This window comes from Heloderma suspectum, chromosome 2 (assembly GCF_057233095.1).
Source record: "Heloderma suspectum isolate Gila_16-S chromosome 2, 16-S_ref, whole genome shotgun sequence".
NCBI classification, from domain to species: Eukaryota; Metazoa; Chordata; class Lepidosauria; order Squamata; family Helodermatidae; genus Heloderma; species Heloderma suspectum.
This window is the reverse complement of record NC_139459.1, coordinates 271,884,512-272,028,690: the sequence shown is the minus strand read 5'-3', so window position 1 is coordinate 272,028,690 and position 144,179 is coordinate 271,884,512.

The following is a 144,179-nucleotide window of genomic DNA, read 5'->3' as shown; positions in this document are numbered from 1 at the left end:
GCCCCTCCAAAAGATCTCAGTTCTTGGGCAGGCATGTCATCATCAAAACCTTGAATTCCAACCGGAAGCATATTGGCAGCCAGTGCAATTCCTTTGAAACTAGTTTTATATGGTTTTTATGGGGTGTTCTGGTCAGCAGTCTAGGAGCTGCATTTTGCACTAGCTACAACTTCTGAGTCGTCTTCCAGGGCAGCCCCACGTAAAGTGCATTGCAATAGTCTAACTGGGAAGTTACTTAGGGATGTACGAAACTCACTTACCTTTTCATGGAATTTTTCGTGGTGGGGGGGGAGGCGCTCCGTCCCTCCCCCCGGAATCCTTGATCCAGTCCTCCCCCCCGGAATCCTGCCCGGCCGGCTCCGCTCTGCGGTGGATCCATGGAGCAGCCGGCCAGGGCTGTCCGCAGACGGATTTCTGGCCGCAGACGGGCTGCTGTGGACGCAAATGGCAGCCACCGTAGCAGCCGCCATTTGCATCCAGCCAGGCTGCTGTGATAGGCTATGTAAGTATTTACGTAGCCTATCATGGCTAACCCCCCCCCAAAAAAAACCAAAAAAACCCAGCATATGCAAATGGTGGCAGCTACGGTGGCCGCCATTTGTGTTCCCTATTTTTCGCCATTCTAGCCTATGTAAATATTTACGTAGGCTATTATGGAGAAAAAAAGGGGAACACACATAGCATAGTGGGCGCTATTTCCATTCCTTTTTTTTTGCTGTAATAGCCTATGTAAATATTTACGTAGGCTAGAACGGCGAAAAATAGGGAATGCAAATGGCGGCCGCCGTAGTACGTTGGTACTATGCTGGTACCATTTGCGTACACTGGTTTTTTTGGGGGGTTAGCCATGATAGGCTACATAAATACTTATGTAGCCTATCACAGCTGCAAGGACCCCAATGGCGGCCGCAGCAACCCAGCTGCGGCCAGCCAGGAGACCAGCTGCCACCGCCACCGGAACCACCGCCGCTGAATCCGCCACATCTTCCCCAGGTAAGTTCCGTCCCGGGGGATTCCGCAGGGGGGTAGGAGGGCAGGAGGCTGTTCCGCCACGGATTCCATGGGGCCGGATTCCAAAGAATTCGGCCTCACTGGAATCTGTGGCAGAATTCTCTGCCATCCCTACATGCACTACTGTGGCTAGGTTATCCCTGTCCAGGAGAGGCCGTAGCTGGCGGATCAGCCGAAGATGGCCCAAGTACTCTGGGCCACAGAGTCCACCTGGGGCTCCAGTGACGGGGATGGATCTAGGAGTACTCCCAAGCTATGCACCTGCTCCTTCAGAGGGAGTGCAACCCCGTCCAGGACAGGTCACTTACCCAATTCCCGGACCCAGGAACCACCAGTCCACAGAGCTTCCATCTTGTCAGGATTTAGCTTCTGTTTATTGGCCCTCATCCAGCCCATTACAGCCTCCAGGCACTGATCCAGCACTCTGATGACATGGAGAAATAGAGCTGAGCATCATCAGCGTACTGGTGACACTCCACCCCAAACTCCTAATGACCTCTCCCAACGGCTTCATATAGATGTTGAACAGCATGGGGGATAGAACAGAACCCTGTGGCACCCCACAGCTTAATAGCCATGGGGCAGAACAGGAATCCCCCAATGCCACTCTCTGGAATCGGCCCTGCAGGTAGGAGCGGAGCCACTGTAGCACAGTGCCCCCAACTCCCATCCCACAGAGCCAATCCAGTAAGACACCATGACCAATGGTGTCAAAAGCTGCTGAGAGATCCAGGAAGAGCAACAGGGTAGCGCTCCTCCTCCCCTGTCTTTCACCCAAAGTAGATCATCAGTCAGAGCAACCAAGGCCGTTTCAGTGCCGTACCCTGGCCTGAAACCAGACTGAAATGGGTCCAGATAATCAGTGTCCTCCAAGAACACCTGAAGTGGCCCAGCCACCATGCGCTCAAGCACCTTGCCCCCAAAGGGGATATTGGCAATGGGGCAATAGTTCTCACACACCTCTGGGTCCAGGGGGGCCTCTTCAGGAGAGGGTGCACTACAGCCTCTTTCAAGGTGGCAGGCACCATCCCCTGACAGAGTGAAGCATTTACCACTCCCTGGACCCACCCAGCCAATCCACCACTGCTAGATCGTATAAGCCAAGATGGGCAAGGGTCAAGTGGTGGGCTGGACTGATTCAAGCGTCTTGTCCACATAATCAGGCTGCAACAACTGAAACTGATCCCAGGAAACACAACCAGACAGAACACTGGACACCTCCCCAGACTCTGTGAGAACTGTGGCGTCAAGTTCTGAGCGAATATGAGTGACTTTCTCCTCGAAGTGCCTAGCAAACTTATCACAGCAGATGACCGAGGTTTCCAATCCCAGTTTCTCTGAGCCTGAGCAAGATTCCAACAGGCCCTTCACCACTCAGAACAATTCTGCTGGGTGACATTTCAAGGATGAAATAATAGCTGTATAGTAAGATTTTTTTGCCACCCTCACTGCTGCATAACAGGCACAACGAAGAGTCAGCAAGGCATTCATAACCAAGAGGTTTTATGCTACCTTACAGATCCGTTGGTAGATTTCAACATCTGGCTTGGGAAGGCAATTATTTCAATTGGGGTCTTTTTGAACATGTCAAGGTAATTGGGGGGGGGGACTTTTCTTGGGATCAAGCAGTCTTTGTGTTTGCTATGTGTACTGTCCAGATGCACGGCTGTTTGTTTGTATTTTGAACATGAGTCCAAAGTCATGCTGTTGGAATAATTCAGATTCTCTAGCTAGCCTACCAGACCTCAAAGCAAGCTTGTTTTAGGCTCACACCTTCTGCTGCCTAGCAGAGAGAATTTGTTTTTCTTTTGCATCAGCTGTTAAAGCTCCTGTCTGGAAAATTCTTGGCTCTGTAGGCTAATAAAAAACACCAACACAACAAAAATATAGCAAGGAGAAATATTTTTGTACTTCTTTAGACAGTACTGGTCTATATCTACTAAAAAAGGGTGGGGAGAAGAAGCAGAATTGCAAATTCCGCAGTAAAGTTAAATAGCTGGAGGATTTAAAAGGTGAAAGATAAATGATCAAACCACATGTAGAAATATTCATTCTGTTTACCCAGCTGTGAATTTCTGTGATGCTCACAGATGTCTCTTGCTTTTAGCTGTTTGAATTTTTTGTCTCTGCAATCCTAGCCAGTGGACACTTTTAATTGAAAAGTTCTAGCTCAGTCACTGAAATCACCCCCTGTGGATTTTCTTTCTTTAAAGATAAGTATTAAAATGAGGAGAAACTTGGCAGGGAAGGGGAAGTGAAGAGAAAAAAAGCAGGAGCAAGGAATGATGATGGCTGAAATACATTATCTTTTCCCCTCTCCCTTCCCATCAAGCTTTTTTTAACATTTAAAAAAATGCTTGCGAAGTAAAATCTCCTAAAATATTTGCCACCCAGTAATTATGCATAAATGTTGCAATTACGTTTCTCAAAGCAGCTAAGTGGCAGGTGGGGGAAAAAATTAAAACCACTTAGGAGAAATAGGTTCAGAAGATCCACAAATGAACTGAAATTGCATCAGCAGCTTCCTCTAAGTTTGAAAGCACAGAAATCAAAATTATTTTAGAAGTTGCCTGCATTTCCCATTCCTCCCTCCCATCACAGCAATTTGTGTCTTCTTTCAAATCAACATTTTCATTTAGAGTCTCTGAAAGACCCAGGACTCTGCATATGATTAGCCATTTAGATCCTCAGTGAGCCTTCCTTGCTGCCACCACATGGTAAGTTAGGGGTGGAGAAGGAAGGCAGGCAGGGTCTATGGATGGTGGCATGAAGCCACAAGGGGCAATGAAGTCTCTATACTCCAACATGCTCTCAGTCATATTGTTGGGATAACCACTGAAGGGGCTTTAAAAAAAACATTTATTTCCAGTATTTGAAAGTAAATTGTTTTGGTTGTAGGGATGGCGGAGAATTTCTCCACAAATCTTCGGGAGGCCGAGTGCCGACGCATTTCGGCCCCCCTGAAAGTGTTGGGGAAATTCTCCGCCGGCCCCCCGCCCCACCCCCGGGATGGGACTTACCTTCGGCAAATCAATGTCCCTCTCGGCGGCGGGTCCCAGCAGCGTTTCGGCGGCGTTTCGGCGGGGGCGGGGGCGGCAGAGGGTCTCCCAACCAGCTGCTGCCGCCGCCATTACAAAATAAAAAAGTACAGTAAAAAAAAAACCACACACACCCGTGATAGGCTACGTGACGATTTACATAGCCTATCACGGCTGACTTTGGAAATCTAGCCGTGATAGGCTATGCAAATCGTTACGTAGCCTATCACAGGTGTGTGTGTGTGTGTGTGTGTGTGTTACTTTTTTTTTCGCGGCCGGGGAGACGGGGCGCTCCTACCCGGCCTGAATTTCACCGGCGAGGGATGGTGCGCCCCCCCCTCGGCCTGAATTTCGGCCGGGCGAGGCGGGGCTTCGGGGGGAGAACCGAAGCGCCTCCCCCCCACCGTGAAGCAAGCTGCGGGACAAGGTAAGTCCCTTTTGTCCATCCCTATTTGGTTGTGATCATTTTGAGCTGACCTTAGGGATGTTAGAGAATTCCACCACAGACTCCAATGACAAAGAATGTAAGGAATCTGGCCCCCTGGAGTTCGTGGCGGAACAGAGCAATCCTCCCCGCTACCCCGTGAAACTTCCCCGGGACGGATCCTACCTGTTCTAGGCCGTCTGCTGCCCTCTTCTGCGGCCGTGAATGGAAGCCCCAGTCTGCAGCCGCCATTTCCCTCACTACTTTAGCCGTGATAGGCTACGTAAGTATTTAGCCTATCACGGCAAAGAGCAGGGATGCAAATGACGGCTGCTACGCCATTTGCGTCCCTGCTGTTTTCGTGATAGGCTACGTAAATATATAAGTAGCCTATCACGGCTAACGCAGGGACGCAAATGGCGGCCGCTATGGCAGCCACCATTTGCGGCTGCAGCCCGGCAGCGGACGGAGGTCCAGCTCCGGGCGGCCCCGGCCAGTGGCTCCACAGACTCGCCATGGAGCGGGGCCAGCCAGGGAGGATTCAGGGAGGAGGGACGGATCGCCTCCCTGCCACCGCAGACACCTCGGAATGGAACCAGGTAAGGGATTCCTACATCCCTAGCTGAGCTGGTGCAACTCACATATCAGTAGCTATGCTCCTACATAATTCAAGACTGTTCTAACCCTTATGTTCATATACAATACATAGCATATGTAAAAGTTCTAGGACTGAGTTGAAAGGGTGATATTTTTTGTGAAAACTTTTGGCAGTGTCAAAAGGTGCTATTTCTCCCTTTAGTAACTGTTCTTAAAGGAAGTTGACATGTTTACTCATTCAGGGAGAAAGCATTCATTCAGAGTGAAATCTGATTCAGAAAGTATTGCTCTCACTCTGAATTGGCTTCATAAGAACATAAGACAAGCCATGCTGGATCAGACCAAGAGTCTATCTAGTCCACCAGTCTGTTCACACAGTGGCCAACTAGCTGCCCACGGGAAACCACAAGAAGTCATGAGTGCAACAGCACCCTTTCACTCATGTTCCCCAGCAACTGGCATACATAAGCATACTGCCCCGATACCGGGGGTTGCATATAGCCTGATAGCATATAGCCATCAGGACTGGTAGCCATTGACCACTTTATCCATGGATTTTCCCAATCCCCTTTTAAAGCCATCTAAATTGGTGGCCATCACTACATCTTCTGGAAGTGAATTCCATAGTTGAACCATGTGCTGTTTGAAGTATTTCCTTCTACCTGTCCTGAATCTCCCACCAATCAGCTTCATGGGATGACCCCGGGTTCTAGTATTGAGAGAGGGACAAAAATGTCTCCCTATCCACTTTCTCCACACCATGCATCTTTTTGTACACTTTGTGCTTTCTTTTGTTTTCTTCCTTTGGGCAAGACTTCCATTTTCTGAAGGAAGCCTTCTTTTCTCTAATAGCTTCCTTGACCCTGCTCGTTAACTATGCGTCACTTCCCCTCAGTGACTATGTCACACATTCAGAACTAAATGGGTCTTTAGCATTCACATTCAGTACATGATGCCCAAATGGCTGGCACTGCCTATGTGAATATTCCCAGGAAGAAGATGACTGCCGCCCTCCCTGCAAAAGAAGCTGCAAAGGTATTTATTTATTTATTTATTTATTTATTTATTTTCTATAGCCGAAGCTCTCTGGTAAAGGTAACGGCAGAGAAGGAAAACAATGGTAATGAACAGGAATGAAAAGAAGTGAATACTGACATGCTTTTAAGGTTTAAGTTTATTATACAATTATTTAAGTTTATTTTAAGTTGTTTTCAGTATTTTCCAGGAACAATTTTAGAAAGTACCTTCAATACTTTCGGCATGAAAACATCTTCAATCAGCTGTTCAATAAGAATAATGATAAAATGAGTATATCATGAAGTCACAATGTGTGAAGTGCTCATACATATAGCTTTCAACTCTAGACATTTATTATTGTTAATAAAAATAATAACAAATAGTATAGGACTGTTTATGTACATAGTACTTTACAGAAAGTGGGAAGACAAGTCCCTACCCAAAGGGCATATAATCTAAAACAGACACGTGAGAAATTATTCATTAGCAACCTTGGTTAGTCTATACACAAACAACAAGCAGTGCAATCCTGTGCATGGCGGCTCAGAAATAAATTCCACTGAACACGGGCCTAGGATTGTGCTGCAAGAGTCTTAACTTAACGTTTTTGAAAAATCACAACACAAGACACAACTTTTTACAAAGAAGTTATTGACAGCTACTACTACAACAGTGCCCTTGCTGTGTATATTACTAAATATATAAATATTAATTTTTTTTTAGAATGTCCCATTTCTGCATTGACTAATGCTACCATACTGTATGGTATGTCACTTTTCCTGAATCAGTCTATAAAGATCAAATAGCTGCCAAATTAATGTGGACAACAAAACTGATTGTACTCATCAGTTTTATGGGGAGAAGTTTTAAAGCAGCAAATGTTAGCCTGCACTGAACGCATTGAAAGTTAGCAACCACACTGAAAACAATGCTGATGCTAACAGAGTATCCTTGAGGACTTGTCCCTTAATTGTTGCATATATAAGGATGAATTTTAATTTTGCTTCTTCCACGCCTCTTTTCATTTTATCAAAAGCCTCTATCCTCAAAGGCAAAGATTTATAGGCAGCTGCTATCTCACACCAGCAAGGTGATACAAGGATTTTAAGCAACCTTGAATGTAGGATTCCAGAATGGTAAATAGTTAAAAAAAGAAAAAAGAAAAAAAAGGCAGACCCACTGTTGACACAGATTAGGAATGCTGGGATTTTTAGTCCTGGTGGAAGTTAATCCTACCAAGATTACCTAAACCAGGGTTGGGCTACTTGTGGTTCCCCAGATGTTCTGGCCTATAGATCACATCAGCCCTGGCCAGCACTGTCCAATTTAGATGTTGCAATAGCTTCTAATATGGACACAAAGTTCACTGGTTTTGTAGGCTTTGCAAGCAATCTACTCATGATTATCTTCTAAAAATGGCTACAAGGAACTAAATAAATGAAATGAATAAACCAAAATCCACATTAGCTGGGACAATCACATGGTTTACTAATGCCTAGATTGTGATTTCATGCCTTAATTCTACAGGTAACCCAAGGCAAATCATAGAATCATAGAATCATAGAATAGTAGGGTTGGAAGGGGCCTACAAGGCCATCGAGTCCAACCCCCTGCTCAATGCAGGAATCCAAGTCAGAGCATCCCTGACAGATGGCTGTCCAGCCTCGTCTTGAATGCCTCCAGTGTGGGAGAGCCCACCACCTCCCTAGGTAATTGGTTCCATTGTCGTATTGCTCTAACATTCAGGAAGTTTTTCCTGATGTTCAGCCAGAATCTGGCTTCCTGTAACTTGCGCCCATTATTCCGTGTCCTGCACTGTGGGATGATCGAGAAGAGATCCTGGCCTTCCTCTCTGTGACAACCTTTCAAGTCCTTGAAGAGCGCTATCATCTCTCCCCTCAGTCTTCTCTTCTCAAGGCTAAACATGCCCAGTTCTTTCAGTCTCTCTTCACAGGGCTTTGTTTCCAGTCCCCTGATCATCTTTGTTGCCCTCCTCTGAACCCTCTCCAGTTTGTCTGCATCCTTCTTAAAGTGTGGTGCCCAGAACTGGACACAGTACTCCAGATGAGGCCTAACCAGTGCTGAGTAGAGGGGAACTAGTACTTCCTGGGATATGGAAGCTATGCTTCTATGAATGCAGCCCAAAATAGCATTTGCCTTTTTTGCAGCCACATCACATTGTTGGCTCATATTCAGCTTGCAATCGACAACAATTCCAAGATCCTTCTCGCTTGTAGTGTTGTTGAGCCATGTATCCCCTATCTTGTAACTGTGCATTTGGTTTCTTTTTCCTAGGTGTGGAACTTGGCATTTATCCCTATTAAATGTCATTCCGTTGTTTTCTGCCCAGCACTCCAGCCTATCAAGATCACTTTGAATTCTGTTTCTGTCTTCCAAAGTATTAGCTATCCCACCCAATATCCCACAGTATTAGCTATCCACCCAATATCCCACAGCATTCCCATGGTCTACAAGAGAGGTTACTTGATCAAAAAATGAGATGAGATTCATCTGGCAGGACTTGTTTTTGACAAATCCATGTTGGCTTCGAGTAATCACTGCATTGTTTTCAAGGTGCTTCCAGATGGATTGCTTTAGCATCTGCTCCATAATTTTCCCAGGGATTGATGTCAGACTGACTGGTCCGTAGTTCCCAGGTTCCTCCTTTTTACCCTTTTTGAAGATAGGGACAACATTAGCCCTCCTCCAGTCATCTGGCACTTCCCCCATCCTCCATGATTTCTCAAAGAGAATAGACAGCGGTTCTGAGAGTTCTTCTGCCAGTTCCTTTATTACTCTGGGATGCAGTTCATCTGATATGAAGCAAATAACCAAATGCTCAAGGAGCATTTAAAAAGAGGAAAGAACTTGAAATTTCAAAAGGGGTTGAAAATGGAAATGTTATGTATGAACTGAATAAACAGTTTGCTTCTGTTCTATAATAGGCACAGCTTGCAACCATTTGGCATTACCGGTTGCTGAAAGAACAGAGCGGTAGTAGAGCATCCGATTTTAACACAATTTGAGCCCTATTCAGGTGTTCCAAACCTGAATAGGATAAATACATGACTGGAAGGAATACTCAAGCCCGGCCCCTCTCCCTCATTGCATTTTATTGCCCTCTACTCACAGAGGGTGACAAAATACAACAAGGAAAAGGGCAGGGCTGGTGTGCTCCCATAGGGCTAGTATGTTTTAAGAATGTGAAAATGGTGTGTGTGTGTGTGTGTCTGTGTGTAGATCAGCCTTCCTCAACCTGGAACCATCCAGATGTTTTGGACTTCAACTCCCATCAGTCCCAGCCAGTATAGCCAATGGTCAGGAATTCTGGGAGTTGTAGTCCAAAACATCTAGAGAGCACCAAGTTGGGGTAGGTTGGTGTAAATAATTGAACAGTTTTAAGAATGTAAGAACATAAGAAGAGCATGCTGAATCAGACCAAAGGTCCATCTTGTCCAGGATTCTGTCCACATAGTGGCCAACCAGCTGCCTGTGGGAAACCCACAAGAAGGATGTGAGTGCAACAGCACCCTCCGACTTGTGTATCCCAGCAATTACTTGTATATAGAGGCATACTGCCTTCCTCAACTTGGTGCTGTCCAGATGTTTCAGACTACATCTCGCAGCATTCCTGATCATTAGCCATACTGCTGGCTTTTGGCTGATGGAAGTTGAAGTCCCAAACATCTGGAAGGAACAAGGTTGAGGAAGGCCATAGTAGAACATAGAACTTATTAAAATAACCAATGTCTATTCCTGTTTCTTCTCTATTTCATCAAAAACCATTTAATTAATTTTAAGTAGCCTTTAATTATCTCACAACTACTTACTTCATAATAGTGCCTCAATAGGTTTGCTTTCCAACACCCTGTGTGCCACAGCAGGGGACATTTTCCTTTATCACTTCACTAAGCAGTTGTTGTTCCCCATGCACAGATTTTATTCTTTGATAGTAAGGAAACTAAGGGTAGTAAGGATAGTAAGGAAAGTGCAAACTTTTGGTAACAAAAGAATACCATGCTGTATGCTGAATCTTCTTGGTGCATGCAGGATTATGTGTCTCTGGATCAGTAACTAGGCAACTAGGCAGAGTTAGGATTGTTCTCCTATCAACTTTGGAGTACTGTGTCCAGTTCTGGGCACTGCACTTTAAGAAGGATGCAGACAAGCTGGAGAGGATTCAGAGGAGGGCAACAAAGATGATCAGGAGACTGGAAACAAAGCCCTGTGAAGAGAGACTGAAAGAACTGGGCATGTTTAGCCTTGAGAAGAGAAGATTGAGGGGAGAGATGATAGCGGTCTTCCAGTTCCTGAAAGGTTATCACAGAGAGGAAGGCCAGGATCTCTTCTTGATCATCCCAGACTGCAAGACATGGAATAATGGGCTCAAGTTACAGGAAGCCAGATTCTGGCTGAACATCAGGAAAAACTTCCTGACTGTTAGAGCAATACGACGATGGAACCAATTACCTAGGGAGGTGGTGGGCTCTCCCACATTGGAAGCATTCAAGATGAGGCTGGACAGCCATCTGTCAGGGATGCTTTGACTTGGATTCCTGCACTGAGCTGGGGGTTGGACTCGACGGTCTTACAGCCCCCTTCCAACCCTACTATTCTATGATTCAATGATTCTATGGTCTCCTACAGGATAATTCAACTGATTACTCCAGCCTGCCCTTCCTCTCAGTGGCCCCATCCCAGATATTGATAATAAGTCTTTGTATGTGTATATCTATATATCTATATCTATATCTGGATGCAGCCACTGTTCCCTTCCTTGGAAAGCTCAAGTGAATTATATATCCTAATGATATCTCATTCTAGGTCTGGTCCAAATCTCAGCCCTAGCAACACTCTGCAACTGTGAATTCAGACTCCTCCTGTCAGAAGGGCCTAGCTTCCTCATCATAGGACATGACAGGGACACAGATTCAGTGACTTAGCTTTATTCAAAGGCAAATGAAGTGCTATTTACAAAGGTGTCACAGATCACACTTCAGAAGTCACAGCACTTGATCTTAGAAGCTATAAATCAGTTTACTTGAGAGCTAATGGCCCATTGCTGAGATTAAGGAGCAGTCCAGAAGCAAGTACATGATCAGAGTCAGAGACTTAACATTTAAAACATTAGGGGTTCAAAGCACTTAGGGATCCCTGTTCAGATACAAAATTCAAAAAACAGGCTATAGCTCATACCTCAAGAGGAGTCACAGCTAGAGCCCTATGAAAAATAGAGATGATCCCAAAAGCAGGATCTCCATGCTGAGGAGCCTCGAGCTGACTTGGGTTTAGGGTCAAGAATAGTTACAGCTCGGCAGAGACCCTGCTGGTGGCATGGTTTCTTTTTCAGAAGTGCTACATGACAGGGCTCCAAGCTGAACTAAGTGCAGGGACTCAATAATAAACTAGGCCAAAGAGCCCTAGGTGATAGAAACAGTCCCTGATGCAGGATTGCCATGCACAGAAGCTCCAAGCTGACTCAGGTTCAAGGATACAGGAATACATCACGACTAGGCAGAATTCCAGCTTACTGGAGATGTTCCATATTTCAGAATCTAGCATTGTGGGGTCCAAGTCGAACAAAGTCCAGGGATTCAGGAATTAACTAGACAAGAAGGAGTCCCGAGCAGTAGTGAGATTTTTCCCTACAGAGCTTCTACTGAAAAGGGCCCCTGACAGATCTTGGTTCAGGAGACAGGCTTAAAATCAGGCAAGGCTAGAAATACACGCACACTGGCAGAACTCAGGTCTAACAACAGAGTCTGCATTGGAAATCTCTATGTATAGGTGTCAAGGCACAACAACAGTCTTAAAAGTCATTAACAGCCCAGACCGGAAGGCTTTCTGAGCAATCAAAGATGAAGGTACTAAGTTCATGGCAAACCATAATCCAGTCTATGAGAAGCCAGGCATTATATTTCAAATTTCACAGCAGGTTTGATCAATACAAGGTTCAACAGAAAAAGGTCCAGAATGGATGACGAGTCCAGGGGAGAGAGAGCATTTTGTTAGGCCAATTGATGGAAAGTCCAGGCAGAAAGTGTAACAGCCAGTAAACACAGCAGCTGTTCCCTGGCAGGGAACCAGACTAAGTCCCAAATTCTTTGTGTAGCATCAGTTGCTAGTTTGGAGTTTTCTGGTTACAGGTAGGGCTGTGGAAGGAACCCCCACACACACTCCAGAGGCTGATATGGAGTTTCTGAATTGGTCCCGACCCACCTCGGGCTGATCTGGGCCCAGGCCAACCCGCTTCAGCCTCTAGATCCAAAGTGAGATCTGGACAGCCAAAGTGGACCCCTCCCCCAGCTGTATGAGCCCTGCACCCACCCTCTGTCCAACCTCCGCGAGGCCCCTGCTCCTCCTTACCTGGACCTGTGGGGAGCACCCGTAGCCATCACTGCCTTGGAGAAAGTTACCATTTTCTTTTAAAATGGCGATTCTTCTTCTTCTGGTAAGTAAATGGTGTGTAGATTGTGGCTGGAAAGGGGCCATCTACACAATATTACAGGTGTAAATGGCCCTTTTATGCCTGTAATATTGCGTACATGGCCCCTTTATGGCTGGAATCTACAAACCATTTACTTACTGGAAGAAGAAGAGTAGCCATGGCAACTCCCTCCAAGACAGTGATGGCTGCAGGTGCTCCCCCACAGGTCTAGGTAAGGAGCTGGGGGCTTGTGCGGCTGGGCAGGTGGCTGGCCAGATTGGGTTGACATGGCCCAAAGTGCTTCAGAGCAGTCCAACCTGCTTTGGGCAGCTACCAACCCACTCCAGAACCAGACCACTTCATCCTGAATCATCCCGATCCACTTCAGGATTCGGACCGAAGCAGTACATAGTCCTAGTTACAGGATTCTCTGGAAGCACGAACAGAGCAGGCAGAACGTGTTCAGCAAAGGAAGAGCACTGCAGGTGAGGAAGAAGAGTTCTAGGCAATAAAAGACGTCGACACCAGCAAAAGCCTTTCCACTGGTATCTCAGCTTATAAACAGGGGGTGTTCATTAATTACTTAGTTCTGACAAAAGAATCTGACCCATAAGCAAGCAACGTATCAAACCAGGGCATTTTCGCTCTGCCCACTAGGGCGGATGCTAAAAGCTGAAACATCCCCCTAAATATCTCCTCTCCTCTAGCTTGTTTCTCATTGAAGATTTCTCTGGTAGTAACTCAGAAATCAGCTCAAGACCAAAATGCAGCTGTTTGATAAGACGCACTGGCTCTTTTGGATGTTACCCCTCCTTTCACCCATAATTAGCTGAGAAGTTGAACAGTGATGCGCTCCCACGGCAGCCACCTTGCCATGGCTGTACTGGACTCTACAGTATGCTTGCCAAAAGATGAAGCAGACTTTGGTTCAGAAGTGGCAAGGCCCACTGAACCAGGTCAAAATCCTGCCTCAGCAGTCCCTCTCTCTAAATCTCCCAAGCCTCTTACCGAGCTCTGACTCTTGATACACAGTTGTGAAATGCAATTGGAAGGGAGGGATTATCTGTGGCTCTGTCACGCCAGTTTGGGGCTCTGCATATTCCTTTCTTCTGAATGAACCACAAGAAAACTCAAGCATACGATGACTTATTTTTCTGGACATGTTTTATTGCTGGTGAGGTCATTAGAAGAAATATGGCTGCACACATGGTTGTATATATGGGGGTCTTTTAGAATACAGAGCATTTCAATCCAATCCTTATTATTACCATAACCCACATTTTTTGCACATTTGTCAGGATTCCAGACCGTGGCTTGTTAAAATAGTCAAGTAAACTAAGGATGATGTACGCACATACGCGCACACACACACACACCATTGAAAGCAATGACATCAGTTTTGTGTTAGAAAACAAAAGCTTAAGCAGTATGGTCCTTTTTCCCATTATGGTGCTGTGCCTATGTTTGGAGAGATCCCTATAGGGTTCAGGGAGTATTGATTTTTTCCTCCTCCGCCCAATGCCATGCATTTGCTAGGCCAGGGTAGAATGTCGTGTGGGAGATCTGCACAAGTCTCCACTCCATCCATTCGGTGCTGATAAAGTACTTGAGCTATGAGTTCCAGTAGTTTGAAGTTACAAACTTCCCACTTCCCACACAAACACACATATGCACCAGGCCAGCTAAACTGCCATCCTAATGCCAGCCCAATCCAAGAGCGACCTGTCCCCACACACTCACCTGTCAACCAGAGTCACTCAAACGTATGACTCACTACCCTGAGTGCCCCCTCCAATCCTGATAGGCAAGAAATCACAGAAATCAGGCCAGTGAGGCCTTGTCTAGACATCACCACTGATTATAGAATCAGCTAGTTCCATTCTGGTTTCTGGAGAGAGAAGATGGGTAGCCGGTGTTATGGTTAGAGGACTGGACTAAAGCTGGGGAGACCCCAGTTTAAATCCCTGCTCAGTCACAGCGTGACCTTGAACCAGTCACCATATCTTAGCCCAAGAGTGCTGAACCTAGGGATGTCAGAGAATTTCTCCACGAATCTTGGGGAGGCCGAATGCCAGCGCATTCGGCCCCCTGAAATTGGTGGAGAAATGGTCTGCCCACCGCCCCCCCCCCCGGGACGGGACTTACCTTGGGCGAATCCTCCTGGCGGCGGCGGCTCCGGCGGCAGGGCGGCGGCGGGGCAGCAGCGGCGGTGGCGGCGGTGGCCAGTCTTCCAACCGGCTGCCGCCGCCACCATTTCCAAATAATAATAATAAAAAAAACATGATAGGCTATGTAAAGATTTACGTAGCCTATCACGGCTAGATTTTCAAAAAACACTGTGATAGGCTACGTAAATGTTTACGTAGCCTATCACGGCTGACTTTGGGGGGGGGAAAGTGCGTACGCAAATGGTGGCGCCCATGGGCGCTGCCATTTGCATTCCTTATTTTGGCACGTGTAGTCTATGTAAACATTTACGTAGACTACGGCGAAAATAAGGGCAACGCAAATAGCATTGCCCTGATTTTCGCTGTAGTCTACGTAAATGTTTACATAGACTACACGTGCCAAAATAAGGAACGCAAATGGCGGTGCCCATGGGCACCGCCATTTGCGTACGCATTTTTTTTTCCCCCAAAGTCAGCCGTGATAGGCTACGTAAACATTAACATAGCCTATCACGGCTGACTGCAGGGACGCAAATGGAGGCGGCTATGGCCGCCGCCATTTGCGTCCCGGCAGGAGACGAGGTTCGCGGCCGGAGGGACGGGGCACCTCCCCCCTGGCCAGAATTTCGGCAGGGAGGGGCGGGGCACCTCCCCCCCACCAGAATTTCGGGGGGAGGGACGGAGTGCCTTCCCCCCACTGCGAAGCAAGCGTCGGGATCAGGTAAGGGACTTTTGTCCATCCCTAGCTGAACCTCAGGCCTGGGGCCCAAATCCAGTCCTAGAGAGTTCGTCAGATGGCCATGCCCCCTTCCCCTGACCACCAATCATTTGGTGGTTTCCCAGCTTTTGTGCAGTTTTCCCACATTTTAAAAGGTTGAAATCTGTGTTCTAAGGTTTAGTTGCTGGCAGGAAGAGCTTTAAGCTAAAATATGCTGGTATTTTTGGCCCTGACTACTCTTGCCTTCAGCCCTGCCCACCACTGGAGTGCAGCCCCCAGGAACTTCTCCAAAATGGAATGTGGCCCTTGGTCTGAAAGAGGTTCTGCATCCCTGTTCTGCATCACCTGCCTCATAATTCTGTTCTGAAAATAAAAATGGGTGGTATAACTATGCATGCTACCCTGAGTTCCTTGGGGGAAGAGGGGGTACAAATGTTATATACAGACTTCAAAGAGCTTTTAGGGAAGGAAGCAGAAGACAGAGCAAAGAAAGAATAACAGTGGCAGCTAAACATATCTAGAAAAACCTAATGTATCATCTGTCGCCATGAAGAACTTGTTCTTAGACACTAAGGCCTCACTTGGGAAATATAACCACCATGACTTAACACCCTGTTGAACACAAAATGATATGGGATTGAGTGGAAAACATTCTCATGAATTTTTATAAACTGAGGATCAGCTTCACTATCTGATACCACTGATATGGGATACTTGAGGTCAACAACAACAAGCGTCATTTGACTTCACATGGGTCTCCAGAGGTGGAGAGGAGGAATGGGAACCAAACTTAGAGGCGGACATTTGATGGCGAGCAAGTCCCTGCTTTTAAGCAGGAAATGGAAGAGAACGGTGTGATATCAAATCCTGGGGCAGTCTCAGGCAGTAGATGGATTTGCACGAAGAAAATCTCTTCTGGCTCTTTAATCAGAAGATCTACTCTCTTGCTTTATTCCCTGATTTGAGGGCATTCCAAGTTACAGCTGGAATTGCCAATTGGGAATGGATTAAGCTCAGAGTATTAACTGCTCAGCAAACCAAGGTTTTCTGTTAGAACTACTTGCAAGTCCATTCTGTTGACAAGCTGCTCATTTAAGCTGTTCATAACAAGTACCTTAAGTGAGGAAAAGAAGTAAACTAAGAAAATAAGGTGTATCCTGCACGGGGCGGGGGGGATGACAAATCTAGTATTTTATATGCGTAGTCTCATATTACATAATGATCTGGTTTACATGATCAAAACAGCCCATCATGGCTTATTTAACCCACGATGGTCTGCGGTGTGTGCTGGTGCATGCTGGGTGGGATCTGCATATTCATTGCTCAGCTCTAGCTTGTCAAGTCATGCGAACCCAAGTGGCAGGGTCTGTGTGAGGGTTATACAACCCTTGCATCACCCAACCACACACCATAGGTTACCCCAACCACCCAGGTTCACATGACATGACAAGCCATGGCCAGGCATTAAATATTCAAAATGGCCACTCACACAGGCCAGCACTGCAGCCCACTGTGGGCTGTTTGCATGAATTGGCTCAGTGTAAAATGTCAGGTTTATTTCAGCTGCCATTGCTAGGAACTAAGATATTTATTAGCATTATTATTCTTATAACAACATTTTAATAGCTGTCTTTTCCAAAGAACAGCCACTGTTGATATCAGTGACCCCACCCTATTGTAAATATTATAGAATAGGAATCAGAACTAGTCCAATCCAGTTCTGTATGTGTACTCATGAATGTCTAAAGTGTGTGCGTATTCAGCCCTTAGCCTTCTACTATAAAGTCTCACACTATCAGATGTTCCATAGGATTGCAGATCTGAGCCATTTCAAAAGTAGACTGTTTCACAATTATGTTTCATAAAGAACACCATTTTGACCATCTAGTAATGTATGTTTCCAATGCCATTCCCACTTATGTGGCTCCCACATCTGCAACACATCAATAAGAAGGATATACATATTCTCTCTTGTGACAAAATATCTGATTTTATTCACTTCTTTGGTATACGTGGCAGTCACTGCAACTTAGACAGCTGTTGTGCTGTTTTCATGATCTAATATGCTTCAGGGCTGGTCAACTGGTTTTCCAAACACAAACAATGGTGCCCCGCAAGACCAGGGAAGTTTAGGGTAACTCTAGCTAAAAATGGATGTCTCCAAGGTCTACTTACAGGCAGTGTAGTTGCTACCAGTGCCCTATGGGTATGCACATCAGCAAGATGTCTGTAACAATCATGTTTTTTTCAGAAGGGGCTGCAGCTGGCACACCAACTGAAGTTGGCAAAAGGCACTCTAAGTCCCAGATACTGTTTGGGATCCATAAATAGGGCTGGCTTTCAAAGTACACCCAAGCTATAATCCTTAAGTAGGAGTTCAACCCCCTCTGGGATAGTCAATATATCTACATACTATCTGGCTCTTTTCTGTACAACATATTCTCATCTTCCAAAAGAGGTTATTTTATTTTATTTCTAATTTTCCAGCACACCAGTCTTCCATTTCTCTGGATTTTTTTTTTAGAGCAGACAATCATCTGCATGAAAGTACTCCTAGCATTTAACTGGAAAATAATTTTGCTTTGCGCCTGAGACTGGAAGTGGTTTGTATTCCCAGACTACAGCCATGGTCTGCTCATCACGTTGGAACATATGCCAGTTTTAATCAAACTAGCTGCTTCTTGTTTATTAATCAAAACTCTCAAGCCACTATAACAATCGTGGTGGGGAATAGGGAACTGCGAACCCCAAATCAAGTTTACCAAGTTGTCTAATAAAATTTTATAAATCACAAAATCAAGAACTTTTTGGAAATTAATTAGGAAACCGCTGGGATTTTCTCCTCCCATCTCTTGCCACCAAAATATTATTGATAATGGTTTTAAATAGCAGAAACATTTGTTGACTGACAAGGAGTGATATAGTCTCTTTGTATTTCTACAAGCAATTGTCTGATCACATCACTCCTCTCTTTGAAAAGACCTTTCACTCATCTGAAAGATGGATCCAATGATGGTTCATGTCTTTAGACCTCAAGTCAACACATGATTGTTGGTTTTAATTCATTTCATCAGGTCTTACATTTGTGCTATTTCCTTCATCAGTGGTGGCTGGTGACTCCAGTTCCGGAGAGGCAGTGACGCCATTCTGGGTTTTAGTTACAGCCAGCCAAAGCTTTAAAAAGTGCTATCCAAGGTGCTGAACCTATTTTGTGGATAGGGTTCAGCACCATGGATAGCACCTTTAGAGTTTTGGCTTGTGGTAACTAAAACCCAGAATGGAATCACTGCTCCTCTGAAACTGGAGTCACCAGCCGCCACTGTCTTTGGTCCTTTTCAGATAATTTACTTTTGTTGACCTAGGTGGGATGAAGCAGAATTGCGCATAGCATCTAAACAGCACATAGCATCTAAATGGTGTCTCCACATGTACAAACTGCATGTGTAGGCTCAATTGGTGTGATTGTCAAGTCTGACGTGTTGTCTGAAAAGGACTCTTGTATTCCGAGGTACACGTGAAGAAGTGTTGCAAAAGAAGTGTTTGCTGCTACATTTCCAAAGAACAATATTTCACTTCCACATACACTTCAGTTCTATTGTTATAGGATTGCTGAGAAGGAGGCTGGGGTTTGGGAAACAGTGGGTTATAGGGGCCAAAATGACTGTCTCAAGTTCCTTAATGGCAAGCGTCTCATGCACGCAAGCAACACTGCATGTAGCATTGGGTGGTTGCTTGGAAAATGCTGAATGCTCAAGTCCTTCTGCCTTTGCCACTGTATTAGGGATGGTGGATAATTCCACCACGGACCCCAGTGAGGCCGGATTCTAAAGAATCTGGCCCCCCAGAGTCCGTGGTGGAACAGAGCACTTACCTCCGCCTCCCTCCGGAATCCTCTTTGGCTGGCTCCTCCAGCTCCGGAGCGCCAGAGATACAGCCGCCATGCCATTTCACTGGCTGAGGGGGATTGACTGCGGACACAAATGGCATCCAGTATGCCATTTGCAGCTGTAAAGGTCTTAGTTTAAGCAAAACGTGGCGCTTGGGAGCCAGCCGGCGGCTCTGCAGAATTCTGTTGTGCCAAACAGAAAAAAGTTATTGCTGTTTGTTTTTCCCCAATAGTATTCAGTAGGAGGCATGGAGCTTGGGATTTCTGAATTGAGATTCACATTCAAATCTAAGTTGCAGGAGGTGGCTTCTGAATCAGTTTGAACCAAATCATGCTGTTTTCAGAATTGGGTTCTGAACAGAATCTTGTGGTCAGTGCACATTCCTGGAGTGAACCATCCAAGGAATATTTTCATTTAAACCTGCATTCTTCGTATAATGGCTTTAACTACAGTCATATCCCTAACTTCTGAAAAGAGGAAGGAAATACGATTGCTCTAAAGATCTGAAAGGATCTTCATAATCCTCATGTAATATCCTCTCATGATTATTTAGGATGTCATAGAATGAGGCACTAAGAGCTTTAGGGCACAATCCTATGGGGATAGGTGGCCGCCTCTGAACTCGGAGGCGGCTGCCTATCCAATGCAGGGCAGGAGGAGCATGGAGGGGATCATTCCCTCTGCGCTTCTCCTGCCCTGCATTTGTGGCTAGACAGTCAGTTTCAGCTGTCTAGCCATGGGAAGGCGGAGCGAGGGAGGAGGCTGCCGGACGACACATAGGATGTGTTGTACTGGCATTTCCACCTTCCCTACCCCAGAACGCCCCGTTTGGGCTGCTCCACACTCCTCTTCTGAGCAAGGCATGCGGGGCTGTTCCACACTGCCTGAGAGGCAGTGCAGAAGGGAGGGAAGGTCAGTTCCTGGAAAACCGCATATCCTACGGCTGTCTAGCCGCTGACTAGCGGCCATAGGATTGCTCCCTCCAAGCGCTCATTAAATGCACAGGATGGCATGTTGACAATAACAGAAGGGAGCAGCACACAGCTCCACTTTGACATGTATTTTATTTTACACGTTATCAAATCTAGGCCTGCAGTGTGATTTGGTTCAGCGTACTGAACTGAACGTTTTCAGTCAAATGAGTTTGAAGCTCTGAGATCACATTTTATAGGCCTGCCATGCAGGCAAAATTGCTGATAGTTTGGATTTGTTATGATCTGTCATTCAGGGTCTTTATTAAACATATTTCACTGATATTATTAGCCATCAAGTAATACTGATGATAGTTATGCCTAGACATGAAGAAAACCACAAAACTTCCCTATACACATTTTTAGCAAAGAGTAGAATAAATTCACCCCAAGCAGCTGAAATTCTGGAATGGATTATGGCATCCACAATAAATGCCACACTCCACCCTGGACTACTTACATCAGCAACTGCTTGCTGTGTCAAAGACCTCTAGGCATAGGAGATGGGGACACCACAGCCTGAAGACATTCTGGGCTGTGCTACATCCCCTATTATCTATTCCTGGAATAAACATGGAACCTACCAGAAACCAGTGGACCCTCAGTTTTACTCCAGAAATGCTTCCAGACCAGAATGAAAGCATGGTTCCAGCCCAGATTCTAGTTAAGGGGCAGGGGAGAGAATTCTGATCCATCCCAGGTTATGCTTCACTACTGGAATCATGTAGTCTGATAAATTTTTTTTTTGGAGGGGGGAATGGTGGCTTTAAGATATCAGGAAATTGTTAGGTATTTAAGCATATTATACATAGCAGTAAACATTTGACAAGAATATGGAAAATAATAAAGTAATGGACATAGCAATCCTAGGACACTCCTATGACCTTGGGAGGGGGAATGAGACATCAGATCCTTCCCCCACCTCCCCCTCACAGCTGCCACGGAAAGTATCATGGCAGCTGCTCCTCCAAGGCTGCAACAGTGATCTGGGAAGGTCTCAGGAAGGTCAAAAAGTGGGTGTTCTGGTGGGTGGGGAAGGGAGAAGCCAGTATCTGCATGATCTTACAGTGACTCCATTGCCTTCATAGCCCACTGTCAGTAAGTGAGCTGAGAGGCCCAGCTAGCTGTTTGATTTGTTTTGTAGGCGTTGGAACAGGAGGTGAAATTGCCTCCATTATTCCTCCCGCCTTGCCTGGCTCCTACTGACAGAGAATAGGATAGAGAGAGGGCTCCAATCCCAGTGCCCTCTCTCAGGAGTGCAATCCATAGGGGCGAGCTCTGAGGTAATTAACTCACATTATATGACTGAAAAGGAACCCGTACAAATCACTTCCAAAACATTTTAAGAGGGCATACAATAGGGCAATATGCACGAGAGTCATGAAAAATAGCAGAAGTAGCACCTAAGGCAAGATATTTGTTGCCCAAAGACTCCATTGCTCCCCATCTCTTTTATGGGATGTGTACAGAGATATTTCATGCCTGTGTTTCTAGACTGTGAGGCATTAGAGCAGTCAACACATTTCACAGTTCATGAGCAGTGAGAGATTAAAATGATTAACAAGGACGCCTGAGCCATGCATAGGGTGAGCTTGCAGCCTTGGACAGTGAGAAATTACAGTGATTAGCTATTCGGAATGATTAGAAGTTCACAGGGTAAATTGAGATCCATGGACATTGGGAAACCATGATTAAGTAGGCCATGTCCACTATCTAGGCATCAGGGAGAACACTGGTCCATGGATAGCAAGATGGTTATTAACACAGCTACATCAATAGTTATTAACCTGCTTGCATCAATATTGTTCACAGAATGAACTTAGCTTCACGGAGAGCGGGGAAAAATGATTAACAAAGGAACTTTGCACTGATCTCAGGGCAAATTAAGATCTATGGAGAGTGCCTGGGATTAATGCAAATTCATCAGTGTTGACTTCTGATGAAGAGGTTCACGGACAGAAGACTCACATTAACATGGTTCTGCGAATTCGGCTCCTCCTCCTCACTGATGTGCTGATGAAGGTTCTTTCTCCCATGATGGAAGGTTAAATTAACAGATTCAACATCATCTTGAAGCTAGGCTTTGTGGAATTTGTCTTAAGGGAGCATTAGCTCATCATTACATGCAACTAAAAATCCATGTGTGTACACATTATACACCCGGAGAACAGTACTGTAAAGAAAGATTTATTTGTCCAGTTCAATTCAGATAACTGATTATATTCATTGGCTCTTTTTTCATGAAGGCCTGGGAGGTTTTTCTTTGCTTTTGTTATTACCAGAATCCACTTTCTGTCAATTACATTGTTAGTTAACTTCTGTGAAAAAAATAAACTGGATGCTCATAGGATTTTCCGATTGCAGTATACTTTGAAAGGTCATCTATAGTTCATTCTCTGGCTTTCTTTTAAATAGACCTGTTTACAGCTGAAGAATTTCTGGTATTTGTTCCTTTCAAATTATTTTTAAAGCTTTTAACTATGTACTTCTTCTAATGATGTCCCTACAACTTTGATATTTTGTGATTTCCCTAAGGCTGAATATAGAGGGTTTAAAAAAAACCAAAACCCAACCTAGCTTTTATAAATATGCTAGTAAACTCACATTAATTGGAAGCCATGTTGAAGACAAGGACAAAAACATATTCATACAGGGTGTCTTGAGCTAGATTATTTATGGAATCCACTCTTTATATAATGCAAGAAGCTGTTTTCCTATGTTGTAGGAATGTAGGGAGCTGCTTTATACTGAGACAGGCCATTGGTCCATCTAGCCCAGTAGTGTCGACCACAGCAACGGCTCTCCAGGGTTTCAGGTAGGGCTGTGCACCCCCTCAGTGCAAAGCCTGATAACGAGTCAAAGTGGGCTGCTTCGGAGGTGCCTCCATGTGATTCAAGGTGGAGCAGAATAGCAACAAGGCGCCCCGAAGCGAAGCAGCTTGTATATGACGCGCCTCATCTGACTCGGTGATTCATTCTGAGCAACCCAGGCAGCCTGGCGCCAAAAGTATCAACTTGAGAAAGTTCAGCGAGGGCTTGAGGAGGAGGGAGGGGGGAAGGGAGGAGGAGGGGGGATGGAGCTTTGGCGAATGCAAACTCTAGCTGCCAAATCAGGGCTGAATGTAACCCAGCAATCTCCAGTTAGTGACAGGGGGTGGGGGGAGACTGAATAACTGGAGAAAAATGACTGTGTTTCAGAGACAGAGATCACTCTGGTGGTATTACTTAGGGATAGGAGAACCCACCCCATCTGGGTTCTCTGGACCCCCCCCCCGCCAGCCTCTTCTCTGCTCGCCAGTTCCTCTGCCTCCACCATGATTGCCATGGCAATTAGAAGTCTATGTGCACATAGTGCTTTTGCGTATAGGTCTGTGAATTGCCCAGGCAGGAGGAGGAGGAGGCGCAGCGTATGCCCCCGCCGTTCGCTAGCTGTCTCCTCCTCATGAGCAGGAGATGGCTAGCAGTCCTTGGGGGTGTTTCCACCAGTGATGTACCCCTTCAATTGACAAGGCACAGTCCGATCTTGAGGCTTCGATTCTCTTTTGTTCGGTTTATTATCTTAGGAAGAAATGTTGACCCTTCGTTATAGAGATCTTGCAGATTAAAATGGGGGCTGGTTTCTGTCTTTGTGTTTACTGTTCTCTTTCCCAGCATAAACATATATACAACTACTCGGAAGTAACTCCCATTGTGCTCAATGAGGGTTGCTCCTGAAATGCAGGTGCATCTGGACTTTCAGGGGAAAGGAGAAAGTGGGGGAAAGGGGAGAAAGCTTCTCTTATTGGTTGAGCAGCCCCTGCCAGTCAGATGACATTCACTCCAGCCTCCACCCCACCAGGAACTTTGTTTTGTGAAGTGGTTTTTACTGCTGAGGAGAACCGGCTCATGGAGCCCTGCATGGACCACATTGCAGCAAAGCTGATTCCTTTTTAAAAATCTAGAATTCCTCCATTAGCTTCTCCTTCTGTTGTTGTGGAAATATGGCCATAGACAGCTGATCAGGCAGGAAGAGGCGGCGGCATAGGGCTGACAGGTTTGCTTTGAGAATTTTTGTGGGAAAAATCAAATTTCAGTTGCACCTGGCACAAAAAGTACTAGGCCAAACTGTCTGAAATTTGGCAGGTGGGATCCCCTCCATGTCAACAGAGAGACCTCCATGTTTCATGTATTTATCCTGAAAACTGAAAAGGTATGGCCATTTGTGTTTTCCCGTGCAAGTCAGTAGGAAAACACCCAAACTGAGTGATCCCGATATCCGAATCTCACTTTGGATCCAGAATTGAGTCAAAGTGGAGGGGGTCCAAGTTGGTCTGTGTCAAAGCAGAGCTGATTTGGATGGCCTGAAGCAGCATCTGAAGCAAAGCGGGGGGTCCATACACAGCCCTGGTTTCAGGCAGTATTCTTTCCTAAACCTACTTGGAGATGCTAGGGATTGAACCTGGAACCTTCTTTGTGCAAAGCATGCACTCTACTGCTAAGTTACAGCCTTTTCATTGTTGTCAGACCAATCTGTCTGATGTGAGCAGCCATCAGCTTTAATAAGTCCCAGCCAAGCTGTACTTGGTTATAATACATAAAAGGTCTCTCCTTTTCGAAAGGCTGTGTTTTCTCATCTGGCTAGTCCACTCTGCCTTTCCTGCATCTGTTGACAGACTGCTACATTGTGAAAGGCCTAAATTCATCACCTATTACTTCATTTGTGATTCTTTTCTTTTTTTTCCATTAAGGGTGTAGTCCTATGCATGTTTAGATAGGAAAAAGTCCCACAACTCCCAGCATTTCCTAGCTAACCATGAGGGCTGGGGGATGCTGGGAGTTGTAGGACTTTTTCCTTAGGATTGTGCCCTAAGTAAAGTAACTCATGAGCCCCACACAATTAGAATCACATGAGGGGAAGAGCAGGGCTATGCTCACTCGCCCTGCACCCTCCATCACATTCCTGTCATTCAGCTTCATCCTCTCCGCAGACTAGATGGGGGAGGGGATGGGGCTGATCAGTACAGGTCCACTTTCCCCCCTCACATGATTCTAATTGCATGGGGGGTCACATCTGAACAGGGCTATCCTCTGGTCTGAGGGAATACAGAGTAGAGATGTGCAAATCAGCAAAACCCGGCCTCACTGAAGTTCTCCAAATTCCATCTTGAAGCTCGTTCTGACTCAAGTCCATTTTTTTTTCCTTTTTGCATGAAGATCCATCCATATTTTGGTGTATATTTTTCCAAATGTATGCATCAGTTGTGTGCATTTTTGAAATACGTTTCTTCTTCTCCCATTGATTAAAGACTATTTGTGAGCATGTTTCAAAAGTATGTATTTTTTTATTTGCATTTTTCAAATGTAGTGCATGCTGTCAACCACATTTTTTGGTTCGAAAATCATATTGCAAGCTTGAAAATGTATGGACATTGACCACAGACTGAGACTGAGTCCATGTTTGGCCTGGAAGGGCAAACTGGGTAAATCTTGATCAAAAACAAACTAAAATGAATTCCTCAAGTTTCAGTTAGTTCAAAATAGAGGTGCTAGACTACTAACTAGGACTGTTAGATCATGTGACACCAGTGCTTTGTCAGCTGCACTGGCTTCAGGCCATTTCCAAGCCAAAATCAAAATGTTGATGTTGTCCTTTAAAGCCCTAAATGGCTTGGGGCCAGAGTATCCAAAGCAGGGGAGCACAACCTTTTTGGTCCTGGGGGTTGCATGTGGTATTGGCTTGGGGGCAGAGGGCTACACACATACATACACACACACACACACACACATATGCTAGGGATGTCAGAGAATTCCGCGATGGATCTCGGAAATCCCCCCGAAATCCATCTTGGAAATCCCCCCGAAATCCATCACAGAATGGCCTGCCACCCCCCCCCCCCGCCTCCCGTGGATCCCCCCCAGGATAAGACTTACCTGGGGCGGCTGTTCCGGACGGCGGCAGCTCTAGCAGTGGCTTCGGCGGTGGTGGCGGCAGTGGCTGGTTTTCCAACCGGCTGCTGCTGCCGCCATTTGCAGTCTGTGTCTTTTTCTTTTTTCTCCCCCATAGACGTGATAGGCTACGTAAAGACTTACGTAGCCTATCACGTCTGGGTTTTAAAAAAACAAAAATGCATATGCAAATGGCGGCTATGGCCGCCACCATTTGCGTTCCTTATTTTTCGCCATCTTAGTCTACGTCAATATTTACGTAGACTAAGATGAAGAAAAGAAAGGGGAATGCAAATAGCGCCCACTACGCTATTTGTGTTCCCCTTTCTTTTCTTCGTCTTAGTCTAAGTAAATATTGACGTAGACTAAGACAGCGAAAAATAAGGAACGCAAATGGCGGCGGCCGTAGCCGCCGCCATTTGCATACGCGCTTTTTTTTTTTTTAACCCAGAGCCCTCTGCGGCCGGAAATCCAGCTGTGGACAGCTCTGGCCTGGGCCTGGCCGGCTGCTCCGCAGAGACGCTGCGGAGCCGCCGCGGAGCACAGCCGGCCGTCGAGGATTCCGGGGGGGAGGACCGGATCGCCTCCCCCCCATCAAGGATTCCGGGGGGAGGGACGGAATGCGCCCCCCATGAACAGAATCCACAAAAAGGTAAGTCACTTTCGTACATCCCTAACATATGCACACAAGCATACATTCATGCATATTTACTCACATGCACACATAAGCACACACAAACACACACATGGTCACACACACACTCTTATGCTAGTGGACTCACAGAAATGCACATGCACACACTCCCAGACATTTTAGTTTTTAGATGTTAGATTTTATGGCTGTTTTTATATATTTTATATTGCTTCTCCTGTGCTGCTTCTTGACTTTTAAATTGTATTTTGTTCTTTTAGCTTTATGCAATTCACCTAGAGAACTTCTGTTATTGATTTACTTAAAAAATAAAATAAAATAAATAGATATGAAATGAAATGAACAAATAAAAACACATATATCAGAAAGGAAGTGCATAATAAGTCCCTGTGCGAATGGATACAAACTTGAGATACTGGAACAAAATTTAAATGATTAAGCAATGGCAGTGCAACTAGATATTTACCATGCTCTGCAGTGAACACACAAACACTGATTTAAGTTGATTGATTTCAGTGGGTGTAAGCATGTTTTAGTCTGTATTGAACCATGGTCACTTTTAGGGGATCGTTTTCAACTTTTGCGTTGCACTGAATTTTTGTTTGGCCTCATTTTCATGGAAATTCAGTATCCAAGTCCAACAGCTGTAACCAGTGTTAGTCCCACTCCTACTTAGAGTAGACACACTGAAATGGGACTTAAGTTAATCATGAATAACTTAAGGGCCCATTCATTTCAATAGATCTACTCTAAGTGAAACTAACACTGAACACAACCCCAAGTGATTTACAGTGCAATCCTATACATGTCTAGTTAGAAGTAAGCCCCACTGAGTTCAATGGAACTTACTCCCAGGTAAAAGCGTATAAGATTTTAAATGGATAATATGTGAACTGCTGTTTTAATTTCTGCAATTCACTGCTTGGTGATCAACTTTATTAGTTTGTATGATGTTGGTGGCTTCTTTCCTGTTTTTGCCTTTTAGGTGCTTGTGTGTGCGTTGCCTGTTTTATAGTTATGTCAATAGTTTTAAGGATTATTTTGTGATTTAATTAGGTTTTTAAGGGAGCAATCCTATGGCCACTAGACACTGTCTAGAAGGCTATAAGATATGCTCATTTCCGGGAACAGACCTCGGAGCGTGCGCTCCGAGGTCGCTTCCTGGAAAACTGAACTCCTCCCTCGTCTGTGCTGCCTCCAAGGCAGCGTGAAGAAGCCCCATCCTCCGTGCTCGCAAGAGGAGTGCAGAGGGACTGAAAGGGGGCAGGGCTGGGGATCATTCTGGGGTGGGGAGAGCAGAGCTGCTCGTACGACACATCCAATGTGTCATATGGCAGCTTCCTCTCCTGGTCGGCCCCCCGCCGCTAAACAGCTGGAAACAGCTGTCTAGCAAAAAATAGCACGACAGGAGAGGTGCAGAGGGAAGATCCCCCCCATGCCTCTCCTGTCTTGCTTTGGATAGGCGGTCGCCTCCGAGTTCGGAGGCAGCCACCTCTCTAGTTAGGATCGTGCCTTTAGTGACTGGTATAGATGTACTTACTGTGAGCTTTGCACAGTGGAAAACTGGCACACAAACATGTACCTTAAAATAAATGTGTGCTTATATAATAGCTCTTTGTGTATTGCTGTTGTATGATTTAAATGGAGCTGAAACTCAACATCGAAATTATTGCTTATTATGTGAAAACCTGCGCTGGCCACTCAACCTGAGTTTGCTAGGGGGAAAGGTGCTCTTACAAGGACCCGTCCCTTTGCATGTCTACTGTAGGGATGGACAAAAGTCCCTTATCTGATCCCGCAGCTTGCTTTGCGGTGGGGGGGAGGCGCTCCGTCCCTCCCCCCAAAATTCTGGGCGGGGGGGAGGCACCCTGTCCCTCCGGCTGAAATTCTGGCCGGGGGGAGGTGCCCCGTTCCTCCAGCCGCGAATCCTGCTGTCCTGCCTGGACACAAAAGGCGGCGGCCATAGCCGCCGCCGTTTGCGTCCCTGCAGTCAGCCGTGATAGGCTACGTAAATGTTTACGTAGCCTATCACGGCTGACTTTGGGGGGGGGTAAAGCGCGTACGCAAATGGTGGCGCCCATGGGCACCGCCATTTGCATTCCTTATTTGGGCACGTGTAGTCTACGTAAACATTTACATAGACTACAGCGAAAATCAGGGCAATGCTATTTGCGTTGCCCTTATTTTCGCCGTAGTCTACGTAAATGTTTACGTAGACTACACGTGCCCAAATAAGGAACGCAAATGGCGGCGCTCATGGGTGCCGCCATTTGCGTACGCGTTTTTTTTCCCCAAAGTCAGCTGTGATAGGCTACGTAAACATTTACATAGCCTATCACAGTGTTTTTTGAAAACCTAGCCATGATAGGCTACGTAAATCTTTACGTAGCCTATCATGTTTGTTGTTGTTGTTGTTGTTTTACTTGGAAATGGCAGTGGTGGCAGCCGGTCAGAAGACCGACCACCGCCGCCGCCGAACTGCCGCTGGGAGCCGCTGCTGCCAGGGACATTCGACAAAGGTAAGTCCCATTCCCGGGGGGTGGTGGGGGGTGGCGGACCATTTCTCCACCAATCTTGGGGGGCCGAATGCGTTGGCATTCTGCCTCCCGGAGTTTCGTGGAGAAATTCTCCGACATCCATACTACTGAGAAGTAAGTTCCACAATGTGTTCAATAGGTCCTGGGGTGTTTTTAGAAGGCTGGCGCTGTGCAGCTGCTCTGTCTTTTTCTCCTTAACAGATTTTCTGCGTTAAGGAAGAAGATGAAAGAAGAGGTAAGAAAACATGAGAGGGTCACGAATAGAAGACAATGTCATCTGCACACACACACGCACGCACGGACGCCCCAGTTGAGTTCAGCTAATGAGGCAGGATGACGATGTGATAAAGGCCTCATCTGGAAGCACCCTCACTCTCAACTAAGTGTGCATAGAATTGCAGCCTTAATATCTTCGAAGATTTGTTGTTTCTAGCAGCATCTCTATCTATTCCATAATTCTTCAGCTTTGGGAGCCCATATGTGTGACAGAGGAAAGACTGTCTGCAATAGATTAGAAAGTACAGTGCAGACATACATACATACATAAAAATTAGTGTACTGGCCCTATCCTAACACCAGAAGAAAGTAAAGTCAGCCAAACTTGAAATGCTGGGGAAAAACCTCCTCTTGCAGCTTAGGTACAATGTGCTCGCATGTGCGCACGCGCGTGTGTGTGTGTGTACACAAATAGCTAATTATTTCTCTCTCCCATATCAGCAAAGGCTGACCTGATTAAAATCACAAATCACTAAGCGTCTCCATTCTATGCCAGGGGATCCCCACATCTGCATGTGCGTGCATGTTAATTAAGAGCGCGCCGGGTAATCAAAAACATTTGTTCCTGAAGAAAAGTGTTTATATATCCTGACACACAACCAGGTACAGCAGATCTGTGCCTGACTTTTAAAAGGGGAGCTGTCAGAAGTAGGGATGTACGAAAGGGACTTACCTTCTCCCGCAGCTTTTTTCACGGTGGGGGGGAGGCGCTTCGCTTCTCCCCCTGAAGTTCAGGCGAGGGGGAGGAGGCGTCCCGCCTCGCCCAGCCGAAATTCAGGCTGGGGAGAAGCGCCCCGTCTCCCCAGCTGCAAAAGAAAAAGTAAAAAAACAAAAACAAAACCGTGATAGGCTACGTAACGATTAACGTAGCCTATCACGGCTAGATTTCCAAAGTCAGCCGTGATAGGCTACGTTAATTGTCACGTAGCCTATCACAGCTGACTTTGGGGAAAAAAAAAAAAGCACGTACACAAATGGCGGCGGCCCATGGGCGCCGCCATTTGCGTTCCTTATTTTGGCACATCTAGTCTACGTAAAGATTTACATAGACTACGGCAAAAATAAGGGAACGCTATTTGCATTGCCCTTATTTTTGCTGTAGTCTACGTAAATCTTTACGTAGACTAGACATGCCAAAATAAGGAACACAAATGGCGGCGCCCATGGGGCCGGCGGAGAATTTCCCCAACACTTTCGGGGGGCCAAATGCCTCGGCGCTCAGCCTCCTGAAGATTCGTGGAGAAATTCTCCGCCATCCCTAGTCAGAAGACAGGCCTGGCTGGTTGTCCCACCCTCTACTCACACGAAGCCTAGAAGGGTTGTGGCCTGTTTCTATGGATATGGAGAAAGCATGCAACCCATCTGCAAAGATGCTGGTTTTTTTATTCCATCCCATGGTCCAGAGCTAAAAGATTTTGGGCTAAGTTGCCTTCATGGGAGCTCTGTGTCACATTAGGTTCAGTTGTTTCCTCCAACCTCCTGGTCTACACATATATACAGAAGAATGGTGTGGTATAATAGATGGTATCACTATATCCACATGTGTAAAACACTACAAATATTAACACATCAGGGAGAAAGCTTGTGCCCATACGAACCTACCAGAGCCCTAAGGTAGGCCTCAGCAGCCCTGCTCATTAGTAGTAAAGATCAGATTGGCAGGTGCCAAGGACAGGGTCTTCTTAGTGGTGGCTTTGCAGTAGTGGAATTTCTTCCCCTGGAAGTTATACCAAGTCCCCTCACTTCCTGTCTTTAGGAGAGCTTTCAAAACCTTATTCTGCAAGGTTTTTATGAGCATTTTTTTTAGGGATGTACGAAACTCACTTACCTTTTCGAAGGGTGACATTCATGGTGGGAGGGAGGCACTCCGTTCCTTCCCTCGAAATTCTCTCCGGCTGGCTCCGCTCTGCAGAGATTCCGCAGAGCCGCCGGCCGGGGCCGCCAGCAGCCGGACAGCAGCCACTGGGCAGCCTGCAGGGACGCAAATGGCAGCTGCCATAGCCACCGCCATTTGCATCCCTGTATTTCACCATGATAGACTACGTAAATATTTACGTAGCCTATCACGGCAAAAAAACCCAGCAACAGCAGACTGAAATGGCGGCGGCTACGGTGGCCGCCATTTGCATTCCTTTTTTTTTTTTTTGCCATTTTAGCCTACATAAATATTTACGTAGGCTGTTACGGTGGGGGGGGGAACGCAAATGGCGGCCACTACGCCATTTGCGTTCCCTTTTTTTCCTGCCGGAATACCCTACGTAAATATTTACGTAGGCTATTATGGCCAAAAAAAAGGGGGGAACACAAATGGTGTAGTGGCTGCCATTTGCGTTCCCTTTCTTTTCACCGTAATAGCCTACATAATATTTACGTAGGCTAAAATGGCAAAAAAAAGGGAACACAAATGGCGGCCGCCATAGCTGCCACCATTTGTGTTCCCTTAGTTAAGCCGTGATAGGCTACATAAGTATTTACGTAGCCTATCACGGCTATATGGAGGAAGTGAATGGTGGCTGCAGACACGGCCACCATTCACAAGTCAGCACGGACGGCAGCAGGTAGGTGCTCCGTTCCGGGCCCATTTTGCGGGGTGGGGGGCTTCATTCCTCCACGGATTTCGGGGGGCCGAATGCACTGGCATTCGGCCTCACCAAGATCTGTGGTGGAATTCTCTGACATCCCTAATATTTTTCCTGCTGGCTCTTTAGGTATTTTATACTGACGTGTTTTGCTGTTTTATTTCATCCTATTTTAGAGGTAGGATATTAACTAAAATATAAATAAGCTAACAAACAAACAGAGGTTCTAGCCTAGACTGTTCTTTCCTGTTTTCCACATGCAGTGAGATTGTTTGGTTTGCTTTTCCTTCTTCTTTTTAAATACAGGGGGTATTAAAAAAAATGTGGCCCCACATGTGGGAAACTAATTCTACCATCTCAGAGCTCTACCATCTCACTCCCATCTCATTCTTCTGCATGTATAGACCAGGCTTCAGTCTTTTGATTTTACTTTGTGCTATTAAATTCAGATTTGGAGCAGGCAATCCAACCCCTTCCCTGTTCATTAACTCACCCACAATTACTATCTGCACAGGGTTTATACATACTATGGTTGTGGGATTCTCCTCTCCCCATAAGCATCACTTTCTACATCCTTTTACTAATAAATCCTAATTGCCCTCCCCATTATTATAAAATCCTTTTGAAAATCCTCAGGTGCCCTATTGGTTTGGAAGGCTAAAACTCTGTAGGGGTGCACACGCAAGCCTCACCTCCAATGTCCTGACATGTATATTCAGTGTGATGATCTGAAGAGGGTTTCTAAGTGTGTTTGGCTGGATGCACTTAGAAGCACTATTCAGACCATCACACAGAATGCATGAAGGCCTGCAGAGGAGCCAACGTGTCCAGGGTTGTTTGAGGTGAGGCATGAATGCCCCCTACGCAATTTTAGCCCTCTTTAGTGTTCAGGCAAATACTTGAATAGGGTTATAGTCTGCTTTACATGTGCATGAGTGCGCACATACATGCACGCACATGAGCGCACATGCACACACACACACACAGAGTATTATCTACAAATATTATCACATAATTGTTACACATGTATCCAATTCACAGCTTCCAGTTCAGATCCTTTACACAGGTATTCATTATCTATATCGATCATGAAAATTGACTAGATATGCCTGTCTTCCATTTGATCCAATTGTTGGTTCATGAAAGGATATATTTCATTTTAGTGCCATAATTATTTTTTTTTAAGACTTTAGTGATAGATTTTGTCAAAGACTTTCTAAAACCCTTAGTGATGGACATTTAGGATTGCTTCCAGACAGGCCATGGCCAACTGCAATGCCCTAAATACACATTGTCTACCATTGTGCTCCTGGACTTGACTGCTAATGGAAGTCAGAAATAGAAACATGTACAATACACACACATCATTAAGGCAGGAGAAATAAAGTCATACACTATCTGTCAATTAGTATATATGGAAGATATTGGATGATGTTCCAGGAAAAGTAATGCTAAAGTTGCAGTTCTAAGATTAATTTATTTGGAAGAAATGCCAGTTGAACTCAATTTCTGAGTGAACATATTTACATCTGGGATGCAAGCACTTGCTCTAATAGGGCTAATCTACCACGAACTATCCCTGTTTTCTGGTTTCTATCCTCAGTAAACTGCTGCCCTACGTTGTTGCTATTTTACCTTGGGCAGAAAATGTGGAGAACGTCTCTTTAAACATTTTGATAGTGAGAGTTCCTTTGGCGTTGGTGGTCGATCCATCAGTCAGGCTGGTGGCAGGCAGGCAGGCAGGCAGGATGGAAGCTTCAGCAGCAGGCAGGCAGCTTTGGCTGCCTGCAGCCGGGCTTCAGCGGAGGCACCAGGGGCCCATTGGCAGCAGTGGGGGCCCTGCTGGTACACATCCATGCTGGCTGACATACCTGAACACAAGGGCACTATGTTGCGCACAACGAGCCATTGCAGCTTGTGAAGTTCATGTTTGACTGTCAGTTCTTGGACAATTGTCAACTAAAACACAATTATGGAAGACAATTAGGTTTGGGGGCTATATCTTTAACTCAAAGATTAAGGGCCTGAAATGCGATACAACATTGGCTCACAATCTTCACAACAGACTCATCTCCCCCCGCCCCATCTCTCTGTCTCTCTCCCTTCCTTCCTTCCTTCCTTCCTTCCTTCCTTCCTTCCTTTCTTCCTCCCCTTTGTTGTTTCCCCACTCTCTATTTTCCACCATAAGCTTCTTGGGCAGAGCGACCTGTCTACATTGCCTACGTAACTCAATAAGATGCAATGTACACTGATGGTGCAGTATAAATAATACATAATAAGAGTGTAAAATCCGTTTAGGACAGGTTATTGCAGAATAAATGAACATAGTATATAGCAGATGGAATAATGGAAGTGGGGCTAAGGCAGTGACTCTTCATGTGAGACTGGAGAATCAACATAGTGTAGTGGTTAAACTGTAACCATCGTAGTGTTGGATTTGGATTGTGAAGACATGGGTTCAAATCCCCACCATAAATCTTACTGGGAGGTCTTGGGCCAGTCACAATCTCTTAGCCCAGCCCATCTCTCCGCCTAGCCAGCATGGTGTAGTGGTTAGTGTGTTGGACTCGGTAGTGTAAGAGTGTTGGATATCACCTAGATAATGGTATTTTTGCTTTTTGAATTTCTTATCTTTATGCCTACTCATTTTAAAAGATGTAAACCTACTAATGGGCAGAAATTAGTCAGCCAGTTATGGGGAAGTGTGAAACGGTAATGACAAGCGGTTGTCTATGATTGTATAAAGAGAGTTGAATAAAGTTCTCTTTAATTAAGATCATGAATGCTTGCATTAGTATTCAGGAAAGTAAGGAGAAGCTATTCTTTTCTTAGCCCCAGCTTCGAGATCAACATTTATATATAAGTGTTTTGCTGATACTGAGTGTCATTCATGCAGTGCTAAAAACTTAAACAAAAATCTCAGATGAAATGATACACAACTGAGAAAGACATTGCGAGTGCATAGGGGGGAGAAATGATGAGACGACACCAGTAGAGTTGGGATAAAACTGGGCCACATTTACTGACATATTACAATCTGCGAAGGAAGCACCGGCGGGCGCATAGAAAAACAAGTAATCATGACAGGTATACAGTGAGGCATTCATCGTCTGAGGTGTGGCGTCCACCATAGCCACCCTGCAGATCAATCCACCCAATTCTGGGCTGGGAGACCTTCCCCTGTCACCCGCCTTCGAGCCACGGAACCCGAGTGGGTGAGGAGGGTCAGCCTCAGAGGTAAGCCTTATCTCCCAACTCAGGGCCACGAAACCTGGAGCTGAAAGCCTCGGGCCTTACCAGTCACCTGAAATGGTGCCCACGAATGCTCACCTGTCCTCTCCCCCGGTGGAATGCCTGCCCGGAACCGCCACAGGAGGGTGACAAGCCTCTGCTTAGTCACCCTCCCCCCGACCTATGCAGCAAAACTCTCCAGGATGCCCCTTCGCAGATCCGCTAAAAAGAAAACCTTGCCTAGGTCAGAGATGACCACCATCTTCAGGGATCCCAACCATCATTCCATGCCCCCCTTGGCAGCAGGTTGGACCCAATGGTGGCAAGTCCAGGTCAGCGACACCGAATCAGCCGTAAATCTCAGGCTTAAAGAATCAGGACCTTGCCCTTCAGCAGGCATAAATCGTTCCCCCCATGTGCAGAACCAGAATCTGTGGGGAAACCGTCACCAGCCCTTGCTGGAAGAATGTGGGCAGGAGACGCTCCCAACGCATGCTGCATCTGCCAAATTACTGAATGGTGGCACACCAGCTGAGCCCCAGCCAGGCTCCGCCACTTGAGGAGGTGCTCCGCCACTTGAGGAGGCACTCCGACCCACCCAGAGAACCAAGCTGTGCCCCCAGATGAGCACCCGTACCAGTTCCCTCACAGTCCGGACATCTGAAAGAAGAGACAAGCATGTGAACACCAACATCCTCATATTCGAAAAGGCCCAGCAGTGGTCTTGTGAAGGCCCGGTACACTTTGGAGCGCCACCAGCTGACGGACTGCACCTTGTCCGATGTGAGCCCCAGAGACGTGGGGCAAACCCAATGCCTTAAAGGCCGCAGAATTGATGTTTGGTCAGGGAAGAGGAGTCACTAAGGTCGAAGAAGGGGCTGGGGAGACTCTCCGAGACCTTGAGATAAAGCCCCCAGGGCAACGACCGGACGAAGGTCCAGCACCAGGGCTGGGAAGAGCGACGCGCTGACCCCACTCCCAACCCGGTCGGTTCTGTACTTCCTCAGCTGAATAAAGACCACCCGCTGGGGAAATTGCACATCACCAAACTGCAAAGCCTCATGTGGTGAGTTAACAAAAGCGGGCCACAGACCCATAAACCCAGCAATATGTCTGGCGGCAGAAGGGCTCTGGAGTCTGGGGGCATCAGGGACCCCCAAGACCAACCCCGGAGCACCTGCCTGACCCAGAAGTCGTCAGTGTTGTCAGCCCCACCCTTCATCTAGCCCAGAAGGCCAGTGCAGCGAGCCTGCCCCCCAATAGTCCGGGCAGAGAGCCAAAGTTCCTTTCATGGGCTTTTGCAACTGATCGTAGTCCTAAATTGATTCTGGCTGAACAGTATGCTGAGGCCTTGGCTTGGGAAGAAACTGGAGCCACAACTATGGTTGCTCTAGCAACACCCTATGGGTAGGGTGAGAGAAAATCAAAGGAGCCTACACTAGGTCTTACTTAAAGGCCAGGATTGGACTCATCTCTTGCACTGCCATAGTGCTGGGCATAGGGAAGCTGAATAATAGGAAAACTCCTGCTATACGTATAGGCCCAGACAGCGCCCCTCAACTGTCACAGATAAAATCTTAACAATTTGTCATCTACTTCCAAAGACTGACTCCATTCAAAAGTCACAAGGGGAGAAACGTGAGATAAGTTAGAAACCACACAATGAAACACAGAATGAATATTTGGACCTGTGAATAGCATTCTAAATGTTTGTTAGCCATTCTGCTACTTAATGTTGAAGCATAGCACAGCAAAGTTTTAACAAGGAAGCTGGTTGATTTTTATTTTCTGTTTAACACGCAGGCTTATAAAATATTAAATTCAAAGGTCAGGGGAGAAAATTAACAACAGGAATTAGCTGTTGGGTACAGTTAAAACTGTAAAATCGTTATCAGTGCATGACCTGAGAAAGGTCCTTGCCTCTCCTGACCACAGGTTGTTCCTTCCTAGATGCAGCACCAGAACCTGTGGCGGAACACACACCAACCCATAATAGAATGGAGTGGGAAGAAGGTGCTCTCACTACAAGCTGCGCCTGTCAATCCGCTAACACGTGCGCACTAGAACAGGCTGCTGTGGGAGCTGCTACCTGACCTATATGCGCTACAACCAGCTCGTAACACCATGCTGTGTCCGGACATGAGCATGCATGCGCACGGGTTGACGTCCAATACATTGGCCTAAAGGAAGAAATAACTGTAAAGACAAGAGATGCCGAGTAGTAGAGTCCACACTTTAGGAATGGAAACAAGACCATAACTGTAAACTACCTGGAGGGCTACAACTACTGCAGCTGAATGAGAAAGCAACACCCCAGCGCTCCCTATCAACCAAGGTATGGAAGGCCCTTGTCATGTGAGACATGAAATGCAGCGTGGCTTACACTACTTAAATACACAAGACTCAACAAGAGCATGGTCTCTGGAATATCCAACGTCTAGGTATCAGAGGAAACGTTGGCACTGGTGTTCAACCTGCCGTTTGTATGCCTCATGAGAAAACAGGTGTTGCACAGGGGGTGTTGCAAATTCAATACTACTACCCGATCTGTAAGGATCGGATTGTGGGAGGACTGTGGTTTAATAACCTGAATGGAGGCCTGCCCTTCACACACAAGGAATTTAAGAATGGACATAATGCTTTGAATCAGCCTGCATAGGCAATGCTGTGTATAAGAGAATTTCAAAAACGGGAACTCAAGAGATCATAGGGCAGTCCTTGGGCATGGCACTATGCATCAGATGATCCTATTGTTGTTGTTGTTCAGTCGTTCAGTCATGTCCAACTCTTCGTCACCCCAGGCCTTCCTGTCCTGCACTCTCTCCCGGAGCATGCTCAAGTCCATATTCATTGCATCCGTGATGCTATCTAGCCATCTCATCCTCTGCTGTCCCCTTCTCCTTTTGCCTTCAGTCTTTCCCAGCATCAGGGTCTTTTCCAGAGAGTTTTCTCTTCGCATTACGTGGCCAAAATATTTGAGCTTCAGCTTCAGTATCTGTCCTTCCAATGAGCACTCAGGGTTGATTTCCTTTAGGATTGACTGATTTGACCTCCTTGCAGTCCAGGGGACTCATAAGAGTCTTCTCCAGCACCACAGTTCGAAAGCATCAATTCTTCGGTACTCAGCCTTCCTTATAGTCCAGCTCTCACAGCCATACGTTACTACTGGGAAAATCATAGCTTTGATTAGACAGACCTTTGTCGGCAAGGTGATGTCTCTGCTTCTTACTATGCTGTCTAGGTTTGCCATAGCTTTCCTCCCCAGGAGCAAGCGTCTTTTAATTTCATGGCTACAGTCACCGTCTGTGGTGATCTTGGAGCCCAAGAAAATAATGTCTGACACTGCTTCCATTTCTTCCCCTTCCATATGCCAGGAAGTGATGGGGCCAGATGCCATGATCTTTGTTTTTTGAATGTTGAGTTTCAAACCAGCTTTTGCACTCTCCTCTTTCACGCTCAACAAGAGGCTCTTTAGATCCTCTTCGCTTTCTGCCATTAGGGTGGTATCGTCTGCGTATCTGAGGTTGTTGATAATTCTCCCAGCAATCTTAATTCCGACCTGTGATTCATCCAACCTGGCGTTTCTCATGATGTACTCTGCATATAAGTTAAATAAGCAGGGCGACAATATGCAGCCTTGTCGTACTCCTTTCCCAATTTTGAAGCAATCGGTTGTTCCATGTCTGGTTCTTACTGTTGCTTCTTGACCCTCGTACAGGTTTCTCAGGAGACAGGTAAGGTGGTCTGGTACCCCAATCTCTTTCAGAATTTGCCACAGTTTGTTGTGATCCACACAATTAAAGGCTTTAGCATAGTCAATGAAGCAGAAATATATGTTTTTCTGGAATTCTCTTGCTTTCTCCATGATCCAGCGAAAGTTGGCGATTTGATCTCTAGTTCCTCTGCCTCTTCGAAATCCAGCTTGTACTTCCAGTAGTTCTCAGTTCGCATACTGCTGAAGCTTAGGTTGTAGGATTTTGAGCATCACCTTGCTGGCATGTGAAATGAGCGCAATTGTACGGTAGTTTGAACATTCTTTGGTGTTGCCCTTCTTTGGAATTGGAATGTCAACTGACCTTTTCCAGTCTTGTGGCCAGTATTGAGTGTTCCAAATTTGTTGGCATATTGAGTGCAGCACTTTAACAGCATCGTCTTTTAGGATTTTAAATAGCTCAGCTGGAAGACTGTCATCTCCGCTAGCTTTGTTGTTAGTAATGCTTCCTAAGGCCCACTTGACTTCACTCTCGAGGATGTCCGGCTCAAGTTCAGTGACCGCTCTATCATGGCTATCAGGGACATTCAGATCTTTCCTGTATAGTTCTTCTGTATATTCTTTCCACCTCTTCTTAATCTCATCTGCTTCTGTTAGGTCCCTGCCTTCTTTGTCTTTTATCATGCCTGTCTTTGCACAAAACATTCCCTTGATATCTCCAATTTTCTTGAAGAGATCTCTAGTCTTTCCCATTCTGTTGTTTTCCTCGATTTCTTTGCATTGTTCATTTAAGAAGGCCTTCCTGTCTCTCCTTGCTATTCTCTGGAACTCTGCATTCAGTTGGATATATCTTTCCCTTTCTCCCTTGCTTTTCGCTTCCCTTCTTTCCTCAGCTACTTGTAAAGCCTCATCAGACAGCCACTTGGCTTTTTTGCATTTCTTTTTCTTCAGGATGGATTGAGTTGCTGCCTCCTGAACAATGTTACGGACCTCCGTCCATAGTTCCTCAGGTACTCTGTCTATCAGGTCTAATCCCTGAAATCTATTCCTCACCTCCAATGTATATTCATAAGGGATATGATTTAGGTCATACCTGAATGGTTAAGAGGTTTTCCCTACGTTCTTCAATTTAAGCCAAAATTTTGCAACAAGAAGCTCATGATCTGAGCCACAGTCAGCTCCAGCTCTTGTTTTTACTGACTGTATAGAGCTTCTCCATCTTTGGCTGCAAAGGACATAATCAATCTGATTTCGATATTGACCATCTGGTGATGTCCATGTGTAGTGTCACCTCTTGTGCTGTTGGAAAAGAGTGTTTGCTATGATCAACGTGTTCTCTTGGCAAAACTCTGTTAGCCTTTGTCCTGCTTCATTTTGTACACCAAGGTAGGAATGTCAGAGAATTCCACGATGGATCTCAGTGAGGCCGAACGACAGTGCATTCGGCCCCCTGAAATCCATCGCGGAACGGCCTGCCACCCCCCCGCCCCCCACGGATCCCCCCCGGGACGAGACTTACCTGGGGCGGATGTTCTGGACTGCGACGGCTCCAGCGACGCCTCCAGTGGCAGCTTCGGCGGCAGATGGTCTTCCAACCGGCTGCCGCCGCCGCCATTTGCAGTCTGTTCCCCCCCCCCATAGACGTGATAGGCTACATAAGGACTTACATAGCTTATCACGTCTGCGTAAAAATAAAACAAAAAAAACCCATACACAAATGGCGGCAGCTACAGCCGCCGCCATTTGCATTCCTTATATTTCTTCATCTTAGTCTACATCAATATTTATGTAGACTAAGACGAAGAAAAGAAAGGGGAACGCAAATAGCGCCCACTACGTTATTTGCGTTCCCCTTTCTTTTCTTCGTCTTAGTCTATGTAAATATTGACGTAGACGAAGATGAAGAAAAATAAGGAACGCAAATGCCTACCTGCTTTTTGTTGTTGCTGTTGTTTTTACCCAGAGCCCTCCGCGGCCGGAAATCTGGCTGTGGACAGCCCTGGCCTGCCTGGGCCTGGCTGGTTTCTCCGCAGAGCTGCTGCGGAGCACAGCCAGCCGTCGAGGATTCTGGGGGGGAGGACCGTATCGCCTCCCTCCCCGTTGAGGATTCCGGTGGGAAGGACGGAACGCCTCCCCCCCCCATGAACAGAATCCGCAGAAAGGTAAGTGACTTTCGTACATCCCTACAGCAAGGCCATGCTTGCCTGTTATCCCAGTGATTTCTTGACTTCCTACTTTAGCATTCCAATCCCCTATGATGAAGAGGACATCTTTTTTTGGTGTTAGTTCTAGAAGGTGTTGGAGGTCTTCATAGAACCGATCAACCTCAGCTTCTTCGGCATCAGTAGTTGGGGCATAGACTTGAATTCCTGTGATGTTGAATGGTTTGCCTTGGATTCGTACTGAGATCATTCTATCGTTTTTGAGATTGTACCCAAGTACTGCTTTTCCCACCCTTTTGTTAACTATGAGTGCTCGCTGATTCCCAAAATGTCGATGTTCAATCTTGCCATCTCATGTTTGACCACCTCCAGCTTACCTTGATTCATTGATCTGACATTCCAGGTTCCTAAACAATATTGTTCTTTACACCATCGGATTTTCTTTTCACCACCAGACACATGCACAGCTGAGTGTCCTTTCGGCTTTGGCCCAGCCGCTTCACTCTTTCTGGCGCTACTTGGAAATTCCCTCTGCTCTTCCCCAGTAGTATATTGGACACCTTCTGACCTGAGGGGCTCATCTTCTGGCGTCATATCTTTTAGCCTTATGATACGTTCCATGGGGTTTTCTTGGCAAGAATACTGGAGTGGGTTGCCATTTCCTTCTCCCTAACAGGGTAGTGTTTCTTACCTCCCTTGTTACTGCACAGTTGTAACCTTAATAAGTTTAACCAGTTGGCTGAACTGGCAAAACTCCTGCCACTAACTATGTGGAGTATGAAGCAGATGCCGCCTGTTCCTTAAGACCATGCCCTTGGAGCAAATGCGAAAGCCGCTGCCCCACAATATGAACGAAGAACAACCCTTACAGTAAATCCAGTGAGGCAAGTTAGGTGGAGGGCCAGGGATTGGCCTAAAGTCACACAGTGAGCTTTATGGCCGAGTGGGGACTAGAACATATATTTCCAGTCAGAACCCCAAACCCACATAGCTACCGGTCTCCCCTCATGGGGCTGGCAACGGCTCTACCAGGGCATGAGTCAAGATTCCCGTCGTGCCCTATCCCAGGAACCTGGGTATTGAGCCTCAGACCGTGTTTAATAACAAGGGGGCTCTGCAAGATGCTCAAAGGCCAGAGTCTGAAACTTAAGCAAGGCATGGGGCCTTCCCCTCTTTTCCCCCTCCCCTTTTCCAGTTCTTTTCTTCTCATTGGCCCCCTACCGCATTCACAATGGACAAGGGGGAGGCAAACACAATCCCTTAGTCTTTTTACACCACCTTAATCTAACCCAATTTAAGGTAAGTCAGCTGGGAAGAAACAAACGGGGGGGAGGGTGTCTCAGTGCAGGCCTAGTGACCTGAAATCCTTACAAATCGAAGCAGAAAATAATTCAGTATGTGTATATATGTATTTGATTCTCCCATACAATTACAGACCAGGCCTGACCCTCCTTAGCTTCAGCAGAGTGGAAGACTCATGCTCCTCCAGACCATGCCCTTAGAGCAAACGTTAAAGCTGGTGCCCCACAAAATGAATGAGGAACAACCCCTTACAACTACCCGGTGAGGAAGGTTAGGGAGAAGGGCGAGGGATTGGCCCAAAGTCACCCAGTGAACTCCATGGCCTATTGGGGACTAGAACCCATACCTCTCAGTCACAACACTGTGCTCTAACCACTGCAACAAGCTGGCACTCAAAGGTGCCTGGAGGTAGGTAAACAATAGAGCCTCAAACTCACAGGGCTACTGCACGCCGCCATTTGCGTTCCTTATTTTGGCATGTCTTAGTCTACGTCAAGATTTACGTAGACTAAGACGGCGAAAATAAGGTGAACGCAAATAGAGTAGCGGACGGGCATTGTTGTTGTTGTTGTTTTTAAGTCAGCCGTGATAGGCTACGTAAACATTTATGTAGCCTATCACGGTTTTTTTTTTAAGGCTAGCTGTGATAGGCTATGTAAATCTTTACGTAGCCTATCATGTCTTTTTTTAAAAAAACTGGAAATGGCGGCAGCAGCAGCCGGTCGGAAGACCGGCCGCCACCGCCGAACCACCGCCAAACCGCCGCCGCTGCCACTGCCGCCGCCACCGCCAGGAAGATCCGCCCCAGGTAAGTCTCATCCCGGGGGGGACAGGGGGGGCAGACCGCTCTGCCACCGATTTTGGGGGGCCAAATGCGCTGGCATTCGGCCTCCCTGAGATCTGTGGCGGAATTCTCTGACATCCCTAGGCCAAGGCCCAAGGGAGAAGAAAGGCGCCGTTCCTGCCGCCGCTCCACCAGAATCCCCTCAAAGGGCTGCACGCTTCCGGGCAAAGATGGCGGCCTACCTGCATCCCGGCAGGCTGGCCATAGCTGCCACGTCTGCCACTTAGGCCACAGCCCGGGGGAGAAGGGATGCGCCTTTCATGGTGCCGCTGCCTTGCCCGCTTCCCCCCCCCACGAATGCTGAGGCCCGTGGGAGAAGGAGTGCGCTGTTTACAGTGCCGCCACCTCGTCCACCTCTCCCCCGCTAAGGCCGAGGCCTGGGGAGAAGGGACGTGCCCTTCACGGCGCCACTGCCTTGCTCCCCCACCTGCGAAAGCCGAGGCCCGTGGGAGAAGAGCCGTGCCATTAAGGCGCCGCCACCTCATCCACTTCTCCCCCGTGAAGGCCGACGCCTGGGGAGAAGGGACGCGCCGTTCATGGCGCCGCCACCTTGCTCCCTCACCCGCGAATGCTGAGGCCCGTGGGAGAAGGAGCGCGCCATTTACGGCGCCACTGTCTCGTTTACCTCTCCCCTGCAAAGGCTGAGGCCTGGGGAGAAGGAACGTGCCCTTCACGGCGGCGGCAGCTTGCCCGCTCCCCCCCCACGAATGCCGAGGCCCGCGGGAGAAGGAGCGTGCCATTTACAGTGGCGTCACCTCGTCTACCTCTACCCAAGGCCCAGGGGAGAAGGAGCAAGCTCGTGCCGTGAGGGGGGCGAACCGCCATCACCAAGGACACCGCCTTGCAGAAGATGCCGCCGCTGCACCACCAAACGAGCCAGAAAAGCCGGAATGAAAGAGGAGAGGGGGTGGCACAGCTCACCCCCTGCCCCACCGGGACGTCAAGAGCAAGAGCCAATGGCCTTAGACCTTCCCCTCTCCCCCCCCCCCCGTAACATCCTCCCACGCAGCCAGGCAAGCCGGATGCGGGGTGAGGGGACAAGTTCACCTAAGCACTAATAGTAGGCTGTTGGTGCCTTAACCAATTAGCAGTGAGTCACGATTATATTCCAGCAGGCCTCTGGGATGTAATCTGGTCTTCTGCTGAAAGGGTTTTTAACTGGTTGGGTACTGTTTCTTTTATTGTTGCATCTATTTCTTTTTATGAAAGACAATACATTGACTCTTAAATTTTGTGTCTAAGTTTATTTTTAATTTTATTTAAAATGACTTTTAGTCCGCCTTTAAGGGCAGAACCCTGTTTTTAATTCTATTGTGTTTTTATTGTTTTTTATTATTGTTAGCTGCCTTGATCTCTCTCTTTTTTAGGAAGGCAAAAAGAAATCAATTGAACAAACAGACAAACAAATAACAGGTAAACGGCAATTTAGCTATAACCTTCATTGCTATACCAAGCTTGGGAGACCTCAAAAAGAGCAAGGTAGCTGCATTATCTGTAAAATGGACAGTCTACTCTGGTTTACGTTGCATGAATGGGTATTCTTCCTCAGAACTGCATGGATCAATGGGGTTCTATAGGAGACATTAAAGCAACATATCCCTCATGTAAGGATGGGAAGGCAATGAATAGCCATCTGCTCCTGGGGTAGGGGAAAACTGGGACACTGGAGGCATTGACCAGGTTTGGATGACAGGCAGGCACCAGGCTGAATATGCAAGCACCACTTGGGGGTGTTGCGTCATGAGACCCCACTGAGCTTGGGTTATGTGAAGCTTAAACATCGATTTCCTATCAATAGATATGGATAATGACTATAAAAATCGGTACTTAGGCAATGTGATGCGCATGACACAGCCCTCCAAAACAAAACAAATGACCAACGATAGTGCATCAAGTTTATACATTTATATATTTTTAAAATTAAACAGATTTTTAAAAAATGTGAAACATTTCAGCATAAAATGCCAGCTTCAGTCACTGTAAAAATTTGTTTAATGTATAAACTGGATGTATGTATGTATGTATGTATGTATTTATTTATTTCATTTCTATACCACCCAATAGCCGAAGCTCTCTGGGCGGTTCACAAAAATTAAAACCAAACAACACACAATAAAACAATTTAAAATATATAGAACATTAAAACCACAATATAACAATACAACCACAATAAAACCTAGCAGCAGTGCAGGAGTTTAAAATACAGATTTAAAACAACAAAGAAAAAAATTTAAAAAGCTAAAATGCTAAAATGCCTGGGAAAATAAGAAGGTCTTCACCTGGCGCTGAAAGGAATACAATGTAGGTGCCAGGCGAACCTCACTAGGGAGCTCATTCCAGAGCCGGGGTGCCACAACAGAAAAAGCCCTCCTCCTAGTAGCCACCCGCCTCACTTCCTTTGGCAGGGGCTCACGGAGAAGGGCCGCTGATGATGATCTTAAGGTCTGGGCAGGCACATCTGGGAGGAGGCGATCCTTCAGGTAACCTGGCCCCAAGCCATTAAGGGCTTTGAATGTTAACACCAGCATTTTGAATCGGGCCCGGAAATGACTGGCAGCCAGTGCAGCTGGAAAAGTACTGGCGTAATATGAGCTCGCAGGCCAGTCCCTGTTAACAATCTTGCTGCCCTATTTTGGACCAGCTGAAGTTTCCGGACCGTTTTCAAAGGCAGCCCCACGTATAACGCATTGCAGTAATCCAGACGAGAAGTTATCAGAGCATGGAGAACTGTAGCTAGGCTATCTCTGTCCAGATAAGGGCGTAGTTGGTATACCAGCCTAAGCTGATAAAAAGTGCTATTGATGGTCACTTGTTTTGTTTTAGAAGGCTATAAAAATATGGTTGGACCTTGGGAAGGAGGTGGCCTCTTAGATACTTTGGGTCAAAGCCGTTTAAAGCTTAACTGGTCAAAATCAGCACCTTGAACTAGGTACAATAAGTAGTCAAGAATGGTGTTTCAAATGAAATTCATAATCTTCCACATGCAAAAACCCTGTCAACTTTGAATTCTCTTTCATCAGAAGAGGCTGGTAGTCCAATATAAATATATTGCTTAGTTTTTGTTTTATGTTATTTATGACCATCATGGCAAAAAATCCCCCATGCTATTAGATGACCCAATCTACCATCCAGTTCTTTGTTTTAAAATTGTTTTTAAAATTCCTTCATTATAGCAGATTGATACTGCAGCAAAGACAAGTTCCAATCGATAGTTTATTAAACCAATTTTTGTTACCTGTTGTGATTAAAGAGAAGAAATTGGGATGTAGTTGGTTCAGAATGATGCACATTTTTAAATTAGCAAATAATTCCTTAGGCAGATCACCTAAATCAATTCATAAAATAAACTATTCATATACCACCTGCTTGACTTTGTGGTGAGCTTTGTGATAAGCTACAGTCTGTAAGCACCTTGAAAACAATGCAGTGATTACTCAAAGCCAACATGGATTTATCAAGAACAAATCCTGCCAGATGAATCTGATCTCTTTTTTTGATCAGGTAACCTCCCTTGTGGGTTGTGGGAATGCTGTGGACATAATATACCTCGAAGCAAAGCTTGCGACAAAATGCCTCGTGATATCCTGATGAGCAAACTAGCTCTAAGTGGGCTAGATGAAACAACTATCAGGTGGATCCACAGTTGGCTACAGAATTGGACTCAAAGAGTGCTTATCAATGGGACCTTCTCAAACTGGGGAGAGGTAACGAGCAGGGTAGCACAGGGCTCAGTCCTGGGCCCAATCCTTTCAACATTTTTATTAATGACTTGGATGAGGAGGTGCAGGGAATGCTGATCAAATTTGAAGATGACACAAAATTGGGCAGGACAGCTAATACCCTGGAAGACAGAAACAAAATTCACAGTGATCTTGATAGGCTGGAGCGCTGGGCAGAAAACAACAGAATGACATTTAATAGGGATAAATGCCAAGTTCTGCACCTAGGAAAAAGAAACCAAATGCACAGTTACACGATGGGGGAGACTTGGCTCAACAATACTACAAGCAAAAAGGATCTTGGAATTGTGGTAGATCACAAGCTGAATATGAGCCAACAATGTGATGTGGCTGCAAAAAAGGCAAATGCTATTTTGGGCTGCATTAATAGAAGCATAGCTTCCAAATCACGTGAAGTACTAGTTCCCCTCTACTCAGCACTGGTCAGGCCTCATCTTGGGTACTGTGTCCAGTTCTGGGTGCCACACTTTAAAAAGGATGCAGGCAACATTGATGATCAGGGGACTGGAAACAAAGCCCTAAGAGGAGAGACTGAAAGAACTGGCATGTTTAGCCTTGAGAAGAGAAGACTGAGAGGAGATATGGTAGCGCTCTTCAAGGACTTGAAAGGTTGTCACAGAGAGGAAGACCAGGATCTCTTCTCGACCATCCCAGAGTTCAGGACACAGAATGATGGGCTCAAGTTACAGGCAGCCAGATTCCAGCTGAACATTAGGGAAAACTTCCTGACTGTTAGAGCAATGTGACAATGGAACCAATTCCCTAGGGAGGTGGTAAGCTCTCCCACACTGGAGGCATTCAAGACGAGGCCGGACAGCCATCTGTCGGTGATGCTTTGACTTGGATTCCTGCATTGAGCAGGGGGTTGGACTTGATGGTCTTGTAGGCCCCTTCCAACCCTACTGTTCTATGATTCGATGATGATCTGAATTTTCTGCTCATTTTGTTTTGCAGGATTGTTCCGAGACATTTTGCTACCTGGCTGAGATAGAGCTGTAGATGGCACCCACCACAAGTCAAGATGTACTGTAGTCAAGACCAGCCAAGTTATTTTGTCACATGAGGCAGAAAATCCCACAAGCACCTCTCCCCTTCCTGGCTGTAAAAAATACAACAACAATAAATTCAGTAGCTAACAGTTTGCTGACAATTCAGGACACCCCAAACCTGTTGCCCGAGGCAGCCTCCTCGCTTTGGCTAATGGCAGGGCACTGCGGTTCTTTGTCACAAATCAGCTAGGTGATTCACGTTTATGGCTGATTTAAAGTTCAACATTTTTGCAACTGCTTCTGCTGAAACCCAAGCAATTATATGCTTGCAGGAAGCAAATGTGAAAAGGAATAAAGCACAGAGTAGAGTCGGGTTTCACTTTAAAAGTCAGGCAAATACTGACAGATGTTTTCGCTACTGTTTGCTCTGCTCTAGCAGGGAAATAATGTCTATAGGATGAGTTAGAGCTTACTAAAGCAAGTTCTGAAGTAGACTTCTCAGTTGATCTACCTGATCATAGCAAAGCAATATTTCTGAAAATATCCCTCAGTATAAGGAAGTGAGAGTATACAGGAAGGGCTTTGTAAAATTAATGACAAAAAGCTGGCTGGACAGTCTTTAAAAAGAACACCACTGTGTATTACTGTGGAATACTCCTCACAATGCAAAACACATGAGCATTACATGTTACAGAGCATTAGGCAGCAAATATTGCTGCTTTTTGATAAATGCAATGTCAAATTTCAATCTGCACCACAGATTAAGTCAGGCAAAGATTTCACAGTACTGTTTTTGTACAAGCAAAACTGGTTATTTCTGATCAGCAAATCAGAATTCCAATTACAGCAAATTTATTTCCCCTTGGCTAGTTCCATGCTAGAGGAGTGCTGCTTTTCAGCTGGCAGTGTAATTAAAACGCTGCACTTAATATTTTTAATGCATTCTAGTATAAAACATAAAGAGACATAATACATATTATAAATGAATATTAAATTTGTGAACTCCCTCCTCCTCCAGGAATAAGCATTATCGAACATACCCACAAAATATCATTCAGAATACTTGGTTAGCGTAATGTTAGACAGATGAAAAAACCAAACGTAGTATCAACTGTGGAACAAGAAGGAGATTAATTTTACAACTTAGTCAAGTTATAACAAGGTGTCTGGACAGAATAAGGATTCTGTTGGTGCACTGCCAATTACTGCTCAGCACTCTCTCTTCCAATTGCTCTGTCCCAATTAGTATCTGGCCCCACTCATTCAGCAGGGCACACTTTGGATCTCGTCTTCTTTGTAGGGTGGGACGATGGTGATCTGCAGATGGAAGAACTTTCTGTAGTTCCGTTGTCATGGACAGATCACTGCCTCATTGGGTTTAGACTTGCTGGGACTCGGAGCCTCTGCAGGGGCAGGGGGCCAATAAAGATGGTTTCTGGATGCTTTTCTGATGGCTGCTGGTTCTGTCGAAGCACTGGTTCATGTCTGGAATGAAGAAATGACCTGGGTGGTTGACACAATCACTCCTGAGCATCCTCTCTTATGGAGTGGAGCTAAATGAGTCCCCTGGTTTTCCAGGGTATTGCAGGTGATAAAATGAGTGGGACATTGACTAGAGTGACGTTGATGGAAAACTTGGAACAAGTGCAGTCGATCATGGTTAGAGCTCACTTTAAAACCTCCTCCATGGCAATTTGGGTGGCAAAGAAATTGCACTTCTTCGCCTACAGTGCATCTGCACAGAGTTGCCTGGTGGAGCTTTTTCAGATGGTCAGTGGCCTATTACACCCTGGCCTGGAAGAAGAAAAGGTGCATCACTCAATAGCCCACTATGATGAATTTGCACAACACTTTGCAGATAAAATTGATTGTATCCATGCCAGCTTGGATGCCATAGTTGATACAGGTCCAGTTGGTGTAACTTTGTGTGTTGTTTGGTTTTAGTTTTTGTGAACCGCCCAGAGAGCTTCGGCTATTGGGCGATATAGAAATGAAATAAATAAATAAATAAATAAATAAAACTTTGGCCCCTGTCTGTCCAGTTACAATGGATACTTTTCAGTTTGTACAGCCTGAGGATGTGGACAGGATCCTTGGAGACTTCTGTGCTGGACCCTTGCCAGCTTATGAAAACAGTCAGGAGGGGACTGGGTAAGGGCAGTCGTAAATGTCTTTTTACATCAAAAGTATGATTCCATTTCACCTAAAAGAGGTGGTGGTAAGACCTTTGTTAAACAAACAAACAAACAAACAAACAAAACCTCTCCAAACCCCAGGGATAATTTCTGGCAGGTCTCTAATATTCCATTCTTGGGCAAGGTGCTGGATCATATAGTGGCTTCTCAGCTGCAGGGATTTCTGGAGACAGATTATCTAGATCCATTTCAATCTGGCTTCAGGCCTGGTTATGGAACAGAGACTGCTTTTGTCGCCTTGGTGGATGATCTACACCGGGAATTAGGGATGTCTGAAAATTCCACCATGGATTCTGGAGGGTCCACCTACCTCTGCCTCCTGCCAGACCCGCGCGGAGCTGGATCTTCCTCACCAGCCAGCTCCGTACAGCAAGCGATATGGCCGCCATTGCCGTGCCGTATCACTGAACACTCACTGCAGGAAGGGATCCGGACGCAAATGGCATCTGCTTCGCCATTTGCATCCCTGTTTCTTCACGTGACAGGCTACGCAAAAATCTACGTAAATACAAATGTGTAGCCTATTACATGAAAAAACAGGGATGCAAATGGCGAAGCAGATGCCATTTGTGTCCGGATCCCTTCCTGCAGTGAGTGCTCAGCGATACGGCACGGCAAAGGCGGCCATATTGCTTGCTGTACTGGCCGGCAAGGATTCCAGGCGGAGGAAGGGATCACCTCCCCCTGCCTGGAGACCCCCACCCCTGGACTGGCAGGTAGGGGATTCGTACATCCCTACCAGGAACTGGGCATGGGGAGCATGTCCCTGTTGGTTTTGCTGGACCTCTCAGTGGCTTTGATACAATCAGCCATGGTATCCTTCTGGGGTGTCTGTCTGATATGGGACTGGGAGGTACTGTTATATGGTGGTTCCAGTCCTGATTCCTGTTCGACATCCTGGCCGTTGGCCTGTGGCATCCCTCAGGGCTCCATTTTATCCCCCTTGCTATATAACATATACATGAAACCACCAGGAGAGATTGTCTGGCGTTTGGGTGTTTGGTGCCACCAGTATGCTGATGACACCCAACTCTATCTCTCCTTTCCTTCCAAATTCAAGGATGCTGTTTAGTTCTAAACTGATGTCTGACGTCAGTAATGGACTGGATGAGGGCAAACAAATTGAAACTTATCCAGACAAGACAAAGGTGCTCCTGGTTAGTCAAAAGGCAGATCAGGGAACAGGGATTCAACTTGTACTGGATGGGATTACAATCCTCCTGAAGACTCAGGCTTGCAGTTTGGGTGTACTCCTGGACTTGTCCTTGAATCTGGACACCCAGGTTTAGGGATGTCAGAGAATTTCTCCACGAATCTCGGGGAGGCCGAATGCCAGCGCATTCGGCCCCCCGAAATTGGTGGAGAAATGGACTGCCCCCCCACCCCCCACCCCCAGGACGGGACTTACCTTGTTTGAATGTCCCTGGCGGCAGCGGCTCCGGCGGCGGTGCGGCGGCGGCCGGTCTTCTGACCGGCTGCCGCCGCCACCATTTCCAAGTAAAAAAACCAAAACAAACAAACAAACAAACGTGATAGGCTACGTAAAGATTTACGTAGCCTACCACGGCTAGATTTTTAAAAAACACCGTGATAGGCTACGTAACTGTTTACGTAGCCTATCACGGCTGACTTTGTGGGGGGGGAAGCGCGTACGCAAATGGCGGCGCCCATGGGCACCGCCATTTGCGTTCCTTATTTTGGTACGTGTAGTCTACGTAAACATTTACGTAGACTACGGCGAAAATAAGGGGAACGCAAATAGCGCTCCCCTTATTTTCGCCGTAGTCTACGTAAATGTTTACATAGACTACACATGCCAAAATAAGGGGAACGCAAATAGCGCTCCCCTTATTTTCGCCGTAGTCTACGTAAATGTTTACATAGACTACACATGCCAAAATAAGGAACGCAAATGGCGGTGCCCATGGGCGCCGCCATTTGCGTACAGGCTTTTTTTTTTTTTCAAAGTCAGCTGTGATAGGCTACATAAACATTTACGTAGCCTATCACGACTGACTGCAGGGACGCAAACGGCGGCGGCTATGGCCGCCACCATTTGCATCCCAGCAGGAGAGGAGGTTTCGCGGCCGGAGGGTTGGGGCACCTCCCCCCCGGCCAGAATTTCGGAGGGGAGGGACAGGGCGCCTCCCCCCCGGCCAGAATTTCGGCGGGAGTGACAAAGCGCCTCCCCCCCACCGCGAAGCAAGCTTCGGGATCAGGTAAGGGGCTTTCGTCCATCCCTACCCAGGTTTCAGCGGTGGCCAGGAGTGTGTTTGCGCCGCTGAGGCTAGTGTGCCAACTGCTCCCATTCCTAGATATATCTAATCTGGCCATGATCATGCATGTCTTCGTCTCACATCCCTTTTGTACCACTGTAAAGCACTTTACATGGGGTCGCATTTGAAAACTGTTCAGAAATTTCAGTTAGTCTAGAATGCTGTGGCCAGACTGTTGACAGGGGCCTTTTACAGGGAGCATGTGACTCTCTTGTTACAACAGCTTCTCTGGCCACTGGCCTGTTTCTGCGCAGAATTCAAAGTGTTGGTTATGACTATAAAGTCCTATATGGTTTGGGACCAGGTTACTTGAAAGACCGCCTTCGGCTTCGCCCATATGAGCCTGCCTGGGTTTTAAGATCTTCAGGAGAAACCCTCCTTTTGAGACCGATGCCTTCAGAGGTGTGTTCAGTAAGTGGTGGTGAGGGGGAGGGCCTTCTCAGTGCCCACTCCCAGGCTGGGTTTGCTACTTCTCTGCTGTCCTTCTGACAGCAGGCATAGACCTTTTTATTCAAGCAGGCCTTTGGCGTGTAAGTTGGTCTGTTGGGTTGGATGCAGGTTTTATTCTATTGTGTTTTTAATTGTGTTTTGATGCATTTGTTTTTATTAATGTTTTAATTGCATTTTCTTTGTGACTGTAAGTCACCTTGAGTGCCATTTTCTTGGTAGAACGGCGGGGTACAAATCAAATCAAATAAATAAGTAAATAATTTTATATCTGTTCATGTCCAAGCACTTAATACAGCAATATAGTATGTAGCAATGCTTTTCCCCAGGAGCAAGATCTTTCTGTAATATTTACTGTCAAGTTCCGTAGAGCAAAGTTCCTTTCCAATGTTTTATTGAAATCTTACTTACTTTATTTCTTCTTGTCGATCGATCCTGGCTGACAGATTAGTGATGAATAGCTGCTAACTGTCCCTTGAATAGCCTCTCTTAATTACTCCACTACCAGTTTCTGTTCTCACAGATGTGGAGGAAGGCTTTAATTACCTTCCATGGGGGTTCTTCATCCTCAGAAATGCTAAAAAATAAATGGTATCTTATCTTCTAGATGTTATTGTTTGTTGTTATGATTATTCACTTAAAATGGTGCATAAAGAATATTTCACAAAAGACCTGAATATGGAACAGACTGATGAGATTTCAACAATATATTTTTAAATATGGTACCAACTTGCTCTGTAAGTCGAATATGAATCAGATCCAATTAGAGTCATTTATAGATGGCATTTGACCCCCGTTAAATGGACTGAAATGTATTAAAAAATGTTGGAAATTCAGTTCTGAAATTGCTGATTAGATGGATATGTGGTACCATTGTGCAGAAATCAAATACCATTAGCTACCATTACAGAAACTAAATGAAACCACCTATCACTAAATCTGTTGCAATTAACACTTATGTATCTTTTAAAAAGGAATGGTTAAGGCTATTGAGGTTATGAGCAAATGGTGATCTCTACATTGACAAAACTAACATTTCAATCGAGATCAGTACTATTTTAGGTAGCTCATTGGTTAAACAGCCAAATTGAACATGATGGGCAGAGGGCTTTGTGTGTGTGTGTGTGTGTGTATTCACATGTCTACCCCATTCATTTATAACAGCCTGGTGTCCTCCAGTTGTTTTGGACTGCTGTTTTATCTAGATTAGTTTATTAATTGTGTTCTTTTATGATTTTATTATTTTTCTGTAAATTATCCTGGAAATATTTTTATTGAAAGGTAGTATATAAATCTTTAAAAGGAAGAAAGGGAGAATAGACATATATGTGATTCTTTTGAAACTTAGAGCTCTTCCGCACGAGGCATTTATTATGCCCTCATCATTCCCTACTCACAGTTGTTTATGGGTTCTTTAGACAACTATGTGACCATCCAGTTTTGCTTCTGTTTTTGAACAGCACTTCTGTCATTTTTTTAGAGCAGGAAAAAATTGTATTATTTGTGAAAGTCAAAGGAAGTGCAATTTCCACTTGTGTAATTGTACTATTATGCTGTAGTGCCACCTAGAGGTTATATAGTGGAACAGAAGGAAAGGAAATGCTCTTCATGTAGTGTTTTTATGTACTCTTAGCTTTGAACATGGATTTTATTTGTGTACAATCACTTTTTACAATTCTTGGTTTGTGATTTGAATCAGGTAATATCCTTTCAAGTTATAATTGATGTAAAGCCAAACCAATGTACTGTACTCATATATAATGCATTTTATATATTTGTGTGTTATGGTCTTCAGATGGAAATAAACTGATTGAATGATTGGTGTAATGCTCAGATCAGATCTCAAGTCTGTGATGAAACTGAAAGTAGATACAGCGGATTAACAGCCTTGTGTAGAAAAGCTTCTATTTACAATCTATGAACTCAGTTTGATGATGCATTCAAATAAAATTTCTCTTATCATTATATTGATTTCCCAACTTTGTTTAAAGTTTTGTTGTTTTACTTCATTTGTGTAATTGCTCACCATTGACAAATAATCTGATAAAATGTGGAGGGAAACCTCATAAGGAAGGAATGCCAATTGTTGTAAGGATTCAAGGAGCTTTCAGTTCAAATCCTCATCCATTGTATCCTCCAAACTAAATTATTTTAATTTCCAGCACATTTTTCAAAGGATGCTGGTTTCCTTTCATTAATTACACTGGGAGCTCAGAAAGGGAATGGCCACCTATGGAGAAATGCCCATCTCCATGGAACAAACCAGTCTTGTCCATAATTATTTTTCTACATGAATTCATTTGAGACAGACTAGGGAAGATGGGAAATGGCATGGAAATGGGGTCATACAAGTAGAATCGCCACCTTTATATCTAACAGATACCTGTGCTTTAACAGCTGCATGATTGGCAGAAATACTGCATACATCAGCTGCAGCAACCACCCCCCATCACTCAACAGATCATCTTCATCACTCCCCCTCCCTTTCTGTTTTTACTCATGTGGAACAGCAGCATTCCTTCTTTTCATAGAGGATCATTTAAAGTTTGATTTTGTGAAAATTTTCAGTTTTAGTACCAGGATGTGAAATGCATTTTTAGGGATTCTTTCTCCTCCTCCAGCCCCAATGCAACAGATTTTCCTATTTTTGGTGAAGATAAACAAACACAATTAACAGAAAGCAGAAGAAACCATTCCTGCCATGGTTTTAAAGACTGGCAATAACTTCAGTTATAAATTAGACTTAAATAGTGAGAAAACTAAGACTAGGCAACTTGAAATCTTAACTTCCTTGGTTCCAAATAAAGTTTCATTTGTCAATATACCCGCTAACTGTTCTTGTTTCCTTCTGCGGCAGGCAACAATAACATGCATGCATGCGCACACATACACAATACACCTCAATGTAGTCATTTCTGACTGATGATCGTTTATCATAGTGGGGAGGATATTAATCCTTGAATTGGATAAAGCCTTTATCTTTAGACTAAATTTTAAGCTTTCCCAAAAATGCTCCTTCCATTCTTTCCTGGGAACTCTACTGTAAATAGTCTTAAGTTGCCCTTTCTTCCAGATGCCACATGCTGTTTATTGCTGAATGTTCTTTAAAAGACTGATTACTGCATTAAAACTTAGGACATAAAAGCTAGCAGTTGTCCTATATAAGCCACACAGCTGGAAAAAAATTAACCTATTTCTGCTTATGCTAGAAGGAAACCAACACCTATGCTGTGACAATAAACGCAGATCAACACTGCAAAGAATAGCACCACTCTTTGTTCTCTTCCAACCGTGCCTGAATGGATTGATGCAAAATCCATATGTGTCACCCTAGTTCTGTAGCAAGGAATATAGCCAAGAAGTAGCTGAACAAATCTTTTGTTGTTGAAATAAATAAATAAAAAGCTTTAGAATCTTCGGCCTCAGGTAAAAAAGTCCATAGTGCCAATGGAGGCCTAGAGGAAGAGGGAATTGTTCTCTCCCCATAATGTCATCTTTTGGATATCCCCAGTCATCAGAGTGCCTGTTTTTGAGACACTGATGCACACTAAGATATTGAGCTGGTTATTATTTTTGCTCTCTCTCTCTCTCTCTCTCTCTCTCTCACACACACACACACGTATGTCATAGAGGCCAATAATTCTTCAATTGGCCCTAGAGAGCCAGTGTTAGCATATATGATGAGTTCACTCAAGACAATACATGTAATGTACTCAGTGATAGCTCCTGAATCAAATGTGTAAGCTTGTTGAGGGAAACACTGGTGCACCGGGTCTTATCGGGACCTCCCCTGAGGTAACTTGTTGGTGATTCTCCTCTTGGCAAGATAGCCATGTGAAGAGACCCTTGGATATCGAAGTATTAATTCAAGGGATGTTTTATTCTTTAGTGCTTTTATTTTTTTAAAAAACAAAACACTGTAAATGCAAAAGCAACTTGAAATATAGAACAAAATGCTCATTATTGCAAATAGGGAGCACGAATGATAGCACTGCATTTTCGTAATGCAGAGAGATGTGTGGATAACTTCCTTGAAGACTCCAAGCAGCTCAGGCAGTATGGTAATAGGAGGAGGAATAGATATCACTACTTAAAATAGATATTTACTGTCAGCGTATTGTCCCTGGTGTCATTATTAAACAATATTGAGTTTAAGTGCTGGACTGTGTCAGCAAATATTACATAATTCTTGGCAGCTTTTATCTTGGGACAAAAGGAAAGTAAAGCAAAAATAAATAAATAAATCCTACACCTCCATGCCTGGATTCAACAACCACAGTGACAGGAAAGAATAAACCAAGCAGTTTCTCTGGGAATTGCTGTTCAAATCCCCCTTTATTTAGATTCACTAAAGATAACATTGTTTAGGCAAATGACTTGGATTCCCCTAAGTAGCTATCATAAATAATGTGTATGAGTAATAAAAATACTATCCACTGAAAATTGCAAGGCTTTATTCTTTGTGGGAATAAATGGTTCTGTCTTATTGCCTTTAAAAATAAACACGGGAGCAATTTAATGCCTGACTCTCTACTACAGCATGGGATCCAGGACTTTTGTGGGCTTTCTTTTTTTAAAGAAGAAGTTAAGAGTAAAGCATAACAAAACATGATTTCTGCTCTTCTATCTTAATGTGGATTTAAGACCAGAGTAGGATGTTTTACCCACAGCTATACAAATAATTTACTTTATTTTTATACTTCTGACTCTGTATGAAACGGTACAAGAATAAATGGAAGGACTGATGAAAGTGAGTGAATATGTAGCACTGTTCATGGTAATTTAGCTCTCGCAGACTTAAAATGAAGACAAAGTAAGCTAGGCAGGGCGGCCTCCGGCCTGGCAATTAGGCAGACCGAGGTGGTCCCCTCAGGCAGCAGATGGTGGTGGTGTAGAAGTAGCGGTGGTAGCACCCTGGCCATTCTCTTCCATTGGAGGACAGAGCTGTGTGCTCCAGGGACCCTGAACTGCACCTGCTAATCTAGCCTGCTGCCCGCAGGTGCAGGGAAAGATGCTGCCCCATTAGCAGTCTCCAAGTAAGATGCAGCTGCCAGTAGGGATGTGAAAGGAATCTGTTTGGGCAGGTGGAGCTCAGCAAGGTTTAACCAGCTTGGCCCCCCTTGACTCTGGTCTGACATCTGCCAGCTGGCCCGACCCAACCCGCAGGGAGTCAGGCCAGCTGGTGGATTTTCCGCCTTTGCATGGTGGCAGGGTGGGAGAGGAGCGCCATGGCACTTCCCTCCCACACTTCTGCTGCTCCAACACAATGCTCCCTTTGCCCCTGCCAGTGGCAGGGACAGAAAGAGCGGCACAGCGTGGTGGTGGGAGGGGAGAGCTTGCCTCTTACTGTTCTGCTGCTTCCACGGCCCACTGCCCACAACAGTGGGAACTTGTCCCCTGACGCAACTCAGAATATGCGCACATTACGGGGGAAAAAAACCAACCAAGTTCCTGGATTTTGGGAGTGGACCCCCAGCTCAGCTTGCAAGGGCAGGCCTGGGGCAGTGCAGGAATCCAATGGGCCCTAAAAGGGCTGGATTCCCACGTGACAGACATGCCAGTCTGGCTGGCTTCTGTAGGTGTAATGAGGGGGGATCTTGTCCCTCACCTCAGGCAGACACATTTCTTTGGCTGGCTCTGAGGCTCGAGCAAATTGCTAATGCAAAACAATGGCCATTAGTCAGGCACCTTCTTTTGTTTTGGAATTATCAGTTCTACAAAACTAGGGATGTCAGAGAATTTTTGTGAACCGCCCAGAGAGCTTTGGCTATTGGGAGGTATAGAAATAAATAAATAAATAAATAAATAAATTCCGCTATGGATCTCGGTGAGGCCGAATGCCAGTGCATTCAGCCTCCCAAAATCCGTGGCGGAACGAAGCCCCCCTGCCCCCCCACCCCGCAAAAGGCGCGCGAAACAGGACACCTACCTGCTGCCGTTCGCGCTGACTTGTGAATGGTGGCTGCGGCCACCATTCACAAGTCACTATAGCTGTGATGGGCTCCGTAAATACTTATGTAGCCTATCACGGCTAATGCAGGGACACAAATGACAGCGGCTACGGCAGCCGCCATTTGTGTCCCTGCAGGCTGCCCAGTGGCCGGATGTCTGGCTGTGGGCGGCCCCAGCCAGCAGCTCCGCAGAATTGCTGCGGAGTGGAGCCAGCTGGAGAGAATTTCGGGGGGAGGGATGGAGCGCCTCCCCCCCAAGTCACTCTTCAAAAAGGTAAGTGACTTTTGTACATCCCTATACAAAACTGATTCCATGAACCAGTGTCAAGCCTGGACTCCAGGACCTTCAGTTGGAAAAAAACTGCTTAAAACGGATGGATTACAGATTTGAAATGTTAATTACAGAGTAATCCTAAACCTCAGATTCACTGGCTACTGCAGGGTTAGGGCTAGGGATGTCAGAGAATTCTGCATGAATTTTAAATGGGATCGAATTCTGACAAATCTGGTCCGTGGAATCCTCCTCAGAATGGAGCAGCCTGGTCGACCCGGACCGGAGCTCACGCAGATCCTTTTTTTTTTTGTCCACCGAATGGCAGATTTTATGAAAATAATTAGGAAAAGAAATCCATAAATCGGAAGTGGAGGAAGAACAACATGAACAGCTTTACCCTTTTTACGAGGCATTTTCCCTGTGACCTGAGGCTTTCTTTCGCTGGGGCTGAGTCTTGAAGTCCATGGAAATCCTCCATCTTTTCTGTTTATTGTCTGTGGAGGTGAGGTGAGGTCAGGACAGGTGAGGTCAGGTCAGGACAGGTGAGGTCAGGTCTGGTGAGGTCACAACAGGTCCGGTGAGGTCAGGTGACCGGAAGTTACATGGGAAATCCCCACGAAGGGCTTTACCCTTTTTACGAAAATAAATAAGCATTTTCCCTATGACCAGGGATGGCGGAGAATTTCTCCACGAATCTTCTGGAGGCTGAGTGCTGACGCATTCGGCCCCCCGAAAGTGTTGGGGAAATTCTCCGCCGCCCCCCCAGGATGGGACTTACCTTCGGCGAATGTCCCTCTCGGCGGCGGGTCCTGGCGGCGTTTCGGTGGCAGTTCGGCAGGGGCGGGGGCGGCGGCCGGTCTCCCGACCGGCTGCCGCCACCGCCATTACAAAATAAAAAAGTAAAGTAAAAAAAAAAAGTACACACCCGTGATAGGCTACATAACGATTTATGTAGCCTATCACGGCTGACTTTGGAAATCTAGCCGTGATAGGCTACGCAAATCGTTATGTAGCCTATCACGGGTGTGTGTTTTTTGTGTGTTTTTTACTTTTTTTTCGCGGCCGGGGAGACGGGGCACTCCTCCTCGGCCTGAAATTCGCCGGCGAGGGATGGGGAGCCTCCTCCCCGGCCTGAATTTCGCCTCCCCCCTCACCTGTCCTTCGGGGGGAGAACTGAAGCGCCTCCCCCCCACCATGAAGCAAGCTGCGGGACAAGGTAAGTCCCTTTCGTCCATCCCTACCTATGACCCAAGGCTTACAGAGACCATCGGTAGACGCGCAGAAAGGATTTTTCAGTGGTACTTACGGAATTATTTATGTAAGTTCGGGGAGCCAAAAAACCTCAGGGGAATCCGGGGCATGTGGATGGTGGAACGGGGTGGCCCTCAGCTCTGCGGAATCCTCGCAGAGTGAAACCGCTCCACCCGGATTCCAGGGGGAAGGAATGGATCGCCTCCCTCCCCCCACGGATTCCCCACAGGAATGGACGGTGGGGAATCTGTAGATCCCTAGTTAGGACAGGGTAGCAAAGCCCCTCCGGGGTTAGATAAGAGCCCTATTGGCAGGCAGATGTGTCAACCCCAGAGGCCCCAGTTATGTCCACTGAGTACTCGATGGGTATAAATCTACCACTGGTGGTGTCTTTTCACTGGAGGTAGACCCTGAAACAGGGCATTCTGGGAGCATGGTGGGTCAGGATCAGCTTTGGATCTGCTGGATTCAAAACCCATCCATTCCCCTGAAGGACTCCAGAATCAGGCCCCTCAGGTACACAAGCCTGGTTCCAGGGGAGGGGGGCAAAGGATCTGCTGGGCTAAGGACTTTGCCCTCTCCCCGGGCCAGTAAGAGCCAGCTGGGCTATGGATCTGGCAAATGATTTACCACTTTGCTCCCCACACCATTTAGGATTGATCTCTTAATGTTGTTGTTTTGGTTTTCTTATTAAGAACTGGTAATTTCACTGTATTGTTTTACCACAATTAAAAAAAGTTACATTGCTAGGGTGAATACCCTAAAATATTAGATAGAAGTCTATTACATCCATTCATCCATCCATCCGTCCACTGACTGGCATTCCAAAGAAATATCAGCACTTTGACAATGTCTTCCTTATAATGCCCACAGCGCCTTTAACGCAATGAATGAATGAACAGCTAGGACCAGAGGATTGATCTAATACTTTGGCTTAGTTGACAGAAACAAACACAAGCCTTGGAAGCTGCAAACTCTGTTTTGCATCTGTGGCTCTTTCACCAAAGGCATGTTGCTGATTCCATTTACCCGAAACGTAAATGCCTAATTTGGGTATATATGAATAATGAGCCTGTGAAAACAGAGCACCAAGGGCGGCATCCAAAAATAGACCTGGAATGGCATGGCTTTGCTGATTATTTCATTACATCTCTATATGCCACATCCCTCCCACCCACCCACCTGACCCTTAGTGGCAGCCTTGCAAGTTTGATGTTCTTCAAGATATTTCCCCTTCTTGTTGTTGCTGTCATAATGCTTGGTCAGCCTCCCAAAGATGGTGTAGGTGGACTAAAATGTAATAGACAATCCAGTATGAAAAATGCACCTCTTCTGATTCTTAATATAGCTTCACAACATATGACAGGGCAGCTGTTTGAAGTTTTTTTGTAAGCAATGTTAAAACTAAAAAGGATAGTGGTAGGGGATGATCTACTGCACAACATCTCTCTCTCTCTCTCTCAATTAACTGTACACTTTCTCTTATTGCCAAAAGCAACACATTTACTTTCTCTATCACTTTGTGAAGTTAAAATGTATTTTTACTCTTACTTTGCAGATGTGGAACCGAGCAAAGGAAAGAAGGTCTTGCTCAAGGATCACAGTTACTGCTGCAAGAGAACTATGATGGAAATGCCCCCCAGTACACACACACACACACACACACACACACACACACAGGGCTTCTTCACACTGAGCTTTTACCCTGCTATTGAGGTTGGTTACTCACAGAAGTTTGTGGGCTCTTTAGATGGTGTCGTCAATCTCCAGGACATGTCCTGCACTAAATGACCTTTATTCCATTTTTAAAAAGAGATAATGAGCTATCATATTACAGTGCTTTCCCTCTTGAAACAGGAAACCCGCAATAAGAGGAGCTAGACCACAGCGCCATCTAGTGCCTGTATAATGCAACATACGGAAGACTCAGATAAGGGGGGAAAGGGGGGTAGGAAGCGTGTATACAGAGAGTCTGTCATGATCCTGCATTTAAAATGGAAGCAAAAAGCTCTGTTTTAAATGCAGGATTTAGGGTGGTGTAGAGATGCTCTCACACACTCACACAATTATTTTTCTAATGGTTTCTGGATGTCAAACTAGAGAGGTGAGGGGCAGGGGCGGGCAGGCAGCAGTGCATGGCGTAAGTCTCTATTTGTCATGTACCATAAGACATGATGCCCTGGCTCCTCATTTGCTGCTGTAACATAAGTGAAGGCGCCAACAGCTCTGGTAGCATCAGCAGTGCCAGCAGCCCTCTCTGTCCCTTGGTGGGCGTCATAAAGCAAGCACCTGCTCTAGTAGCATGCATGCTCCATTCTACCTCCCTCAGTCTTCCTCTCCATGCGGAAATGCAGCCAAATCCTAGTAAATGATAACATGGTTTCCCAGGGGAATCAGGAGTAAAGGGGTGGGATTCATTCAGATTGTGAAAAAAAGCACAAACACCCCAGCAATGAGGATACTAAAGATATTTGTTTTAGGGTGCAATTTTATGCATGTTTAACCAGAAAAAAGTCCTATGACTCCCAGCATTCCCCAGCCAGCCATGCTGGGAGTTGTAGGCCTTTTTTCCTGTCTCAACATGAATAGGATTGCGCCCTCAATGGATCGCTATCTGGCAATATAAATTGTAGGCATGGGGGGTCCAATCCAGATTGGGACAACAGCAGACAGGGGGAAGGGTTAAAGCTTCCCTACCCCTCATGGAGGGTCCAAATCAGCACTTCTGTGCTTACTTTAGACCAAGAAAAATGCCTTTAAAATAATATGTGCTAGACTAGATTAAAATGGCAGCTATCAGGGAGTTTCTCAGGGAGTTTGTCAACTTCAGCAGCAGCTACTTGCCTAGCCTGATAAATGCCAATCATAAAAGTAGGGCCTCAGCTCACAGATTTATCTCACTATCAGTTACAAACTGAGAAACACTTCCAGGATAAGGGTACCTGAGTCATAATAAAAATGAGTGGAAAAACCGTATTACAAGCCCATTATTTCCAAACTTGGTCAGGATCACCCATGTGAAACTGAGCTTGCTCCCTCAGAACATACCTTATCCTTTCTCTCTGCCCTTAACCCCCCCTCCCCAGTGTCCCCAAATCTTGTCACTGCTATCAAGGACATTGTCAGAACCCGCCTGCCTCCATTATGACTAGACCACTTCCAGGGAACCAATACGCTGAAGTCATTAGCAGCACTATGATCTGACTAGTCTGGATGAAATTCTGTCCCTGACATCCCCCAATACTCCTAACAGTGCCTTCACTGTCACTGACTAGTTTTCTTCTCCACTTGTATGCCAAACTCTGGTTTCAAACTTCTCAAGCTTCTTCAGGTGAGGGGGCCATTCTGAAAATACAGATCTGAGGGCCAAAACAGGCATTATTTTAAATCCGTGCCTAGCCGCTCTGTCTTCTTTTCATTTTTACTATAGAGTACGCACAGAGGGTTTGATCCAGATCTTAATCCCTCTGCCCCCATGCTAGGGACCTGTAATAGCTGTTTTGGACCTAAGTTCCTTACCGAAAGGGCGTGTAAAAGAATTGTGTAGCACATCAACAAAGTCCTTGGCATGGATTGGATTCTCGTGTGAGTTGCCGGATTTCAAACCTGGATCCTTCCAATGCATTTCCCTGATTTACACAACAGACCGGATTCTTGGCTTGACTTTGCAACAGTCTCTGGTTCATGTTATCAGCCTTGGTTTTACTTTTCCAAAAACACATGGCTTCTAGAGTTCTTAGACCTTGCTGGGTTTTATTGTATTTTAACTTTTTTAAAAATGTAGAAAAATGAGGGGGGTGTTTTGTTTTTGATGTCCAGGTCCCAATGATTTTAACGGTTTGTTCCCTAGGATTAATCGCCTCTAAGAGCAAAAATGAGCCTAGGAGGGAGATGGAATGTAATTTTGTTTGTACCCACTTATGTGTCACAAGTGACCAATAGCAGCACAGGAATAAAGTCACACATTGGCAACCATTGCACCACCCTGCCTTTATTAACTCTCTATGTTGCGTGCTATGTAAGTCCATAATAAATCCCATTCCACTTCTTCCTTTGCGCAGGAGCTCTTGCTAATGAAGTAATTTTGTTCAATTCATGGCTGGACATTGTAAACAAATGGCTTCACAGTTGGAGCTCAAGATAATACCTACCTAATTTCCACCTGCAATTTCAATCATAAAATTAGTCCAGGTATACTTGGAAGGCTACTTCATAATGCCCTAATTTGCTTTCATTTTTCCTCTGTCTACACCACCGAGTCCAATTAAGATTATTTTATTATCTAACCACCTAATCATATGTCGTTTAGGGGATTAATTCAATGTTCAGCATTTCCCAAATGCTGGTGTTTACGATAAAGATTCTGTACACACATACGCACACACACACGCCTCCTGTGTCCCTGTGTGATCAGATGTGGAGAAAGTAATTTCACCACTGGCAGCCAATCACAAATTTTCAGCTGCTTCAGAAACTTCCAAAACCATTTATAAACTATGGGGGAAACTGGAGAGAAGCTTGTGTTCCTATATGATCTTCTGCCATTCTCCCTAATATCACTGGTGTCCTACAATAACAGATAAGCCATGCACAATTTCTAAACCTGAGGACACTGTGCTATTTAATTGGCTAGTTAATGACTGTTTTCTAGCTCTGCTTGGTACAAGCCTAGCCCTGGGCCAGAAATTACAGACAGGGCAGGTCAACTGTCATGTTCCTAGTCATTCAGTTCCTTACTGTGATGACAGCCTCACAGTGTTTTGGCAGTGGGGAAAGGACTGTTGTTGTTTTTTTTAATTGTTTAAGATTTCCAGCCAAATAATCAGTTGGAGTGATCGTCATTGTCAATAGAGCTGAAAGGGGGGCAGGGGGGAGACAGACAGACAGACAGACAGCAACGTTTCTTAGTTGTGGGCTGCTTGCAAACACAAAAATGCATGTAGTTATCCTAATTATTGTTTGTTGATGTTCTTCCCAGTTATAGCTGTGGTTAAATTTACAGATTTGGGAGAATGGCAGGAGACAAGCTGGTACTTAAGACTTAGGGTTTGGAAAAAAGTATTGTTTAAAACTCTCACATTTTGAATATGCGCAAAATTGCCATTCATCTCTAGTTGTTGGTCAATGATGTTGGTCAACAACATAGAGTATTGCTTGAATGTTAAATTCGCCATTCCCCACCACTATTCCTCACCTGTGTCCCTAAATATTTTTGTGTTCCTATAATGGCCGTACTCCCAAATGCAATAAGTTTCCCCCTCCACCACTCAAGAGGACTCAATGAAGAAAATGTCTTCACAGATTTGCCTGCCCAAGGACTGATAGAATTGCAGAGGTAGTAATATCCTGAGCAAATGGCTGATATTCCCAGGGAACTTATGGTTTTCTCTGACAATTGGCTTCTAAAGCACACTATTGTACATTGAAGATATAAGTAAATAGGATTGCTACCTTTATTTCTGAAAGAGCAGGGTTTCAATGTGTGCAACTGATGGTATTATTTGATATTGCTGCCTCCTGTTAAAAAGGCAATGAGCGAAGAAGAACAAAAAGGCAAGACGGAATGAGTGCTTACCAGTCCTGCATGCACACAGAGGCTATTTTAGGATTTAAAAAAAAAAGAGACCACACTCTTCTTTACTGAAGAAAAGTAAAATGGTTTACTCACAAACATACTAATGCAAGCACAACGTAGGGTTTCAAAAGGGTTTCTTCAGTTCACTTCTTTGTGTTCTACAACACCGGCAGAAGACAGGGGTACGCCATGTGTGCTCCCTGCAATGCAGAAGGTCAGGAGGGATGGGGAGGAAAGTGAGGAGTAGGAAACCACAAGTAGGCTACAGAGAGAGAGATCCTAAGGCTAGCTATGCCCAAAATTCCCATGCACTAACTACAACACTGCCCCCTTCCTGTAACTTACATATGAGGTTGCAATATTCCTAACAGCAATGCTGCTTTATCTTTGTGACAGAAAAAAAATAACCTGTTGAATTTCTGCCTATTGAGCAGCTGCTGAAAGCACAGACACTTCTCAGGAGGGGAGTGGACAAACCTTGCTGTGAGGTGCCAAGGTACAACCATAATGGCATGAGGAAAATGAGAGCATGTTATTTATGCAATACATAGATTCTGGGTTCAGGCAAAAACATATCGCTATTTCCACTATATAGTAACAAGAAAAGCACCCGTTTATACATTGTGAGTGGAGATGGATTAAAGAAGACGCAGACAACAAGCTTGGGTTGAAAATTGGGCCACGTTTATTGAAATACCTGCAAAGGGATAACTAGGACAGGCATCTAACTGTGTCAGTCAGTGGCTAGCTGGCATTTTTTGGGCGAAAACACACCCAGCCTGAGGGGTGGCGGTGATCTCGCCGTCCCTCCGGACTGCCCCTTCTGGGGGAGGTAGACCTTCCCCTGTCACCCCCAAGCCGGTGCCGCACAACACCTGGGTGAGTGAGGGGGGTTGGTCTCCCAGGCAACCCTTATCCCCCCACCGAGCCGCACAACCCATTCGGGGGGCCTCAGGCATCACCTGTCACCATAAGGTGCCTCTCTGCATGCACACCATCCCTAATCTCTTTCAGGTTTTGCCCATCCTAGCCGCAACAGGAGTTACAACCCTATTGCTTGTGAAACTCCCCCCACCTGCGAAGAAGAACTTCCCGCAGGCCCCTTTGCAGATTAGACAAAAATATGTTGTTCCCTGCGTCGGACAGGTGGACACCGTCCTGCCTGTAAAGCTCCCTCTTTGTCCAAAGAATTCCCTGGTGGGTAATGCACCCATTGCCAAATTCTGACAGCCCCCATGCCAGTTCTCTGTTCACCTTTCGTCGTGCCCGTTCCATGGCAGCATTACTCTGCACCCTCCAATTGATTCTCGGGAGCATCAAGGACCACAGTATGGTCACCTCCAGCCAACGATGTCAGACCATCTGCAAATCGACCAATGCCTGCTCGACCAAGCCCTTTCCCGGCTTGCAGCCCAGGTCGTTCCCCCGCCAGGTGCAGCACCAGGACCTGTGGAGGGAATTTGACAAAACCTTGATGACACAGGGTGGGAAGGAGTGAGTCCCATCGCATACCCCGCCAGCCAAGCCACTGTATCACCACCTGTAGGGGAAACTGCAGCCGGGATCCGAAGGCCAGCGTAGAAGCCCTGCGAGCAGCCCAAAACACCATACTGTGCCCACAAATGAGCACCTGTACCTGCGTAGGTCGAATCCAATCTAAGGAATAAAACATAAGGGAAGGCGAAGAAAAGCATTATGAAGTATTGGGCAAATTGTGAACGTAGGACCGGAAAGCCCTGGAGTGCCATCTCCCTACAGCCATCACGTGCTTGGATGAAAAACCTTTGGCGGCTGCTGTAGAGGCCACCCCAATGAGGAAAGAATGGGTCCCGAAATGACAATGACCCAAACCCAGTATGGATAAGGCCGACTTCGTGACTGCCCAGAATTGGAACTTTGTCAGTGGTGAACCATCATTATGGCAGAATAGGGGACCCTCACTCGCCCTGCGGTGTCCCAGAAAAACCTGCAAGGCCCTGACAGGGCATAACTCCTCAGCCTGGGCCCGGCTGAGGGCCACCAACGTGCCCTTGCCAGACTGATCGGTCTTTGACCATTGAATGCAGAGGTGGATCAGGTTGGGATGGATCTGCATGTCGGAGTACCTTAAGACCCTCCCAGCTGGGTCAGATTTGGAATCCCAGACCAGTTCCAAAATCCTAAGGGCCCCAAAGAAAGCTGTTAAAGCTGCAGCATGGAATAGGGAAGCTTCGTATGGGGAAGAACAAATGGAGGGCCACAATCTCCGGAGCCCTAGAAGGATATCCGGAGACAAGGGGCGCCTGGAATCTGGAGGGGCAGGTGACATCCGAGCCCAAACTTGAACCGCCCGCCTAACTCGGAAATCCGAGGTGGAGTTCTCAACCCCTCGCGCTTTGGCCCAGAAGGCCAAAGCGGCAAGCCTCCCAGTAATGGTCCTAGTGGATAGCCCCTTGTTACGCAGATGTACTCAGAAATGTAACAAGTGGTCCACAGGTAAGGGCCAAGAGTCCTGTAGCTGAAGCCCGCTCCTGAAGGCACGAAACTCCCTACCTGCTCTTTCGTGGGCGGCTCTAGTGCTGGGGGCTATAGAATTCAGGATAGCGTGTTTGACTTGAGAACGCCAATCTCTCATAATCTGGCTGGCATGGGGTCTGGTAGCAGATGTGCCTACAGGGCTAATACACAGAACCTGTTGATCTGGTTTCATGACAAAGCATCGGCAATTGGGTTCCCCAAACCTGGTACGTGACGGGCGCGGAACCAGATGTTGTGGCGTAGGCATTGGAGGGTAAATGCTCTAACCAAAACCATGACCAGCTGGTTTCTTGAGGACAATGTATTAATGACGTGCACAACGGCCATGTTGTCGCACCAAAAGAGGGCGACGGAATTGGCCATCAGGTCAGCCCAAATGTGCACTGCCATGTAAACGGGGACGAATTCCAGGAAGGTGAGGTCCTGACAAATACCGGCGACAGCTAGGGATGTACGAAAGTCACTTACCTGTTTGCGGATTATGTTGATGGTGGGAGTGGGCATTCTGTCCCTCCCCCTGGAATCCTCGCCGGGGGGGGAGGCACTCCGTTCCTCCCCCCAGGAATTCTCCGAGGCTGGCTGTGCTCTGCGGCAGCTCCGCGGAGCAGCTGGCCAGGCCCGGCCAGGCCAGAGCTGTCCGCAGCCGGATTTCCAGACGCGGAGGGCTCTGGGTAAAAAAACCCAAACAAACAAACCACATACGCAAATGGCGGCTATGGCCGCCACCATTTGCGTTCCTTATTTTTGCCCTCTTAATCTACGTAAAGATTTACGTAGACTATGACAGCAAAAATCAAGAGGAACGCAAATAGCATAGTGGGCGCTATTTGCATCCCTTTTTGATTCCCCGTTTTAGCCTACGTAAATATTTACGTAGGCTAAAACGGGGAATCAAAAAGGGACGCAAATAGTGCCCACTACGCTATTTGCGTTCCCCTTGATTTTCACCATCATAGTCTATGTAAATCTTTACGTAGATTAAGAGGGCAAAAATAAGGAACGCAAATGGCAGCGGCCATAGCCGCTGCCATTTGCGTACGTGGTTGTTGTTTTTTTTAACTCACCCAGCCATGATAGGCTACGTAAAGATTTCGTAGCCTATCACGTCGTGTCTTTTTTTAAAAAAACCTAGTCATGATAGGCTACGTAAATCTTTACGTAGCCTATCATGTCTTCTTTTTCTTTTTCTTTCTTTTTCTTTTTCTTTTACAAGAGTGGAAATGGCGGTGGCGGCGGCAGCCGGTCGGAAGACCGGCCGCCGGAGCCACCACCGCCGGAGCCGCCACCTCCCAGAAGATCCACCCCAGGTGAGTCTTGTCCCAGGGGGGACCCACAGGGGGGCGGGGGGGCAGGCCGTTCCGCCACGGAGTTCGGGGGGCTGAATGCACTGGCATTCGGCCTCACTGTGATCCGTGGCGGAATTCTCTGCCATCCCTAGTGGCAGCCCAGCTTTCTGGCCATTGGCCAAGGCATCACTGCTCCTGCCATATTAGTCCGAAACTGAAGGTGCTGGCGGCATCTGAATGCATCTGCAGGTCGGCTCAAGAAGCAACTCGCACCTCCAAGGGGAGACGCCATTAAATTCTCTCAGGAATTTAAGCCATACCTGCAGGTCCATGCGCATGGCGGAGGTGACTCTGGTGCGATGATGCAGGAGTCAAAGACCTCGCATTGCCCAGCAGAGCCACTGCAGAAAGGTGCGGCCGGGGGCCACCACCCTACAAGCGAAGTTCAAATGCCCTACTACTTCTTGTAGAACTCTGAGGGAGACTTTAGAAAGCTGCAGGATGGTCTGGAGCTTACCCTTAAGGACCAGAAGTTTGTCCTGAGGGAGGCGAGAACATTGTGTGAGGGTATCCAATTCGATCCCTAAGAATGTTAAAAGTAACAGATGGGCCCTCTGTCTTCTTGTGTGCCAAAGGGATGCCTAGGTCTGAGGAAAGGGATATGAATGCACTGATTAAGTCAAAGCATTGACTGCCGCCCCCAGTGTTGGACTCGGAGCTGGGAGATCCGGGTTCTAGTCCCCACTCGGCCATGGAAGCTCACTGGGTGACTTTGGGCCAGTCACAGACTCTCAGCCCAGCCCACCTCACAGGGTTGTTGTTGTGAGGATAATATGGAGAGGAGGAGGAGGATAATGTAAGCCGCCTTGGGTTCCTTGCAAGAGGAAAAAAGGCAGGGTAGAAATGCAATAAATAAATAAATAATAGGTCCAGCAAACAGGAAGTCATCTCATCTAAATAATGAATCACATTTCCAGAGCCCGTCCTATCCCTTACGGCCCATTCCAGAAAGTTACTGAACGTCTTGAACATGGTGCAAGAGATGGAGCATCCCATGGGGAGGACGAGGTCGATGTACAATTTGCCCTGGAAGCAGAATCCCAGCATATCGAAGTCCACGGGATTGATAGGCAAAATGTGAAAGGTGGATTTGATATCACACTTGCCCATCAATGCCCCGTGGCTGAGGTCCCATATCATGGCCACCGCCTTATTAAAGGAGGTGTAATGCACAGAACATAGATAATCTGGGATCTTATCATTAACAGACCAGCCCTTGGGGAAGGAGAGGTCATGAATTAACCTGAACTCCCTGGGAGATTTCTTGGGGACTATTCCCAAAGGGGAAATCCAAAGGTTGGGTATTGGGGGTGTGGAAAAGGGGCTGATGACTTGTCCCGCAAGAACTTCCTTGTTGATTTTATCTTGAACCAAGCACTGCATGACAAGGATGGACAGGTGATTACCAGTGAAATACGGCCTACGCTGACCCTTGAAGGGGATCCTAAAACCCAGTGTGAAACCGTGCTCCAAGTAGATCGCACCCCTCCAGTTTTGGTAACGCCCTAAAAGCTGAAGGAGTGGAAGGATCTTAACTGGGCTGGGGCCCTTTGGGAGGGGGTTGATGCCCGCCACCCGGTTTTCTGCTGCCATGGCCTTCTTTTGGTGGACCCCTCCATCCTCTGGCCCTTGGGCAGGAGGTTCAGGAGTGCTGACCGCCGCAAAGGGAGGATTCGTGATGGAAGCGGCATGGGTTTTGGGAGCAGGAGCCCTTGGAGCTGAATTCCCAGCACAGCCAGCGGTGTTGAACCCCTGAACCCGCAATAGACCTGAAGGCCATTGCAGGAGACAGCTTGGTGAGAATGTGGCTGCTGTCAGATCTGTCACCGAAGCCCAGCCTGGAAGGGGTCATAAATTGGAGCCAAAGGTCCTGGTCCTTCAGATCCCAGCGCATGGAAGGGTCAATGGCGGCCCTCCGGCGGAAGGCCTCATCATAGGCCAGCCATGTGCTCCCTTCATACTTAGTGTAAGCCCTGTATATTATGTCCAGATACTTGGTGAGGACCCAACCCCTCTCGGGGAATCTCTGTTGGAGGATGCCAGTGTAAATTAAAAAACCTGGAAACCAGTTTGCCCAGGTACGCAGCACCTTACGACCCTTACTCCGATCAGGTTCCCTATCGCAGTTCTTATCCTTGTCATTGGCCTCGGGCTCCCGAGGGAGAAGACATCTATAAATTCTCCCCACAAAATCTTTTCCCTGGTGGCAACGGTCAGGCGAAAGCCAATAGGGGAAGAAGTAGGGATGGCGGAGAATTCCGCCATGGATTTCAGTGAGGCTGAATGCACTGGCATTCGGCCCCCCGAAATCTGTGGCAGAACGGCCTGCCCCCCCGCCCCCCCAGGACGAGGCTTACCTGGGGCAGATGTTCCGGATGGTGGCGGCTCCGGCGGCAGCGGCTGATCTTTCAACTGGCTGCCACGGCCGCCATTGTCATCCTGGTCTTTGCCGTGATAGGCTATGTAAGTATTTACGTAGCCCATCACGGCAAGCCAAACAAAACAAAAACAAAAAACGGCGTACGCAAATGGCAGCAGCTATGGCGGCCGCCATTTGCGTTCCCTATTTTTTGCCGTTTTAGCCTACGTAAATATTTATATAGGCTATTACGGCGAAAAAAAGGGGAACGCAAAAAGCGTAGTGGGTGCTATTTGCGTTCCTTTTTTCCCCGCCATTTTAGCCTACATAAATATTTACGTAAGCTATTACGGCGAGAAAAAAAAGGGAATGCAAATAGCGCCCACTACGCTATTTGCATTCCCCTTTTTTTTCGCCGTAATAACCTACATAAATATTTACGTAGGCTAAAACAGTGAAAAATAGGGAATGCAAATGGCGGCCGCCATAGTAGCCACCGCCATTTGCGTACGCTGTTGTTGTTGTTTTGCCCAGCTGTGATAGGCTACGTAAATACTTATGTAGCCTATCATGGCTGCCTGGCTGGACGCAAATGGTGGCCGCTATGGCAGCAGCCTGTCCACGGCCGGAACTCCAGCTGCGGACGGGCCTGGCTGGCTGTGGAGCGGAGCCGGCCGGGCAGGATTCCCGGGGGGAGGACTGGATCGGCTTCCCCCCATTGAGGATTCCGGGGGGAGGGACGGAGTGCCTCCACCCGCACCACGAACACAATCCACAAAAAGGTAAGTGACTTTTGTACATCCCTAGGAAGAAGTAGCACCCATGGGCATGGCTCCCTTTCCAATGTTTGTGCATGGATCAGCCAAAGGCATCTGGTAGGGGGGTTGGCGAGAGGACAAAGGGTCCTGAACCAATCCGGCGGGTCCCTGCCAAATACTGGCACAAGCAAAGTTAAGTGTCTGGGACTGGAGTGGTGGCATGGGTCTCCTGCAGACACCAGTGAGGGGGGTGAGGCACCAAGCCCCACGGAAATAGGGGGGTCGGCTATGTGTCCAGTTGAACTGGGAATTGAGACCGCAGCGATGATCTGAGGAGTACCGGCTGCGGGGGCTGGAGTGACTGGAGGCGGTGGGAGAGGGGGGAATGGCCATCCCTGAGGGGTAAACCAAGGCATCCAACCCCAGGGGTTGACATGCCCCATGCCCGGCCAGGTGAATTGAGGCCACACTGAATCCAGTGTGGCCGTGTTCTGATCCCCAACTGGAAAAGTGGATGTTGTTGCTCGTGTCTTCGGGGAAGAGGAGGGCGCGGGATGGATGAGCTCCTCTGGGGGCGGTGCGCTATCAAGAAGAGCTGGTGAAGAGGAGGTGGAAGCTTCAACAGCGTCCAGACGAGCTGAAATAGAAAGTAGCAGTGAGCGTTGGGTCTGCTGTCGCATTCGTTTGGGTTGGACTGCCGTGGTTTTCTTAGGCCTGTCCAGGGGAGGGGGAGGGATCCCCGAGGAACGCTCAGCAGCTTCCAGGCAAGCAAGAATTGATGCCAGTACTGGGCCCACTTCCTCCTCAGACTTGGAATCGGGCCTTGGTTGTGGCCTCTTGGAGGGGGGACGCTTCCCTTTCTTTCCACCCTGGCCCTTCTTGGGGGGCATGATGTAGGAGAGGTGAGTTTAGGGGTTGGTGCTCGCCACCAGACGAGCTGGGCAAAGTAGTAGAAAATGAAGAAACAAGGACCATGATCCCTGGTCCCAGTTCAACATTCAAACCACTACACAGGCCAGCCCTAGACAACTAAATGTAGGCAGGGGCCTAAACCCACTGCAGGAGATCCCAGAGGCAGCACCTCTAGCCCTCTGCTGTAGGTAGGGATGTCGGAGAATTTCTCCACGAATCTCTGGGAGGCTGAATGCCAACGCATTCGCCCCCCCGAAATTGGTGGGGAAATTCTCCGACACCCCCCCTGGGATGGGACTTACCTCGCACGAATGTCCCTCTCGGCGGCGGGTTCCAGCGGCGTTTCGGCAGCGTTTCGGTGGCGGCCGGTCTTCCGACCGGCTGCTGCTGCAGCCATTTCCCAGTAAAGTAAAAAAAAAAAAAAGTGATAGGCTACGTAACGATAGCCTATCACAGCTAGATTTTCAAAGTCAATATCACATTTTGGGGGGGGGGGTTACATAACTTTTTTCTTTCGCGGCCGGAGAGGCGGGGCGCTCCCTCCCAGCCTGAATTTCGGCAGGGAGGGGCAGGGCACCTCCCCCCCGCCAAGAATTTCAGGGGGAGAAACGGAGCGCCTCCCCCCCCCCGAAAACAGCTGCGGGACCAGGTAAGGGACTTTTGTCCATCGTTAGCTGTAGGGTGAGGGCAGACCGAAGGGGATCTGCGGGCCAGAGGTTCAAGGCCGAGGACAAATGGCCTGGGAGAGAATCTCCCTAGTTGGTGCAGTAAAGGCCCAGCCGGGTGTTGAGAGAGAGCGCCGGCCAGGGCACGAACACGCATCGGAGCGAGCCCACACGGCCCTGGGCAAAGACACGCTCTGGGGAGCTGCGGGCTGCCAAGTGAATGGCGGACGCAAGGAAGGCGCTGCATTGCCTGCCGGGATCGCTGCCGCCCTGCAGCAGCGAGCGCTGCCACTGCCACTGAACAGCAAGGCTGCCCGCCGCGGCCATCGGTGATCAGAGGGGGGAGGAGGGGGCATGCACCATCGCAGTGAGTAGCGGTGCTCCTAGAGGTGCGGCAAGCGCCGGCGGGAACAGGAGCCACGCCCGCTGGCGAGCAGGGAGGCGAAGGGCGCGGGTGCCACCGAAGCGAGCGCCAGTGCCCCTGGAGGGAAGCACAACAGATCGGGCACGCTGGCTTCACGCTGAGTCCAGGCAGCTGGGAGCGATGAGGCAGGTCCCCAGCAGGCAGGTGTCCCTCGTCGCTTCCAAGAGGATCTCTCCAGTTGTGTTGAGCCAGAGAGCTGAGATTGGGAGGGGGGCTGAGTTTAAGGCAACTCAGCCTGCCCCTCCTTGCACAGTGGTGCCACTGGGGTGCACCAATGAGAGGCCCCTACGTCCTCTCACCCCACCCGCCCGCAATAGCTCCCCCCTTTCAGCCAGACAAGCTGGCGCCGGGGTTAGGGCACTTCTGTTTCTTATACTGAGTGAAGTGAGACTGAATCAAGGTGTCTGATATGTAAGACAAGTTTACTGAGTTCTGTCGGCTCTGACTGTATTCGCTACAGCAGAGTGATTTCAAATTGTGGGATTAGTTTAACATTTACAGACAATATATCCTGTTTTCTTAATTTGTATTGCAAAGATACTTAGCAATGCAAAGCTGATGATAAACAAGCAATCCTAGAATGTAATGGAAAATTTGAACACGGTAAAAAGTCAATGAAACTCAGGTGATGAGGAAAATGAATTAAGGAGCAGCGCAGCAGACCCATTTCTCCCTAGGAACAGTGATCCCCACTGAAATAACTTACATATGTCATGCATAAATAAAATTACAGTATACAGCTATGTCACATTTACAGATCTATAGACATAATTAGGCAGGCCAGTGATTCTTAAGTGGGCAAGAAAGTTCCAATGAGCTTCCCCATTCACTTTAATGGAAGGGGCAGTTCTGCATGTCCAGAGATATGTGAACAGAGTTACCTCCTTCATTGAAGTAAATGAGGAGCCTGTTTGCCAAGAACTATATTGCATACATCAAAGCACACATGAAGCTTCGGATTAAAGATAAGCGTATAACAAAGAGAAAATTGAAAGTGCTTATTATTATTTATTTAATATATTGTGTTTCTGAAGTGCTTAGTACAATGTACATCAGCCTTCCACAATCTGGTGCCCTCTAGATGTGTTGGACTCCAACTCCCAGCACCCCCAGCCAGCCATAAGAACACAAGAACATAAGAGCCATGCTGGATCAGACCAAGGGTCCATCTAGTCCAGCATTCTGTTCACACAGTAGCCAACCAGTTGCCCACAGGAAGCCCACAAGTAGGACATGAGTGCAACAGCACCCTCCTGCCCATATTCCCCAGCAACTGGGGTATATGAGCATACTGCCTCTGATACTGGAGGTAGTATATAGCCATCAGGACTAGTAGCCATTGATAGCCTTTTCCCTCAGGAATTTTTCCAAGCCCCTTTTAAAGCCATCCAAATTGGTGGCCATCACTACATCCTGTGGTAGCGAATCCTATAGTTTAACCATGCACTGTGTGAAGAAGTACTTCTTTTTATCTCTCCCAAATCTCCCACAAATCAGCTTCATGGGATGCCTCCGGGCTCTAGCATTTTGAGACAGGTTGCAACTAACAATGCAATCCTTTGAGTGTTCACTTAGACAGGTAAGTGTGTATAGGATTGCAAGCTAATGTTCTGATATCATACGTCAGCCTTCCCCAACCTGGTGCCATCCAGATGTTTTCAACAACAACTCCATGATTCCTTATCATGGGCCATTCTGGTGGGGGCTGGTGGGAGTTGAAGTTCAAAACATCTGGAGGCCACCAGGTTGGAGAATGCTGTAATATGTTATGATCCTAGCATCACAGAATTTTAAAACAACAAACAGCAGAGACTTGTTGGTTGATATGCTTCCAAGTGTAGGCCCGCACTACTAAACATATTTACTGGGGAATAACCCTCCATTAACGTGGAGGATTTACTTCTGAGTAAACATACTTAGGATTTGGTTGTAAGAGACCAATGGCAGAATTTAAAGCTTTTCTCCATTGTCACAGGGGAGCAAGAAAAGAAAGTGGAGTTGTTCGCATGTCTACTAAATATCCTAAACCTTAGGAATGAATTCTTCATTGGCACAGGATAAATTTGAGCAAAGTTTTAGAATAATGATTTTTTAAAAATCCACTTACTGTGCAATCCTATGCATCTCAGAAGTACGTCTCACTGTTCAGTGGGACTTATGCTCAAGTGAGTGTGAAGAACCTACCTTATGCATGAACATACCCATATACTACATTCATCATCTAATGCCTTCCTCTGGGTCCCTCCTCCAAGGGAGGCTTGGAAGGCAGCAACAAGGGAAAAGGCTTTCTCAGTGGTGACCCCACAATTATGGACCGATCTCCCCAACAAGGCCCACCGGACACCAACATCGTTATCTTTTCGGTGCCACCAAGCTACACCTGCTGAAATTCCCTAGTTTACAAAACTACTAAAGGTGCAGAAGCCCCGTTCTCTTCTGCATCTGGCCACCCTCAGATGATTCCTTTTCAGCACATAGAGCCTGTAGGAAAAGCCTGGTAATCTCCACCTTTATCAGACTATAGCACCATCTAGCCAGTTGTGTGCATCTAGCAGCGTGAACTGGTTTTAGTTCACATTAATTACTGGAATATCATCCCTATTACTTAAAAAGTTATGTTTGCTTGCAGTGGTAGTGCCAAAAGGCAAACCATGTTTGTGCCTGTGGATAGACATCTTTGGCTTAAGACAGGCTGATGGATTTCTGATGGGTTGATAGCCATCTTGAGTGTCGTTTGCTTGGTGGAAAGGCAGGGTATAATCAAATAAAAATTGATGATGATGACAATGAGTTGATCATCAATGGATTTGGCATTTGTTACAGCCTACCACAGCCATTTAAATGGCTGAATGAATCTACCCTGATCTCTTTAGCGTTTCTAGGACTTCACCGGGCAATGCTCACTACATGTGTCATACATTTCTTTTTAACCCTAATTGGATTTTTTGTTTTTAAGGGAAAGAAAGTGAGACTTCTGAATCCTGTGTGAAGAAAACAAATTTGGTGCGTGTATGGCAAAATCAAGAAGTTTTATAACACACAGCCCTGTTTAAAGCATCTGATATTGGCCACATTCAGAAAAAGATACAAAGCTATCCAGATGATTGGCTTGACCAAGGGATAGTTATGAAGTTTCTTCAGTAAGTATGCAAAATCCAAAGTATTCTAGGCATGTTAAAATTCAAAATTAGATCATCCGCAAGGATTTTGTTCTTTAGAGAATGATTTCATTATGTAGTTACAAGAACTGCAATCATTAAATACACTGGATGTTTTGAGATATATGTGAAAAAGCAAAAAACGATCTCTTCCATGCATATTGGCAGGGCTTAAAGTGATCATTAGCATCATACAGACATAAGAAGATTAACAATTTGAGAGCAAATAACATGGTGCCTTTTGCTTTCAACAGGGATATTCTTGCCAAGAGTCCATACAACTTAGTGTCAGGAATGCAACATCCAGAAAACTGTCATTGCCAGTTGATGTTTTGTGGTGTTGCAAATTCTATGTGAAAGTGTTGAATGCTAGACAAAAGACAAAATGTGGAGTATGGAAATGCTCCCAGGGGAAAACATTACGTTGAACTATAAATGCAAATGCAAGGGATCTAAATGAGGGAAGTAAGTTAGTTGTCTGACTAACACACAGTACTTTCTTTTTTTTAAGATAGTACCAGTCAAATAAGCCACACACATGCTGTTACTTACTTTTTAAATTCCATGCATGCTATTGAAATCAGTGAATAGAAAAGGCATGTGTTTCCTGGGGAGTGGATAATATTAGACATTGCTAGAGCCTAGCAAGCACAGTATATGCTGAGAACTCAAGGTAAAATGGAAAATTCTGGGATTCACAGTTCTATAGTTTGGAAAGGGACATTAAACCCAACAGATGTAGAAGAGCTAATACCTTGGCTTCTCCCCCTGCTCCCATTCATGCCCGTTGTTTATATAATTGTCATGCGAACCTGGTGTGCAGTGCAGCTGGCTCCGTACCCATCCTACAACCACTTCTGCACATCGTGGGTTAAGGGTTGGGGTATGAAGCCACTCCTGGGGTGTAGCACACACAGGGGTGGGGGGGGGGAGATGCCACAGTGGCTTCTTTTCTCCCTGTGATCATCCTAAGAATGATGTCCTAAGACAGGAGTGAGGAACTTCTTTCAGCCTAGGGACCAAATTCAGTTCCAGAGAAACTCTTGGGAGGGGTGTGTGTGTCATATTCCAGTGGTGGGCAAGGCCAAAGGGGTGGGCCAAAAATACAAAAATACCAGCTTATTGTAGAGTAAAGTTCTTATTGAAATAACAAAGGGCTAAAGGAAACATTCTGCATAGCACACATGGTGGAGCTTTGCTTGCTAGTTTTCTTTACCACTGTAAAGGGCCTCGATTCAGATCAGGACAGTGGCTCTCCAGGAGGGGGAATTTAACCTTTCCACCCCACCCATTTTTAGTGAAATTCCCCCACCCCTCATGGGGAGGTTAAAAGAAGAAGAAAAGGCTCCATAGGAGTCAATGGAGATTTCCCCCCTCTTTTTTACCCCCCCCCTCGGGGTGTGTGTGTGTGTAATTTCATGAAGTAAATGAGTGACATGGAAAAGTTTAACTCCCCCTCCTTGAGCACCATGGTCTAGATCTGAATTGGGGCCACACACGCTTGCTTGCTTGCTTATGTATGTATGTATGTATTTAAAATATTTGTATACTGCTCCATATCTAAAACAGATTTAAGAGTGGTGAACACAAAAGATAAAACAGTAACAGAATAAAAAGATTAAAACACCACATTAAAATTAAATTATGCTTTTTAAAAAACAGAATGCCAATAGAAAACCGTGACTGGTCAGTTAAGGAATGCCTCCTGGGACAGTGCTGTTTTCAGGAGGTGCCAGAAAGAACAGAGTGTTAGTGCCTGGCTGACCTCCAGGGGCAGGGAATTCCAAAGAAAGGGGGCTGCCCCACTGAAAGCTCTTCTTCTGGTGGACTCCAGTCAGGCCATAGGTCCATGTGGAATCACCACCAGGAGCAAGCCCTCCTTTGACCTCAGTGACCAGGCAGGTTGGTAATGGAGAAGGTGCTCTCTCAGGTATCCTGGTGCCAAGTTGTTTAGGACTTTGTACACTAGTACTGAAACCTTAAAACTGGCCCGGTAGTGAATAGGCAGCCAGTGCAGATCCCTCAGCAAAGGAGTTACATGCTGGAAAGGGGCAGCTCCCAACAAAAGCCAAGCTGCTGCATTCTGCACTAGCTCCAACTTCTGGAGCAGCCTTAACAGCAGCCCCACGTAGAGCGCATTGCAGTAATCCAGTCTTGAGGTTTCTAGCACCTGTACCACTGTGGCCAAGCTATCCCTGTCTGGGAGAGGCTGTAGTTGGCGAACCTGCTGAAGCTGATAAAAGGCACTCCAAGCCACCCTGGCCACTTGGGTCTCCAGTGACAGTGATGGATCTAGAACTACCCCCAAACTACAGAACTGATCTTTCAGTGGGAGTGCAACCCCATCCAGAACAGGCAATGAGCCTAACTCCCAGACTCGGGAACCACTCACCCACAGGGCTTCTGTCTTGCCAGGATTCCATTTCAGTGTATTGCCCCTCATCCAACCCGTTACTGAGTTCAGGCACTGCTCCTGACCTGCACAGCCTCTCCTGATTCAGATGTCACAGAGAGATAGAGCTGTGTGTCATCAGCATACTGATGGCACTTGGCTCCAAATCCCCTAATGACCACTCCCAGAGGCTTCATATAAATAACATTGGGGACAAGATGGTACCCTGTGGAACCCCATGGCTCAATTGCCAAGGGGCCGACGAATGCTTACCCAATGTTAGTCCCTGAAATCAGCCCTGCAGGTAGGACCAGAACCACTATAACACAGTGCCTCCAATACCCATCCCACGGAGTCAATCCAGGAGGATCCCATGGTCAATGGTCCCTTTCTCAATAAAGGCCAGAGCGACCAAGGCTGATTCAGTCCTGTAACCAGGATAAAACTCAGATTGGAATGGGTCTAGATAATCAGTATCCTCCAAGAGTGTCTGCAGTTGTTCCCCACTACCCTCTCCAGAACCTTCTAGAAAAAGGTGGGCAGTAGTTGTCTAATACCATTGGGTCCCGAGTGGGCTTCTTCAGGAATGGTCACACTACTGCCTTCTTAAGGACAGCACAGACCACCTCTTCCTGAAGGGAAGCGTTCACCACACCCTGTACCCACCCAATCACACCCCCTCAGCTAGCTTTTATTAACCAGGAAGGGCTAGGAACGAGAGGGCATGTGGTCGGTTGCATTGCTGCAAGCATCTTGTCCACATCATCAGGCCCCAGCAACTGAAACTGATCCCACAAAATCGGGCAGATGGTGGCATCAGACACCGCGACTGGAACTGTGCTAACAACAGCAGCATGTTTGCTGTGGAGACAAGCGATTTTGTCCTCAAAGTGTGATGCAAAAAGGTCACAGCAGGTCCTTGAGGGGATCAGGGCTAGGGATGTACAAAAATCACTTACCTTTCGGGGATTATGCTGATGGTGCAGGGGGAGGCGTTCCGTCCCTCCCCCCGGAATCCTCGCCGGGGCAGGAGGCGCTCCGTTCCTCCCCCCCAGGAATCCTGGCCGGCTGGCTGTGCTCCGCAGCAATTCTGCGGAGCCGCCAGCCAGCTCCGCCAGCAGCTGGACATCCGGCCACTGGCTAGCAGGGACGCAAATGGCGGCGGCCGTAGCTGCCGCCGTTTGCGTCCCTGCAGTCAGCCGTGATGGGCTACGTAAATGTTTACGTAGCCTATCACAGCTGATTTTAAAAAAAACACAAAAACGCGCATACGCAAATGGCGGCGCCCATGGGCGCCGCCATTTGCGTTCCTTATTTTGGCACGTCTTAGTCTACGTAAACATTTCCGTAGACTAAGACAGAAAAAATAAGGGGAACGCAAATAGCGTAGCGTCTACTCTATTTGCGTTCTCCTTATTTTCGCCATCTTAGTCTACGTAAATGTTTACGTAGACTAAGACGTGCCAAAATAAGGAACGCAAATGGTGGCGCCCATGGGCGCCGCCATTTGCGTACGCGTGTTTTTGTGTTTTTTTTAAAATCAGCCGTGATAGGCTACGTAAACATTTACGTAGTCTATCACGGTGTTTTTTTTTAATTTAGCTGTGATAGGCTACGTAAATGTTTACGTAGCCTATCACTTTTTTTGTTTGTTTGTTTGTTTTAAACTTGGAAATGGCGGCAGCAGCAGCCGGTCGGAAGACCAGGTGCCGCAACCGCCGACGCCGAACCGCCGCCGGAGCCGCCGACGCCAGGAAGATCCGCCCTTGGTAAGTCCCGTCCCGGGGGGGGTGGCGGGGGGGTGGCATGCCATTCCGCCACCGATTTCGGGGGGCCGAATGCGCTGGCATTCAGCCTCCCCGAGATCCGTGGCGGAACTTTCGTACATCCCTAATCAGGGCCCCATTGGCTGGGGAGAGTGTTAACTGCCCCTAGACCACCCAAAAGAGCTCTGCTGGATGGCCACTTGAGGATGCAATGGAGACAGCAAAGTAAACCTTCTTTGCTGCCCACACCACCACACAATAGGCAGGATTATGTGCTCTGGAGTGTGCTCAGTCATCTTCACTTTGAGACTTGCTCCATTTGTGCTGTAGCCTATGTCCAGCCTATTTCATTGTCCATAGCTCCCCAGTATACCAGGGAGCAGAATGGGTTCCACAGCAGCAGAGAGGGCACTCAGGTGCAATCAAGTTGATGACCATCTGAATCTCACTGTTCCACAGTTAGGCTAGGGCATAGGGCCTCAGCTGGATCATCAGCTTTCTCCACTGGGAAATCCCCGAGAGCATTCAGAAATCCATTGGATTCTATCAGTCTCCTGGGGCGAACCATCCAAATGGGTCCCCTACCTCTGCAAGTAATGCCATGAGTTCAAATGTCACCAGGAAATTATCTGACCATGACAATGGGATTACCTGGACCCCTCCCCCCAAGTTTTCAGATTACTCATTTTACAGCTTGGAGCAAAAACCAAATCAAGGGTATGCCCTGCTTCATGTGTTGAGCCGATGACAAACTGAGACAGCCCCATAGTTGTCATGGAGGCCATGAACTCCCGAGCTGGAGCTCCAGAGACAGCATCAGTGTGGAAGTTGAAGTCACCCAGAACTACTACCCTGGGTTCCTCCAATACCACACTTGAGACCACCCCTGCCAGCTTGGTCACGGAGGCTGCTGGGCAGCAGGGTGGGCAGCACGCCAGCAGCATCCCCAATATGTCTCTATGGCCCAACACCAAGTGCAGCCCCTCAAGGCCTGCTCCAAGGTGGAGTGGTTTCCTGGTGTAGAGATGGAGGTTCTATGAACCATGGTGCCTCTGCCTCCCTCTGGCCCTCCAATCAATGTTGGTGCTGCACAAAGTATCCAGGTGGGCAGAACTGAGTCAGGTCAGCCCCACCCAGCTCACCCACCCAGGTCTCAGTAATACACACCAGATCGGCCTTCTCATCCATGATTAGGTCATGGATGAGTGCAGTCTTATTGTGGGCCTACCTGGCATTAAATAGCAGCAGCACAAGACAGGAGGGCACAGTAGATAAGCTACCAGGTACATGAGAGCTAAAGGAGGGGGGGAGAAGGGGAACAGCGCATAAACATCTGTGACCCATTCTACTGTCATCTCCCAACCCCGTCCTGCTTAGGGGTGGACGAAAGTCACTTACCTGTCCTCGAAGGACATTCGCGGTGGGGGGGAGGCGCTTCGCTGCACCCCCCGCGAAGTTCAGGCCGGGGGGGGAGGCTTCCCGCCTCGGCCCGGCCGAAATTCAGGCCGGGGAGGAGGCTTCCCGCCTCGCCTGGCCGCAAACGCGAAAGTTAAAAAAAAAAAAATGCCCCCTGATAGGCTACGTGACGATTCACGTAGCCTATCACGGCTAGATCTGCAAAGTCAGCCGTGATAGGCTATGTCAATCGTCACGTAGTCTATCACGGGTGACTTTAAAAAAAAAAAAAAGCGCGTATGCTAATGGCAGCCCGCATAGGGAGCCGCCATTCGCGTTCCTTATTTGGTCGCTGTAGTCTACGTAAATGTTTACGTAGACTACGGTGAAAATAAGGGCAACGCAAATAGCGTTGCCCTTATTTTCGCCGTAGTCTACGTAAATCTTTACGTAGACTACAGGGACCAAATAAGGAACGGGAATGGCGGCTCCCTATGGGGGCCGCCATTATCCGTACACACTTTTTTTTTTTTAAAGTCACCCGTGATAGGCTACGTGACGATTGACGTAGCCTATCACGGCTGACTTTGCAAATCTAGCCGTGATAGGCTACGTGAATCGTCACGTAGCCTATCAGGGGGCGTTGTTTTTTTTTCTTTCATTGCAATGGCGGCGGCAGCCGGTCGAAAGACCGGCTGCCGCTCCCGCCTCGCTCGAACACCCGCCGAACCACCGGCCGGACCAGCCACCGGGAGGGACATTCGGTGAAGGTAAGTCCCGTCCCGGGGGGGTGTGCGGGGGGCGGGGGGGGTTCAGAGGATTTCTCCCCGAAACTTGTTCGGGGGGCCGAACACGTTGGCGCTCGGCCCCCCGAAGTTTCAGGGAGAATTTCTCCGCCAACCCTAGTCCTGCTACCATATCTCCTTCTGCTCCAAGTCACTGGGATAGAGGCACCATCTCCATGGATTCCTGTATTTTCTAAGCGCATCCTTGCCACAATAGAGCTTCCCACACACTCTCAGCACCCACACACAACTCAAACATACCCACAACCATTCAAAACTCACATACTCCATTCATCCAATCCATCACCCACAGCCAACCTAGAATAGTCACAGATAATAGTAAGGGGAAATAACAATCTGCTGGTTACATAAGGGACATCAGGCTTGCCAACTCACCAGCAAACTATTTCCCAGTTGTTCAGAGCTACTTCAGCAGGCTCATGCACACTCCATCCCTCATCGGAGAGTTACCGTCACTTCTCCCCCCTTTTCTCACCCAGAGCTTACATGGAGGTAAAGAAAACTAGCTCCACCATGTGTGCTAGACAGAACATTTAGTTTGGTCCCAGGCCTCCGGAGAGGCATTTCGCCTTTATAGAATGGGGTGGGGGGGACTTCACAAAAGCCGGGAAACCACTAAATGGTCAGGGGTTGAGGGAAGGGGGCATTGAGTGGGGTGGTGCTGCTGGCCCCGCCAGTGGGCACACAGTTGGCCCCACCCCCTGGACGTCCACACATTGGTGCAGACATCTGCAGGGAAGCCTCTGTGTGAGCTGCTGCTCCCATGTAGTCCTCAACACAATCAGGAAACCAATGTCATTGGGAATCCCTATTACTCAGAAGACTACAAAGAGGAGCTGCTCATGCACAGGCTTTCTCCCTGCCAAAATCCATGCCAGTCCTGTGGGGATCCTGTGTGGCATGCCCAGTGGTGGGGCAGGGCTAGAGGTGTGGGCTCTGACTCCTGAGGATGTCCCCTTTATGCCGCTAATGTGTGAAGGGGGTTTAAGGTCTCCTCGGAAAGGCTGGGCTCTCAGTCCCCTGCATGGAGCTCAACGTGGCACCCATGTAGGTCTTCCCTTGTGCCTGTGAAACTCTCAGCTCCCCTCCCCATTCCCTGCTCCTCTCAGCCAGTTGCTCAGGCTCCCAATCACTCCACTGTTGCCATTGCAATTGTCTGCCCCAAGGAAGCTTTTCTCCTGGAAAGAACTGGGGATGACAGGTAATACCTGCCATTGGAGAATAACTAGATAAAATATGGGATTTTTCTCTTCTGGCAAAGCTAACACACTATATTAGAACCACTGAAAGGAGATGAGATGGGACAAATCTGAAGAAAACTGGTAATATTTTATTGATTTTCATGACGCTAATATAACATACACAAACATAAAATATTGTTTTTCAGCAATTTGATTTATCTATCCAAAAATCTGTGGAATCCTATGTTTAGGTGATATATAAATGATACAAGTCCAGTATTTATATTGTAACACTTTTGTAAATTTAATATATGTATTTTCTTATAAAAGGAAGAAGTAAATGTACTTATGCATGGGGTGGTGGGGAGAGATAGGACTTTATTTTGAGGGGTTTACATGCCCTCCAAGCTCTAGTAATACTCTCTATTTGGCTTCTATTGCCTTTTTACCTGATATCCCATCTAAAATTAACTTCCAGGTGTCCTAATATAAAAGCTGCCACATTTCTCTCTACTCCTGTTCTCTCCTAAGGAAAATGTGTATTTCACTTAAGGCTGGAGACAGATGTGGGTAACTGCTGGATTTTATATTTCCAAAATGGGGGATCAGTTGTTGTGTGTTTCTTTGTCCTAGCGGTGCTACATGCAACCCAAAACCCAACGAGCACCCAGTAGAGCCTAATACATTTAAGGTCACAATCCAACATTCCCAGGAGGGCTGAAAGATGCTTTGGACCTCTCTTTCCATGGGCAGAAGCCTCTGTGGTGTGGCAGCAGAGAGCCGCCATCACTGACCAGCTGCGGGCAGTGAGATCCAGAACTGAGCATTCCAGGAGTGTGTCAGGGGAGATCACGGATCTACAGGTTCCTAAGCCCCCTTGTTTCCCTGACATGCCTCCAACCAGGCCCCAAATCCTTGCCAGCCTTGGAAGTGGTGTAGTTAATTTGAGTTTTTTAAAAAGCCAGCAAAGGAACCAGTGAGAACCTGCCCTCTCCTGGCTCCCACCCTAGGTGCTGTTAAGCTGGGAGGGCTCTGCCCTGCTACAGTGGCTCTGCCACAGCTCTTCCCCTCCCTTGGTACTTAGGATCACTCTGGGTGTCTGCAATTTCCTCCTCCTACGCTCCATCTTAAAACAGTGACTAAGTACAGATTTTGTGACTTCACCATCAAACCGGCTTTCTCTCTCTCCCCCGAACTCAAAAGCTTGTTCACAATTTCCCCCCATTTTGGTTGGTACTGCCCACCTGTGGGTTTTGAATTTATTTATTCATTTATTTATTACATTTCTATACCACCCAATAGCCAAAGCTCTCTAGGTGGTTCACAACAATTAAAACCATAAAACACAAGACAAAAGAATACAGTATAAAAGTTTAAAATGACAGTATAAAAAATAAAAACCAATAGAACCAAATAGCAGCAGTGCGGAGATTTAAAATAAAAGAGCAGATTTAAAACCAAAACTGAAAAACTAAAATGTCTGGGAAAATAAGATATTTACCTGGCTTCAAGAAGAGCACAATGTGGGTGCCAAGTGAGCCTCTCCGGGGAGCTTACTCCACAACCAGGGTGCCACAGCAGAAAAGACCCTCTTCTTAGTAGCCAATCATCTCACTTCCGTTGGTGGGGGCTCCCAAAAAAGGACTGCTGAAGATTATCTTAGTGTCTGGGAGGTATATATGGGAGGAGACGATCTTTCAGGTAACCTGGGCCCAAGCCATTTGGGGCTTTGAATGTTCAAATCAGAACTTTGAATTGGGCCTGCAAATGGACTGGCAGCCAGTGCAGATGAAAAAGCATTGGCATAATATGATCATGTTGGCCAGGCCCCGTTAACAGTCTCGCTGCCCTATTTTGGACTGGCTGAAGTTTCTGGACTTTCAAAGGCATCCCCTCATATAACGCATTTTCAAGGGCAGCACCGATATAACACATCCAAACACGAGGTTATCAGAGCATGGATAACTGCAGCTAGGTTATCTCTGTCCGAATAAGGATGTAGTTGGTCTTTCAGCTATAACTGAGGGGAGATGTCACTCTGCCTGTACCATTTTAGACATAATGGTAGTCACATGACACGACAGTGCCATGACACATGACATGACAGCTCTTTGTGGGTTAATTTACCCTTGAGGAGCTGCAGAATGGGCTAGCTGCCATTATGAATATGCAACCCCCACCCAGGGCTTGTGGGGGGTTGTTGTGTCGTGCAAAACTGGCTTGCAGGGGTTATGAGGGTCAAACAAGCCTCACATAACCCTGCAACAGACTGTCAGGTATCTTAGGGTTGTTTAACCCTCAAATAACCCGTCAGCTGGATTCGCATGACACAACAAGTCGCATATTCATAATGGCAGCTGGCATGCGCCGCAGCTCCACAAAGGCAAATTAACCCTTGCTAGGTTGTTGTGTTGTGCAGACGAGGTCAATGAATATTAAACTGCTGAATTTGTTTGAACAAGGACATCTCACAACAGGTAGCATTACAATGCTTTCCTCCCATTTCTAGTCACAACGGACAAAAAATGAGCCAAATCGACATCACCAGCATATCTGAGTTTTATATGTCTTTTGGATCTGAACATCTGAAACATAGGTAACTTCTCTACATCAACCCCATGAACATCACAGAGTCCATTTTTTATCTACTGCAGTATCTTAAAGAATGACAACTGAGAAGTTTGACAGGTTTTTTGCACTGAGTTTACCAGTTGGATTATGGTCCACTAGTATTATTAGGTTTTTGCAAGACAGAAGGCTTCTTTTCTAACCATTTTTTATTTTAATGAAGCAGAGCCACATCATAAACCTTGTTAAAATGTCATTTAATCAATTGTGGGGGGAAAGATGTTTGAAAGTGAACATTAAAAGTGATCTCTGTCCTTCAGAGCAGAAATTATAAGCTTTAGAGAAACTTGAAGGGACAATCTCAAAAATAAAACAATTATCCTGCTAATGAAATGGTAGCTATTTTTATTGTTGTTGTTTTGGACACTGAGAAGTCTCTTCACATGTTTTAATACTCTATATAATTGAGACCAAAAAAGGGAAGGAAAGAAACTATTGCAAATACAATGAGAAATCTTTATCCTTTAACATGGGTCAATATACACAGGATAGGGACTTACAGTTTGTGTGCGGCAGAGTGGCGGAAGAGATTCCCCCTCATCTCTGCAGTCCCAGCAGGAATATTTAGTGAGTTCCAGCTGGTGGGGTAGAGCCCATACACAAATCTACCACTTCAGTAAGGATGAGTTCTTATTTGCAACAGAGGAGGCACCACATCAAATTAGAGCTTTTCTACAGCTTTTCATGAGGCTGTTAATCACTATATCTACTTTTGGTCAACAAATTGAGATCTGAGAGCTACACAAAGAGCTTTTCCTTTCCTGATTTCCGCTACATAACCTCTGGTGGCACTGTGCTATAGCAGAATATCACAAAGTAGGAAAATACCTTTTCTTTCACTTTCAGAAATAATACCTCATTTCTCTCGCCATAAAAAAAACCTCAGGAAAGTGCTCTTAAAAAACAGAAGCAAAACTGGAGGATCATAATGTTGTCTAAAGAACCCATAAACAACACTGAGTAAGGAATCATGAACACACAATAAATGCCTTGTATATCTTAAAGTGGGCACCAATATGGCAAAAATCCTGTTGATTTTTTTTGCAGGATGGAGCCCATTTACAGAATCTGTAAGGGCTCATAAGCTCCTGATATAGAGGCTGCTATTTATACCAATTGATTCTATGCCCCTCAACTTATTTGGCATGAGAACATCATTTGGTTTGTAATGGTCATTTGTTCATAGTTATGCTTTTTTGTTAATGTGTATTTGGCTGTTGTTCATAGAAGTTAAAACAAGATTTTTTAAAAAATGACATTATTTCCCCTAAACACTACTTGACCTGGCTAACTTCGATCTACCATGGAATTCATACCCATTGAACCCTGTCAATATTCGCCCCCGCCCCCCCCACACACACACAGAGAGAAGAGAAAATAGTATTATATGTTCATGCACAGTTTGTCAAAAAGATGACGAACGAATTAAGGCAGCAGTCATATGCACAAATATTTGGGAGTAAACCCCATTGAATTCATTGGGATTTAGTTCCAAGTAAGTATTCATAGGATTGCCTCAGAAAGCAACTCTCAAGCCAAGGACTAAAATATTTATTGCTTTAATACACAGACATACATTCACACTACAGTTCTTTATTTTGTTCATCCAGCCTAGCAACATTTTCTGTGGCATAATGAACTGTATTATGTACTGTAATACATAATACATGTATTAACTCTTGGTAATTGAAAGGTCAGGAGAAAATGAGTCGATGTTGGCTTGCCAAGACTGAATCCTTCTCCAGTCGTCCCTTCCAATCTGGAAAGGTAGTGTGTGTGTGTGTGTGTGGGGGGGGGGGGTTAGCTGAGTGAACCTGACAGAATCGCCTGCTTTGACCACCAGGCAAGCAACTAGCTTGATGACATATTCTTGCCTTCACCTCAAGGAACTCTCAGCATTCCCACTGGTTTTAGCAGAAGGAGATTGCAGCTGACAGTGGTCTATAGCATCATAGTGGCATCTGTAAAGATTTCCAGTTCATAAGGACTTTTGTCATGTGTCATTGCTGCTTATGTTAAGAGAGCCATGAGGGGTGTAGTGACCTGAAGAAAGGTCAGCTGTCACACTGAATGCAAGACATTTTGCCTTCATTTAAAGGGAATTGGCACCAGACTCCCAAAGTAACTTGGGGAGCTGACATCTGTATTTTATGCCCATTGGACATAATTGTACTGGTATGAATGTTTAGATCTAGTCAAGTGTGTTTTGTTTCCTTTTTGAAGATAATTCCTGTTGCATAAGCAGCAACAAGTAGGGCTTCACTCTTCATTTTAGCAAGAAATGAAAAGTTCAGGGCAGACTTTGCAGGGTCAGCCTGTTTTGCAACATGGGAGAATGAAGGTGCCTTCGTGAAAGATCTTTTAATGGGCAAATGTGAAACCTGGGAAGGAACAGATGGGAGCTAGCAGTTAACGCAAGCCATGTTAGATTCAAAGTGTCAGTCTATGATTCCTACAACCCCAGAGCAGACCAGCCTCCAACATTTCACACAAACAGTGCAAACCAGCTTCGCCCAGGTTGGTGCTTGCTGCAATGTCTCTGGCTTCTGTCAAGACCCAATACATTCTAGGTGGATACTATAGTCCAAGTGGGTTATCAGGGCTTGTTTCTTCAGTTAAATGACCTCTTCGGTACACCAGCTTGAATGACTCCTTCTAACCTTAAAAAGATCCCTGGAGGGGTGGTAGCTTTTTATTCAACAGCCCATGTCACCTGGGGGGTTGCTCTATGACAATGGAAGGAGAAGCGAATGGAGGATTACCTGGATTTTTTCAAGGGATTGGCTTTGGTGCATTTTGGTCCATGCAGGGCTCCACAAGTGAGAGCACTGCACCAGTATAAGTCGCTCCACAAAACATATTTCCAGGTGGAGGTGGGGGTGGGGGTTGGAGTGAACATCATCTGACTGGCAGGGGCTGTGCAACCAATAAGAGAGGCTTCCCCCCACATCCAGGCTTCCCCCCCTTTCTCCTTTGATAAAATCACTCTCCTTCTTTCTTCCCCCCGTAATTATTTACTCCCTTAAAGCAACAATCATTAAAAGAATAGAGTGTTCTCTCTCTGCCTTGAACCTGCCGACACTCGAACAATTTCCTTCTCCCCCCCATTACTTACTTCCTTAAAGCAAGAAAGAACAAAGCATTCTCCCTGCTGTGTTGCTATCAATCGAAGCTTCAGAGCTTTGACATGAAGGCTCCTAAATGTGTTATTTCAATTCATGGGAACCTCAGTAACTTGGGAATGTGCATTTCGGAAACAAGCTTCATTGACCACAATGGGGGTTACTTCTGAGTAGACACACTGTTGTTTGTGCTGGGAAAGGCAGGGATGAGAAACAAAAGGATGGGAAACCAGTCCCTTTTCTAACCTGATGCTGTGCAGGATTGGATGACTGAAGGTGGAAGTATTTACTTCCAAATGGCAATAAACCAAACAATAAGAATCTCAGCTTCAGGAAAGTGCTTTATGTACAAATCCCTTACCTGGCTCCATGCAGGGGCATCCGTGGGGGGGGGGAGGTGCTCCATCCCTCCCCTTGGAATCCTGCCCGGCCGCTCGGAATCCTGCCCAGTGGCCTACATCCAGCCACTGGGCAGCCCTGCAGGGACGCAAATGGCGGCTGTCGTAGCCGCCGCCATTTGCGTCCCTGTATTGAGCCGTGATAGGCTACGTAAATATTTACGTAGCCTATCACGGCAGAGGGAAAAACCCCAGCATACGCAAATGGCAGTAGCTGCCGCCATTTGCGTACGCTAGGGTTCCCCCCCACGTGATAGGCTATGTAAATACGTAGCCTATCACGGCCTCTGCAGGGATGCAAATGGCGTCCCTGCGTTAGCTGTGATAGGCTACGTAAGAATTTACGTAGCCTATCACAGCTATTGAGAGAAGGAAGTGAATGGTGGCCGCGGGACGGCCGCCATTCACAAAGCAGCGCAGACAGAAGCAGGTAAGTGCTCCATTTCGCACACCTTTCGTGGGTTGGGGGGGCAGGGGCTTCGTTCTGTGACAGATTTCGGGAGGCCGAATGCACTGGCATTCGGCCTCACCGAGATCCATCACAGAATTCTCTGACATCCCTAGCTTTACAGCCTTTAGGGAATTAATGCTTTAAAAAGTGCTATTTCAATGGGGGGCGGGGGATCTCTGTAAATTTTGATGTGTGCATTCAGGCAACAAGCCTCAGTGACCACAATGGGAGTTACTTCTGAGTAGACACAAATTGGTTTGTGCTGGGAAACACAGGGAAGGGAAACTCACCCCTTGACCGGGGTCATGGTGAACGCAACACCCCTGGGCAGGGCTAGCATACCCGAGGTAAATGTGGGGTTGGGGCATACAGCAACTATACCATGGAGAACCCGACTTAAGGAAAAGAATCAGACTTTAAGCAGACTCAGGAAATCTGATTTTTCTGTGATAAGCTCTGGGGTGGCTGCTGGATGGCTACAACGTCATGTATCAATAACAACCTCCAAACGCAGCAAGCTCAGAGTAAATCACTCATGGAGACACCCCCTAGGAAAGGCTCAAATACTCAGGCTCAGAATCTGAAGGCCAGATTCGCAGCTACTGTGAACAATATACCAACATCTGCCTTTTCACTTCTGCTGATGTGTATGTTGTTGTTGTTCAGTCGTTCAGTCGTGTCCGACTCTTCGTGACCGCATGGACCATAGCACGCCAGGCTTTCCTGTCCTCCGCTCCCTACCGGAGGGTGCTCAAGTTCATATTCATTGCATCGGTGATGCTATCTAGCCATCTCATCCTCTGCCGTCCCCTTCTCCTTTTGCTTTCAGTCTTTCCCAGCATCAGGGTCTTTTCCAGAGAGTTTTCTCTTCGCATTAGGTGGCCAAAATATTTGAGCTTCAGCTTCAGTATCTGTCCTTCCAATGAGCACTCAGGGTTGATTTCCTTTAGGATTGACTGATTTGATGTCCTTGCAGTCCAGGGGACTCATAACAGTCTTCTCCAGCACCACAGTTCGAAAGCATCAATTCTTCGGCGCTCAGCCTTCCTTATACTCCAGCTCTCACAGCCATACATTACTACTGGGAAAACCATAGCTTTGATTAGATGGACCTTTGTTGGCAAGGTGATGTCTCTGCTTCTTACTATGCTGTCTAGGTTTGCCATAGCTTTCCTCCCAAGGAGCAAGCGTCTTTTAATTTCATGGCTACAGTCACCGTCTGCGGTGATCTTGGAGCCCAAGAAAATAAAATCTGTCACTGCTTCCATTTCTTCCCCTTCTATATGCCAGGAAGTGATGGGGCCAGATGCCATGATCTTAGTTTTCTCAATGTTGAGTTCCAAACCAGCTTTTGCACTCTCCACTTTCACCCTCAACAAGAGGCTCTTTAGATCCTCTTCGCTTTCTGCCATTAGGGTGGTATCGTCTGCATATCGGAGGTTGTTGATAATTCTCCCAGCAATCTTAATTCCGAAGTCTGATTCATCCAACCCGGCGTTTCTCATGATGTACTCTGCATATAAGTTAAATAAGCAGGGTGACAATATGCAGCCTTGTCATACTCCTTTCCCAATTTTGAACTGTTCAGTTGTTCCATGTCTGGTTCTTACTGTTGCTTCTTGACCCTCGTACAGGTTTCTAGGGAGACAGGTAAGGTGGTCTGGTACTCCCATCTCTTTAAGAATTTGCCAGAGTTTGTTGTGATCCACACAATCAAAGGCTTTAGCGTAGTCAATGAAGCAGAAATAGACGTTTTTCTGGAATTCTCTTGCTTTCTCCATGATCCAGCGAATGTTGGCGATTTGATCTCTAGTTCCTCTGCCTCTTCGAAACCCAGCTTGTACTTCCAGTAGTTCTCGGTTCACATACTGCTGAAGCCTAGCTTGTAGGATTTTGAGCATCACCTTGCTGGCATGTGAAATGAGTGCAATTGTACGGTAGTTTGAACATTCTTTGGCGTTGCCCTTCTTTGGAAATGGAATGTAAACTGACCTTTTCCAGTCTTGCGGCCATTGTTGAGTGTTCCAAATTTGTTGGCATATTGAGTGCAGCACTTTAACAGCATCATCTTTTAGGATTTTAAATAGCTCTGCTGGAAGACTGTCATCTCCGCTAGCTTTGTTGTTACTAATGCTTCCTAAGGCCCACTTGACTTCACTCTCCGGCTCAAGTTCAGTGACCGCACTATCATGGCTTTCAGGGACATTCAGATCTTTCCTGTATAGTTCTTCTGTGTATTCTTGCCACCTCTTCTTAATCTCATCTGCTTCTGTTAGGTCCCTGCCTTCTTTGTCCTTTATCATGCCCGTCTTCGCACAAAATGTTCCCTTGAGATCTCCAATTTTCTTGAAGAGATCTCTAGTCTTTCCCATTCTGTTGTTTTTTTTCCTCGATTTCTTTGCATTGTTCATTTAAGAAGGCCTTCTTGTCTCTCCTTGCTATTCTCTGGAACTCTGCATTCAGTTGGCTATATCTTCCCCTTTCTCCCTTGCTTTTCGCTTCCCTTCTTTCCTCAGCTACTTGTAAAGCCTCATCAGACAGCCACTTGGCTTTCTTGCATTTCTTTTTCTTTGGGATGGATTGAGTTGCTGCGTCCTGAACAATGTTACGGACCTCCGTCCATAGTTCCTCAGGCACTCTGTCTATCAGGTCTAATCCCTGAAATCTATTCCTCACCTCCACTGTATATTCATAAGGGATATGATTGAGGTCATACCCGAATGGTTTAGTGGTTTTCCCTACGTTCTTCAATTTAAGCCGAAATTTTGCAAGAAGCAGCTCATGATCTGAGCCACAGTCAGCTCCAGGTCTTGTTTTTACTGACTGTATAGAGCTTCTCCACCTTTGGCTGCAAAGGACATAATCAATCTGATTTCGATATTGACCATCTGGTGATGTCCATGTGTAGAGTCGCCTCTTGTGCTGTTGGAAAAGGGTGTTTGCTATGATCAGCGTGTTCTCCTGGCAAAACTCTATTAGCTTTTGTCCTGCTTCATTTTATGCACCAAGGCCATGCTTGCCTGTTATCCCGGTGATTTCTTGACTTCCTACTTTAGCATTCCAATCCCCTATGATGAAGAGGACATTTTTGTTTGGTGTTAGTTCTAGAAGGTATTGTAGGTCTTCATAGAACCGATCAACCTCAGTTTCTTCGGCATCAGTGGTTGGGGCATAGACTTGAATTCCTGTGATGTTGAATGGTTTGCCTTGGATTCGTACTGAGAACATTTTGTCATTTTTGAGACTGTACCCAAGTACTGCTTTTCCCACCCTTTTGTTGACTATGAGTGCTACTCCATTTCTTCTAAGGGATTCTTGCCCACAGTAGTAGATATGATAGTCACCTGAATTAAATTCGCCCATGCCTGTCCATTTTAGTTCGCTGATTCCCAAGATGTCGATATTCAATCTTGCCATCTCATGTTTGACCACCTCCAGCTTACCTTGATTCATTGATCTGACATTCCAGGTTCCTAAACAATATTGTTCTTTACAGCATTGGATTTTCTTTTCACCACCAGACACATCCACAGCTGAGTGTCCTTTCGGCTTTGGCCCAGCCGCTTCACTCTTTCTGGTGCTACTTGGAAATTCCCTCTGCTCTTCCCCAGTAGTATATTGGACACCTTCCGACCTGAGGGGCTCATCTTCCAGCATCATATCTTTTAGCCTTGTGATATGTTCCATGGGGTTTTCTTGGCAAGAATACTGGAGTGGGTTGCCATTTGCTTCTCCAGTGGACCACATTTTGTCAGAACTTTCTGCCATGACCTGTCCGTCTTGGGTGGCCCTGCACGGCATAGCTTATGGCTTCACTGAGTTATGCAAGCCCCTTCGCCACAACAAGGCAGTGATCCATGAAGGGGAGCTGATGTGTATATTTACTATATATTCAAGCATCCAAATTCCAGGGAAACAGGTGAGGCTGGTGGCTCCAGTTTTGGTGTGGCAAAAATTCCTTTTTGGATTTTAGTTGCAACCAGCCAGAAGCTTAAAGGAGCTATCCAAGATGCTTAGCCCTACATCCAAAATGGGTCCAGCACCTTGGGTAGCTCCTTTAGACCTCTGGCTGGTTGTGACTAAAACCAGAATGGAAGGTCCATCCCACCAAAATTGGAGCCACCAGCCTCCCCTGCAGGTAGAAGTAATACGTTGAATCCAGGCCTTCTTTCACTTACTGATATGCACTCTGTAAAATAGGATTGCATGATTACTCAGGCTTTTGAGGCCCCAATCCACATCTTCTTGGTTTCACATAAGGAGCTGAAATGATCTTTTCCTGGGAGCTGCACTGCAGTATCAACAGCAGGGATTGGTGATTCAGCAAAACCTGGGCTCAGTTGATGTTCTCCAGTTTGTTGGAGCTCATTCCAATCCATGTCTGTATCAGATTGCAGCAGGGGGGGGGGTGCACAAAAGTGTGTGAATATTTTCATGTGCATTTCCCCAAATGTATGCATTGACTGTGCACCTTTTTGAATTGTATGCAATTGTTATCCTATTAACTAAAGTGTGTTCGCAAATTTATGCATTTTTATGAGCATTTTTCAAATTTTCATTTTTCAAATGCATTTTTGTTGCTGCACTAATCACACTGCAAGCTTGGAAATGCATGGACTTCAGAGATTGTGTTCAGGGCTGTGTTTGGTTTTAGGAGGTGCAAACTGCATAAATAATGGTCAAAAACAAACTATAACAACTTTCTTACCCATGCCTGATCAACCGCCAGGAGCTCCCAGCCAGGCACAGCAGAACTGTAGCAGTCTATTCAATTTAAATCTGCCTGTTGCAGCTGGTCAGAACATTTGTAACAGCTCTCTTCATGGGAATAGGGCACTGCTGAAACTGTCCCTCCACCTCCCCAATACACATAATACTCCCCAATACACCTCTTAGTCACAGCGGTATTGCTGAAAATAACAAGAAAGGGGCTGTGGGATCACCTTACCCCATGTATCCGTGGGTTTGGCCAGGTCTGTCATTGTGAAACTATGTTTTGTGCTACAGCTGTTCAACTGATGTCCTGTAGCTGCTAGAAATGCAATTTTAAAAACCCTATTTTTCAAAGATAACCTAGCAAAAGATAGGGAAGCTCAGGGTCTTGAACACATTTTTGAACTGCCTTCCTTATTACTGAGCTGTGGTTGAGAGCTATGAACACATCTAACAGCTTTCAGCTTAGCCAGATACAATAATAGTATGTACTCTCAAACCATTCGCCCACCTCAGAAGGAGAATATAACCACAATTTTTCAAGGTGTGCTACACGCTGTTGTGAGAAGCAAGCAGTTTGAAAGCTCTGTCTCTCATTTATGTGCTCCAGTCCTTAGTAGCTAAGATATACTGATGAATGTACCATACAGCTCCACTGAAACCAATGGAATTTTCCCCACGTCTTCAGTGAAATGTCCTATATAATACACGTCTATGGCATTGCTCTGTTGGAATGATATTATTATGTAAATTTCTTATGCTGCAGTCCTATACTCACTTACCTGAGAGTAAGCCCCATTGAACTCAGTGGGACTTACCTCTAAGTATATACACATTGGACTGCACGGTTGAACACCTTTCTCAAAAAAGATTCAAGGTGACTTACAACAAAATTAAAATATGATGGGTAGCATCCTACTGTGCCCATGTGCTCGTAGTACCCACCACTTGTGCACTGGGGCTTTGGCACTTCTAAAAATAACTCCAAATGACCCAAAACATTTGTTTCCAGAATGGAACAGGTTAGCAGAGAGCACAGAAGTGACCTATCTAATCTGGAAATGAGCAATTCCACTGTTATTTTTAGAAGCAGCAAAGCCCCATTGTACAAGCCATGGGTCCCACAAGCACAACAGGACCAGCGGAGTATCCAACCCCATTGGATACTGCCCCCAAAATTTAGAACAGCTAAAACAATCATCTATATCGTAATAAAACATTACCACCCCATAACTATTTGCAGGCACTATAAATTAATCACCTGCTCTTAGGAAAGCCTGGTAATTTGTTCAGATTATACATTGACAGTAGTATTATCTCATAAAAAGGGATTCCTTTAGCTAGCCAACAATTCACTCCTCTCCTGCAATCTATATACTCCTTTTAAAAGCAAAGCTCTGTGAAAAGGCATCATTATAACAAAACCAAGCAAAACTACATCATACATGGGGTTGCTTTGCTTCTGCACTGAATGAACCATTGTAGCAACTGACCTGCCATCTTTATTTAATACTTTTTCTTCTTTGTATCACTGATAGGAAGCTACAGCTGCTAGGAGAAGGAATAAACTAATTCCTTATCTCAGCTGTGGTTAAGGTTCATTATTGAATGTGTATCTACAAAAACAGTGGCTCAGTCCACTCAAATTAAAATTCCTTAATACTCACATTCCACAATATGGGAAATATCAATATTTTTCTTCTGGTAGTTCGTCTCAGGCATTGCCTCAAAGAGAGGTGACATAGGACAACATGTTTTCCAATTATTCAGCAAATTCAAAAGAAACAAGTCACCAGGATGTGTGGCTTTCGCACAAGAATTCTCAAACTCCATTGGAAAGTTGCTGAACTATTAACTAAACTAAGTTTAGTCTTCTGAGCAGAGGTCCCAGAAAAGTCCATCTAACATCACCTTTAAAGAAAAAGATTCAGAAGGGATCCAGGTGAAAAGACAGAATGCATTATAAATGCTAGAACTGTTGACTATGAATATGTGGAAGAAAAAGCCTTTCTGTAGTATCAGCATGGCTTATAGTAGGGGTCTTGCCTGACATGGATCAGTATCTATATGGAAGGCTACAATCCTTAGGACTAAAACTACACATTAGGCTGAATGGATGGTGCAGCTTTCCACCACCTGGTGCTCTCCAGCTGTTTTGGATTTGAAATTTATATTTATTCTACCAGCCCCAGCCAGTATGGTCAATGGTCACAAATGCTGGAAGTTGTAGTCCAAAACATCTGGAGGGCACCAGTTTAGTGAAGGCTGGTGTAGTGTGCAGCTTCCTTTTTGTTTATGTCCTGTTGAACTCCATGGGATTTATGTCTTCATGCAGGGATAGGCAACCCTTTTTGGTCTGCAGGCACATTTTTCAGTTTAAAAAGTGCTCATGGGCACCACCACAAAATGCCATGGAGGGGGAGGCACACCTTCTCCCTGCGATTTCCTTTCCTCCTTCCCTCTCACTGCTGCTGCACTAAAGTAACCCCCATCCCCATCACCCCTGCTTCCTCCTGCCACCACCACCACCACCATACTCACTTTCTCCTTCCCCCTCACCACGCTCACTTCCTCTTCCTCCTCCCTGCCACCACCATGCTCACCTTCCTAGTAGGGATGTCCATTGCTGGGAAATCCAGTTCTTTTTCTTACTTGACAGAGTTCTGCAGCATGTAAGACTTGATTTGCATTTGCCAGCCAAGCTGTGGACTTTTCCCCAAACTCTGGGAACTTTTTTGTGCATTCCCCCCCCCCCCGAGAGGCACACATTTCTGAGCAATGTGCACAAATTATTTTAATTCACACAATTATCTTAATTTGTGCAAATTGCTTAGAGATTTGTGCAAATTGCTCAGAAAGTTGCGCAAGCTGCAGACACACACACCCCCCGCACAAAATGCCCAGAAAATCCACAAACTGGCCTGACTTGCTGTAGATCAAGTCGGGTGCTGCAGCGGGAACTGGAACAAAGTCCAAAGTGCTAAACCTAGGAAAACTCCACCCCCAAATGGATTTCTTCAACATCCCTACTTCTTAAACTTCCTCCAGTGGGCTCAGAACATTATTTTAGCTCCCAACTAAAGTGCAATGTAGATTCAGCTGGGAGATAGTGTCTTGTCACTCACTGAGCTTCCTACCAAGTAGGAACATGTAGCTGGGATTTTCCACATCCAAACTCAGTACTCAGCGTAAGCCAGCCTTCCTCAACCTGCTGCCCTTCAGATAGTTTTGAGGAAATGAGCCCGGGGGTGGCAAGGGGAGAGGTAGGTGGCGGGGGTCTAGTGGGTGAACCCAGGGATCATGGTGGGCACTTCTGCATCTGTGGGCACTATGTTGCTGACCCCTGTCTTAGTAAATACACTGGGGTAGGAGGATAAAAAAAAATACTTCACTTCTGGCAGCCAACAACCCCTTTTATATTCAGATACAACAATAGTAAAAGAGTCCATAAAAATTGGGATACACATTTCCTGACACCTGGCCCCTGTGGCCAGTATAGGCCATGTTAAATCTATATAGGTAAGGTGATGTGTTTCTACACTTATAAATTAAGATCAGTTAATCTGATTCTAACCTAACTTTCAGGGTACATTCAGCTTGCACCAAGGAAGGTTTCTATACAAAAATTCTGCATGGGGGATGATGTTTCAAAATGGGTGCTTATTGGTTGCTATTTCTTGCATTTTTGCTGCTCTTCTACCCCACTAATATACACAGAATCGGGCTTCATAGTTTTGGAACTTTTTGAGAAATGGCTTAGTAAAATGTAACTCTGTGTTTTCAAAGAGCTTCTGAGTGTGGAGCACAGAGAGAGAGAGAGAGAGAGAGAGACCCTTTCCAATATCATGCAAAATTAAGCTGTTATCGGGAAGGGCTGTAATTCAGTGGTAGTTCCCATGCATTGCATCCAAAAGGTCCCCGGTTCAGTTACTGGAATCTGCAGTTAAAAGGATTTCACATTGCAAGGGTGGGGAAGGCCTAAGTCTGAGACTTTGCAGATCTGCTACCAGTTTAAGTAGACAGTACCAGGTTAGATGGGCCAATGTTATGTGTAAGCTTTATCCAGGCATTACTCTGGGGAAATGGCAACATGGATACAGTGGGGCTGTTTAGCACTGGCCCCAAGGTTGGGTGGTTCCTCATGGCTCCTGATCTGTTGAGGGTCAACTTCTGCAGGGGGGGAGCCTTTCCTATCCATGTAGGCGTCCTGTGTAATCTGGAACCCTGATCTTTCAGGATTCGAAAACACATGGGGAGCCTACATGGATACAAAATGCATTGACATGGTGCTATTTAAACTCTTCACAGATTATCTGGAGTAAGTAATTAGTCTTTATATTGTGCTTTTTCCAAAGAGCTCCGGGCAATTCACATACCTTTTCTCAGTAATCCTTACGTCAACCCTTTAAAATAAAGTAGTGATATCACTATATTAAAAATAGGAAGGGAGAACCTAAGGGTGCTTTACAAAGAGGGATATTGAGGGATACTGGCATGCCTAAGACTACCTAGCTGACCTAGACATTTCATTTCATTTCATTTATTATATTTCTATACCACCCCATAGCCGAAGCTCTCTGGGCGGTTCACAAAAATTAAAAACCATTAAAATACATTATATAAAATATAAAACCATTCATGTGATAACACAGAACAAATAACACACACAACAGCAACATATATGTAAAACAAATGGAACAAGGACTTTCCAGCATATATCTCTATGCGCTCAGCCAATGCATCACTCCACCTACAGGGCTGAGTCATGAAGCAGCCAACCTGCTCATGCCACTGCCAAATGCTTGAACGCCAAGCAAACTTGGAGAGTGCCAAAAGGATTGCTCCAAACTGTGTGGGTAGTCATCAGAATGGCAGAGAAGATTCCATATAAGAAAGGGTAGAGTGGTGCCTATCTGGGTCCACAGTGATGCACAACTCCACAGACAGCTTGGTGGTATTGAAATTGCCTCTGAGCAAACTATGAATCATATTAGAACGCTTGCTGAAAATACCTGCTGTGGTGAAAAAAAAGACAAATGCAGGGTTAGGATGTGTATTGAAAAAGAAGAACAGCGGGTATCATAATGCCATTATATAAATCCCACATGCTGGTCACTCCATTTCAAATAGAGATTGACAAAATTATGAACAGTATGGAAGGAACTGATACAGAGAAATTATTCTCCACCCCTCAAAACCCTGGAAGTGAAGGCAGATTCATGCCATGGAACTGATTAGCAGCAGGATTATGGCAAGCAAAAGGAAGGGTTTGTTTTTCACCCATCACTTAATTAACATTGCCAGAAAACGTGGCAAGGAGCACCTACCAAGATGGCTTTTAAAGGGACTAGATGAATTCCTGGAGAACAGCTCTTGTGGCAATTAGCCACAATAGACAAATGGGGCCTCTACGTTGGTAAGCAGCAGGCATCATCACCAGATGCTAAGGGAAGCAACAGGAGATGGCTCTCCCCATCATGCCCTTTTGGTGAGCTTCCCATATGAGCTGGAGTCCAGGATACTGACAGAGGTGAAAACAGCTGGGGATGGAGGATTTTCATGGGGGAAGTGAGCAGCAATGGCAAAGTTCGGCACTCTCTTCCTTGGTGAAGCACTCCCTCCCAAGGGTGCTTTACAAAGAGCTGCCTAGGCTTAGTTTCCAGGCAGCTACAGTGGAACATGCCATTTCCCCTTACTTCCAAGTAAGGAAGCAAAGGGTTGTGAGGATAGTACTTCTGACGCCATTCTCTAGCATGTGAACGAGGCAGAGTGGCCTTCCCCAACCTAGTGCCTTCCAGATGTTTTGGATGACAATTCCCAGAATCCCTAACTATTAGCCATGGTAGCTAGGGCTGATGGGAGCCGAAGTCCAACACATCTGGAAAGCACCAGGTGTTGGGATGGAGAAGGGTGAGAAGTACCATACTGTTTGGAATTAGAATATAGAGTAAAAAGCTAACTTAAGAACATAATAAGAGTCATGCTGGATCAGACCAAGGGTCCACCTAATCCAGCATTCTGTTCACACAGCTACCCACAGAGAACCCCCAAGTATGAGTGCAACAGCACCTTCCTGCCCATGTTCCCCAGCAACTGGTGCACATAGGCATACTGCCTCCGATACTGGAGGTAGCATATAGCCATCAGAGCTAGTAGCCATTGATAACCTTCTCCTCCATGAAAGCCTTATGCACCCACTTGTGACAGACCAGAGAGACAGCCATGCTAGTTAGCAAGAGCTATTATACTGGGGCTGGCCAGGAGTGCTCCATGGCATGGCAGAGAGCCAGCACAGCTATGGAGTAGTTTGCAGCAGGGACTTCAATGGTGTGGCAGGATGCCTGCCTTACCATGGAGTGCCCAACCAACAGTGGGTCTCCAGAGGTGCTGTGAGGAGCTGCACTGCTCATGGCATGCCCAGCTGGTACAGGCCTCCAGAGGCATGGCCCTGCAGTGCCTGGTGATGGGTGTCTAGTGGCACAGCAAAAAAGTGCCTGCCCAGCCCTGGGGTACCCAGCCAGGTTGCTGCAGTGGCAAGAGCTGGAGTGACTGTGGCTTGAGGGGAAGGGTGCACTCATTCTGACATGGCTGCCATGCAGACAGGTGGCAGAGGGGTGGTGATGGTCATTTTGCCAACCCACCCATCCCAAGCTGCTGCCTGCAACAAGAGGCTCAGTATGCCTGATGGTAGGGCTGGCCCTGATAATACCATTCTTTTTGGAGGCAAAACTCCAGCTTTCTTTTTTCAATAGTAAAAAAATGGTATCTTTTCAATCCACCTGAGATAAAAATGCAGATATGCTCGAGGGTAATGGGAGCGAAAACCACATTTCATTCTTGATTGATTTTTTCCTCCTCAATAGAATTGCTCATTTAATTGTTTTTTAGTATTTGACCTTTCTATTCCATTTGGTTAATCTCCATGAGTATTAAATAGTAGTCATAATATGCACAGTGAGTAGCTGCTGGGGGCCTGGAACATGAATGCTGATTTCCCTAGGATTTCCTGCTATCACAGTGCGAATGAAAGTCAAGGGCGGCGGGGGCGGCGGGTGAGGAATTCCCACAGCTGTGGCATTTTGATGGTCCTAAGGAGGAACGCATTGATGCCTTTCCCGCAGAAGGTCTGTGGCTTGGGAACTGGGAAGAGGACATGATGTGGGTGCTGGTAAGTCTACTCAGGAGCACACCATGCAAACGGAGCTGTGCACAGAGTGGTTGATTTTCTTGGGGAGGAATCCTGGTTGCATTTCTGATCTCTGGGCCATCCTTTGTGCAGAAGAGCGGTAATCTGAAAAGTCATTTCATTAGCATAAGAATGTCACACTTTGTTTGTACAGAGCCAGAGCTGTGTTGCAATGGGAGTTGCTGAAACTATTAACACATGCATAATCAAAAACACTTTTTTCCTGGCAAGGTTTTAAACAAATCTATTAGGTTAAGCAAAGACTACCAATTATTTTCAAAACAGTGTGATGGTTTTACTAATGCCTGTGCATGTAGGAGAAGCAAAAGCAAAATTTGCATTGTGAGGACCAGCATCTCCTCCCACTACCTTCTCTTAACATGCATCATTACAGCTAACTCCTAACACTAAGCAGTCAACCACAGCAATTAAAGATAGTCTTGAAGAAAAACACTATATTCTGGGCCTGGAGCAGGGGTAGACAATCTTTTGGGGCTGTGGGCACATTAGGCAATTTGGGAAACTACCCTGGACACCAACACAAAATGGCTGCCATGGGAGGTGTGACAAGGGACAAGTGACCTACCCAAAAGACTGAGTGCAAGGCAGAAGTGGGGTCTGAGCTCCAAAACACTAAACAACCAGGCCTGGGGGAGGCACCAAAAGTGGGGGGCACCCAAAAAGTAGGGGGCAGCTCATCTGTTTGCAGGCCTTTTAAAGACAAAATTGTGAACTGTTTTTTGATTATTTGTTTGTAAAAAAAAATAAAAAATAGAGGGGGCAGAGAAAATTTAGGGGGGCAGTCCCTGCTGCCCCCCTCCCCAGCTATGGGCCTGTAAACAACTCCTTTGAACCTACGGTGTTCAACCCTATCAGAAACCTATGTTATAGCAATCCAAGTTGCCGGTATGAAAATGTGTTATTATTTTTTTTAAGTGGAAGGGGTAGGGAACCTTGGTGGGCAGCAAGAAAGGTCTATGAGGCTGCATTGGCGTCCATAGGCACCATGTCGCCTCACCCTGACGTAGAGCAAATGCGATCATGGCACCAAGCACTGAGGACAGGGCACTAGTGAACCATATCCCTTGGTGTTCCTTAAGGGGAAGTGCTCAGTAATACTTAGTTTAAAGAAAAAACACAAATGTGTTATTAAAATCGCATTAAATATTCTTTACCCATCCTTTGAGTCATTCCAGTGGGATCTTATTCTGCTTTTGTAAGCCAGAGTAATGCAATGAATATGAACTTGAGCACACTCCGGGAGAGAGCACAGGACAGGAAGGCCTGGCGTGCTATGGTCCATGGGGTCACGAAGAGTCGCACACGACTGAATGACTGAACAACAACAACAACAACAACAAAGCCAGAGTAAGTATGAGGTTTTCCATTAAGTGTGTCCATATGTGGTGGGGCAGCCTAGGGCCCTGAGTGAGACTGGCCAGTGTTGCAGCCCGCTTTCCTTACCCTCGTTTCAGTGTGATTGAAGTTTTATAATAATGAACAAGGATGAGAACACATCCTCCTGTGTAGTAAATGCCAGTTTTGCCATGTGATGTTGCTGCACATCCTCCTTCACACACACCCTTAATTTCTATGTATATACTAAACCTGTGCACAAAGGGCCTCTCAAAATTCTCCACTGTACTTGTAGGGATGTGTTAAACCCCCTTACCTGGAGTTTATGGGGGGTCTGCGGCGGGGGAGGCAATCCGTCCCTCCCGCCCCGGAATCCTTGCCAGCCGGGTCCGCTCCGTGGCAAGTCTGCGGAGCTGCCAGCCGGCTCCGGCCGCTGCTGGACTTATGGCCGCTGGGACGCAAATGGCGTCTGGCATAGCGGATGCCATTTGCGTCCCTGCTCTTTGCCGTGATAGGCTACGTAAATTTTTACGTAGCCTATCATGGCAAAGAGAAGGGATGTAAATGGCGTCTGCTACGCCGGGCACCATTTTCTTCCGCAGGATGGCAGTAGACAAACCGGACCGGCAGGTGGCAGGTAGGATCCATTCCAGGGCAACTTCACGGGGTGGCAGAGGTGGGTCGTCTGTTCCGCCACAAAGTCCGAGAGGCCGGATTCTTTAGAATCTGGCCTCATTGGAGTCTGTGGCGGAATTCTCTAACATCCCTATGTACTTGTGGACAGAGAAATAGGGGGGACAATTTCACCCAGTTTCTCTAGGGGAGGGAACATTTTCAACACTTTCTCACAGGTAGGCCTCACCATTGGCAGGGATTGCAGCACAGCTTCTTTCTCTTTTCATAAGGGTTTTTTTTTCTGTCATTGAAAGTGGCAACAGCATCAACTCTGTTGGTAGCCTAGCCCCCATTTTATATCCACCATAATGCAGGTGTGAAGGGAGCAGTGTTGTGTCTAGCTCCAGGGAAGTGGTGGAGCTAGGGATGGTGTGGGCACCTGTTTCGGTCTGCAAATCCATCGGACCACTGGTGTCCCCCAGTCCGCTCCCACAGAGCCCTTGCCCCCGCTTGAGTCCAGCCCCCACTTGGAGAACAGCCCGCTACTTACCCAGGCCCATCCGCCTCTGCCGCGATCGCCATGTCTTTAAAAAACATGGCAATTGGAAGTCTGTGTCCAGAGACTTATATGCAAAAAGCACAATGAACCTTGCATATGTGGGTGATTCACAGCGCTTTTTCTGTATAACCATGTGCACACATGGACTTATAAACAAAAAGTGCCATGAATCGCCCATATACACAAGATCCATGGCACTTTTTTGCTTATAAGTCTATGGATACAGACTTCCGATAGCCATGTTTTTTAAAAACAGCGATTGTGGCAGAGGCAGACACGGCCGGGGTAAGTTGTGGGCCACTCGCTGAGTGTGGAAGGGGCTTGAGCACAGTCTGGGGACCAGTGAGTGGGGGCAGAGTCTGGGCAGGCACCCAGAGAACCCAGACGGAGAGTGCCCGTCCATCCCTAGGTGGAGCTAGTGCTGAGCCAAAATCTGACCTCCAATTTCCTTAAAGTTTTCTTCTGCCATGAAAGAGGCTTCCATTTTTCTGCCTCATTCTTGGGTGTTTATAATTTATTTTAGTGGTGTTTTTGAGCTTACCTGGTGATTGTGAGGCAACCAAAAGTGCTGTGTGTTTTTTTCTTCCTTTTACACATTTGTCCATTGCTCTGCAGCCTCCCAGGCTGCCTGCGGTTCCTGATATGAAAAAGCCCTGTAGGAAGAATTACATCATGATGTCTTCCCCTGGGCTTTAACTGAAGTGTAGGAAGCCAAGAAGGCTACAAACTGCCAGAGAGATGACTGTACAATGAAAACAGGACATTTGATCTGTACACCTCCTAAGCAAGGTACACACAAGAAACCCAAACCCAGCCTATGAGAATTTCTGCAAAATTTTCATCACCATTGAATTTCTTCTCAAAAGCAATTTCTTTTCTAGCAAACTGAATGAGAATGGTGAAAGTAAACGTCAGAATATTTTTTGGCACAGGACTAGTATGCACATGCAATTGCCAATGCATGTCTAAGGGGGCCTTTAACCAGAGGTGTGGTGCATACACAGCAGATTTATGAACTATGCTCTAACAAGTGGGGAAAAACTACTTGTAGAATGGGGAAATTAGCTCAAACACTTATTAAAGTGCAAAAGCATAGACCTTATTTTTACACATTTTTTGTTCCCAAGTCAAAACAGACACATATACGTTCATCACAGAAGAGAAAAATGGCTTGATTAGTATATCCGCTGTTTACCCCATGAGCCAGTATACCAGTTCTAATAGGCCCAAGCCTAAAAGACAGAGAATTATGAACATTGGGGAAATTAGCATTTGCCCACCTGGGCTCCACCTCCAGTCAGCATCAGGGTAGACTTTGCATCCACACATTAGCGCCCATGTGTGCCCCACCCCTATCTAGGCTGTCCACACATTGCCCCAACCCAAATGTGCACCGGTTCAGTGGAAGAAGCAGATCTCTGTATCTGAAGCCAAGTAACACTAGCTAGCTGGATGCGGAGTGGTGACATTTAACACAGGAAAAGCACCTCATGTGAATGCTGGGAATGCATATAAGCTGAAGCAGAGGGAGATTCCTGAGTGATCGTTCAAACACTTGAAAATGCACAGGTGGTTTTTTAGCCTTACAGTTCTCCTGGGTCTAAAGGACAACAGAAACAGCTCCCCTGATGATGGCTGTACAATGCACATGTTGCATTGGTATGTAAGCTCACTCACAACTGCTGCAGATGTTTGAGTGTGGTGGGAGATTTGGAAGTGATCAGAGCATCTGTCTCATCTTACCCTTTTGGACTCCGATACTGTGGGCTGAAAATCTTCTCATTAAGCCTAGGATTAGAAATAGAAACTTTTGATCCCCCAAGAAAAGAATGAGCCATCTAGAGTTTATACTAGAGAGACTTTTCAAGTGCCCCAACTTCTGCTACTAAGTACTCTGTTCCTGCCAACTCCAGTCTATTTAGAGAAAAAGAAAAAAAAAAAAGGCTGCTTCCTTGTTATCGAAAAATATTTACCATCGTCTTCTCTCAGTCTACCAGTGTTATCCTCCACTGCACAGATCCTTGATGATGGATTTCAGACATTAGGAACTACATGCCGTGTTGCTTTCATAAACATTGTTTGTATTTTCTCTCTTCTTTGTCAAGTTAAAGAGACCTGTGACCACAAAACAGTCTCCAACCAAGTACTGTAAAAATGATTTTCAGCAGAACTGACACTTTAAATATATATATGAAAAACATAATAATGCCTCCATTATGTGGGCCATCAGAGAAACAGGAAAACATTTAAAGCCCCAAGTTCCTTAGCTGTCAAGTTGGTTCTTTGACTCTCTCACTTCAGGGTCAAAAGTGAATTCTTCCAAAGTAACTATTTCTCCAAATTTGCAATTTGCCTGTGGGTTCAATGTTCTTCTTTGAGCCACTGATGTCTTTTGTTTTGTTTTGTTTTCAAATTGATTTTAAAAGTAGAAAGGGAGTGTATAACAGGACTGTCAGCCAACTGTCACTTTTTTTCATTCTGTTCCATCAATTGCCTGTATTTGCATAATAATAAATATAATAAAAAGCCTTCCCTGTTGCATGTAAAAGTATATTGGGCATAAAAATAAATGCTAGGAAGACTTTGAGTGATGGGTACAGTATTTCTGTGGAGAAACAGGAATGGATTCTCCCTTAGCACTACAGTGGCACTAACTCTGATCCAACATCAGAAGTTTAATAACTGCATAGATGTAATGTGGGAGGAGGAATGTCTGACGGCACAGGAAAAAGTAGCCCCAAATTTGCATTTTTAAAAGGGTTACATGCTCATACATGTCTTTTGGGTACTAAAATTAATTATTTAAGTTTTTTTTTTGTTTTTTTAAGCACTTTAAATATTTTAAAAATTGCTCTGAGGCTGAGGTAGGTAGGGGGAAAGAGAGGTAGGGCAAATAAAAAATGTGTTACCTGTCAAAGACACCATTCTTTAAGATCCTATGAGAGTCACACAAAACATAGATATGTGTTGTGGTATTGAAGCAGTTCTGGTCACAGTTCTGAAAACCTCTTTTCATTTTTGCAAGGCTACAACTTGGAAAAACATTACAAAAACCTGAAAACTGGTTTCACCAGAGACTCACAAGTTGCACACATGTCCCTCAAGTAACAATGCTCCCTCCAGAATGATGGAAAAATAATTGTATGTACACAGCCTGAACTTTATTTTATTTATTTATTTCTAGCATTTCTACCCTGCCTTTCTATAAAAAAAAAACATCAAGGAGAGTTCCAAATAATGAAATGGCAATCAATAAAATAACAATTGTATGGTTTAAGGAACAGGTTTACAGCAAAGCTAAAGAGCAACAGCAATAGTCAAATTCTTATTAAAGGCAGTATCTCGGAAAAGCCCAATGAAATAAAATCAGAATGACAAGGAAAAATGGGAAAGTCCCCTGCTGCCAAGCACCTTTCACAGTTCTTTTGCATCTGAACAGAAGACTAGGATGCCCACTGTGGTGGCATCGCTGGCTCGCAAGAATGAAACACAGGAGGTAGGCCAGAAGAAAGTGTGAGAAGAAAGTGGCGTGGCTAGAGAGACAAAGGGGAATTCTAAATCTAAATTGTGTTGCAGTGCAGCTGTCAGCTTGGATGGGAGCAGTGGCACACATGTGGCATCCTTGTCCGGGGCAGTGCTGATCACAGGAGAACCATCAGCAACTGCCCAGCTGGACCCAAGTATGCATCGTGAAGTAAGCAGATGACGGTGCCCATGTGGTGCCATACCATGGTCAGCTGGGCCAGCTTCAGAACGCATGGGGCTCATGGGAGCACATTAGCTGGAGCTCATTAGGTAGACACCAGCCAGAAGCAGGAGAGGCATGGCATGTTGGGAGTCACCCGTGCATGGCCTTTCAGGATGCTATTGAAGTCAGCCTTGGCAGGTTTATTATTTATTTGTTTGGTACCCCACTTTTCCATCAAGAAAATGGCACTCAAGGTGACTTCTGCCTTATACATGGAAGTGAATGATGTGGGTATGCTGAAAGGCAAGGCATTGATGGCACAGGCCTTGGAGGAATTTACCCAGGCCAGATTGTGTTGGGTAGATATTTACTATGGTTGGAACTGCTAGCCAGGAGGGAAGAGAAGACAAAGAAGATCTGAAGTGCCTTGAGTGGGCCTGCAGGAAGACGTGACCAGACAAAAGTGTATGATTATGATTGGTGGTCAACGATTCATTTCATGATTTGTTATTTATTGGCATACTTACATAGGCTTGATGGGATTCATCCTTTGGGATTAGGAAAAGCCCATTTGGGGGACCATGCTCCCAATAAAAAAGGAAATAATCCATGCAGGATTATTTCCTGGCGAGTGGGGCAAGAGGGACTAAGCAGTAGGGATGTACGAAAGTCACTTACATTTTCACAGATTCTGTTTGTGGGGGGGGGAGGCACTCTGTCCCTCCCCCCAGAATCCTTGACTGGGGGGGAGGCGATCCAGTCCTTCCCCCCGGAATCCTCGACGGCCAGCTGTGCTCCGTGGCAGCTCCGCGGAGCAGCCAGCCAGGCCAGGGCCGTCCGCAGCTGGATTTCCGGCCACAGACTGGCTGGTGCCGACACAAATGGCAGCCGCCATTTGCATCCAGGCAGGGAGCCGTGATAGGCTACCTAAGTCTTTACATAGCCTATGACGTCTGGGTAAAAAAAAAAAACGGCGTACGCAAATGGTGGTGGCTACGGCGGCCACCATTTGCGTTCCTTATTTTTTGCCGTTTTAGTCTATGTAAATATTTACGTAGACTATTATGGCGAAAAAAAAGGGGAATGCAAATAGCGTAGTGGGCACTATTTGCGTTCCTTTTTTATTCGCTGTTTTAGCCTACGTAAATATTTATGTAGGCTAAAACGGAGAATAAAAAAGGAACGCAAATAGCACCCACTACACTATTTGTGTTCCCCCTTTTTTTTCCGCCATAATAGTCTACGTAAATATTTACGTAGACTAAAACAGCAAAAAATAAGGAACGCAAATGGCAGCCGCCGTAGCTGCCGCCATTTGCATATGCCATTTTTTGTTGTTGTTTTTTTACCCAGATGTGATAGGCTACGTAAGCCTTTACATAGCCTATCACGTCTGGGTAAACAAAACAAAAAAAAGAACAGACTGCAAATGGCGGCCACAGCAGCCGGTCGAAAGACCAGCCGCCGCCGCTGCCACTGCAGCTGCAGCCGCCGCTGGAGCCGCTGCCGTCTGGAACATCCACCCCAGGTAAGTCTCATCCTGGGGGGCATCCGTGGGGAGGTGGAGGGGTGGCAGGCCATTCCGCCATGGATTTCGGGGGGCTGAAGGCCAGTGCATTCGACCTCACTGAAATCCATGGTGGAATTCTCCGCCATCCCTACTAAGCAGAGGTTTTTCTTCTTGCGTGGCAAGGCTGTGCAGGAAAAATAACACAGACAGGCACCTTTAAGGTGGCAGGGAGATTCCTGAGACTTGTCACTCAGGGATGTGGGACCTGGTGGGCAGGGTATGGAACCCCATTAGGCCAGAATTGCAGTGCTTGAAAATGACTCAGGAAGGACTCCCTCCACACCTGAAGAGGTGTGGCCACTGGAGAGGGGATAGTAATTAGACTATCTCCGACTTATGGCTGGGTATAGCTTGCCCTAATTCAAGGCAGGGATAGTCGATAGTGGCAGCTTCTGCATTAGTGGTATTCCACACAGGATTATGATAAATGCAGATCTTTTTATGTTAAACTTAAATGAAGTTGTGGCCCTGCTTATCCCAATGACACATGTCTCCTTATTCTGGGTATGATCTCAACTAGGTAGAAGATGCACCTGCATTTTTCTATGCACAACAGCTTGTCCACAGGACAAACACAGAAAGCAGGAGGTTGTAAATTCCTCCTTGAGAGAGGGAGTGGTGCCTGCTGCTTTAAAAGAGGCAGTAATTAGACCACTCCTGAAAAAGCCTAACCTGGACCCAGAGGATGTTAACAATTATAGGCCAGTGGCCAACATCCCCTTCCTGGGCAAGGTGCTTGAGTGGGTGGTTGTAGGACAGCTCCAGGCACTGTTGAATGAAACGGATTATCTAGATCCATTTCAATCGGGCTTCAGGCCTGGTTTTGGAACGGAAACTGCCTTGGTCGCCCTGTGGGATGACCTCTCTGGGGAGAGGGATGGGGGACTGCGACCCTGTTGATTCTCCTGGACCTCTCAGCAGCTTTCGATACCATCGACCATGGTATCCTTCTGGATAGGTTGTCTGAGTTAGGAGTTGAAGGCACTGCACTACAGTGGTTCCGCTCCTACTTGGATGGCCGATTCCAGAAGGTGGTGCTGGGGGATTATTGCTCTGTGCCATGGCAATTATGCCATGGGGTTCCACAGGGCTCCATTTTATCCCCCATGCTGTTTAACATCTACATGAAACCGCTGGGGGAGGTTATTCGGAGGTGTGGGCTGAGGTGCCATCAATATGCAGATGACACCCAGCTCTACCTCTCTTTCTCATCAAAACCAGGTAAGGCAGTGGCTGTTCTGAATCAGTGCCTGGGCACGGTAATGGACTGGATGAGGGCCAATAAACTGAAACTCAATCCAGACAAGACGGAGGTACTGTTAGTGGGTGGTTCGTCTGCCCGGCTAGGTGATATTCAACCTGTTCTGGAGGGGGTTGCACTCCCCCTAAAGGATCAGGTTCGTAGTTTAGGGGTGCTCTTGGATCCAGAACTGTCACTTGAGGCACAGGTGAACTCAGTGGCACGGAGCACTTTTTATCAACTTAGGCTGGTATACCAACTACGCCCTTATCTGGACAGAGATAGCCTAGCTACAGTTATCCATGCTCTGATAACTTCTCGTCTGGATTACTGCAATGCGTTATACGTGGGGCTGCCTTTGAAAACGGTCCGGAAACTTCAGCTGCTGCAAAATAGGGCAGCAAGATTGTTAACAGGGACTGGCCTGCGAGCTCATATTACGCCAGTACTTTTCCAGCTGCACTGGCTGCCAGTCCATTTCCGGGCCCGATTCAAAGTGCTGGTGTTAACATTCAAAGCCCTTAACGGCTTGGGGCCAGGTTACCTGAAGGATCGCCTCCTCCCAGATGTGCCTGCCCGGACCTTAAGATCATCATCAGCGGCCCTTCTCCGTGAGCCCCTGCCAAAGGAAGTGAGGCGGGTGGCTACTAGGAGGAGGGCTTTTTCTGCTGTGGCACCCCGGCTCTGGAATGAGCTCCCAAGTGAGGTTCGCCTGGCGCCTACATTGTATTCCTTTTGGCGCCAGGTGAAGACCTTTTTATTTTCTCAGGCACTTTAGCATTTTAGCTTTCTAAATTTTTATCTTTGCTGTTTTAAATCTGTATTTTAAACTCTTGCACTGCTGCTAGGTTTTATTGTGGTTGTATTGTTATATTGTGGTTTTAATGTTCTATATATTTTAAATTGTTTTATTGTGTGTTGTTTGGTTTTAATTTTTGTGAACCGCCCAGAGAGCTTCGGCTATTGGGCGGTATAGAAATTAATTAAATAAATAAATAAATAAATAAATAAAAAAGCACTTGCTGCATATTCACTCTTGTCTTGCTGTTGCCAACTAGGGATGGGGAGAAATTCACTTGGTTTGCATTTTAATGCGTATGTACCAAATTTCACACTTTCAACCCAATATGTAAACCATCACTCAGTTATTCTTCAAAATTTGCACTTCTTTGAATTTTGCAAGGGGGTGCTCCAGTCGAAAACTGCACACAAAAATGTGTGTATTAGTGAAAACTACATGTAAATGCATTATATTCAGAAAATGACTTGCTAAAAATGTGTATGGTAGGCAAAAATGTGTACAAAAATGCATCCATTTGGAGAACTCCACACAAAAATACATACATATTTTCATGCAAACGTTTATGTAAAAATTCTCCAAGTTCAGGACAAACTGAACTTAAGATTGGAATAATAAGCAACTGACAGAAACTGAAATGGACAAAATTGTCCCTCTCTATTGTCAGCTTTTAAAACCAGAGTCATGTGCACAGTTGCATAAAATAAGAGGGGCACATAATGTATGGTCCCATACACAGAAATAGTTCACAGACTGGCCCCACCCAGAAGTATAGGTTGCTATGCAGTAAGTTGGCACAAAACTGGAAATGCTGCTGAGAGAAAGACGACAACCTTGGGGGCGGGGGGGGGGGGCAGAAAACCTGGCAGAAGCTGGTTCTTATTAGGAAATCGGGTCCAGTCTGAAAAGACTTCAATCTGTTCCACTGAAGGAAAAAACCAAACCATGACCAGCTTTAATCAAAATGCTGATGAAAAGAGAAGGATAACCTTGGGGCAAGATGCTCTTTTCACTTAGTTCTTGGAGCATAAAATGTGAAACCAATTTAAAAAACAGACAGATTTTTTTTCTAAAAAAAGGAATGTTTGACAACATCGCAAAAAAGCTTTTATCCAATATGGTAAGCTACCTAAGCCCCAGCTTTACAAAGATCTATATGAGCAAAATGCCTGCCCCCATGGGTTGCTTTGAGGGTCACGGATTTATTATTTCCCCCCACTTTGAAACTGGCAGCACCAACAGAAGTTGATACTGAAATTAAAGTATTTAACAATTTGGATCATTTAGACCCCCCCACACACACACACACACAATTTCAATTCCACTTTCCCCAATCACTTTACTACTACTACTACTATTACTACTATTATTATTATTAACATTTCTATGCCTCCCGATAGCCAAAGCTCTCTGGGCAGTTTACAAAGATTAAAATCATTAAATATACAATATACAGAGGTTAAAAGCCATTTACATAAAAAAAACATGAATAGATAATATACACAAGAGAACATATTTCTAAAACAACATCAGGCATGCAATCTCAAACAAACAACCATAACCATAAGACAATCCAGGATCGATTAAAACTCATAATATGCTGCCAGCTGCCTGGGAGAAGAGAAAGGTCTTAACCTGATGCTGAAAAGATAACAATGTTGGCACCAGGCAGGCCTCATCCGGGAGCTTGTTCCACAGATGGGGGGGCCACCACTGAGAAGGCCTTCTCCCTCATTGCTGCCTTCTGAGCTTCCCTTGGAGGAGGCACTTGGAGGAGGGCCTTAGATGCCGAATGTAGTGTATGGGTAGGTTCATTCTGGGAGAGGCATACCATCAGGTAGTGCAGTCCTAAGCCATGTAGGGCTATATAGGTTAAAACCAGCACCTTGAATTGAGCTCGGAAGCATATAGGCAGCCAGTGCAAGCAGGCCAGAGTCGGTTTTATATGTTCGAACTGTCTGGTCCCTGTTAACAATCTGGCCACTGCGTTTTGCGCGAGCTGCAGCTTCTGAACCATCTTCAAAGGCAGCCCCACGTAGAGTGCATTGTAATCTAACTTGGAGATTACTAGAGCATAGACAACTGAAGCCAGGTTATCCCTGTCCAGATAGCTGGGCCACCAACCAAAGTTGGTAGAAGGCACTCCGTGCCACTGAGCCCACCTGAGCCTCAAGTGCAAAGATGGCTTTAACGTCTATCTAACAGTTCCCAATTTTCTGTGAGTGAGATCTGCTGATTAATACACACACACACACGCACACAGGGGTTAAACCACTCCAGAGCAATTGATCTTCTTACAGTAAGAGAACACACAGAGTATAAAAGGCACAGGTTGGGGGGAGGGAATGCTTTACATATTTTTGGAACCTTTGGGCATCACTTGTAACCCTTTGGGTTACAAAAGGGTTTTGTACAAAAGAGTTTTGTACAAAAGGGTTTTGTACAAAAGGGTTTTAACCCTGAGTAGCAGGGTTAAAGACAGATCCATCGCTCTGACCGCTGTACCAGAAAACAAGTTAATCAAAAGCAAATGGTGCAATAAATTGTTGCCATCTTAGCTGCTGTCTCATTCCCAACTGTATCTATCATCTCTCTCTTCTCTTTATAGTTTGGTTAACTAATCAGTCTACATCTGTCAGCATACTGTCTTGTCTCTTTTTGGGTATATTTCTCAGAAAGGGCTTCAACTATGTCAACAGCAAAATGACTGGATAGATGCTATATATCACTTCTCTGTACTTAACGAAACTTAGAACCAATCCAAACCACAGGTGATGTATAGTTGCATAGAACTTTAATCCAACTTTTGTTTAATGAAATAAGCTACGGGAGGATGCAGTCTTAAATGGCAGACTAGCAGATGGAGTGAAGGTGCTTAACCCTCCCTCCCCCACAACACTTTTTTTGTGTTCAGCCTCCTTCTGCAAATATGGATGTACAGATTTTGTTAGATCTTTTCTGTGTTTCGCGGATTGTCAAGCATCTTTCGTTACATCATCCGCTCATTGATGGAACCAGATTTGGGTGGAGGGGGTTATATGAGAATTTTGTTCCTGTCTGCATTTGTGCTGATGCACATGTACGCAAATCCTCCCCAAAAGTTAAAAAAAAAAAGAGAGAAAAGGTCCAAATATCCCTGGAATTGGCATGGCTCAGAAAAGGCTGAGTCATGCAAATTCATAGAAATCTAAACTCATTAGAATCCATTGCAGGTTTCTCCAACATCCCTATATGCAAACTGCTTTTCCCCCTTCAGGAAAAATACAGATGATTGTCTCACATGGGTAAAAACAGAGATTTGGGAGAGGAGGGGTCAATTTTGGGAAAGCAGCCAGCACAGAAAGAGTTACACAGCTTCTCTCCACCAGCTAATCTTCTGATTAAGATCGCAGCATCCCACAGTTGCTTGTCATTGGGGAGATGCAAATCAGCAAAACCTAAGCTTGCCAAAGTCCTCCAAATTCCATCTCAAGGCTCACTACGACTTCAGTCCGTATCAGGTTGCGAGCTTGTTTTTTTCTTATTGCATGAACATCTGTGCATAATTTCATTCATATTTTTTTTCAAAATGTAACCATCAATCGTGCACATCTTTGAAATGCATGCATTCTTCTCCCATGGATTAAAGCATATTTGTGCACATTTTTAAAACGTATGCATTTTTTTATGCGTATTTTTCAATGTGCATGAAAATGCTGTTGAATACATTCTTTTTTAGCCTGTGAATCACATTGCAGGCTCAGAAGTGTACGGACTTTGACTACAGATTGCGTCCAAGTCCATGTTCAGTCCGGAAGGTGCAAACTGGGTAAATCCTGATCAAAAATGAACTGAAACGAATTTCTCATACATCCCTAATTTTCACTGGGTGGGAAATAGTCCTGGGGCAAAGTTACAAGCAATGGTGCTGTATAGGTAGGTTGGTCATTAAAAGACAATAATAGTTGCATTTGCCTCAGCATTACCTGAAATCACTCTTACTCATTACCCCCCCAAAGCTTGGAAAAGTAGCATGTGTTCCCACACAAAAAACCTGTAATGCTACGGATGCTTCTGTGATATACATTCGAGTCATCTGTTTATTTTTTAATTGAATGGTTTGTATCTTCAGGCAGTTGCATTATTCTCCCCAAGAGCTTGACTGTTGAATTAAAGAGCAAACTTCATTAACCTCTGAATGCAAGAATCAATTGTTTGCAATAAATTTAAGCAAATTTGTTTTCAATAAATCTCACAAACACAGAGAGGGCTTTGCTATCACATGCTCTGGAGCTTTTCCAGAACTGTGGGATACTTCCATTGTCAGGGTTTTTCTGGGCTAAAATAATGAGGTGCATTTTAAAGCTTACAGAATAGTTGCATGGGTGCTGTTGCTGCTGCTGCTGTTTTTGCAAAAGATGGCTGGCAGTTTTATGATGTAAGCAAATAACATCAAATCTGCCTCTCAGGAAAGACTAGCCATGGACATTTTTTCATTTCTTTTGGCACTTCTTCTCAACCATTTGAACTCCCCGTATTTTACTATTGTGCAATAGTGTGCCCCACTTCAAATAGCGAGAGCAGGCACTTTCTTTGGACTTTGGCACCTTGATTTGGGGATATTTCTATCTGGATATGATAGCACATGAGCAGAGCTAACGTGAGGGGGGTGCATGTAAGCTCCACCCCCAATGGCCTACATGTCTGGCTGCCTTCTATATATTTGCAAACTGAGCACGACAATTTCCTAGGGGTTTGGCAAGCACGTTTGGCTAAAGGTGTTTACAGAGCTCCTGTGATCAGGAACCCCATTATTCAGCTGAATGTGCTTACAGAACCCTTTTCAGATCTTCACACTGAATGCATGAAGGTTTATAGAGCAGCCAGGAGTGTAGGGACATTGGACAGCAGGGCTTAGGGTGTACCCATATCCCTCCCTCCTCTACGTTAGCTCTACCCATGTGCAGGTGAATGCCAGCACAGAGCTCTAGTCTGTGGCATATTTTTCTGCCTGGCACATCCTCAGCTTGAGCATATCATTCAGCTTGACACACCTTCATCTTGGGGCAACTACTGTACTTCCAAGTAAATGCAATGCTGAGGCCCATCCAAATATGCTGTTTTATGTCTGCCACTTGTAGATAGAGACAAGCTTTCTTTGGGGGGAAATTCTATTGTAGAAAGAAAGATGTTTGAGATAGACACATTTTGCACTGTGTGGACAATGTTGATGTGCATTGCACAGAGATTTTCACAAAGATTTTTCACATCACAAGGCTAAAATGATGGAGAAAACATGCTTGGTATATCTCTCCTTATCGCACAGCTACTGAAGAAACATAGACCTCCTCTGTGCCAGGAAGCTAATAAACCCAAAGCGTTATACCAGGGATGGCCAACTCCAGATAGTGGTCCTGGGAAGGCAGACGTGTATGCTACTGCACAAGTCTGACCTCATCATAGTAAGCTTGCTGCCATCTAGCATAAGGATTTCCCAGTTATGGGTCATATGCTCAAGCAGAGCATTATACTTAACTTTGTTGCTGTTGTTGTTCAGTCGTTAAGTCATGTCCGACTCTTCGTGACTCCATGGACCATAGCACGCCAGGCCTTCCTGTCCTCCGCTCTCTCCTGGAGTGTGCTCAAGTTCATATTCATTGCATCGGTGATGCTATCTAGCCATCTCATCCTCTGCCGTCCCCTTCTCCTTTTGCCTTCAATCTTTCCCAGCATCAGGGTCTCCACGGAGTTTTCTCTTCGCATTAGGTGGCCAAAATATTTGTGCTTCAGCTTCAGTATCTGTCCTTCCAATGAGCAGTCAGGGTTGATTTCCTTTAGGATGGACTGATCTGACCTCCTTGCAGTTCAGGGGACTCGTAAGAGTCTTCTCAAGCACCACAGTTCGAAAGCATCAATTCTTCGGCGCTCAGCCTTCCTTATACTCCAGCTCTCACAGCCATAAGTTGCTACTGGGAAAACCATAGCTTTGATTAGACGGATCTTTGTTGGCAAGGTGATGTCTCTGCTTCTTACTATGCTGTCTAGGTTTGCCATAGCTTTCCTCCCAAGGAGCAAGCGTCTTTTAATTTCATGGCTACAGTCATCGTCTGCAGTGATCTTGGAGCCCAAGAAAATAAAATCTGTCACTGCTTCCATTTCTTCCCCTTCTATATGCCAGGAAGTGATGGGGCTAGATGCCATGATCTTAGTTTTTTTAATGTTGAGTTTCAAACCAGCTTTTGCACTCTCCACTTTCACCCTCAACAAGAGGCTCTTGAGATCCTCTTCACTTTCTGCCATTAGGGTGGTATTGTCTGCGTATCTGAGGTTGTTGATAATTCTCCCGGCAATCTTAATTCCGACCTCTGATTCATCCAACCCAGCGTTTCTCATGATGTACTCTGCATATCAGTTAAATAAGCAGGGCGACAATATGCAGCCTTGTTGTATTCCTTTCCCAATTTTGAACCAATTGGTTGTTCCATGTCCGGTTCTTACTGTTGCTTCTTGACCCTCATACAGGTTTCTCAGGAGACAGGTAAGGTGGTCTGGTACCCCCATCTCTTTAAGAATTTGCCACAGTTAGTTGTGATCCACACAATCAAAGGCTTTAGCGTAGTCAATGAAGCAGAAATAGACATTTTTCTGGATTATACTTAAATACGTACCTTTATATATTTTATGGAAAATAAAAAAGAAAGATGTAGCATTAGATAGGATATCTCTTTTTATCATGACTTGAAAACTTGTTTATTTTACTTACAGGTGAAACTGCAGGCAAACCTTTGCCATACCTTGATTACAATATGGTAGACCAGCTAAAATTACCTCAGGGCCAAATCTGGCCCAGGAGACACCAGTTGCCAAATTCTACCTTAACACTGATGACAACACAAATTAAAGGAGTCTTGGGCTGTAATCCTATGGTCCCTGCTGATCTCCCTCTTGGACCATGGAGAGGCAGGCCCACCCTTGCAAGCATCCTCCTTGTGGTGACAGAAACAGCCCCGCCACCTGCCCACCCACACACACACCTCCTTTTGGTGATGCTCAGGACAGACCCAGGGAGGCTTTGGATCCCCTGACACACACACAGGATGTGGGGAGGGGGGAGTGTGCCAGCCTTGGGCCTGGAATACTTATTTTTCCTCCAGCACCCCACCCCACCCCACTCAGTGCTGCCCTGCCAATGTGAGCCCAGCAGGGCACTGGATTTGACAGTTCCTCCAGCTGAGGATTCTCCCTTCCCTGCCCTCTTAGTGCTTCTCTTCCCAATGATAATGCAGTCATCACAAAGCCGTTGAGTGTTTTAAATGGAGAATGTAGTTTAGGGAAGTCAAGTAAAATAAGGAAAGGAAAGGAAAGGAAAGGAAAGGAAAGGAAAGGAAAGGAAAGGAAAGGAAAGGAAAAGCTAGTTTCAACAACAAATTACTACAACAACGTAACCACCAAAAACACTTTGATGCAAAATAAAGTTATTTCCAGGAAGCTCCTGAAGGAAAAAAAAATCACATGCCTGTCAGTTCCTTTCTAAACATGCCGAGTGAAAACATACAAATGCCCACCCACTGTGAAATGCTAGTGGGAGGAAGGGATTCCTACTAAGGTGCTGGATGTGTCTAATTACTCTGCTAAATAATATTTTGGTTCAGGCCTCCTATGACAAGGCAGCCAGCCCCAACCTGTCAGGCTTGAGGAGAAATTGCATTCAAGTCTCGCGGGGAACCTGAGGCAAGGGACCAGAATCCCAAACACACAACTGCTGCCTTTGAAATATTTATGCAGTTTGTATGTATTCACTTCAAAAAGGGGAGTGGGTAGGTGGAACAGCCCTCTGCTCTGTCTCTGTCTGATCAGTGATGGTTCGTTAATAGCCAGTTTGGGAAAACAAAGGCCTCCTTTTATCCAGAGAGTAACACAAGGGCAGGCAGAGTAAAAAATCCCACATATGCCGTTACACCTCTAGCTGCCATTAATGATTGTATATATGACCCACCATTATGCCATGGCATGAATACCTTACCACCATTGGGCATACTCACAATATTATATCTTTTATTTCTCGCTTAATTAATATAAAATAATTGCCACATCTGGGTTCTGTGCTCATGCTCACTAAAATAAATTAAAAATAATAGTCCACATGCCAGCACTGAAAGAAGAGATCCCTCCTTTATAACACTGGTATTGTAATTGTGGATTCAAATGGGTAGTTAAATTGGATTATGAGGTAATCTGCACTGAGTAACTCCAAGTCCTCAACTGTGATCTTGCCGGCTCAGTGCTCTGCATGTTTACACAGAAGTCCCAGTGAGTTCAGTGGCACATAATCCCTAGTCATTTATGATTTTATATTTTATGATTCTCATAGTTTTATTCTGAGTACACTTTGGTGCAGAAAGGTGGGATAAAAACCATTTAAATAAAGTAAATTAAGTGTGCTTTGGTTGCAGTCTTAGGCTTCAATCCTAAACACACTTGCAAGGGAGTAAACTCCACTGTACTCACTGGAACTTCTTTCTGAGTAAAGATGCATAGTATTGCACTGTTGGACAGTTTTCATGGGAGACACTAAGGTTGCAGTCTTATTAGCTGGGAGTAAGCACTATTAAACTCATTGAGACTTCCTTCTGAGTACACTGGTAACATATTGCACTGTAAGGCTGCAATCCTATGCACGCTTACAGCACAAATCTACACATGTCTGCTCAGAAGTAAGTCCCATTCACTTCAATGGGACTTACTCCCAGGTTAGGATTGCAGCTTTACCTGGGAGGAAGCCTCATTGAATGCAGTGGGACTTTTTCTGGTTAAACATGCAAAGGGCTACACTACAACAGTGCAATGCTAGGCACCTTTGGTCCGAAACATCCCACTGAGTTCAGTGAGGCTTCCTTCCTAGTAAATGGGTTTAGGACTGCAGTCTAAAAATCACCATCGAGCCTCTATCCCAGTATTTATTCTGAAGTAGGACAGAATGTGGAGGAGAATTCAGACATACATTGATTCTCACCTGTTGTTGGTTTCACATCAACTTTACGTACTGGTTTAAAGAAAAGCCGATTTTGGCTTCAGTGCCCTCAATAGGTTTTGCCCTAACTGCACACACAGTGCCTCAGCTTCTCTTTAATAAAGCAGAATTTTGTTAGTCTAGATGTGTGAGGAGGAGAAAGGGAGACTCAGGTGTGGGAGATAGCAATGTCTCTTATGGTAGCAGAACAGGGGTCGGTTTCATCCACAGAAGACAGTGTGACATGACAAATGGCTTGAAGGAGGGAATAAGAGTTGGAGACAAGTCATCATGGAGGCAGAAGCCAGTGACAGACTGTAAGGCTGGATCTACACTTACTGCCTTTTTTCGCTTCCAATGAGTTTTCACTGCCCGCCATTAACACTACGCAGTAGCCACCTCGAATTGGAACTGGAATTTCCTGCTTCCGTGCTCCCGCTTTCAATACCCTAATATCCTGGTATTTCCCTTTAACGTGCCCTGATTTTCCGCCTTCGCTACCATATCCGGTCATAGTCCCCTCCCCTGCCTGTCCATATACGGTGGTGTTTGTATTTCCCTCCTGTCCAATCACGGCTCTCGACAGCCCCATGTCTTCTTCCGGCTACCGATCGCACAGCTTCCTCAGCAGCCCCCATTTCCTCAGCAATGAGCAAAGGAGGGGATGTGCGTGCGCTTGTCTGATCTCGGAAGCTAAGCGGGGTTGGTCCCGGTCAGTGCTTGGATGGGAGACTGCCTGGGAATCAGGCTTCCTGCACTGAGCAGGGGGTTGTTGTATCCCTTCAAATGAGACTAACTTTTACCCCCTCCTATCCCCTGCTCCGGATGTGTTTTTTTTAAATTCAGGTGTTATCCTCGCAGAATCGGGGCTTCACCGCGATGTTTTTTTTTTTTTTCTAATTGAGGCATGATCTTTGAAGATTCAAAGTTGTGACAACATCGTGGAGAAGCCCTGATTCTGCAAGGATAACACCTTAATTTTTTTTTAAAAAAACCATCCAGACCAGGGGATAGGAGGGGGTAAAACCTAGTCTCATTTGAGGGGATACAACAACCCCCTGCTCAGTGCAGGAAGCCTGATTCCCAGGCCGTCGCCCATCCAACTACTGACCAGGGCTGACCCCGCTTAGCATCTGAGATCAGACAAGCATGCGCAGGAAAACAGCAGGAAAACAGCACAGCGCTCGAGTGTGAACCGAGCTTGCGCATTTGATGAAGCACTGCAACGGGGAAAATGGGTGAGTGAGAATAATCACGTTTTAATGTGAGAGCGTGTAACCCGACGGGACACCAAATTCATTGCGATGCAGGGCACAATGTAGATCGGCCCCTGGCACACGACACGACTGAAATGATGGTGCTGGAAAAAAATAATGGTCAAGGCAACAGTGTATTGGTTGATTGAATAAATCCCAAGTGTGCACAAGAGAAAAACAGGAGGTATTCAGGAGCCTACAGAGAGCAGGGGGTGAGGGAGAGGGAGGGAGAGAGAGAGAGAACCCACCATAAAAAGAGGCTGAAAAAGGAGCGGTCAGAGAGATATGAGGAACTATCAAGAGGAGGACACTATATTGGAGGTCAAGGAGAGGAGGTGGTTGAGGGCATGATGACTGTTGCAAGTAGCAAACATGCCCTATTAGGACAGATAATTGGGCCTTCAAGGGCATCACTGGGAAACTTTGACTTAAGCCTTGTTTAGACATGTGACTAGGCTGAGAAGAGCTCACATCTTCCATGTTCCCAAGCCAGGCTTTCCCTGCAGTTCCATGTTCCCTGAAGGATTTCCCTGCAGTCTGTCTAATAAGTTTGTTTCCCAAGCTAAGTTTCCTCAAAACCATCCTGACATGATGAGCTCCAAACGCCACTAACTTTGAGCTCACAAACATCCTACCACAGCCATACAGAGCAGGACAGAGCTTGTTATGGGCCATGAAGAAGTTAGTTATATCATGGTGGATAGATCCTGCCTCTTCTAGCTGGAGGTTGAGTTCACTGAGCATCTCCTAACTAGGACCATCTTTACAGAAGCATAGAGTCAAAGCCAAGGCTGGAGCTGATGTGTGGGTGCCTTGGGTGGCAGCCCAGGTATACCTTCCCGGGAATCTCGCTTGGGTTCCATGCTTTTCTAGCAGTCCATCCCTTTGCCTGTTGTGGGCACCTCTAGCATCTCAGATTGAAGAAAAGACCACTCTTAGGACCAATCTACATGTGGCTACTAGTCGTACCAGGATTCACAGAGCCATTTTTGCAGTATCAGGGTCACTCAGCGGGCAGAGCTTGATTCAAGTGAACAGGACTATCCCTACAGATGTTACAGTGTGGAGTATAAGTGCAAAATATGTTTACATGCTGTTGTGACATACCAATGACATACAGTTGACATAGTGATGTGTGACACAGTTCGCACGATGAGTTTGCACGACACGACAACCCACCCTGCAAAATCAGCCATGCAGTGTGGGTTGTCGTCCGAGCAATCCATGGTGAGCCTGATAGATGACAGGGCTCACCATGGGTCATTCTCCCTCTCCTTCCCCCTCGGTCCTCCTGCTGCCCCCAGGTATCCCAGGGGACTTGTGGCAGAACCCAACTTGTCTGCCACCAAGCCCCCCTTGGCTTAAAAAAATTTTTTCCCTCCCAACACTAGTGCAAATTGGGGCCGATTGGGGGGTTGGGACATAGAGACTCTTTTTCACAGAGATCTACATGCCACCCCCCCCTTTTCCCTCCTGTTTGCACTAACTGTGACAATCTTTGACACCTCCTTTGACAGCTGTCAAACGTGGCTGTGACTAAGACGCAAGGCTGCAAGAAAGGGAGTGGTTTGTACTTCTGTACGAAGCAAACATGCTGGGGACTCTAGCAAGTGAGGATTCCTTGCAGGGCACCCCCAAGGTTTGGGGCAGTACTTAAAACCCTGGGGATCACCCTGCTAAGGGGGTGAACTGCACATCTTTCCCCCGCCTCCCAAATGTAAAAGGCTGTAGAATCTGCCTATATACTGTCCCCTCTTGTCAGTTACCTTGCAGGTTTGACAGCAGAAACATACAAGGTATAGGCCAAGGCAAGCCTGTCTGTCTGTCTATCCAACAACAACAACAACAAAATTTGAAAGGGGACGTTTGTGAGACATTACTGGGGCTGTTATAAATAAATAAATACATAAATAAATAAGTTGGTTGGTTGGTTAGTTAGTTAGTTAGTTCAGCCCCATTTTGCACAAATGTCGTGTCTGCCCATTTTTTTAAAAGGGGTTAGGGAGTGAGAAACACCCACTCCAAAGTGTCGCTGGGGTACCATTTGAAGGGGCTGTCACTCCCCTATGGGTGAGATCATTCAGGAAGAGCCACAGGGGTCTCTGCTGCTCCCACCAAGGAGCTCACTCATCGATGCCCACAGCCTATAATGGGTTGGCAGTGCCGGGTTCAGATGACATGCCAACCCACTGTAGGTCAAACAACCCCTAGAAAAAGCCATGGGTTGTTAGGGTGGCTTGTTTCCCATGCACAAGCCACCCTGTGAGAATTGGTCTGGGTTCACACAACACCACAACGCACCATGGCTGATTCGTCGTGTGAACCCAATCATTGACTCTGGAGGTATCATGACAATACCTCCCTCTTGGGAGGGAGTCAAATCCTTCTATAACATGGATTCTGTCTCAAAAACAGTGCACTTCTGGACTTTGCCCAAGAATGTTTGGCCTTTATTTTCAAGATATATCTCCTTCCCTGTGGGGTGGGGGCAGTTTCAGATGTCTTCTCAAATATTCTATTTTAGGTAGAGCAGATAGATTGGGCCTACCCAAACCCATTCTATACCCCCTCCCTCCTGGCCAACATGAATTGGACATGTGCAAAACAGACTTTATGAGCTCCAAGCACATACTAAACCTCCCCCCTGACCTGACACAACTTCCCCAAAAGATACAGTACAAACAGAGAAACTGGTCCATAAATGTAGCCTCAGCAAAAACCTTTCAATACCTGTCAGACTGCTGAAGGTCATTCACCAAAACCTAAACTACTATAAATGAGCAATTTCTTACCCATTCAACCTGAAAAAGCAGGATGGACCATCCATAAATTGACCTCTCCTATACTGCCAATTGGTTCAAAATTGGGAAAGGAGTACGACAAGGCTGCATATTGTCACCCTGCTTATTTAACTTATATGCAGAGTACATCATGAGAAATGCCGGGTTGGATGAATCAGAGGTCGGAATTAAGATTGCCGGGAGAATTATCAACAACCTCCGATATGCAGACGATACCACCCTAATGGCAGAAAGCGAAGAGGATCTCAAGAGCCTCTTGTTGAGGGTGAAAGAGGAGAGTGCAAAAGCTGGTTTGAAACTCAACATTAAAAAAACTAAGATCATGGCATCTGGCCCCATCACTTCCTGGCATATAGAAGGGGAAGAAATGGAAGCAGTGACAGATTTTACTTTCTTGGGCTCCAAGATCACCGCAGACGGTGACTGTAGCCATGAAATTAAAAGACTCTTGCTCCTTGGGAGGAAAGCTATGGCAAACCTAGACAGCATAGTAAGAAGCAGAGACATCACCTTGCCGACAAAGGTCTGTCTAATCAAAGCTATGGTTTTCCCATTAGTAATGTATGGCTGTGAGAGCTGGACTATAAGGAAGGCTGAGCGCCGAAGAATTGATGCTTTCGAACTGTGGTGCTGGAGAAGACTCTTACGAGTCCCCTGGACTGCAAGGAGGTCAAATCAGTCCATCCTAAAGGAAATCAACCCTGACTGCTCATTGGAAGGACAGATAATGAAGCTGAAGCTCCAATATTTTGGCCACCTAATGCGAAGAGAAAACTCCCTGGAAAAGACCCTGATGCTGGGAAAGACTAAAGGCAAAAGGAGAAGGGGACGGCAGAGGATGAGATGGCTAGATAGCATCACGGATGCAATGAATATGAACTTGAGCACGCTCCGGGAGAGAGCGCAGGACAGGAAGGCCTGGCGTGCTATGGTCCATGGGGTCACGAAGAGTCGGACACGACTGAACGACTGAACAACAACATACTGCCAAGTTTCAGACGAATTTGTTGAGCTGTTTTCTGAGTATAAGCCATAGAACCTACTCATCCTCCCACCCCAATTTTTGGTTATAATGGCAGAATGTGATTCATTCGATGCAGGCTTAACATAGCGCCATAACATAACATAGTGGTCCTATAATAGCAATATAACACTTAAACTCTGGAAGCATCTTGATTTATTTATTTGACTTATTTACAACATTTGTAAACCACTCCCAATCTAAAACAGATTCCGGACTGGTGAACATGAGAAGTACAATAGTAAAAGATTTAAAAAATTAAAACACCATATTAAAATGATTAAAAACAGAATGCCAATAAAAACCGTGGCTGGTCATTCAAGGAATGCTTCCTGGAATAGAACTGTTTTCAGGAGGAGCCAGAAGCAATACAGTGTTGGCGCCTGCCTGACCTCCAGGGGCAGGGAGTTCCAAAGAAAGGGGGCCACCACACTGAAGGCTCTTCCCCAAGTAAACTCCATTCAGGCCAAAGGTCCATGTGGAACCACCAGGAGCAGTGCAAGCCCCCCACTCCAAAACCTAATGCAGGAGCAATATCCACTACTCCAATATGTTGGTGTGTTAGTGCTGTGAATCTCCACTTATGCTCAACCTATTTGTAAATAAATGCAAATATTACAAAACAGCATAAGCCTCTAGTGACCTCACTAAACAGAAACCACAGCCTGGGTAAACACACCCTTTAAGTGTTCACATAATTGAGGTGCAAGGGCACTACAATATATTCATTCCAAAAAAGAACTGTCCTATGTGAAATCATGGCAGGGTGTTTTAGATATTAATCATTTGGCACAGTGCAAAAGGGTATGGTATGAAAGGGTTCTAGTTGCCAGCTCTACTTTACTCTGAAAAGGAGATATCATGGTCCTGGACTTCAGCTTCCTTCTAGTCCTTGTATTCCCCATACCTGACAAACAAACGTATTGTCACTGGATAGATGATACAGTGCTTTCTAGAAAGCTTCTATGTGCTTTCAAGCACAGAATAGCCATTAGTATGAATCGTAATGCATACTCTACCATTTCTCTAATTTATCATCTCAGTGCCTCACCATTTTTTCCCACTTTGAAACAGAAGGGAGCTTATGTTAAAGAAGCCTCTTTTGCTACCCAAGACAGCTAATACAGCACACTGAAAATCGCATCAGGCCAAATTAAACTAACAGACTCAACATCATTTTTAGAAGGGGTTGCTGGTTTTTTGTTTTCTTCCATCATTTCCCCTTCTACACTTCCCTTTCCTTTTTACTGCAGGAATTACAACACCTGACTGAATTACTTGGCTTTACAGCCATGATTGCAGGGTTATTACCCTGCCAGTATTATCCATAAAAGGTTTATAATATGAGAAGCACCTCATTTAGGCCTTGCTTGAAGAACTTGGGCAATAGCAAATAATTTCTCAATGACAGATAAATTTCTGCTTAGCAGCAAACAGCTTTGCATCGGGAAAGTGGGAGCATTTTACTATCTGACAGTGGTAAATTAGAACAAGCTTAGAGTTTGCGATCAAGGCCCTTTTGTTTTAGAATTCCTAGGAAGGGAATATAGTAAAATTGAGAAAGGCTGTTTCCTTTCCTACAATTTATTTCTTTATTGTACTGGTGGGAAGAACCAAGTTTGAGAAGGTTATGAAGTGCTCTCTTCAAAACAGGTTAACACAAAGATAAATAATTCCTGTTTATTTATCTAGGCGTGAATTAACCATAATGCTATGTACACGATAGCGTAAGCCAAAGCCAAGTGGAAGCTGGAGATATTGACTAGTCCAAAGTCACCCAGTAAGCTTCATGGCTGAGCAGGGAATTGAACCTAGTACTTCACAGTCCTAATCCAACACTCCATCCATTATATCACATAGGAACATAGGAAGCTCCCTTATACTGAGACAGACCATTGGTCCATCTAGCCCAGTACTGGAGATGCTGATTGGCAGTGACTCTCCGAGGTTTCTCCAGCTCTACCTGGAGACACCGGGGATTAAACCTCTGACCTTCTGCATGTAAAGCAGAACTCTACCACTGAATTATGGCCCTTCCTCTGTCATTCTCAGTTTGAATGTGTTGATGTTGCAGCTGTTTTAAAATGCATATAACCAGATCTATTGTGAGATTAAACATTCTAATATTCATTCTTACTTTTAAAAAATAAAGAAAACTACGTAGGTGTGTTGAAGCACACAAGGATGTCTCTGTTTTCATCAGTGAAATGTTGGTGGCTATGAAAAATATTCAAACAGTACCCAGATGGGAAAATCTTAATAAAAACCTAGACATGAAAAACAATCACCGTGTCCTCTGTTCCAACAGATTTCAGGTGCAGTATCATTTGGGGAAAGCTCACTTCTGTCTGCCTGAGAGGAGAGTCATGAACATGATGCAAAGGAGAATCCCCTTCTTTCCAAGTCCTTTAAACCTGGACCTTCTGGATATCATGTAATTGTTTGCCTAGGCTGTAGGGATGGGGGAGAATTTCTTCCCGAAACTTCGGGGGGCCGAGTGCCAACGTATTCGGCCCCCCGAAGTAGTTTCGGGGAGAAATTCTCCGCACCCCCCCCCGCACACCCCCCCCGGGATGGGACTTACCTTTCCCGAATGTCCCTCCCGGCGGCGGGTCCCGGCAGCAGTTCGGCAGGTCTTCGTCAGGGGCGGGGGCGGCAGCTGGTCTTTCGACTGGCTGCCGCCGCCGCCATTACAAGAAAAGTTTTAAAAAAAAACGCCCCCGTGATAGGCTACGTGACGATTAACGTAGCCTATCATGGCTAGATTTGCAAAATCAGCCGTGATAGGCTACATAAATCGTCACGTAGCCTATCACGGGTGACTTAAAAAAAAAAAGAAAAAAGCGCGTACGGCTAATGGCGGCCCCCATAGGGAGCCGCCATTCGCATTCCTTATTTGGTCGCTGTAGTCTACGTAAAGATTATGTAGACTACGGTGAAAATAAGGGCAACACTATTTGCATTGCCCTTATTTTCGCCGTAGTCTACGTAAAGCTTTACGTAGACTACAGCGACCAAATAAGGAACGCGAATGGTGGCTCCCTATGGGGGCCGCCATTTGTGTACACGCTTTTTTTTTTTAAAGTCACCCGTGATAGGCTACGTGATGATTAACGTAGCCTATCATGGCTGACTTTGCAGATCTAGCCATGATAGGCTACGTAAATCGTCACGTAGCCTATCACGGGGGCGTTTTGTGTTTTTTTTTTACTTTTTATTTCGCGGCGAGGCGAGGCGCCTCCTCCGCGGCCTGAATTTCGGCCAGGCGAGGTGGGAAGTCTCCCCCCGGCCTGAATTTCAGCCGGGCAAGGAGGGAAGCCTCCCCCACCCAGCCTGAACTTCGGGGGGAGCAGCGAAGCGCCTCCCCCCCACCGCGAAGCAAGCTGCGAGACCAGGTAAGTGACTTTCGTGCACCCCTACTAGGCTGAAAGCATTGATTATTATTAGAATAGCTGGCATGAATTCAGATGTCTCCCTGTGAAATCTGAATCAGGAGAGGCTGTGCAGGTCCTGGATCAGTGCCTAGACTCAGTGATGGGCTGGATAAGGGCCAATAAACTGAAGCTGAATCCTGGCAAGATGGAAGCCCTGTTAGTGAGTGGTTCCCAAGTCTGGGAGATAGGCTTATTGTCTGTTCTGGATGGGGTTGCACTTCCTCTGAAAGATCAGGTTCATAGTCAGGGGGTACACCTATATCCATCATTGTTGCTGGATGCCCAAGTGGCTTGGACAGGGATAGCTTGGCCACAGTGGTATAGACACTAGTAACCTCAAGACTGGATTACTGCCATGCACTCTATGTGGGCTGCCCTTAAGGCTGCTCCAGAAGCTGAAGCTAGTGCAGAATGCAGCAGCTCAGGTGTTGTCAGGCAGTGACTGGCAGTGACTTTTCAACATGCAACTCCTTTGCTGAGGGAACTGCACAGGCTGCCTTTTCACTGCCGGGCCAGGTTTAAGGTTTGGGTGCTAGTGTACAAAGTTCTAAGCAACTTGGGACCAGGATACTTGAGTGAGCATCTCCTCCATTATCAACCTACCTGCATGCTCCTGGTACATCCACATAGACCTACGGCTGTATTGGAGTCCACCTGGAGAAGAGCCTTAAGTGTGGTGGCCCCCTTTCTATGGAACTAAGGATGTACGAAATTGCCCTTACCTACCTCCCCCCCGGAATCCTGGCTGGCCGGCTCCGCTCCGCGGGGATTCCACGGAGCCGCCGGCTGGCTCCACCAGCAGCCAGACATCTGGCGGCTGGCTAGCAGGGACACAAATGGCGGCGGCCATAGCCACCGCCGCCGTTTGCGTCCCTGTAGTCAGCCATGATAGGCTACGTAAATCTTTACGTAGCCTATCATGTCTGACTTTTTAAAAAAAACAACGCGCGTACGCAAATGGCAGCGGCTACAGCCGCCGCCATTTGCTTTCCTTATTTTGGCCCGTCTTAGTCTACATAAATATTTACATAGACTAAGACGGTGAAAATAAGGGGAACGCAAATAGCGTAGCGGACGCTATTTGCATTCCCCCTTATTTTTGCCGTCTTAGTCTACATAAATATTTACGTAGACTAAGACGGGGCAAAATAAGGCACGCAAATCGCGGCGGCCATAGCCACCGCCATTTGCGTACGCGCTTTTTTTTTTTTAAAGTCAGACGTGATAGGCTACGTAAAGATTTATGTAGCCTATCACGTCGTTGTTGTTGTTTTTTTAACCTAGCCATGATAGGCTACGTAAATCTTTACGTAGCCTATCACATCTTTTTTTTTTTTAACACTGGAAATGGAGGCGGCGGCAGCCGGTCGGAAGACCGGCCGCCACAGCCGCCACCACCGCCAAAACCACCACTGAAACCACCGCCGGAGCTGCCGCCGCCTCAAAGATCCGCCCCAGGTAAGTCTCGTCCTGGGGGGGATCCGTGGGGTGGCGGGGGGTGGCAGGCCATTCCGACACAGAGTTTGGGGGTGCATTCGGCCTCACCGAGTGCATTCGGCCTCACCAGTGCATTCGGCCTCACCGAGATCCGTGGCAGAATTCTCTGCCATCCCTATATGGAACTCCCTGCCTCTGGAGGTCAAAGAGGCACCAACATTGTGCTGTTTCTGGTGCCTCCTGAAAACATCTTTACAGTAGTTCAAGAAGCCTTCCTTGGTTGACCAGTCATGATTCTTACTGGTATCCTGTTTTTAAAAATAACAAATTTTTAATATGGTGTTTTATTCTTTTATCTTTTTATCTTTTGATAAAAGGTAGAATCTGTTTAGATGTGGAGTGGAATATAAAAATGTTGTAAATAAATAAATGTCACTTAAGAATTGGTTACATTTTCAGGTATCATACACATTATGCTTATTTGGCCTACCCCAACCTGGTTGCTCTCCAGATGTTTTGGACTACAACTTCCTGGAGTTCTGATGATTGGTCATGCTGGCTGTGGCTGATGGGAGTTGAGGTCCAAAACATTTGGAGGGCATCCAGTTGGGAAAGTCTGCCTGTTCGTATTCAGCGATTTCATGGAAATGCAGCAAAGAGGAAAGCTAAATCTGCTGAATTTCTGACAGTCACACAGTTAAAGGCACAGGAGCCCTTCGAGAAAAAGAGATGGCAACTTGTTGTATCTTAAGAACTGTGATTCATTCTCTTGTTTGCGACTAGAAACCTCTCCCTGTGAGCTTTGTTAGTCTAACCCTCAGAATTAGACTTCCGAAGATACTCAGAGAGAAAAGGTAGAGATCAGGAAGGAAAACAATGGAGAAGAAGTGCAAGGGATGTAGAAAAGATTATATTAAAAATTACATTTTCCCCAGATCTTGCCTAGTGTATCCTCCTTGCCAGGAACAAGCTGAAGAACAATCCTAAAGAAAAATAAGGTAGCAAACATTTTAATGGGCATTAGAATTATGTTCTTTATGCCATCTTGTCCCTAGAGCTTCAAGAGTAGCAGATGGTGTCCCAAAGCAGAATTAGATCATTGAAGAAATCCTGTTCTCCATGTCAGTAGTAAAGCTAGCTGGAGTTGGGGGGTTCAGTAAGCCATGTACATATATGGCCAAAGAATAACACTAGATCAAGGGCCATTCCATGAACTGTAGGGAGCTTCCAGACAGAAGGTTCATAGTGCTACCGATCAAAAGGCATTTTGCAGCTGCTCCAGCTTTTCCTCCTTAACAGATTTTTGATGGAAAGAAAAAAGCCAGAAGATGCAAGGAAAAAAACATGGGAATGTTACAAATGGAAGACGGTGTCATCTTCCCACCCTCCCCCCAAATGAGGCAAGCGTTTGCACAGAAAAGCTTTGTCTGGAAGCACCTGTAGTTTCCCCCTTCATGGATCACTGCCTTGTTGTGGCGAAGGGGCTTGTGTAACTCAGTGAAGCCATAAGCTATGCCGTGCAGGGCCACCCAAGACGGACAGGTCATGGTGCAGAGTTCTGACAAAATGTGGTCCACTGGAGAAGGAAATGGCAACCCACTCCAGTATTCTTGCCAAGAAAAGCCCATGGAATGTATCACAAGGCTAAATGATATGACACCGGAAGATGAGCCCCTCAGGTCGGAAGGTGTCCAATATACTACTGGGGAAGAGCAGAGAGAATTTCCAAGTAGCACCAGAAAGAGTGAAGTGGCTGAGCCAAAGCCGAAAGGACACTCAGCTGTGGATGTGTCTGGTGGTGAAAAGAAAGTCTGATGCTGTAAAGAACAATATTGTTTAGGAACCTGGAATGTAAGATGAATGAATCGAGGTAAGCTGGAGGTGGTCAAACATGAGAGGGCAAGACTGAACATCGACATCTTGGGCATCAGCGAACTAAAATGGACAAGCATGGGCGAATTTAATTCAGGTGACCATCATATCTACTACTGTGAGCAAGAATCCTTTAGAAGAAATGGAGTAGCACTCATAGTCAACAAAAGGGTGGGAAAAGCAGTACTGGGGTACAGTCTCAAAAACGACAAAATGTTCTCAGTACGAATCCAAGGCAAACCATTCAACATCACAGGAATTCAAGTCTATGCCCCAACCACTGAGGCCAAAGAAGCTGAGGTTGATGGGTTCTATGAAGCCTCCAACACCTTCTAGAACTAACACCAAAAAAAGATGTCCTCTTCATCATAGGGGATTGGAATGCTAAAGTAGGAAGTCAAGAAATCACCGGGATAACAGGCAAGCATGGCCTGGGTGTACAAAATGAAGCAGGACAAAAGCAAATAGAGTTTTGCCAAGAGAACACGCTGATCATAGCAAACACCCTTTTCCAACAGCACAAGAGGTGACTCTACACATGGACAACACCAGATGGTCAATATCGAAATCAGATTGATTATGTACTTTGCAGCCAAGGATGGAGAAGCTCCATACAGTCAGTAAAAACAAGACCTGGAGCTGACTGTGGCTCAGATCATGAGCTGCTTCTTGCAAAATTTCGGCTTATATTGAAGAACATAGGGAAAACCACTAAACTATTTAGGTATGACCTAAATCATATCCCTTATGAATATACAGTGGAGGTGAGGAATAGATTTCAGGGATTAGACCTGATAGACAGAGTGCCTGAGGAACTATGGACAGAGGTCCGTAACATTGTTCAGGAGGCAGCAACAAAATCCATCCCCAAGAAAAAGAAATGCAAGAAAGCCAAGTGGCTGTCTGATGAGGCTTTACAAGTAGCTGAGGAAAGAAGGGAAGTGAAAAGCAAGGGAGAAAGGGGAAGATATACCCAACTGAATGCAGAGTTCCAGAGAACAGCAAGGAGAGACACAAGAAGGCCTTCTTAAATGAACAATGCAAAGAAATCGAGGAAAACAATAGAATGGGAAAGACTAGAGATCTTTTCAAGAAAATCAGAGATCTCAAGGGAACGCTTTGTGCAAAGACGGGCATGATAAAGGTCAAAGAAGGCAGGGACCTAACAGAAGCAGATGAGATTAAGAAGAGGTGGAAAGAATACACAGAAGAACTATATGTGTTGCACTCAATATGCCAATGAATTTGGAACACTCAGCAGTGGCCACAAGACTAGAAAAGGTCAGTTTACATCCCAATTCCAAAGAAGGGCAATGCGGCTAGGGATGTACGAAAGTAACTTACCTTTTAACGAAATAGATTCGAGGTGGGGAGGAGGCGCTCCGTCCCTCCCCCCGAAATTCTGGCCAGGGGGGAGGCGCTCCGTCCCTCCCCCCCGAAATTCTGGCAGGGGGGGAGGTGCTCCGTCCCTCCCCCCCTGAATCCTGGCTGGCTGGGTCCGCAAATGGCGGCAGCCGTAGCCGCGCCATTTGCGTCCCTGCAGTCAGCCGTGATAGGCTACGTAAATGTTTACGTAGCCTATCACGGCTGATTTAAAAGAAAAAAAATGTGCGTATGCAAATGGCGGCACCCATGGGTGCCGCCATTTGCGTTCCTTATTTTGACACATCTTAGTCTACGTAAACATTTACGTAGACTAAGACGGCGAAAATAAGGGGAACGCAAATGGCGCTGCCATTTGCGTACGCGCGGGTTTTTTTTTCTTTTAAATCAGCCGTGATAGGCTACGTAAACATTTACGTAGCCTATCACGGTATTTTTTAAAAATCTAGCCGTGATAGGCTACGTAAATCTTTACGTAGCCTATCACGTTTTTTTTTTTTTTTACTGGAAATGGCGGCGGTGGCAGCCGGTCGGAAGACCAGCCGCTGCAGCTGCCGCCGCCGCACCGCTACCGCACCGCCGCCGGAGCTGCCGGAGCCAGGAGGATTCCCGGGGGGGCTGGAGGGGCAGACCGTTTCACCACCGATTTTGGGGGGCCGAATGCGCTGGCATTCAGCCTACCCAAGATTCGTGGCGAAATTCTCCGCCATCCCTAGTTCAAACTACCGTACAATTGCACTCATTTCACATGCCACCGAGGTTACGCTCAAAATCCTACAAGCTAGGCTTCAACAGCATGTGAACCGAGAACTACCGGAAGTACAAGCTGGGTTTCGAAGAGGCAGAGGAACTAGAGATCAAATCGCCAACATTTGCTGGATCATGGAGAAAGCAAGAGAATTCCAGAAAAACGTCTATTTCTGCTTCATTGACTACAATAAAGCCTTTGATTGTGTGGATCACAACAAACTGTGGCAAATTCTTAAAGAGATGGGAGTACCAGACCACCTTACCTGTCTCCTGAGAAACCTGTATGAGGGACAAGAAGCAACAGTAAGAACCGGACATGGACCAACCAATTGGTTCAAAATTGGGAAAGCAGTATGACAAGGCTGTATATTGTCGCCCTGCTTATTTAATTTATATACAGAGTACATCATGAGAAACGCCGGGTTGGGTGAATCACAGGTAGGGATGGACGAAAGGGACTTACCTTGTCCCTCAGCTTGCTTGGCGGTGGGGGGGAGGCGCTTCGGTTCTCCCCCCGAAGTTCAGGTGAGGGGGGGAGGCGCCCCGCCTCACCCAGCCGAAATTCAGGCCGGGGAGGAGCGCCCCGTCTCCCCGGCCACGAAAAAAAAGTAAAAACACACACACACACCCGTGATAGGTTACATAATGATTTGCGTAGCCTATCACGGCTAGACTTCCAAAGTCAGCCGTGATAGGCTACGTAAATCGTCACGTAGCCTATCACGGGTGACTCTGGAAAAAAAAAAAGCACGTAAAAAAAAAAAGCCCCATGGGCTCCGCCATTTGCGTTCCTTATTTTGGCACGTCTAGTCTACGTAAATACGTAGACTACGGCGAAAATAAGGGCAACGCAAATAGCGTACGCAAATAGCATACAATAGCGTAACGCCTCCATTTGCGTACATGCTTTTTTTTTTTTTCCAAAGTCACCCGTGATAGGCTACGTGATGATTTACGTAGCCTATCATGGCTGGGTTTGGAAATCTAGCCGTGATAGGCTACGTAAGTCATCACGTAGCCTATCACGTGTGTGTGTGTTTTTTTTCACTGTACTTTTTTATTATGTAATGGCGGCGGTGGCGGCCAGTCGGGAGACCGGCCGCTGCCCCCGCCGAAATGCTGCCGGGACCCGCCACCGAGAGGGACATTCGCCGAAGGTAAGTCCCGTCCCGGGGGGGTGGGGGGCCGGCGGAGAATTTCCCCAACATTTTCGGGGGCTGAATGCATCGGCACTTGGCCTCCCGAAGATTCGTGGAGAAATTCTCCACCATCCCTAATTCACAGGTCAGAATTAAGATTGCTGGGAGAATTATCAACAACCTCAGATACGCAGACAATACCACCCTAATGGCAGAAAGCGAAGAGGATCTCAAGAGCCTCTTGTTGAGGGTGAAAGTGGAGAGTGCAAAAGCTGGTTTGAAACTCAACATTAAAAAAACGAAGATCATGGCATCTGGCTCCATCACTTCCTGGCATATAGAAGGGGAAGAAATAGACGCAGTGACAGATTTTACTTTCTTGGGCTCCAAGATCACCGCAGACAGTGACTGTAGCCATGAAATTAAAAGACGCTTGCTCCTTGGGAGGAAAGCTATGGCAAACCTAGACAGCATAGTAAGAAGCAGAGACATCACCTTGCCGACAAAGGTCTGTCTAATCAAAGCTATGGTTTTCCCAGTAGCAACGTATGGCTGTGAGAGCTGGAGTATAAGGAAGGCTGAGCGCCGAAGAATTGATGCCTTTGAACTGTGGTGCTGGAGAAGACTCTTACGAGTCCCCTGGACTGCAAGGATGTCAAATCAGTCCATCCTAAAGGAAATCAACCCTGACTGCTCATTGGAAGGACAGATACTGAAGCGGAAGCTCAAATGTTTTGGCCACCTAATGCGAAGAGAAAACTCACTGGAAAAGACCCTGATGCTGGGAAAGATTGAAGGCAAAAGGAGAAGGGGACGGCAGAGGATGAGATGGCTAGATAGCATCACCGATGCAATGAATATGAACTTGAGCACACTCCGGGAGAGAGCAGAGGACAGGAACACCTGGCATGCTATGGTCCATGGGGTCACAAAGAGTCGGACATGACTTAACGACTGAACAACAACAACAACTACTACCTGTAGTGTGAGAAATCACGTTTTGTCCTCTATGCATGGAGAGCATGTCAGCAACCACCTGACATATATGATGCTGTTATGCAAATTCTTCAGAGCCGGTGAATAGAATAATATTGGTTGTACTGTACCTTATGCTGGTGGCACAGGGAAGCCACTATGCAAAGGCTGATTCCAGCCTTAAGTAGTATTGTGCCAAAGCAAAGCACTCAGATCGCCATTTAATTTAACAGAGTATCTCCTATCAATAGCAGGTTATTTCTCATAATGTCTAGGAAGGTATGAAATTGCCCATGACATTTTTTTTTTTCAGGGGTAGGGGTGTTTGCTTTTATTTGCACTAAGCTGTTTTTGGAAGGGAAGATTTTCATCCTCCACAAATGCTAATTGAGGTTAGGGAACCTGTCAAAAGTAATAGTTTTCCAAATAAAGCTGCAAAGCATTATGGTAATTCTATGCAAATTGTATTAATAAAGGCTGGTGGCAGCTCAGCTGGCTTGTTTGCCTCGCGTTTCGTACCGGGTTGCATGCTATTAAGAGTGCTTTTTATACTATTGCACTGGTAATTGTGAAGATTTAAGCAGTCAGAGTAGGCATCTGTGCCCACAGTCCATGAAACTGAGGCTTTATCTATCAGTGTCAGAATAGCTCAGAGTTGTCCTTTCCACTACTGTATGTATTTGCCTTGAAAGGGGGAAAATAACAACAGTCTAGATATCTCGCTAGTTCTGTTCCTATTTACTATCCGATCTTGCCAGATGGAGAGGATGCTTCAGGGAAGGACTCCTCAACAGATGCAATACCAAGTGGAATGTATTGGAATTTTGTGTGAAAAATCCGAAGTAAATTTTCCTATATTTTAAGTATCACTGAAATATGCAGCAGATTATTTCCAGTATATTTCCACTTCCCTAGAAGTAGGCCCCATTGAATTCAGTAGGACTTGCTTCTGCGTACTCATGTATAGTACCATTCTCATGGAAACACTTGAGTTGCAAATCTATACTTACTGGGGGTGGGGGAAGTCCCATTGAACTTAATGAATGTTACCTCTGAAGAAACACACATACAAGTGAAGAAGGCACTTAAGCACAGACATAAAACCTCACAATATTTTAAAGGATCAGAGTGACTCTTTGGCAGTTCAAAGAGTGCATCTGGCACAATCAATCCAAACTGTGTGCCAAGGCAAAAAAGTGTGACTTGAGAGCAGCTCTAGTGTGTTGCATGAAATAAATAAAACAAATAACTGTGAGCTCCGGGCATTCCACCTTCCAGTCAGAAAGTATAACCTGAGCAGGAACCCACACAGAGATGCGGTAGGGGACCTCCTTTGAGGAATGGAAAGGCTGCTGCATTGTAGCAAGTGCATTCTGAACAGTGTATTCAGAGTGAAGTATGCCTCTAAGTTTTTATTCAGAAAAATAGTGCACCATGGCTCTCAGAGTTTCGAGAAACACTGCTCTGGCAGAAGTGAAAGACAAGGCTCAACTGTGATGGTCCATTCTATAAGGTCATAGACCATAGCCAAGATGCCAACATGATGCCGCTGTACTAAGTGGAGTTTTCTTAAATGGAACAGAAATCTGCCTGCTGAGTCCTCTTGAATTTGCCTAGTATGACTATGTGATGTAGTCATACCATGCACTGTAGGGATGTCAGAGAATTTCTCCACGAATCTTGGGGAGGCTGAATGCCAGCGCATTCGGCCCCCCAAAATTGGTGGCGAAACGGTCTGCCACCCCACCCCACCGCCACCCCCGGGACGGGACCTACCTTGGGGGAATCCTCCTGGTGGCGGTGGCTCCGGTGGCGGTGCGGCGGCGGCGGCCGGTCTTCCAACCGGCTGCCGCCGCCACCATTTCCAGTAAAACAAATAAACAAACGTGATAGGCTACGTAAATGTTTACGTAGCCTATCACGGCTGAGTGAAAAACAAAAACAAAAATACTGCACGTACACAAATGGCGGCGCCCATGGGCACCACCATTTGCGTTCCTTATTTTGGCACGTCTAGTCTATGTAAACATTTACGTAGACTGCAGCGAAAATAAGGGGAATGCAAATAGCGTAGACGCTACGCTATTTGTGTTCCCCTTATTTTCGCCGTCGTCTACGTAAATGTTTACGTAGACTAGACGTGCCAAAATAAGGAACACAAATGGCGGCGCCCATGGGCACCGCCATTTGCATACGCGGGGTTTTTTTTTTCTTTTTTCACTCAGCCGTGATAGGCTACGTAAACATTTACGTAGCCTATCACGGCTGACTGCAGGGACGCAAATGGCGGCGGCTACGGCCGCCGCTATTTGTGGCCCGGCCGGCCAGGATTCGGGGGTGGAGGGACAGAGCACCTCCCCCCCGGCCAGAATTTCAGGGGGAGGGACGGAGCGCCTCCCCCCCACCGCGAATCAAATTTCGATACAGGTAAGAGACTTTCGTACATCCCTACGACAGGAAGAACCCTTCCCCGCCCCCCCGCCCCCTGCCACATAAGTGAACAAGTCTTTTTTAACCCAAGCATTTTTATTACGAAATTTCACCCTGGTTACATTGCAGTTGTGTTATCATGTGGCAATGTCGGCACAGCTACAGATGGTCCATTCTATTGCAACTCCAAAATTGAACTCATCCAGCACTCACTATTACATACACTACACAACCACACCCCCTAAAGCCATTGTTTTTCTTCCACCCAAGCTTCTTCCGGTATTGGAATATGGCTGACAAAAAAAAATGCTATAGGGAAGGGATAAGAAGTCGCAAGTGAAGGAAACATTTAGCTCTTACACATACTTGGACTCCTAATCCCCATTTAGGGCATCCCAGTTTTCAACTAATGGTTCTTCTGCTTTCATGTTTAGCTCAGCTCTACATTAATGGAACATCAGTGTGTGTAGAAATACTTTGCCAATAGGAGGGTTTATGTATTACCAAACTAAAGCCGGACTGAGAGAATTTTGAGAGATAGGCTTTTGAATAAAAAACAAAGGAGTTCATGGAGGTCAAAATTCTTTACATAAAAATAAAAATTTATTGGATCTCATTTAAAGTTATTCAGGGAGGACTATCAAAAGAACAGTGTTCTAGCATTGCTTTTGAAAACCATGGGGTGCACTATCAACATAATTAAAATGAAAGCATCTCAAGCTATGTTCCTACCTCCTTTTCATATTATCGTCCAATTGTTCAGAACGTCTGTTTGTTATGGCGATGAAGCAATTAAGCACAGCACGTTGTAACAATAGGGATCATAAAGTCAGCGGCGGCTACATTAGGCATGCAAGCATCAGCATAGGAAAACATTAAAGAAAAGATCATGATTGTAATTGAAAATAATTAGAAGACACAGCTCATTTGGCCAGCGTCGACATCCACTGTGCACTTTGCTGTTCTCCACCATGGACCAGCAGCTACCTCATCACCTGAGCTCCAACAACTGGCCTCTTCTTCTTCTTCTTCTTCTTCTTCTTCTTCTTCTTCTTCTTCTTCTTCCAAAAACTAAAACTCCCCAACTAATCATAGAATCATAGGGTTGGAAGGGGGCCTACAAGACCACCAAGGGCAACCCCCTGCTCATTGCAGGAAGCCTGATTCCCAGGTGGTCTCCCATCCAAGTACTAACCAGGACTGACCCTGCTTAGCTTATACATTATGGTTTGATAGTTCAAAAGATGCTGAGCACTGACTTGCAAAGGATCTCTAACTAAGGCCACAAACTACAAAGAGAAATAAATCACTGTGCTACATTTATGAGAGTCATATCTATCTATCTATCTATCTATCTATCTATCTATCTATCTATCTATCTATCTACCTTACATAAATTAACCCTACCAGAACTGAAATCTGAGGCATGTCTCTCATTCATTTCACTAAGTTGGTCCCCTACCACTGTTCTTTCCCAACAATAGCTTTGAAAAATCTCATTGCCTGATTAAGATAAATGAAATGAAAAATACTAAATACTATAGCCTCCTGAAGTTTTTATTCATTCAAGTTGACCTATTAGAAAAAAAGATTTTTGTGGGAAGCAAATGTAAGGATTTCAACCTTTTGACGAAGAATACTCAGTCCCATATCAACAAACTGTCAGGTAAAGTAGACAGCTGGTCCCAGGGCTGGCCCAATGCATTTTTCTGCCTGAGGCAAAGATGGCCCCTCCTCCCATTCCATGTGCAGAAGCTGACTGGATTGCCAGCTGAATCCTACTTCAAACACTGGTGATGGCAGCATCCTCCACCAGGCTACACAGCACACATGGCTCCTCTGCCCTCCAACACTCCTTGCCCCCAGATCTGCCACCTCAGGCAATCACCTGCTTCATGGTAGGGCCAGTCCTAAGCGGGCCTGCTGCCTTCAGGTGTGGTGATCCCATTTTATTTAAAACCAAAACCAAAATGGGGTGGTATCCAACTAGTGCCTTCCACTGCGCCCATCAGTGGAATGGATTTCCTGTCTCCCCTGCATCCCCCTAAATCTGCTCTGGAGGGTTAAGGGACCCTCCAAACCAGATCTGGGAAAGATGGGGGCTCTGGTGGGAAGGAGAGGAAGGGAAATTTCCATTGTGTGAATGGAAGTCTGTCCATGCAACATTAGAGATCACCCATAAAGACCGTTTTGAGCAGCCCAATCCTAATGGATGCCACTCTGCCCCTGTTTGCATAGAGCCTGGAAAAAGCTAACCCATATTTGTATTTTGCTTTATGTACCAGCTAGTGAGGCTGCAACTAGTGCAAGACAATTCATCTCTCATCAGAGAGATCTCTCATTCATCCCCCTCTCTATCTCACACAAACACACACACACACACCCAATTCCTGCCCTCATCTATCCTACACATCCTTCCTTTCTAATGTTGCAATCCTATGCATGCTTATGTAGAATTCAGTGGGACTTTCTGAGTAGGCCTACATTCTGCTTATCTTATCCACACACACAAC